Consider the following 142,145-nt stretch of genomic DNA (forward strand, 5'->3'; position numbering starts at 1 on the left):
CGCTTGAAACCTAGAACACAAAATCAAGATGGATCTAGAACAAAAAACTGGGGATGACTTAGAATACAAAGACAGGGAAACCTAGAACACAGAATTGGGGTAATCTAGAATACAAAGACAGAGAAACAATGGACTTAGAACACAGCACCAGGTGATCTAGAATGCAAAGATAGGGGAAACAGCAGAACTGGAATGCAAAGACAGGGAAAAACAGCAAACCTAAAACAAAAAGAGAGGGGATGCAGAGCTAGGGTTAATCTAGAACACAAAGATGACCCAGAACTCAAGACAGAGAACACAAAGACAGGAAAGCAGCCAATCTAGAGTGCAAAGACAGGAAGACAGAGTCAGGGTCAATCTAGAATGCAAAGACAGGAAATGTGGATGATCTGCAAAACAAATACAGGAAAAATAGCTGATCTAGAACATGAAGACTGTGAATATAGAGCCAGGCAGGATCTGGAATGAACTAGAACTCAAAGAAGGGAACATGGAATGTGAGTTATCTGGAACATCAAGAAAAGGAATGTAGATGATCTAGAATGCAAAGACAGAGACAGGGAAAATAGCTGAGCTAGAATGCAAAGATAGGGAACACAGGGCCAGGCAGGGCTCAAGGTGATCTAGAACCCAAAGACAGGGGAAATGGGCAATATAGAATGCAAAGACAAGGAAGACAGTTGATCTAGAAGGCAAAGACAGGGAACAGGATGATTTAGAACACAAAGACAGATAATGCAGGTCCTGGGTGATCTAGAACACAAAGACAGGGAAATAGTTGATCTAGAATGCAAAGATTGGGGAAAGTCCCTCCCAACTTGGGTCCTGTCTTATGTTCTAGGTTGCCTGCCTCTATGTCCTAGATCACCCAGCTTTGTGTTTTAGACTTTCTTGTCTTTGTGTTCTAAGTCACCCCCAGTTCTGTGTCCTAGGTTTGTTCTGATTCTGTGTCCTAGGTCCTTCTCAGCTTGGTCTCCTCTGTCCCTCCCAGCTTTGTGCTCTGTGTCCTTCCTAGACTTTGTTCTAGGTCCCTCCCAGTTCTGTGTTAAGCAATTTTTTCTTCTTGGGCCTCAGTTTCCCTCTCTGTAAAAGGCCAGGGTCCCTTTGGACTCTAAGGCTACGCTCTTAAGATCTCTAAACTATGACACTCCGATTTAAGATGGGGACTCTTCCCCAGGGAGAGCATCCACTGCCGAGGACTTGTAGCCCTCTCCCCCCCTCCCACTCCCAGCTGCTGGTTTAGCCCCTCCCCGCGCCTTATCCCTCAGCATCTCTTCATCCCCCTCCCTCCTCCTGTCCCACTTGGTCCAGTTAGACTCCGGGCTGGGCTGCCTGAGGCCACGCCCCCCTCGGCGGGGCCAGCCAACCGGCGCCCGCGAATCAGCGCGGCCGAGACATCTCGGGGGCGGGGCGCAGCCAATCAGGGCGCGCCTGTGATTTCCATGGCAGCCGGGGCGGGCGGTAGCGGCGGCGGCGCGAGCTGCGGGCCGGAGTCGCTGCTGAGGCGGCGGCGAACGCGGAAGGGATCGTGTGCGCTGCGACGGCCGGGCCGGGCCGGGCTCGACTGCGCTGAGCTGTGTTGGGCCGGGCCGCCGGCGGCGGGGGCGGCGGCGACGAGCCGGGGGCCCCGAGTGCGGCGGCCGCTCGGCGGGCGGAGAGGAGGCGAGCGCGAAGCGCACGATGCAGATGCCGGCGCCAGGGGGCGGCCGCTCCGCGTCCAGCCCAGGTGAGGGGGCGGCGGCCCCGCTCTGTCAGCGTCCCGGCACCCCGGCCCCAGCTTGTTCTGCCTCTTCCGTGCTCCGGGGTCCCCTGCCCCTCCTGCGCAGCTCTGCCTCCGTTTGCGTCCTTGCACCCCGCCCCCAGCCTTGTCCTCACCCCCCTCCACCCCCCCATTCATCTGTGCTTCGGATCCCCCGTCTCCTAACCCCAGTCCAGTCTCTGTCCCTGCACCCCGCCCCCAGCCTTGTCTTCCTCCCCATCTGTGCTCCGGGATCCCCTGTCCCTTATGCTCAGCCTGGTCTCTGTCCCTGTACTCCGCCCTCATCCTTCTCAGCAACCCCCCCCTCTGTGTTTCGAGGTCCCCCATCCCCATTTCTGTCTCTGCATCCCTGCCCTTCACCCCCAGCCTTGTCTTCCCCCTTCTCTGTGCTCCGGGGTCCCCCTGCCTCTCATCCCCAGCCCTGTCTCTGTTTGCTTCCCTATACCCCGCCACCAGCCTTGTTCTCAGCCCCCCATTCATCTGTGCCCCGAGGTCTCTCTTTCCTCCTCCCCCCCCATCCCTGTCTTTGCGCCTCCCCCCCAGCCTTGTCTTCCTCCTTCTCTGTGCTCCGGGGTCCCCCTGCCTCTCATCCCCAGCCCTGTCTCTGTTTGCGTCCCTTACCCCACACTCAGTCTTGTCTTCCTCCTCTGGGCTTGGGAGTCCCCTTGCCCCTCTTCCCCATCCGCATCTCAGTCACTGCACCCGGCCTCCAGCCTTTTCCTGCCTATCTCTTGTTCCCCACAGTCTGTGCTCCGGAATCCCCCTGTTGCGTCCCTACACCCCGCCCCCGGCCCTGTCCGCTGACTTATCCCTTGCCTCCCTCTGTGCCCCGGGATTCACCCCCCTTTCTTACCGCTGCTTCTGCTTGTGCCCCTGCACTTTCGACCAGCCCTGTCCTCCCTATCTCCTCCTCTTCCCCGCCCCCTACTCTGTGCTACGGGCTTCCTCACCCTCATTTTGGGGTCTCCTTGCAGCCCTGTATCCTCAGCCTTCCTTCCTCCCCAGTGTGTGCTCTGGGTTCCCCTGCTCCTCATCCCAGTCCCCAGGCCTGTTCCTTATTTCCTCCCCTCTCAGCGCCTGAGGCGGGGTCTCTGCGGGCCCGGTCAGATTTGGGAGGGTTAAGTTCTGCCCATGTGTGCCCCCAAACCTGCCCACTCTCTGAACGTCCCCTTCCAGACATTCCCCTTCTCCTCTCACCTCCTTAGCTGTAGGAACATGCCCCTTATCCACTAGGACCCTTGGGATGGGAAGCCCACCCCCAGTCCAGTCCTGGACCTACTGCTTCCTGAGCTGCTCCCAGGTTCTTTCCCCCTCCACCTTCAGGCCAAGGCTTTTGCCTTTATCTTGCATTACGTCTGTGCCCTGTTCCCCTCCCTGGTTCTCTCCAGTTTCCCCTCCAGTGTCCTTCTCCAACCCATGCTCCAAGCCAGCCTCTGTCTGGTAGGCTCCACTACCCCCTTGCCCCATCCTTGAACATGCCAGGATATGCCCGTTACCCATTTCTATCCCTTGTCCCTGCCTCCGTCTCTGGTGCCTTATCACCTTCCTTCTTCCATCCTGGCCTGTGCTCTGCACCCTTCCCCATCCACCCCTGGACATGCCATCGTGCCATCCTCATCCTACTTCACCCCAGGCTCCGTCCTTCACCCCCTGGGGCTTCAGGCCTTGCTCCAAGACCCCTTTTCTGCTCTGAGACCCGAACCCCACTCCTCTCTCTCGCTCTGCCCAAGATGCCCATGTCCTTTATCTCCCAGCTGTGGCCCTCATTTCTATCTGGTCCCCACTTACTGGTTCCTGTACCCTGCTTTCTTGTCCTGTGCCTTGGGTCTCTCCTTTGCCCTGCCCTGTGTCCCAGGCTCTTCCCCAGGTCATACCCCTTCCCTCCTAGTTTGTGCCTGGCATCCCTTCTGACCTCTGGCTCAGTTCTTATCCCCAGATCTCTTTCCTCCCTATCAGGTTTCCTTTCAGGCACTAGGTCCTGACCCCGGTCTCTCTACAATAATTCTACTCCCCCACCTCTGCTCAGTATTCCTGTCCTCTCCTGGCTTCCACCCCTGATCCAGGGTGATACCTTCTATTCCCCACCCGCTCCCTGTACCCTCCTTCCCAGGCTCTGTCCATTCCCTCACTCTCCTCCTCCATGCTCGGTAGCCCTTCTCCAATTCAGGCTTCTCTTTCTCAGACATTTCTGCCCCTTGACACCTTGGTCATCCTAGCCATCATGATCAGCTCCTTCTTTCTGTCCTGCCACCTGGTTTCCTTATACCCTGGGCTGGCCCTTGCCTTCCCACTGCTTGTTTCCTTAGCTCCCTTTTCATCCTAATCGGCCTAGTCATTGTTCCATATTTCTGGCTCCCTAAATCCCCTCCATTCCTAGCTTTATATCATGTCCCATTCCACCCCCCAAGCTTTGCCCTCCATCCCCCCATCTGGCCTGGAGTTATAATTATAAAATTATCATCTTTCTTTTACATATCCTTGTCTCTGTCTCTTCCCTTTCCCAAGTTTTAGTTCACATTTCCCCTCCCTCTGCCTAACGTCTCTTTCCTTCCTTCCCAAGGCTGTGATCCCTTCTACTGTCTCTCTAACCCCTGCCCTCCTTCTGGTATTGGCTCCATAATCCTATCCATGATTCTAATCCGTGCCCACCTTTCCTTTCTCTGGGCCCCAGCAGCCCCTCTTCTCCCTCTATCTCAGGGTCTGCCCTCCATTTTCCTGGCTTCAAGGCACTGTCTAGCATCTTTTTCATCTGAGGCTATAACCTAGATGCCACTTTCCTTTACACATTATCCCTCTTCCATCCTAGACTCTGTCCCAAATCCTATTCCCCTTTCCTGAGTTCTGTATCTGCCCCCCTTATCATGACTGTTTCTAATCCTGCCCATCCCCTAGCCCTGCTTGTCTCCCCCGCTTTCTTCCTTATTGTGTTGGGCATTCCATCCCCTTCATACAGGAATATGCTTCTAATCCTCTAGTTTCCCCCGGATCCTGAGTTCTGCTTCCATTCTCCCTCCCACTTTAAGCTCTGGTCTGTATCTCTCCCTCTCCCAGTTTTGTTCCTCACTCCTGGGCAGATAGTCCATTTCTTCCCCACTCTTGGATCTTGGCTGATCTCTTCCCTTGCCTCTGAATGTTGCCTTTTCCCCATAAACCCTGAATCTTCCCTTTTCTTCCCCATCCCCATCCCAGAATAGAGGCATTATTTTCTGATAACGGCCTCACCTTCCCATCTTCCCCATCCCTTTAGCTTTCCCCCAACCAGGGTTTTCTTTTCTCCAGAGCTGATCTCTAGTATTCTTTCTCCAGAGGAGCTCCTCTCTTATTCCCATCTGCTTCTCATTGACTTCACTGTTGCTCTGTTATTCTTCCATCCTTTCTCCAACGTTTTCTATTTGACATCACGGTTTCTTTGTCTGTCTAGTAATCTTTTTCCTTGGATATGCCTCTAACCTCATCCCATCACATTTGCCCCTTATAAGGTTGAGGCTACTTTGCCTCCGGACTCCTTCCATTCCATCAACTTCTTTTGGCCTGGTCTGATTTGAGATGAGTTTTCCTATTTGCAGCCCAGATTGGTGGTGGATAAAACTGAACGTTAAGTGTTTTAGTAAATGAATGACACTGAAATAGGCAAGAGGTCTTGGGAGCCCTTGGTGATGATCAAAGGGTTAACTTCAAACTGTGACGGAGGAGAGTTTGTGCTGAGGTCTTTGGTTGCTGCATGTACTGTCTCATGCTTGTTGCTCTTCCAGTGCTTGCCACTTTGCAAAGGACCATGGGATACTGTTCCAGCTTTCAGGAAAGTTGGTGGTGTAACCACCATGTGCATTTCATTTGCCCAGAGTATTCATTGAATTTTGGGACAGAGAATTCCCATGAAGCCCCCCTTGCCCCTCAGACGAGCTATCCAGTTAAGACACCACTAGATGTACAAAGTGTTTTTTAGGCTTATTACATAGACAGAAAAGAGAGCATAAGGCTCCACTCACACCTCTGGGCCTCCAGAAATCAAGAACAGCTATGTTTGGAGGCATCCTATAACCGTTGTTGCCAAAAGGATTAAGCCTGCTTACTGGCCTTGCTTTGGGGGTACTAACATTTCCTCCTCTAAGCCAATGGTCATAGTGACAGAAGAATAGTGTTTGCCATCTCCCATCTCCCCCCACTCCTGGCATCTCCCATTCTTTCCTAGAAGGTGGAAAAAGGATACAGTATTGGATTAAAGTTAGTTGGGAAAAATCTAAGCTAAATGGCCTGTAAGTTTGTTTTCCAGAATTCTAGAAATTTAAGATTTATAGAGAGTGTGTGATCATTTAGTAAACATTGTAAAACATCTCTTGAATTCACAGCTCTGAAGGCTGATCAGCTGCTCCTTTCTGGGCTGCTTTGCAGGTCAGTATTCATACTTGTACTGTCAGTCTTGTTTTTAAAACCTGCTCAAACATTTTATGAAACAGCAAAGACTTTTAAAAAATTAAGATTATTTGGCACAGTACAAGTGCTGATTGATTTAAAGTTAAGGCTGTTACAGTACTAGGATCGGCTTTATTGAGGCCTTTACTTGTTAAAAATAAGTTGTTCTTTGATTTTCAACATTTGGGATTGGGTACTGTTTCCTTTTGCCTGTTAAAAGAATGAGCTCTTATGTTAGATTGTTAGGGTTAGAAATTTAAATAGGGTGTCTGTAACCAGTTGAAAAGTTCATTGTAAAAAAAAAAAAAAAGACTTGGCAAACATTGAGAACGAAGAGAGAGGCATGATGTAATTATTTCTTCCAAACCAGGAGATAAGTTGAAAAAGTGTACATGAAATATGAACAAAGCAATAGAATTTCATCAGTCTCACCAGAGCAGGCTGGTAGTGATTCAGGGATACTAGTTCTATTATTATCATCTCAAAGAATATGTATAATTTCTCTTGCTCTTGTTGTCATTGATGTAAAAACTTCTTAATCTCCCAAGGCTTTGATAGAAAAGATATTTTCTGTAGGGGTTCTCTTTCTTTCTGTCTGCATTTCTCAGCATGATCTCATAAGCTATTTCTCCCTTCAGTGGAGAAAAGGAAGCTATAAGCATCTCAGACTTTTGGGGTGCTGGAAGAGTAAAGGTGTAAGAAACACTGCCAAATATTTGGTGTAACCATTGGGTGCCTTTGATTTTAATCAGTAAATATTTATGAGCATCTGCTTTGGGCTTGGCACTTCACTAGGCACTGTGGGATATGGATGTAAAAAAGACTTTCCAAAGATTGAAATACTGTACAAATGGAAAATATGGTAATTTGATTCGGTCAAGTCAAAGTGATGTTTATCAGATATGATTTTCCCATAAAAACAATTTTATAGCAGGAGGTTATATTGCTCACCAAGGATTTGATGCCCAACTTTTTATAGGAATGATTGTCAGCAAACATCAATAAACTCAACATGTCCAAAAGAGAACTCATTATCACCCCCTCCCTCTAAGCCTTTCCCTCTTCTGCATTTCCTATTTAGTCAAAGATCCCACAATCCTTCTGGCATCCCAGGTCCACAACTTCAGCATTATCTTTGACTTTTCAATTTCTCTTACCCCTTTATCCAGTCAGTGACCAAATCTTTTCCTTTCTCCACAGCATTCATTGTACTTGTCTTCTCTTCGATCCTCCGGCTACCATCTTAGATCAGATCTAGATTTCTGTAATAACTGTCTAATTGGTTTTTCAGCCTTCTGTCTCTCTACTCCAATCCATCTTCCACTCAGTGATTTTCCTAACCATGTTCTATTTATTTGTTCTCCTATTCAGTCAATTTATATGACTTCTTATTAATTTTAGGATAGACTGGAATAGCATTTATTAAGCCTTTACTGTGTGCTTGCTGAGCATTGTGGATAAAAATAGAAAAGCAAGATCGTTTCTTCTCTTAAAGTGTTCACAATTTAATTGGAGAGGTAATACATAAGAAGTACTTCATAACAGATGAAAAGGTCGGGTTATACTTAAGGTCCAGAGGTCAAAGCAACAGAGAGGCTGGAAAAACTTCATGGGCTTTGGGGATCAGTAGAGAGGTTCCCAATCAGTGATGGTTAGGAAGGGGATACTGAGCCCAAGGGAGAGAGTGGAGTGCATGTTTGGCTCACTTCAGGCCAAGGTAGAGAAGGGTGATTTGGCATCCAGCCAAGAGTGTGAGCATACCTGAGGGAACCAGACAGTGCTTTTTGGGATGGGGAAGGGGAAGCATTCTTCAAGGCCCATTCCTGCTGCTTTGTTGGGCACCTGTTGATGGGTGTGGATGGCAGGATCTGAAAGAAAGGAAGCTCCCTGCCACCCTGTAGCATCAGCTGCCCCCTGGCAGAATCAAGTATACCTTTTCTGTGTGGCTTTAAAAGGCCTTCCCAGCCTGGCCCAGGCTTTTCCTGCTTGGTTATACATATTCCTCTTCTCACATTCTCCAGTAGTCAAGTTTAACCTTTTTCCCAGACTTTTGTACTGGATGCCCCCATTTCTGGAATATCCTTCATCCTTACTTAGCATCCCTTGTTTCCTTCCACACTCAACTCAACCACCATCTTTTAGGGTAAGCCTTTCTTGACCTCCCCTGACCAACTAATATTATCTTCCAATTACCTTGTGTGTGTGTGTGTGTGTGTGTGTGTGTGTGTGTGTGTAGTATATTCTTACGGATATTTGTTGTTTCTTTTCATTAGAAGATAATCACTTTGAGGGTTGTGATTTCCACTTTGTCTCCCCAACCCCTAGCATGTTGTTTAACTCAATTATAAGTGTTTAATAAATGCTTGTTGAATGACTGGCCAACTGTTCCTGCAGCTATAAGACATATGTTGACGTACTCTACGAGATACTAGTTTCTATGGTGTTTCTAAACAGGACAAAGCAGTAATGTCCCAATGTACTTAATATGATATGCCTTTTCTCACTTCTGCCTTGGGGATGTTGTATTTATCGTTAATATTGCAGCAGAAGGTGAATCAGCACTTTCATCCATTCAGAAAGGGTTCTCTGAGGAGATTTTGACAAGCACAATTAAAGAGACTTTGGGGAAAAAACTAGGTCCCATGATCAATGGTTGAAGTGTTGGAGCTGGAGTCAGGAAGGCCTTAATTCAACTCCTGCCTCAGAAATTTACTAGGTGGGTGGCCCTGAGCAAGTCACTTAACTTCTCACCCTCAGCTTCCTCATCTATAAAATAACTCACAAGAGTTGTGAGAATCAAAGGAGATGACATGTAAAATGCTTTGTGAACCTTAGAAGTACCATACTAATGTTATTTCTTATTTTTGGCTTTTTAAGAAACAGATCCAGGGATGTTTGTCCAGTTGTCTTCTTTTTCTTTTCCTTGAAGTAAGCACAGGCATTTATGATGCAAGTCGTTGGTTTTTCTGCAATTTGAAAGCAGGAATTTGTTTTGCTTTCTTGAATTGCTCTTTCAGAAACTCTGCTAACTTTACTTTTCCTCTAAGGTCCCCCATATTGCTTTACCAAATTAAGCCTGAAAACTTTCTCTGAATAGGGCCAGATTTGGAAGCAAATTAATTTTATTACTATGTTCATCGCCCAGTGATGATTTATTGAGGGTCTATTTTGATCCTGCCACCTGATGAACCATTGTCTTTCCTTCTCAGCCACAAATCCTGAGTGGCGATTTCTACCACTGGACTGAAGCCATCACTCAACTAGGGTGCTGATTGTTCCTTCTGTCAGTTATATATTCTATCAGACCTTATTTTGAATCCAAGGCAAGGTAGCATAAAGAAGGGAAAGGAAAAGGAAGGGAACAGGAATCTATTAAGCATCTACTGTGTGCCAGGCTCTGTTTTAAGCACTTCATAAATATTATTTTATTTGGTCCTTGCAACAATCTTTGGAGGTAAATGCTATTTTTATTCCCATTTTATAGTTGGGTGGAAATCCAGGCTGATTTAATAAGTGATTTAAACATAAACAATAACAACAAAAAACTAGATCAGAACTTATATATCTAAATATGTGTCATTCCTCTTGAAATTTTTATAAGAGGAGGCCATCTAGTTTTGGAACTTAGGCTTCTTTGTCCTTCAGAGTCCTAGGTTAGGAACTAGATGGGGATGTCAGTCTCCATCTTTGTAGTCGCTAGATACACTCCTTTGATCCATTGGCTTTGCCTATCTCCCTTCTTTTTCCCTCTGCCCCTATTCCTTTTGCATAGCAGGACTCTGCCCCTTTTGACCTAGAGACCTTCTCCTACACAACTCCAGGGATCCTAAATAAGACTGTTCAGGTGAGAGCAGGCTGAGGTGTGACTTGCTAGTTTGCTCCAAGTTTTGCCAGTTGTGTTGTCAACTATTAGGAACCTTCTCTGGCAATCACATATATGTGTCAACTCCTTACTCTTTCTGCTAGAGTTGTCATTACTTTATTGTGGACAAAAACTTTTGAGAATCAAGAGCCTAGACTAAGGATAGGGGTAGAAAGGGGGGAGTTTTTTAAAATTAAATTTTATTTTTTTAATAAAAGCTTTTTATTTTCAAAATACATGTAAAGATAGTTTTCAACATTCACACTTGCAAAACTTTATGTTCCAATTTTTTCTCCCTTTCTCCCACTCCCCTCTCCTAGGCAGCAAGTAGTCCAGTATAAGTTAAACGTTCAATTCTTCTGAACACATTTCCACATTTATCATGCTGCACAAGAAAAATCAGATCAAAAGGGAAAAATAATGAGAAAGAAAAAAGCAAGCAAATAACATTACAAAAAGGTGAAAATACTATGTTGTGATTCACATTCAGTCCCCACATCCTCTATTGAGACTTACCTGAATCTCATTGGTTGAAAAGTGTAAAGGGCTGAAACTCTTGAGTTCATGCACTGAGGTCGGACAATCGAGCACTTAAGGCTAAGTACCGATTGGACAATACTCTATTAGCATATGCTTGGAAAACGGCCCTTCCCACTATTCTGTGCTGTCTCAATAATTGGTGTATACAGAGAATTGTAGGAAGGAGTAGGGGTGGAGTAAGATTAGCCAGCGTACTTCTGGGTGGGAGACAAAGAAGGAAGGTCGTGGAGATTCTGCGTCCATCTAATTTACTACTACCTCTAAAGACCAAGAATAAAGACCAAGGACTTTTGCTTATCCTGACTCTGGCTGATTCTAAGGTATCCAGGGTGCTAACTTGGTCACCACAGAAAAGAACTAAGTCCATCATAGTTGATCATCACATAATCTTGTTGCTGTATACAGTGTTCTCTTGGTTCTACTCACTTCATGTAGAATCAATTACTGTAAGTCTCTCCAGGCCTCTCTGAAATCTTCCTGCAGCTTATTTCTTATAGAACAATAATATTCCATCACATTCCTATACCATAATTTATTCAGCCATTCTCCAATTGATGAGCATCCAGTCATTTTCTAGTTCCTTGCCACTACACAAAGGGCTGCCGCAAACGTTTTTGCACATGTGTTCCATTTTCCTTTTTTTATGATCTCTTTGGGATACAGGCCCAGTAGAGATACTGCAGGGTCAAAGGGGATGGCACAGTTTGATAGCCCTTTGGGTATAGTTCCAAATTTCTCTCCAGAGTGGTTGGATCCCATTTACAACTCCACCAACAAGGTATTAGTGAACCAGTTTTCCCACATCTCCTCCAACATTTATCATTATCTTTTCCTGCTATCTTAGCCTATCTGAGAGGTGTATAGTAGTATCTCAGTTGTTTTAAATTACATTTCTAATCAATGATGATTCAGAGCATTTTTTTCACATGATTAGAAATGGCTTTAATTTCTTTGAAAACTTTCTGCTCATATCCTTGGATCATTTATCAGTTGGAAAATGGCTTGTATTCTTATAAATTTGAGTCAATTCTCTACATATTTTAGAAATGAGGCCTTTTCAGAGCCCTTGGGTGTCAAAATTTCCCCCAGTTTTCTGCTTCCCTTCTAACCTTGACTGCATTTGTTTTGTTTGTACAAAATCTTTTTAATTTAATCTAATCAGAATTATCCATTTTGCATTTCATAATGTTGTCTAATCTTCTTTGGCCACAGATTACTTCCTTCTCCATAGATCTGAGAGATAGATTGTCCTTTGTTCTCCTAATTTACTTATAGGATCACCCTGTATGTCTAAATCGTGAACCCATTTTGACCTTATCTTAGTATATATAGAGTGTTAGGTGTTGGTCAGTGCCTGGCTTCTGCCAGCAATTTTTGTCAAAGAGTAAATTCTTATCAGAAAGGGGGAGTCTTGAGAAGTAGACTGGGTGGACTCAGACATTCTTATCAATTCTGCTTCTTTGCTTTCTGTCATATAGGTGTGATCCCAAGTGAAAATGGCTAGAAGTTGAATGAGGCAAGTGGAGGAATAGCTTTATGATTAATAAAATTCAATTTCACAAGCTTATATTAAGCACCTACTATGTGTAAGGTAGCAGTTGTATGGTATAGTATATGGAAAGCTGGTTTTAGAATCAAAGTTCAATACTTCCTAATACTAACCAGCTTCTTAGCCCCCTAGGGCAGCCTTGGAGAATGGACAATTTATTCAACAGAACAGTTACAGATTTGTTTTGTTAGAGGATATTTTCTCTCTAGTAGTTCCTTACATCACTGAAATCTCAGATTTTGTTTAAAAAATATGTAAGACATCACGTTAGGTTCCAGAGATACAATGACAGAAATGAAATAATTTCTGTGCTCAATGAACTTAGATTCTTCTATAATGCATACCGTGGATAAATACTAAGTATGTATAATACTTTGAAAGAGTGAGAAAAATGTCAATAACTGGGGGAGGAGGGAAGGAGAGAAAGACCCTTTGTTTGAATTGTGCTTTGCAGGAAGCTGGGGATGGTACAAGGTCGAGATGAGAAGAGAGTACAAATATGGAGACCATTTCTGCAAAGGCTCTGAGAGGAGCTGGGATTCCTTGTACAAGGAATATCTAACAGTTTGGTTAGATTGGTGTGTGAATGAAGAGAAGTAGGAGGAGGCCTCATTTTGGAGGGCTTTAAATGTCAGGCAAAGGATTTTATATTTTATTCTAGATACAAGTGGGAGCCATTGGTGATTTCTGTGACAAAGTCAGATCTCTGTTTTAAGAATATTTGTTTGGGAGCTGTGTGGAGAATTGGTCGGGGAGAGAAAAAATTAGAGGCAAAGCCAGGGGTTAATAGATTATTGCAGTAATCAAGGCAACAGCTGATGAGGTTCTGATCCAGAGCCAGGTTGTGGGAGTAGATAGAAATAAATGCTTATGAAATGTTGTGGAAGAAGGCTTGACAGAATTAGGAAACATTGGATATTAAAGTTGAGTGAAAGGGACGAATCATGGTTGACCAAAGTTGTGAATCTGAATAACCTGGGGGTTAGGTGTTACTATGAGACAGAAATATGGAAAGGGGATGAGATTGGGAAAAAATGTTTCATTTTGCTATGTAGAGGACATCCAGTTGGATGTACTTCTGGAGTTCAAGATTGAGATTAAGTTCCCAGTAGATCGGATAGATCATAAAATTATGGGAGTTCAGAGGAGGCAGTGATCTGGAGTTGAATTAAACCTTGAATGATGAGTGAGATGTAAGTCCTAAGAGGGGAGATGGCTTTCCAACTAATTAGCAAAGTTTTGCAATTGAGTGGCACATACTTGCAGAGAACAATACTAGATAAATAAAAGGCATTAAAAACAAGTGACTCAGACCATTCTACTAAGTCTCAAATATTCTGTAAACTGGAAGGCACCAGAGAATAATTACAGAGTAAAATATGTCAAATAATACAGTATAAGAACAGAAATATTGAAGGATACAGACAAAATTCTGATTTGAATTGGGATAACTGAGGCAGACGAACATTATCTAGTCTGTAAGGGGAAGGAATGTATATGTTCCAGATGAAAGGATTGCCTGAACAAAAGCCGCTGGGATATATGAATATGTAATGATTGTGAATATCACTGGGAGTATGGAAAATGAATTTCAAATTGTCACATAAGCAACATATCAATATGTGGTTATTGAATTGAGCTGAATATGGATTTTGAGTTTAAGTTATGAAATTATAGCCATTTCCAATTTAATTGGAAAGGTAGGGGAAACTTAATACCTTTCTTACTTGATTCCCTGAACTTCCTGCACACAAATAAATGATGTGCATGTTTATATGCTTTTTGTAAATCCCTGAAAAATTCGCCCTAAAATTGTGATCCCATTTGACGTTTTCTTGCCAAAGATAATAGTTTGCCATTCCCTTCTCCAGTTCATTTTATAGATGAGGAAACTGAGGCAGACAAGGTTAAGTGACTTTCCCACAATCACACAGCTAGCAAGTGTCTAAAGCCAGATTTGAACTCAGGGAGATGTCTTTCTGAGTTCAGAGTGCTATCCATTGAGCCACTTCACTGCCTCAGGGCAAATAATTATACACGATAACTCATGTCTTTTTTTCCACTGAAAAAGTTTTGAAAACATTTCTTTCAATTAAAACAAAAATGTTTTATTCATTTTATTGTTTTGTTTCTTTTTTGCTTTCATTTTCATTTGTTTTGCTAACAGCATGATATTGGACTCTTATTTGATGAAAGCCAAATTTGGGAGTGAAATGTTATTTGGACCAATATGGTGAAAGACTGCCTTAAGCACCATTCTGCTTTTTTAGTCATTACCATCCACCAAGTCATTAACTGGTCTTATGAAAACAATATCAAGTGAAAGACAATGTTTCTATAGAATTGAGTATCCCTGTACCCCCAGATTCATTATTCAGATGCAGAGCTGCTCTGTTGAGATAAAAACGCCCTTTGATTTCTGAACATCACTAGCAGAGTTGTGAGAACTGGAGAGAAGCTCTATCCACTTCCTGTTTTAGTATTGGCCAAGATGAAAGTTTAAGAAAATGTTGGTCACTTGGGCATTTCAGTGTCTTAGCAGGGGTCCTCAAACTTTTAAAATAGGGGGCCAGTTCACTGTCCCTCAGACTATTGAAGGGCCGGACTATAGTAAAAACAAAAACTTTGTTTTATGGGCCTTTAAATAAAGAAACTTCATAGCCCTGGGGGAGAGGGATAAACGTCCTCAGCTGCTGCATCTGGCCCACTGGTCGTAGTTTGAGGACCCCTGTTAAGGAAAACGAGAAGCTCTGTTGGCATTGGGCTCATGGACCTGTGGGAATCTGGCGACTTGTCCAAAGCTACTCTGAGCTGGATAGTGGCTGGGTCTGCTTGGGGGGAATTGAGGGGAAGGACAGGGACCTAAGAGAACATGGTTTGTGTATGGGGATTCCTGATGATCCAACTCATTTGACATTTGAAGATAAGAATAGCATATGTAAGAGGAAACTGTGTGTGTGTGTGTGTGTGTGTGTGTGTGTGTGTGTGTGTGTGTGTGTGTGAAAGAGAGAGAGAGAGAGAGAGAGATCAAATGCAGAAGTTTAACAGTGTTATACACTTCAATGGTGTATGCAGAGGAAATAGAGAAATAGAAGATATGATTCTCAAAAAAAGTTACGATCTAGAAATTTATAGATGTAGTGAACTTGTAACACTTATTGTCACTAGTCTGGAAGTGAATCAAAAACTAAAGTCAATGACATATTTATAGTTTAAGGTACTGTAAGACTCTGAGGTTACAAAGGCCAAATGAAACAATCCCTGCCCTCAAGGAGCTTATGTTCTAGATAGGTAACTATAATACAGAGTTGGGTGTTAAGAGCACAAGAAGAGGTCTCTGCAGCATTCCAGGAAAATTTGGGGAAGGAGACTCTTCTGGAAGAATTAGGGAAGTTGTTTTGAATGTAACTGGGGAGAAAAATTAAATAAATAGATAAAGTTTAAAAAAAGAATTAGGGAAATTTTCACAAAAGGGTTCTGCCTCTGCATTATCTCAGACAAATTATTTAAGCCAGCTTCCCTTCCCAGAAGGCCATTCCATTTAATAAATACTTTTTGATTTTAAGAGAAAAAAAGCTGAATCAACACATTAAAAATGTCCAAAAATACATGCAATGTATCTTATCCACAGACTTCTAGCCTCTGTAAAGGAGTGTTTGGGGATATTCTCTATGTCTTTGGAGCCTCGCTTCTTTTTTGTTAAATTTACAACATTCATTATTAATTATTTTATATTTGTTGTCTTGATTCACACTATTGGATTCACTGTGTATATTTTTTTGGCTCTTTATTCCCTGTTTATTGTGACTAATCTTTTCATGTTTTTCTGTATTTACATTGTCATTTTTTAAAGCACAGTGATATTCCACTACATTCATGTACCACATTGTGTTTATACCCGAATTGTTGGCATCCACTTTTTTCCCCCAATTCTTTGCTACTACAAATTCTAGCATTTGTGATGCTAGTAAAATTTTGGTGTATATATAGGAACTTTCTTATCATCAGTGACTTCCTTGAGATATAAGCCCAGTAATGAAATCTCTGTGTTAAAGAGTAGGGACGTTTTATTTCTTTCTTTCTTTCTTTTTTTTTTTTTTTTTGGTCAGGAATTGGGTTTAAGTGACTTGCCTGGGTTCACACAGCAAGGAATTGTTAAGTACCTGAGGATGAATTTGAACTCGGGTCCTCCTGACTCCAGGGCTGGTGCTCTATCTTGCTGCCCCAAGAGAGGCACTTAAATTTTAGACACTTAAATTGCCTGCTTTTAAATTGCCTTCCAGAATGGTTATATTAAATCAGAACTCTACCAACAATGCACTAGTGTACTGAGTCTCATTACTCCTTCCCCCCAAACACTGACTCTTCTCTTTTTTCTTCTTTGAAAATTGACAGGGCACAAGGTGAAACCTCAGGGTTTGATTCACTTGTCTTTTATTATTAGTGATTTGGAGCACTCTTTCATCTGATCATGAATTGTCTGAAATTCTGCTTTTGAGAACTTTATTCGTATCACTTAGCTATTGGGGAATGGCTTTTGGAAATGAATAGATAGGGAGGTGTTTTGTTGTTATTCAGTCATTTCCAGTTGTGTTTGACTCTTGATGACCACACACAAGGATCCTGAAGTGGTTTGTCATTTCTTTCTTCTGGTCATTTCACAGATGAGGAAACTGAGATAAAGAGGTTAAGTGACTTGCCCAGGATCTCACAAATAGTGAATGTCTAAGGCTGTAGCTGAACTCAGGAAGATGTCTTAACTCCAGGCCCAGGACTCTATAAACTGTACCACTTCCCTACCACAGAGCTAGCTAGCTAGAGAGGGATGGATGGATGTAGAAATATTATACATATATCCATATGTATGCAAATATATACATGTACAAATATATGTATGTAGAAAGCTACATATACATCAAAGGCTGCATATCTAACCTATATCTATTTGTATGCACACACACTGAGGGCCGTTGTTTATATGTCTTCTATGTCTAGCCTTTATCAGAGAAATTAGATAACAAGACTTTTTTTCTTTTATCACCTGATTATTTTTCTTCTCATCCTAGGTGTATCAATTTTGTTTTTCAAGAAGCCCTTTAGTTACATGTAATCAGCTTTCCTATTATATTTCATAATTGCTTCTGTCTCTTGTTGGTTAAGGATACATATAAGTACTTAATAGCTGTGAAAAATATATATTTATATATAATCTGCTTTTTTTTTTAAATGTTAAGAGCTTTAATCATATCCATTTCAAACTTGTTATATTTGAGTATAAGATATGATTCTAATCTTGATTTCTGCCAGACTATTTTCCAGTTTTCCTAGCAGTTTTTTTAAAATAGGGAATTATATCCAAAAGAAGTTGTGTTTGCCATTAAAAAAAAAAACCAGTGGATCATTTAGTTCCATTGTTTCTGACTTGCCCTTGTCTAGTCTGCTCAACTGAGATACTTATTTTTTTATTTTGATGACTGCTACATTAGAATATAGATTACATTTGTTTTTCCAAATGAATTTTGCATTATTCTGAATTCTTTAAGTATTTTTGATAGTTTGATTGTTATAGAATTAAATTTGTAAATTAATTTTGATAGTATTAGAATTTTTATTATATTGCTATGACCCAGTCATGAGCACTGAATATTCTACTAGCTGTTTAGTTTGGGTTTTAAAAAAATACATATATATATATATATTTTTTTTTCCTCAATTACACATTAAAATAATTTAAAAACTTTAAAAAAAGTTTTCATTTTCAAATTCTATCCCTCCATTCCTCCCCTCCCCGTCCCTGAGATGGTAAGCAATCAGATATAGCTTATACATTTGTAGTTCTGGAAATCATTTTCCGTATTAGTAATTTTCTAGAAGACTCAAATAAAAGAAAAAAGAATGAAAGTGAAAAATAGTATGCTTCAGTCTATATTCAAATAATATCAGTTCTTTCTCTAGAAGTGAATAATATGCTTCATTATTGGCCCTTTGAGATTGTCTTAGATCATTGCTTTACTGAGAATAGCTAAGTCATTTATAGTTCTTCATTGAATAACATTTCTGTTACTGAGTAAAATGTTCTCCTGCTTTTGTTCACTTCACTATGCATCAGTTCATGTAAGTCTTTCCAAAATTTTATGACAGTATCCTGGTTTTCATTGCTTATAAAACACTAGTATTCCATTATAATCATATAGCACACTTGTTTAGTCATTTCTCAATTGATGGGCATCCCTTTGATTTCCAGTTCTTAGCCACTAGAAAAATGCCCAATATCTGCTCTAAAAATTTTTATACAAATTGGTCCCTTTCATATTTTTTGGATGTCTTTGGGATATGTATCCAGCAATTGTATTGCTGTATCAAAAAGTACCCACAGTTTTATAACCTAATGGGCATAATTTCAAATTGTTCTCCAGAATGGTTGGATCAGTTTGGCGCAGTTCACAATTTCACCAACAGTGCCTTAGAGTCCCAGCTTTCTCACATTCTTTCTGATATCCAACTTATCCCTTTTTTTAGTCATATTGTCTAGTTTGATAGGTGTGAGGTAGTACCTCAGAGTTGTTTTAATTTGCACTAGCTAATTAAAGTGGTTTAGAACATATTTTGATATGATTACAAATAACTCTAATTTTGTTGAAAATTGCCTATTTATATCCTTTGACTGTCTATTGGGGAATGATTTGTATCTTTATAAATTGGTTCAGCTCTATATACATTTCAGAAATGAAGCTGTATGATTTACATGGACTGATGCTGGGCAAAAACAAGCAGAACCAAGAACACATTGTACACAATAATAGCAAAAATGTGTGATGATCAACTATAAATAATTGGTTCTTCTCCATGATTCAGTGATTCAAAGGAATCCCAATAGATTTGGACAGAAAATACCATCTGTATCCAAAAGAAAACTAAGGAGACAGAATTTAAATCAACATATGCTATGTTCACTTCTTTTTTCCGTTTTGTTTTTGTTTTTTTTAATGTCTCCCATGGTTTTTCCCTTTTGCTCTGATTTTTCTCTCCCAACATAATTCATAAAGCATTGTGTATTAAAACAAACAAACAAAAGAAATGAGGCTCTATCAGAGATACTTGTTGCAGAATCCACCTCCAGCTCCCGTTTTCTGCTTTCCTTTTAATTTTGGTTGCATTGGTTTTGTTTGTGCAAAACCTTTTAAGTGTTATTCAATTAAAATTATCTATTTTACATTTTGTAATGCTCTCTATATTTTCTTCAGTCCTAAATTCTTCTCTTGTCTATAAATTTGAAAGATAAATTATTTCATGCTCTTTTAATTTGTTTATGATATCACCCTTTATTTACCTTTATGTGTAAATCATATACTCATTTTGACCTTACCTTGGTAAATTCTGTGAGATCTTGGTCTTCTCTACTTAGTTTCTGCCATAATGTGTTCAGATTTTCCCAGGAGTTTTTGTCACATAATGAGTTTTTGTTTCAAAAATTTGGATCTTTGGCTTTAACATATACTAGATCACTATAATCATTTGCTATAGTGCAGTTTGTGCTTAATCGATTAGCTGATCCACCTTCCGTTTCTTAGCCAGTATCAAATTGTTTGGTTGATTACTGCTTTATAATACAATTTGAGATCTGGTATGACTAGATCATCATCTCTTTTGCATTTTTTTTATTGCTTCTCTTGATATCCTTGATCTTTTGATCTTCCAGAAGAATTTTGTTACTGTTTTTTTCTAGCTCTATAAAATATTTTTTGGTTGATATGGTACTGAATAGATTAATTTGGGTAGGATTGGCATTTTTATTATATTGGTTTGCTTACCCATGAGAAATGAATATTTTTCCAATTGTTTATCTGACTTTGTCTGAAAAGTATTTTATACTTGTGTTCCTAGCTTTGTAGGGAGATAAGACTCTCAAGTATTATGTATTGTCTACAGTTATTTTTAATGAAATTTCTCTTTCTATTTCTTCCTGCTGGAGTTTGTTGGTAACATACAGAAATGCTGATGATTTATGTGGATTTATTTTGTATACTGCGGCTTTGCTAAAGTTGTTAACATTTTCAATTAGTTTTTTAGTTGATTCTCTAGGATTTTCTAATTATAACATTATCATCTGCAGAGAGTGAGAGTTTTGTTTCTTCATTGCCTATTTTAATTCCTTTAATTTTGTTTTCTTCTCTTATTGCTATAAGCTAACATTTCTAGTACAATATTAAATAATAAAGTAATAACAGGCATCTTTGCTTCACCTTTGATTGTACTGGGAATATTTTTAACTTATCTGTATTACATATAGTGCTTGCTAATGGTTTTAGCTAAATATTACTTATTTTAAATTAAGCTCCATTTATTTCTATGCTCTCTAATGTTTTTAATAGGATTGGGTACTATATGTTGTCAAAAGCTTTTTCTGCATCTATTGAGATAATATGATTTCTGTTAATTTTGTTGTTGATATAAATTTTGCTGATAGTTTTTCTAATATTGAGATAGTCCTGCATTCTTGGTATAAATTTCACCTGGTTATGGTATATAAACCTTGTGATATATTACTATAATTTCTTTGCTAGTATTTAATTTTTTTGCATCAATATTCAATAAAGAAATTGGTCTATAATTTTCTTCCTTTTGACTCTTTCTGGTTTGGATATCAGCATCATATTTGTGTCATAAAAAGAATTTGGGAAGACTTTTTTGTCTCTTTTTTCAAATAGATTATATAATATTCGAATTAATTGTTCTTTAAATGTTTGATGGAATTTGGTCGTGGATCCATTTGGCCCTGGGGATTTTTCTTAGGAAGTTCATTGATGGCTTGTTCAATTTATTTTTCTAAGATTGGGTTATTAAGTATTTTATTTTTTCTTTTAATCTAGGTAATTTATATTTTTATTTAGAGTGCCAAATTTATAGACATATGATTGCGCAAAAGAGCTCCTAATGTATCTTAATTTCTTCTTCATTGGTGGTGAATTCAATTCTTTCATTTTTGATAACTAGTAATTTTATTTTCTTCTTTTCTATTTTTAAGTCACATTAACCAATAGTTTATCTTTTTTATTGTTCCCTCCCATAAAATTTAGTTTTTAGTTTTATTTTTAGTTCAGTAGTTTTCTTTCAATTTTATTAATTTCGCCTTTGATTTTCAGGATTTTCAATTTGGTCTTTAATTGGGAATTTTTAATCTGTTCTTTTTCTATGTTTTTGTATTGTATGCCCAATTGTTGATCTGCCATTTCTCTATTTTATTGCTGTAAACAATTAGAGACAGAAAATTTCCCCTAAGAATTGCTTTGGCTGCATCTCATAAATTTTGGTATGTCATCTCATTATTGTTATGTTCTTTAATGAAATTACAATTTCTATGATTTATTCTTTGATCCACTTATTTTATATGATTAGATTATTTAATTTCTTTTTTTAATCCTCTTTTTCCATTGTCCATCATTGAATGTAATTTTTCTTGCATTATGATCTTAAAAGAATACATTTACCATTTCTGCTTTTCTGCATCTGGTTGGGAGGTTTTTGTCCTAATATGTGTCAGTTTTTTGGTAGTATATGAGCCATATATTGCTCAGAAAAAGGTATATTTCTTTCTATTCCCATTCAGTTTTCTCTAGAAATCTATCATATCTAACTTTTCCAGAATTTTATTCACCTCATTTTCTTTCTTATTTATTTTTTAGTTAGATAATCTGTCTCTGAGAGGGGAAAAGTTGAGATCCCTTATTAGTATAGTTTTATTATCTCTTTCCTCCTGTAACTCATTCAACTATTCCTTCAAGAATATAGATACTATACCATTGGATACATATATTTTTAGCATTAATATGACTTCATTGTCTGTGGTACCTTTTAGGAAGATATAGTTTTCATTCCTTATCTTTTTTTAATTAGATCTATTTTTGCTTTTGCTTTATCTGAGAACATGCTTGCTAGCTCTGCTTTCTTTGCTTCAGCTGAAGCATAATGTCTGCTTCAGCCCCTTACCATTACGCTGTGTGTATCTCTGTTTCAAGTGTGTTTCATGTAAATAACATATTGTAGAATTCTGGTTTTTATCCAATTCTGCTATCCAGTTCTGTTTTATGGGATGAGTTTATCCTATTCAAATTTATATATATTTATATAAATTTTATCCCATTTATATTCATTTATATATGAATATCCCATTCATATATATTTATAGTTATGATAACTAACTATATTTCCCTCCATGCTAAAACTTACCTCCTCAACCCTTTCCCTCCTTAGAAGTGTTTTATTTCTAATCACTACCTTCTCTAGTCTACCTCCCATTTGTTAGTCTTACCTCCCCCTTCTATTATCTCTGCCCCTTTTTATGTCCTTTTAGGACATAAAAGATAGATTTCTCCATCCAATTGAATTGTCCATGTTATTCCCTTTGCCAGACATCTTCCCCCACCTTCCCTTTTATTATAATAGTTCATTCATCCCTCTTTTATATGAGACAATTTACTCCATTCATTCATTACCCTCTCTTTTTTCTTCCAGTATAATTTTCTTTCTCACCCCTTTTTAAATTAAATCTAATTTTTTTGGTATCATCCCATCAATCACCCTATATCTACCTCCTCTGTCCATGTATTCAAAAGCTTTTTCTGCATCTATTGAGATAATCATATGGTTTCTGTTAATTTTGTTGTTGATATCAATTATGCTGATAGTTTTTCTAATTTTGAGCATTCCTGGTATATATATATGTGTGTGTGTGTATTCTTTTTGATTGCTCTTATATTAACAAAATTCTTAAGAGTTACAAATATTATCTTGCATATAGAAATGTGATATTGAATTTCTTATGTTTTCTCTTTCTTTTTTTTTTTTAATTCTTTTATGTTTCTCTTAAGTCTTGTATTTGGAAATCAAATTGTTTTTACTCAGCTTTGGCCTTTTAATCAGGAATGCTTAAAGTCTTTTATTTCTTTAAATGTCCATTCCCTACTCCCCCAAAAGAATATCTTCAGTTTTGCTAGGTAAGTGGTTCTCCGTTATAATCCAAACTCCTTTGCCTTTCAGTATATCATATTCTAGGTCCTCTGGTTCTTTAATGTGGAAGCTGTGTAATCCTGCATAATCCTGACTTGAACTCCACAATCTTTGAATTATTTCTTTTTGTCTTCTTGAAGTACTTTCTCCTTGATGTGTGAGCTTTGGAATTTGAGTATGATGTTCTTTGGACTTTACATTTTGGGATCTCTTTCAGTCAGTGATTAGCTTTTTCCAATTTCTATTTTGTCCTTTGGTTCTAGTAGTATATCAGGGCAGTTTTCTTTGGTAATTTCTTGAAAGATGTTGCCCAGACTTTCATTTTCTTTTTTATTATGGCTTTCATGTAGTCTGATAATTCTTCTATTATCTCTTCTGAATCTATTTTCTAGAGCAATTGTTTTTTCCAGTGAGAAATTTCACATTTTCTTCTATTTTGTACTTTTTAAATTTTGTTTTATCATATCTTGATGTCTCATAGAAGCATTATCTTCCACTTGCTCAATTCTAAATTTTAAGGAATTATTTTCTTCAGTGAGCTTTCATGCTTCCTTTTCCATTTGGCCAATTCTATTTTTCTGGGAATTATTTTCTTTGGTAAATTTTTTTTATATCTTTTCCCATGCTATTGACTCTTTTTTCATGATTCTCTTTCATTACTCTCATTTATTTTCCCAATTTTTCTTCTACTTCTCTGATTTGTTTTTTTAAAACCCCTCTTAAGCTTTTCCAGGAATTCTTTTGGGGCCTGAGACCAAATTACATTTTTTTTGAGACTTCACATGTAGCTATTTTCACACTGTCTTCCTTTGAATTTATACCTTGATCCTCCCTGTCACCATAGTAATTTTCTATAGACAAGTTCCTTTTTTTTTTTTTTTTTTTTTTGCTCAATTTTCTGCCTTTTTTTGTGACTTGGTATTTTTATGTTAGAGTTGGGCTCTGGTCTTGCATTGTCCCAAGGTTTTTGTGCTGGGGCTCAGATTCTTACTGCTAATTTTTACTGGGCTTCAGGTTTCCTTGCTTAATTTCACTAGAGAATAGGCTTCCCATCCTACTTGTTCTGCGGGATAGCCAGGAACTACTGTTGGTCTCACTTGGATGTAGGGTTTAGCTACTCATCTGTCTCAGGGATGGAGTCTTGCTGCTAAGTTTCTATGGTAACAGAGTGTTTCTGATGGCTAACACCGAAGAATGATCTTGTTGGTGATCTGCAGGGGAAGAGGGAAAGGAAGCTGGGGGACCTGCTACTGGGTTGCTGTGGAAACAGGGCCTCTTTGCTGGTAGGCCCCGGACTTGGGTTTTGCTGTTGGCCAGCTCTGGAGTGAGGTTTCAGTACTGGTCAGCAATGGAGTCAAGACCTCTCTGATGGTTTGTACTGGGGATGGGGTTGCTGGGGAGGAGCCTTGCTGCTCTGCCTTGACTGCTCACTTGTCTGGGGGGGGGTGCTGGTTTATAAAAGGGTGGGCCTCGATAGTGGGTTGCCCAAAGCTTAGAGCCCTGTTGCAGGCTCCCCACTATGAGGCTCCCTGCTACTCCTGCTTCTCTAGGATCTTCTTCCCCTCCTAGCTGGGTGAGAAAGACTATTCCTGACACTGGCTATTTTCAAGTTGTTTGGAGGATAATTTGGGAGGACTTTAGAGGACTCCTTCTTCACTCCACCATCTTGACATGGGAAGTCCTGTTTTTTTTTTGTTTTTTGTTCTTTTGATTAGGCAGTTGGGGTTAAGTGACTTGCCTAGGGTCACACAGCTGGGCAGTGTTAAGTGTCTGAGGCTAGATTTGAACTCAAGTCTTCCTGACTTTAGATCTGGTGCTCTATCTACTTTGCCACCTAGCTGTCTCTCCCCTCCCCCCCCTTTTTAAAGAAGCACTTTGTAATTGAATCCATATTAGTGTTTTGCTTGCTTTGGTAGATTGATACCCAAGTATCTTATGGATTTTGTATTTTGAAGGATATTTCCCTTTCGTTTATTGCCTCTTGATATTATATGGAAATGCTGTTGATTTTTGTGGGTTTATTTCCTAGCCTACAATTTGCTGAAGGTCTTAATTGTCTCAATTAGTATCTTTGCTGATTGTTTTGGATTTTGGGTTTTCTAAGTAAACCATCATATCATCAGCTTCTTTATATATCTTTATACTTCCAGTTTTTTTCTTTTGTCTTACTGCCTTTGCTAGTGTTTCTAGAATTATGTAAAAAAAAAAGTGGGGGGACTGATTATCCATGTTTTACTTCCAAATTTATTGAAAAATCTTCTAATATTTTCTTATTGCATATGATACAGTTTTTGGTTTTTCGGGCAGCTAGGTAGTGCTGTAGATAGAGCATTCAGCTTGAAATCAGAAAGACTTCTCTTCCTAAGTTCAAATGTGGCCTTAGATACCAACTATGTGACATAGGGCAAGTCACTTAACCTTATTTGCCTCACTTGCCTCATCTGTTCAGTGAAGGGAATGATAAGCCATTCTGTGATCTTTGTCAAAAAAAAAACAAACTCCAAATGGGATCATGAAAAGTTGGACATGGCTACAAAGACTGATCAATAGCAAAGATACTGTTTATGATACTAAAAACATCTCTATGTCTCTACTTTGTAGAGTTGTCCTTTTTTTTTTTTTTAAACACAAACATGTGTTATATATTTTTTCAAATTTCCCTGCATTTGTTGAGATAGTTGTGGAATTTTGGATGCCTTTATGGTTAACATGACTAATTATATTGATGATTTTTCTAATGTTTACCATTTCTACATTCTTGGTATGCTTCCAACTTGGCCATAATAAAGATTTCTTAAGTGAATAATTAATTGTAGTCTGACAGAATTTTATCTAAGATGTTCTATGTTTAATCCTTCTTTGGTTTAGAAATCAGGAACTTTGTTAGACTACTTTCTTTTTAAATTTTTATAATAATTTCTATTGTATTGATAATAATTGCTCTTTAACAGGGTAATAAAATTCTCCTGGGAATCCAAAATTTTTTTATGTATGGTTTTTAGATTGGATTACTCCAGATTTCTATTTGGTCTTTGTTCATTTGGGTGATTTTCATATGTTTAAGAGTAATGCTTTTCATGTATTTCCTTTTACTTCCTCTTTACTCACCACTGTAGCCAAATCAGTTGCCACATCTTAATGATATGCTTCCCCAGCATCCCTCAAATCTGTCTCTTCTCCACTTTGTACTCTAATTCTAGCCCTTAATACCTTTTTCTCGTTTTGCCACAGTACTCTTGTATCTGCTTTCTCCCCTCCAACCTATCCTCCAGTTAGCTACCAAATTGATATTTCCAAAGTTCAACTCTGATGTGTCACTTCTCTGCTCAAGAAACCTTAGTGGCTCCCCATTTCCTTTAGCACAAATACAAACTCCTCTAGCATTGAACAGCTTTCTCAGTCTGGGTCCTGCTTGGCTTTCCAGGTTGATATTCCTCCTCCTGCTTCTTTGTGCAAAGCCAGTGCACACCTGAAATGTTCTCCCCCGTCCCCTTGTCTCTTCAGATCCCTCACTCCCTTCAAAACTCATCTCAGCTGCTTCTTTCAAGAAGTGACGATCAGTTGTTGTGAGCCAACAGAAATTCCTAGTGGCCATAATGAGTATGAGTTTGTGATTTCCTCCGTTCTGTTCAGCAGCACATGAGTAGGAATGAAGAAGGTGGAGGGTGGGAGTGGTCCATATGGACCTCGAGGAAAGGGAAGTAGTTTGACAAGGAGAGGTGAGGCTCTTAAAATTCTGGGAGCAGGAGATGATATTGGTTGTGATGGAAGCATCCAGGTGGGGACCATAGTTCATCGAGTTCTGGCCTGGTCTCAAGAAGCCCCGAACTCAAAACTAGACTTAGACATTTACTAATTGGGTGACCCGGGGAACGTCACTTCATCTCTGCTTCCCTCAGTATCCTCAACTGTAAAATGAGATAACATTTACCTTACAGAATTGCTATGAATCTCAGATGAGATGATATTTGAAAAGTACAGTATCTGGCACACAGTAGGGCCTGTATAAATACTTATTCCCTTTTCTTCTCACCCATTCCCCTACATATAATACCTTTTACTTTCTGTTTAAGAATTTAACTTTGTCCTGTATTTTTCTCTTATTTCTTTTAATTAGATAAACTTTTAAAAGCAAGACCCTTATCTCATATTTATGCATTCAGTATAGCAAGCTCTTTCACTGATATTGTTGATTTTCAAACAGTATTCTACAGTATAAAAGTTTTTACTCTGTTGATTTTGTTATTTGCTGTATTGTTACTATTAACTTTTAGGTGGTAGTGGAGGTGGAGGAAGAAGCCAGTGATGTGGGAGTAGCGATTGCCACATCCTGGGAGTTATTAACCTTGGTTATTTCCCAATCCCAGCTCTCCTGTAGTCAGATCAAAGATTTCAATTCTCTGCTAAAATCTGCTCTGCTGTCTTAATTTTCAGAGTGATGGCTTCCTGTGACGGGTTGAAACTGAGAGTTGGAGGGAGGTAGAATCTGAGATGGGAGAAATGGGACACAGGTTGGTGAAGAGAAAAAAAAGGACTTTTTTGGTAATCAATGTGGGTCTCAGATTGGTGGTTAGGAGACTCTCATTAAGCCCTCATTCCAGTCTTGGGGGGGGATTTTCAGGGGCATTTCCTATCCAGTTACCCTTCGAGCCCAGTGCCCTCCTCAGGCTCCTCCCTCCAAAAAGTCCTGGATTGAAAATAGCTTTGAAAGCAATGGTTTCATTGCTTCTGGGAATTCCAAGGGTGAGGTGGGTCTTGGACATCTGAGCATTCTCATTTTAATTCTTAGGGCGTCAGGTCCTTCTGCTTTTAAGTAACTTATGGCATTTCAGTGGATTTCAGAGTGGAAAGAAACAAAAATCCCACAGTTCTTTAAAGGCCAATGGAAGAAAAACCCAATGTTTTGTCAGTTTAAACATGTGTACTATATCTATAAATAAAATGTAGAGCCAAGGACAGATGCTGAGCATGTACTCTTAAGAAGCCAGGGTTTTTATCCTTTAAACAAATGTGGGGGTGAGGAGGAGGACAACTGTGCTATTTAACTGACCCCAGAGTTAACCTATGCATCTTTAAAGAGAGAACCCTGCTAAAGAGTTATGAGAGGGGATGGATTCAAATTTTCTCTTTGAAAAAAATAATATAAGAATAGAAAATACTTTCGTTCTTTGAATGAAAAGTAAAAATGATAATTTCTTAAGATCAGAAAGACTGAAAGAGGATATTTTAAGCCCTGTTCCTCACAGCACTCTTTGTATTAAGTTGTACTTTCTAGATTTGGTCTAGATTTCTAGATTTACTAAATAAAACAATCTAGAGTTCCCGAGGCAGGCCAGCTTTGACTGATTGGCTAAATAAATAAGAGTCATTCATTTCAGCTCATTTCTAGGAAGATTGCTGGAAGCTCATTCTTCTATATGCTTCTCATATTTTTTTCTTTTATATTAATACATATTTATTTAAAAAAAGGAACCAGTAAATTGCTTCATGGTCTTTAACCAGATAATCAAACTACTTTTTGAAAATAAAGGTCTGGATTCTCACCATGATTAGCTAGCAAGTCGGTTCTATCCACAAACTCACCTCTGTCCTTGACCTTTTGGATGAATAATCTTTGTCCCTTTCATAACATCAGTGACACTCTTGGCCAAGAGAAGAGGTGACCATACTTCTAGTTCCCCACTTCTACTTTCAAACAATTTGTCTGTCTGTCTCCTACCCTCTTCCTCTTTGAGGTTCATGCAGTCCATTTTTGTGGCCTTCTCATCCTGGGGTTACTTAGCTTCCAGCCTGCAGGTACTCAATTTTCCCAATGACTGACTCATGGTCTTTCTCTCAATTTCTCTCTTTCCTCTGTCACCAATACTTAGGGGCTGTGATGTTCATATTTATGACGCCTCTGCCAACCAAACAAAAGTTTGAGTTTCTCAAACAAAGGAGTTTCTCCTTTTTCTATCCTGCTTTATTCACCTGCGGCCTAGGTTACATTTTAAATCCCAGTATCTTATCTCATAGATAAGACATTTGAGACGTTAGTGGCTATCTCTTGAGACTTTGAAGTGCTGCTCTCAGACCATAGCCTTTCTTTGACTTCTCTCCTTTTGGCTCGTTCCCAGTAAATCCACTCTTGGTCTCTAATGTGAACTCTAACTTTTTGACCCATCCCTATCCTCCTGTCCATTTGCTTTTCACCCATGAATTGGTCCTTTAGTGTTTCATTAGCTTCTCCCCTGGGACCTTTTGTCCCTTTCTGATCTTTGCTGACCCGCAAATTCTTACCTGTGAGCTCTTATCTCCATTATCTGATTTCTCCACTCTTGTTCCAGGATTCCTGGACATGGCTCATGGTTCACGGCTCATAGCAAACGTGCCATTCCTTTGTTTTTGCTCAACAGTTTATCTGCTCTATGCTTCCCAAGTCCTTATCTCGTTTCCTGCAGCAGTTTTTCCCAATCTTTTCTTCTCTCCTCTTCCCTGACCCTCATTTTGCTCCCACCTCACTCCTCAAACTCATTTTAGCAGATAAGAGGAACTGAGGGACAGGCATGAAATGACTTCCTCTAGATGAACTGGTGAATCACCTGGTATTCAGAACTTCCCGGTGTCAAGCTCCTTTCCTTCCTTCCTTCCTTCCTTCCTTCCTTCCTTCCTTCCTTCCTTCCTTCCTTCCTTCCTTCCTTCCTTCCTTCCTTGCCTTGGCCTGTGGTTGTTCCCCAAGATTCTGTTGTTAACCCTTTTTTCTTCTTGTTCTTACTCCGACAATGTCACTCACACCAACAGTTTCAAATACCACTTCTATATAATGACTCCTTAGTCTCTATTTCTAGTCCTGACCTCTCTTTTTAGCTCCAAATCTCCATTTGCAATTGTCTTCAGAACAGTTTCTACCTAGGTGGTCCAGTGGCATCTGTCCAGTCTTTGTTTATTACCTTTGTAGACATATTGCCATATGTCTAGTAGACATAGGGACTTGGAGTCAAAAAAGATCTGAGTTCAAATGCTGCCTCATTCATTTACTGTTTTTCTGGCTGTAGGCTAGTTATTTAACCTCTCTTAGCCTCAGTTTCCTCATCTGTAAAATGGGGATAATAATAGCATATCGCTTGTATGATTAGCATGAAGATCAGATCAGATAATGCATAGAAAGCACTTTACAGATCTTGTGATATTGTATAAATGGTAGACATTCTCATATTACTTCTCTGGAGACCTGCTCATTTTGACTTCACTTCTGTTACAGCACTACTATTAACATAATGTCAAAGAAAAAAACTAATGTTTTGAATGTGTGAATCTTTCTTCTCTTTTTTCCTTTTTCTCCTTTCCTTTCCTTTTTTTCCCTGAAGTTATCTTTGAGTATTCCTTCTCCCTTACTTCTTATCCAATCAATCGCCAAGTCTCTTGTGATTCCATCTTTTAAGATCTACATCTTTCACATTTGTTGTCTTCTTTATTCCCACTGCAACCATACTATTACAGACACTCATTTCTACCTGCCCAGACTGTTATAATAACTTCCTAACAGGCCTTCCTGTCTCTATTCGGGATCTTTTGGGTTGTTAAAGAAATAGATTTTGAGTGATGCAAAACCAGAAGCAAAAAAGCCTAAAAAGCAGAGCTGAAAAATAAAGCCCCTTTGGGTCTATTGGTGTGAAATGGTTAGGTAATTTGTAATTTGATACATTACATAAAATGTAATTTTTAATATATTATATCTAAATATAAGTGGCTTACTTTTCACTACCTTTGAACCAATGATGTTTTAATCCAATAATCTTTTTCCTCTTAAAGATATAGTTGTAACATTTAATAGAGTAATATAAGCAAACTCTTCAGTGCTTTTTTTCTTGGCAATTGGTTTGATCTGGCTGCCTGGAAAGTCCTATTAATAGTGAAATTTCTGGCATGCCTTGTAGATATGTTTATCACAGTGTACCAGGCCTCCCTTCCTCCACTCTTTTCCCCCCTTTTTTTGTTCTAAGGGTAAAAATAAAAGGCAACTGACTTGAACTCCCTAGAACTCTCTGTACTTTGGCTCAGATCAGCAAAGGCCCGATTTCAAACAGGTCTTGGTACTCCTTGTTAGCACCTGCTATGAAAGGACAAAAAGAAAAGCCCCACTGTACTGAAAATGATAGAAAGTGATCCAGGTTTTGTTACATTGGAATCATATGGTTAAAGACATAGTCATAATGAGCCTTTGTCTGTTTGTCGATATGGGGAACACAAAGACATTAGATATGTCTCTACTCTTGGGGAGCTTCCAGTCATCACAGGGAGGAAGAGCCCTAGAATCACAAAACTCATCTTCTTGCATTCAAATATGGTCTCAGACATTTACTAGCTATGTGAATCTGGGCAAATCAGTTAGCCCTGTGGGCCTCAGTTTCCCCATATGTAAAATGAGCTGGAGAAGGTAACAGCAAGAAAACCCCAAATGGGGTCACAGAGTGTCAGACAGACTGAAATGACTGACCAACCATCAAAGCAAAAAAAAAAATCATACAAGACAACAGTAGAAGAGATGCTATAGGGCAACAGATGATTAAATAATAAATGAAAGGTATAGACAAAGAAGAGTCATAGGAGTTCTGAGGGAGGAGACATTGCTGTAAGTGGGGCTCATTGAAGGAGTTGGGGTAGATAGAATGAAGAAGCAGCCTACTGGGGAAGAAATTAGAAGTAAATTTAAGAAACATCCTTAGATACCTAAAAGTAGGCTCCCCAAACTGAAGCAAAGGTGGCTAAGACCTCTGGAGGAGTGCAAGTACCTTGCTGATTCTTGTGCTCTTCTTTGTGAGGTGCTTGATTTCTCTTCTACTTCTCTTGTTCTCAAAGCATCCAGAATATATAAAGTGTCTGTGAAGATTCCCCCCTCATTCTTGTGTGATCCTGAGCACCTTCCAGCCCCCTTGCATTCTGCCTGACTTGACTCCTGAGGGCTAAACCTGGAATTTACTTCCCTTTCCCTCTTCCATTCTATGTAGATGTATGGAAACCCAGCTCACTAAGCAATTGAACTAGAGGGACATTTTTTTTTTTAAAAACATGGATAATTTTCAACATTCACCCTATAAAACCTTGTGTTCCAAAATTTCCCCCTGCCTTTCCCTCATCCCCTCTCCTAGTTGGCAAGTAATCTAATGTATGTTAAACATGTGCAATGCTTCTATATATATATTTCCACAAATATGCTGCACAAGAAAAATCAGATCAAAAAGGGAAAAAATAAGAAAGAAAACAAAATGCAAGCAAATAACAGAAAGAATGAAAATACCATGCTGTGATCCACACTCAGTTCCCATAGTTCTCTCTCTGAGTGCAGATGGCTCTTTTCATCACAAGATCATTGGTACTGGCCTGATCATCTCATTATTGAAAAGAGCCATGTCCATCAGAATAGATCATCATATAATGTTGTTGTTGGTGTGTATAATGATCTCTTGGTTCTGCTCATTTCATTAGCATCAGTTCATGTAAGTCTTGGACATTGTTTGCAATAAAAAAGGGATACATCCAACAAACAAAAGTATGAAGAACAACTCAAGGTTGGTGTGGGGGTCTGGAATTTAAATTTGCCATTCATCATTACCTAGGTCTGTCCTCTTGGGCAAATTAGAGTCAATGTGTTATCATAAGAACATTGGTTTTGGAATACAGCTTTGTTTTAACTCGAGCAAGTCTTTTAATATATTTGGGCTCATTTTCGTTATTGGTGAAATAAGGGGCCTAGATCTTTAATGTTTCCCACCTTGCCATCTAAGGTTGCCATGGATGTATCTTGTATATATCCACATCCACGTGGGCTTGTCTCTACTATTAGTGTTAGCTCCCTGAGGACAGGGACTTTGTTTTCACTTTTGTATCTCCGTTGATTAGCATAGACCTTAGCACATGTAAGTGCTTCCTAATTCCTTATTGGTAGCAAGTGCTTAATAAATGCCTGATGATGTCAAAATTCACCGATGGTTTACTTTTCAAGAACACATATTGTGAAATTGCAGCAGTTCTACCTGAGTAACTGTGCACTACCGAAGTAGGTGCCACAAGGCCTTCGACCATTTAGTAACTGTACAGAAATCATAAATTTAAAGATGCTGATTTCTTAACCTGACACTTCCTGTGCTACAGTAGAGAAATCAGGAATCTCTGAATCATTACAACTGGACCAGCGAGTCATGTCTACTTTTAATGTCTATTTACACCAAGGGATTTTGTAGGAAAATTACCAGAAGAAACCAATGGTACACATTTCTTTTCACAGCCGTTGCCCTGGGAGTCAGGACATCAGGGTTCCGGTCCAGTTCCTGCCTCTCCCTAGCTGTGCAACATTGGACAGGTCTCTCTTCTCTGTGGCCATTAAGTTTCCTTCTCTCCAAAATGAGATGATTGTACCAAATGGTGCCAGAAGTCCTGTCCAGCACTAACAGTCTGTAATTCTTGATTTCATCACTGTTGGCTTAGTCTTAGCAGTTGGCTACACTTGATAGTTGGGGTGGACAGGGTTTGATCATGATAGAAAGTGAAAATGACAAGTTACCATGAGAGTCAACTGAGTCCCTGCAGCTGGGTCAGTAAATAAGACTTTTCTTAATGCCTATTTTTACCAAATGCTGACAAAAAGGCAGGACAGGATAGGTGTAAATAACCTTCCTTAGCTGCGGCCAAAAATGTGACAAGAGAGTCATGGCACTCACATTCGTTATTCACTCCAGATGAACCATTAATCTGAAGCATGTAGAATGCTCATTATCCCTTTGTCATTAGCTCTAGCTCTGTGAACATTTTGTCATTAGTGCTCTATGCATACAGAAGATTTCAAAGAAGTAATTCCTTTGTTTTTGTGACATGGGTCTTCAAATGACTCTTTGTTCCTAAGGTGGTTATTACTACTTTTTTTTTTTGTTAAGAGTAGGTTAATTTGTCATCTGAGATATGAGCATTTAAGATGAACATTTTACCAGAAATGGTGTCATTTATGTAGGATGTTAAATTTTTATTCTGAATATGGAGAGAACCAAATTCCTGCAAAAAGCTTTTGTGTTTTAGGGTGATTTCTCTATGTGTGGATGTTAGTGATTATTGCCATTCCTCCTAGAACGTGTATTATGCAACCTCAAACACAAATGGTACATGCTGACGGAATCATCACCATGTAATTATCTAAAATGAAATCAGATCTTACTTGGAGCAAGTGAATTCCAACTGCATTTTTCTTTTATAAGCTTAAGTGATTTTGTTTGGCTAGCTTCTATATTAAAGGCTTTTAATTGTCTTATTTCTTTATAAAAGAGAGGGGAGGAGGGAAGACTAGTTTGCTTTTAAGAAATACATTATGTTTCCTAGCTCCTTGCCATCTACCACTAAATGGATCCTCAGACAACCTCATCTGATACTTTCACTGCCCCAGAACCCCTCACTGCTGAGCTCTTTTGAGTAAGCTCCCTCTTCTAGGAAATCCAGTTTTCTGAATTTCACTTGTTCTGCCTTTCCCAACTCTTCCAGTTCTTTCCATGGTGCTCCTCTCAGGATATTATTACATTGAGTTGCTTGTTTTTCTGAGAAAGGGATTTCCAGCTGTAGATCTTGAAGCCTTTCTCTGGTTGAAACATGACCCGAAGCCACCCGGATCCTTTTATACTCTCAGCAACCTTTCCCCCTTACTGTTTTCAGAATATCAGCTCTGGCAGAAGCCTTAGAGAGCCTGTATTTCTTTTTCTCTTAGCTTTGAACTACTTTTTCTGCCCCCTTGTATTAAAATTAGAAACTGAGTTCCTGTTTCCTTGTTCTATCATGTGGCTATTCCCTACCTTTTCCCACAAGACTTTGTTAAAACAACTTCCCACTAACCTTCTAACCCAATCTCATCACTAACATCTCCAATTGTTCTCATCTTTGAAATGCTGCCCTTGAGAGCATTTGACCACAAGTAGAATGTAAGACATTGTAGGAAAGCTACACTTGGACTTTAAAGGGTTGTAAACTGCTTCCCACGCTTAAGAAGCTCTCCAAACACAGCATTTTAATTCTCCTAATTGGAGATTATTTGTTTTTGAGTAGCCGATTAGCTAGTAGATAAAGGGACTTAACGTTGGGCTTGGGAAAAGCTGGCGTCCAGGTCTTTCTGACATATACTGATTGGGCATTTAACCTCTCTAAAACCATAGGGCAATGCTCTGAGACAATATGTTGCCGATAAATTGCTCTCATCTACATCAGTGGAAGGAATTTCCACACTGGGTGATTCTCATAGCAATGAGATCACAGGTTCAGAGTTCCCTCCCCACTCTTAAAAAAAAAAACTCATATTGATTGGGGTGTGTGTGTGTGTGTGTGTGTGTGTGTGTGTGTGTGTGATCTTTTATATGCATAGTAAGGGAAACACCACTGGTAAAGGGCAAAAAGTATTATACTTAGAATCAAAGAATGGCCTTAAAACATTCTTTCCCCTTTGCAAGGGCAGCCAAAGTTAGCATTCCAGATTGGGCTGTTGTCTTAACAAGTGCTCTGAAAGGAGAAAAAAAAAAATCCTATCTTATTTTGAATTCCTGAAGTCTCTGACTCCCCAGCATGATTTATTAGTTTTCCCACGTGCTACTACCTACAGAACAGCAGACATGTAAGGTAGAGGGTAGATAGAGACTCTGGGTATCAGCTTAAATCTCCTCTCTCTCTCCCTCCCTCCCTCCCTCTTTCCCTCCTTCTCTCCCTCTCTCCCTCCTTCTCTCCCTCCCTTCCTCCTCCTCTCCCTCCCTTCCTCCTCTTCCTCCTCCTCCTCCTCCTCCTTCACCTTCTTCTTCTTCTTCTTCTTCTTTTCTCTCTCTCTCTCTCTCTCTCTCTCTCTCTCTCTCTCTCTCTCTCTCTCTCTCTCTCTCTTTCTCCCCCGCCTTCCTTCCCTCCTTCCCTTTCTCCCTGGCTTTGTTACAAAAAAGTAAAAGAATTCACCAGTACTGTTTTCTTTAAGTTTTAAATTCAAAATTTGGTGTGCATGGTCTGGGGACCCAAATTTGAAAAGTTCTTTAGGCATAGAAAGATAGAATAAGTCTTTCAGCTGCTGAGTTATTTCAAAAACCATCCTTTGCAGAATAATTATTCAGCACTGTCACTTTTAGCCTCTCCAGTACTGGCTCTGTCTTCCATTTTGCAATTTAATATCTTGGCTTGTGGAGATGAGATTTAGATTTGAGAGCTGCCAGAGAAGGGGTCTTAATTTACTGCGGGTTGCTCTGTGACTTTGAGAAAGGAAAAAGTTGGTTTTGTTAGAAGTTAAAAACAGAATAGTTGAATCAAAAGGAGGTTTGATACTTGGTAATTTGTCAGTGGAGAAGAGTTTTCACACTTAAGGGTTAGTGAGGGCAAGTAGAATTGCTCAGTGTCATGTAGGTATATTAGATGTGGGATTTCAAGGCCCCATAGACAAAGCCAGGCCTGCCTTGAGCTTACAAGAGGGTTTATTGAATAGTATACAAACCACGTAGTTGCATACATCGAAGAAGACATGTATATCTCATACTCCAGCCTCCTTGGGCCTACATGGTCTCATTCAGGGAAGTGAAGCTAAATATGTATGTGGTTAAATCTCAGGCAGCCAAGTTGACTTAAGTTCTCTGTGGGTCCAGAAATATCAGGGGGCTGTAAGATCTTATAATGAGAAAACTGAATGCTCCCAATGTCAGATGAGCAAATCCTCATCCTTTTGGGAACACACTGATTATGGGTAATTCAAATAAATCTAAAGCCAGGGGTTAGTAGAATTCTTTTGGGCCTGTCCTCATGGATATTCATCAGTCACTCTAGTGACCATTCCCTTCTTCTTTCTGGGCAAAGAGGCCTGCATCCACATGCATCCACAAGAGAAACAACAAAGCATTTATTAAGTATCTGTATGATAGCTGCTTCAAATTAAAAAATCCCAAAACCAAAACCCCACAAAATCCAAATTTTTTCTGTCCTTTCCAAAATTAGGAAGGAAAATTAAACACAAAATGCATACAAAGTAGATATAAAGCAATTTTTGAAGATACTAAACTAGCAACTGGAAAGGAGGTTTCCCGTAGGAGGTGGCAAATTCACTCAGATTTGTGAGTGTTGTTAGGGAAGGTTTTCTTTTAAGTGAGCAAACATTAGTGAATAAAAAAAATTTATACTCCCATGGCACTTTTTAGTTGTTTAAGTGTTCTCTTAACCACAAATCTCCTCTACCTTTGCTTTTTAATGCCTATGTAAATATGATCAAATCCTTTCACCTCTCTGGGCTACAGGTTCCTGATGAGGGAATTGGACTAGATATCCTAGATCTGGAGGCAGAGGAGCAAGACTCAGATTTCATTTCTGCTCTTTACTACTTGTGTGCTACAAGCATCTGCTTTCACCTCTCTATGCTTGTTTCCTCATCTGTAAAATGAGAATAATGAAGGTTGTACAACTCACCACACAGGATCATTATGAGGCAAGAAAGCACTCTGTAAACTTCAAAACAACCATCATTACAATGGATACTGTTACTCAAAGCTTTCTGTATAACAGAGCTAAAAACTATTCTCATGTCTCCAGATGCTCTGTAGGAAAAAATTCTTTGTCATTGCTTTAATTATAAAATTTTATACATTAAATTATCCTGTATGACTATGCTCTCTCTGGCCTTTGAGTGCTTAATAGTTAACTCTACAGAGTGAAAAAAAACTTTACCTTATTTTTTAATCTGCCAATTAGCATTTATTAAGCATTTACTGTGTTCCTGGTGCACTGCTAAGCTCTGGAGTTACAAAGAAAGGCCAAAAAAGAAAAGAAAAGAAATGAAACTCAAGTTTGTTCTCTCAAGGAGCCCACACTGTAATGGAAGAGACAGCATGCCTTTGCTTGGTAAAAGGGAGAGAGGCAGTTGCTCTGTGCTACAGCTGAATTATTTATTCTCCTTTTGTCATATTTCCAAGAAGCAATTACCATTGAATTCCCCTTTTCCCTTCTTTCTTTAATACTCTGACCACTGAAATCTCATGCCCCCCAAAAAGGCAGTACCTGACTTGTAAGAAAGCATGAGTTCATGTCATGGTTCTGCCAGCCGTGTGATTGCACAAAGCACTTCATCTCTCTGGAACTTGTTTTTCTTAAGCATGAAATAAGGAAACTGATGATTTCTAAGATCCTTCTCATTATGGGTCTGAGCTCAAAATATGGTGGTCAAACAAGAGAAGCAGAAGTCTGGCTATCATCATTGTTTCTGGCTGCATGCTATAGGCTAAGAATGTTATTTCTGTCAATAAATTTAAATAAAATTCTGGCAAAATAATTACCATGTCCTATAGAGTTCATTTTTTAAGGAATTTTGACTAGATTTAATTTAAAAAATAATAATGAGCCCTTTGTTTTTTATATGCACTTTAATTTCCCAAAATATCTGTTCCCCCAAACCTATAAACGATTCCTTTTAACAAAGAATAAAAAAGGAAGAGGGGGAAAAAAAGACAATTTAGCAAAACAAACCAATCCATCATCAAATCTAATAATATATTCAACATTCCTCACTCATTGTCCCCCACCTCTGCATAGAGAAGGAAATATGTTCTCATATCTCTTTTTTGGGGCCAACATCAATAATTTTTGTATCAATAATTGATAGAACACTTGACTCCATATAGCGGTTCTTTCCATTTATTTATGTTGTTGTAGTCCTTTTGGATGTTGTTTTTCTGGTTCTTATAACTTAACTTTGCATCAGTTCATATAAAACTTTGCATGCTTCTTCTAGAATTTGTTTCAATGTCTTTAGAAGAAAGATGCTTATAGTGATATGATTCTTGTTCATCCTGGTATTGTTTGTGTCTTTGACTGTGGCTATATTGAGGATGTTTTAGTGTGGAAAAAAGCGTGCTAGCTTATAATTAAAACCTTTCTTGGCCTCCTTAGTCCCATTCCAAGGAAGAATTGTGCTTTAAGTTAGAGATAGTATCTGGCCACAATAAGTAGGTATTCAGTATTAGAATGAATAAGTGAACACTAGTTAGTTCAGAGCTTATGTAGGGTTGTATATTTCAGATTTTTTTTTTATCTGCACATAGAACATTGTTCTGTTGGGGGAGGAGATACTCAGGAAATGACACTTTGGAAAACTTGAATTAGTTACAGTATTTAACAGTAAAATCCTTGGAGCAACTTAAGAAAAAGAAAAGTACAATTGCCTTAGGGCTAAGAGAAAAACTTCAGAAAAGAATTCCAAAGGCTGGATTCTGAAATGAAGATATAACATTTCTGTACCTCCCTTCCAAAACACCCTTCCCTACTTTCGTCTGCACTCTCCCTTCTCTACACAGGATTGAGAGGGAAATGAATTATAGATGTAGTGTATTGCTAAAGGAAAAATGGAGGGATAAGGAGAAAAGCATGAGAACAAAGTTAATTACTCTTCTTCTAGATGGACAGCAGTTACCTGGTGAAACAGATCCTCACTGATGTTCTTTCCAAGGCTTTCTTGCATTAAAGTACTTATTTTTTGTCATTTTTTAAAAAGAGGAAACAAAACTATGGTGCAATAAATTGTTGAATCATAAAAAGAATTTAAAATTAATTTTATTTTTTATTATTCTGAATTTGACAAACAGCATTTAACAATAAAGGAAAGTTAGAAATGTGAAGGACCTTAGACATCATGGAGTCTGGGAAAGAAGAATGAGCAGAAGAACTTAAGCTGAAGAAGGAAATGGAATTGTGAAGGAGACTGAGTGGGTTTGGGGTTAAACTGATTCTGGGTAAAGGAAATGTTGAAGGATTTGAGAAGTTGAAGGAGGAGGAAAAAGAGAAGGTTAGATCTAAGGGAGAAGAAGAAAAAGGAAGATTTGAGTTGGAGAAAGGGGATGGTTTGAGCTAAAGGAAAAGAATTCTAGCTGAAGGGAGGAATATACTGATAATACAAGGGAAGTGGGTAGTTAGTTGAACAAGGGAAAAGCTTGAGTACGGTTGTCAGTCTGTTAATGAAGTGAGGACAGGGACAGAAGTCCCATAGTTGAAAACCTCCAGAAGATACATTTTTGTATTGGATTTTATTTTTCTTATTTTCTCAATGGGGAAGGGAAAGGGAGAAGGGAGGGAGAGAATTTGGAACTAAAAAGAAATTTAGATTAAAAATTTTAAAAGAAAAAAAGGAAAATTTTCATAGGAAATGTGTCATAAAATTTCTCCTGGGAATCTGCTAATAAGGACCACAAAAAACTGAGGCTCCCACTTTCAAGGAGAGTGGTGAATTTTACAGCAATCCACATAGAGTAAGTAATGTTTATATTTCTTCCATGACCAAATGACCTCTAAAATGGGGGATAATCTCCCTCTTAGAGAAGAATAGGTAAAGGGATTCAGGGAATCCTTCTCTATTTTGCAAATTTCCAGGGAACATGAAGGGTTCTTGAAGTACACACTTAAACAAACTAGGAGGGTTTCAGTGCTAAAACAAAGAAGGATCAGAAGAAACAAAGTGGATTCCTGGCCTTGACTAGGAGATAAGGTGATAGCATAATAACAACCAAGAGCCACTGAACATTTGGACCCAAGAGACAGATAGGAGACGCTTCTCATTGGGGTTGGAGAGAGGGCAGTGGGGAAAAGCTGTGCCCTTGGAGGAAAAAAATTGTTGTTGATTCTCCAAGGAATGCTGATGAGGATCGGTCCAAAGATCCTCCAAAGTGAAAAGTCCTTCAGTTATGGTTGGAGATTGGAAGAGACTCAGGGCAGTGGTTGGTGAGTTCCTCCTGAGAGGTTCTGAAACAGTTCTTTGTTGATAACAATAATAGAGAGATCTGCTAGCTTCCCGGGATGTTTATGTGCCCTCCCGAGTTAAAAACTAGTTAACTTACCACTCTCAACTTCTGGTTATTCGTGTGGGCACACATGATACTGCTACAGTAAAAGCACTGTTAAAGATCACAAAGTCTTGGGTAGGAAACTTCAGACCACAATCACTGTTGGTGATCAAGGCAAGGGCTTCAGAAGAGACTGAACAGCTGGTTTAGAAGGTGATATCTGAGAACAAGGCTTAGGTTTCTGGATCGTAGCTTAAATGGAACAAATGGGTGAAAGCTCATGTGTGCTAGGAATTGTGCCAGGTATGGGAATGAGAACAAAAAGTGAGACACTTCCTCCTCTCAAGGAACTTACAGCTTAAGAGGGAAAGACAACACATATGGGGGGAGGCAGCCAAGAAGAGAATTTGTCCAGGGGAGTTTCAGAGATTCTGAGTGGATCCATAAGGTGGTCAATCACATACCTTCTCTAGAAGCAATAGATGGTTCAATGGCTGGAGCACTGGACATGGACTCAGGAAGAGATGACTTCAGATCCAGCCTCAAGAACTGACTAGTTGTGTGATCTTGGGCAAGTCCGTCTGCTTTGCTTTTCTCATCTGTAAAATGGATATAATACCACTTACTTCCCAGGGTTGTTGTGAAAGTCAAGTGAAATAATATTTGTGAAATGCTTAGCATAGTGCTAGGTATGTAGAAGGTGCTTAATAAACGTTTGTTTCTTTCATTCTGTCCTATTGATTTGATTATTGTGTCCAGAGCAAGATGTAGAAAATCTAGTGTTTAGAATGGGAATATGAAGAATGGCCTGGGATTAAGCTAAATCTAGTAGGCTAAGTAGGCTTGTATTCAATCTGATCAAGATGGCAGAACCCAATTTTTGTCTAAGGGCAGAGTAAACTTAATAAAGACTGGTAAGAATGTAATTTGCCTAGAGTATCTGAAATTTGATGAAAGGGACTCTAAACTAAAAAAGATGGGAAAGAGAGAAAATTGCCTACATATATCTCCCAAACTAGATATGACATAGAAAAGCTACAGCATTTGAAGAACACTAGTAGAAACACCCACAGATTCATGGGAGAAATAATTCCATGGAAAGAACTAGCAGCACAACCCATGGCTTCACACATCTGCACACACATGGTACAAAGTGTGAGTTTTAAACAAGGTATGCTAGATAACCTAATGCACAGAGCAAAATGTAGATATTCAAGGGACATGATGTGATGAGATTCATATGGAAAGATAACTCTGAAAAGAATATATATTGTTTAAAAGGAGTAAGATAGATGAGAATTGTGTGTGTTAAGGGCAGGAGGGTTTGAAGGGAACAGGGTAACATTGTTAAGAAGATGAGTTCATGTGAGGAAATCCAAGAATTGGAGAAGAGAAACATAGTTTAAAGTATTTGGATGAAGAGGAATGTAGGCAGAAACAGAAGCAATATTTTCATTGGAGTTTACTGCAGACTTCTTGGATGGAGAGAAGAACTATGGGATTTGAAAACAGATCACATGCCTGAGCATGGAGGTGTGCTACCGTAGTGATGCGGAATTTCAAATGCCTCGACATCTACCAGAGTTGTTTTTCTATCCCAACCAGAGCAATAAAACATTTCTTTATTAGCTTAATAAGCTCATACTTTTAAAAAAATGGAGTAGACAGCAAAGGAAACTTCCTTCTGTAGCCAATTTTCACCAGCAAGAGAGAATTGGAAAGTAGAGAGGTAATAGGGAAATGTGAGGATAAAGTAAAAATTCCCTCTTAAGATTTGTTATTGAGAAAAGGAAAGCCAGATATAACCTGAAATATAGCTTAGATTTCAGGATAGCAGATTTTATATGGTTCTTAGAAAGGATAAATTGGATTCCTTGGACAAAAATTCTGCTGGAGAAATCAGCTGAGGAGCAATAGAGTATTCTTAAGAGGGAAATTTGAAGGTAGAAAGGAAGATAACTCTCTTGAGGAAGAAAAAGGAGTATTATCTAAGGAGACTTCTGTGGATGCACAGGGTACTTTTCAACTAATACAGATTGTAAAACAAACAAACAAAAACACGCCACACGCACACACACCACACATGCACGCGCGCGCGCGCGCACACACACACACACACAAAATGTACAAAAAGAAAGCAAGGACTTTTTCATTAATAAATTTATGATATCTTTCCATTGTCCACTACAATATTAAGCACCTGCTATATGCCAGGCACTGTACTAAATATTAGAGTTACAAGTGATAAAAAGACAGTTCTTGCCCTGAAGGATTTCTCTTTCTTTCTTTCTATATGTGTGTGTGTGTGTGTGTGTGTGTATACACACACATACATATATAATTTTTTTCCTCAAGTAATTTATAATCTAAAGAGGAGATAATGCACAAAAGGAGGCAGGAAGGCAGGAGGGAGATGACACAAGGGGGTTCCCAGAGCATGAGCACCTTGTGCTGTGGAGTTAAAACCAGACTGGGCTGCAAATGCAAAGTAGAATAAGCTGAGTCTAGGAAGACTTTGAGAGGAGTTTGGTGTTCCATCCTCCAGATCTCCAATGAGAAGGCAGAGGAGGTCGGTAGGAGGCAGGAATCAGTCAAGACTTGAGTTAGCAGCATGTTGGTAGCTTTCTAAATGATGATTGTCCTGTCTGGGGAAGGGACATCATCTTATTCCATGGAATTAGAATCAGGGAGGGCAGCAGATGCAAAGTTAATTAACTTAAGGCTGTACCACACTCCAATTCATTAAATATTAATTAATGAACTAGAGAAATCTCTTTTCCCATTGGTGATTATTCTTCTCTCTAATTAAATATTAAAATTCTTGGATATATAATTAATAAAACATAATTGATAATCAACATAAAGATATTTATAGTGTTTTGGCTAGGACCAATGTCACTGCCAGTCACCTCAGAACGTCAGTAGATAATTGACTTGCTATAGATGATGATTAAATTCTCTTAAAGTCTCTATTTGTCTATAATATTAGTCCTTTCTTTTAGTCTTTTCTTCAATAAACACAAAAAACAATCTTTCCCCAAATATTCCACACTACTAAGTTCCTCATAAAGTGACATTTAAGATAGTTCTCCTAAGAAAGAACCTCACCTTCTTTCCATTTCACAAAGACTCTTAGATGGCTCAACAGTTATCTGTGATCAACAACTCTCCCTTTGCCTCTGTAAGAGAGAGCATTTCTTCACACTAAACGATATCTCAGTTGTCATTTCCATTGAAAAACACAAAACTGTCCTATATGAAAGCAAAGATGGGATCTGCCCAGGGGCCTCTTCCCACCAACTTTGTTTTTCTTTCTTAATTAAATTTCATTTTTCCAATTATCAAGCATTTTTTCTCTTCCCACTTCCCAGCTGACATTAAACTGTGTTGTTAAGCTCCTGGATGGTGATTGAGATGTGATTGAGAGGTTAACATTCTGTTCTTGTGATAGTTCCCTTGTTAGACCACATTTAGAGTATCATGTTGTCTCATGGAAAAGGAATTAAACTTGTTTGGTTTGGCCCCACATAACAGAAACAGAATCAATGGATGGAAGTTGTGAAAAAGCAAATTTGACATGAAGGAAAAATTGCTATCTATAAGAGTCCCAAGGTGGAACAAGGTAACTTGGCAGGTCAAGGCTTTCACTCTGGAACCCTTTAAACAAAGGTTCAGTGACTGTGTGCTGGGCAGTCAAGGGGATTCCTGTTTGTATTTAGGTTTGACTAACTCCTTCCTAGCTCTGAGATTCTGTAGTTCTGTGAGTTTAGCTCAAAATCTTTTACTTTTTTGAATTACACCCTGCATGTATTCAACATTGAGTTTTTGGTTTGAGTCAGTCATTTGTATATTTAATAAGACATCTCTTTCACAGCAGGAGTACAAAGAGAAACAAGATTATCTTCTCCAAATGTCAGAAATGGGCTGTTATAATTTTGATAGAAATAGCAGCTTCCCATATCAATGGTTTTCATTTTCTCATAAATTTTTTAAAAAGAAAAGAATGCTACATTGTTAACAAATGCCATGAAAAATACCAAGAAACAGATTTAGAAAGCTCTTCTTCTTTATTCTGTGCTCATAACGAAGAGCCTATGTGTATACAGAGCTGGTACCCACAGTCATCAGCATCCAGGATTAACAGGATATATATATATATCCTGTTAATATATTCATATTTATTGTATATATATGTATACACACACACACACACACACACACACACACACACAACCTCCAGAAGTTCTTTTCATAGGATATGATGTGAGTCACTTCTTTGAGATTCACAAGTGAAAAATACCAAAAGAGAACCTGGTTACAAAGAGCCAAATGTACAGAGTTCTTAAGGTATTTATTAGGAGCTTGGGGGAGGGGGGGGAATAGTGATTGCAGCCCAGTGCTTTGTACATCATGTTTGTTGTTGTTCGGGGGTTTCAGTCACTCCCACTCTTGGTGACCCCATTGGGCGTTTTCTTGGCAGAGATCCTAGAGTGGTTGGCCATTTCCTTCTCTAGCTCATTTTACAGGTGAGGAACCTGAGGCAAACAGGGTGAAGTGACTTGCAAACAGGGTCACACAACTAATAAATGTCTGAGGCCAGAGTTGGGTCTTCCTTATTTTAGACCTGGAGCTCTTATCTGCTGAGCCATGTAGACCCTCACTATTTGTGAATTTGACTGGATGTTTGTTGCCCTAATTCATTAACATCACCGTTTCCTATCTTCATTAAATTGGTCTCATGTATATGTATAGTGCTTTATGTCTTACAAAATGTTTTTTCTCAGAACAAATAACACCATGATGATGATGATGATGGCAGCAGCCACATATATTTTAAAAACGAGACATATCCACATATGGATACAGTTTAAGTGGATATATTCTCGTTATTTCAAAATCGGTTTATAGAACTAGGTGACCCAGAGATTAAGAAAATCGAGTTGACATTATTCTTCCAAGTTTTCAGAATGTGATTTTATGAATAGCTGCATCATAATAGTAAATTAGCACAAAGGTATAAATGTTATGTTCTCTATTTAAAGTGTTTGTAATTGTATCCACCTATTTAACAGTTTCTTAGACATGGCAACTCATCTTGGTAAATACATTATTTCAAGCAATTTTATAAATAAAATCATATTTCTCATGACTTTCAAATCTGGCATTGCTTGTCATCACATGAGTGAAGAATACCACTGAACAGTAAAATCATCATATTGCTATATTTATTGTTATCCATTGAACTGAACTACTGGCTCATCCCACTATGCTCTCTCATTTCAGCACTGAGTGCCCCATAAGATCCAATTTATTAATTGAGTGGTCATTCCTGTTCACCTCTCAGTCATCTTGCTACATAAAGTGGCTTAGTGGTCATCCCCAACTTGTAATGATGTATAAGTATACTGTGTGTATCATGTGGTATTCATTTTATGTACACTTTGATTGAGGTTCATCTCTAAGCCACTTAAGTGGATCAAAAGGTGTGCACACTTTGATAGTCCTTCTGGCATAATTCCAAATTGCTCTCCAGAATGGTTGGATCAGTTCACAATTCCACCAATAATGTATTAGCCTACATCCCTTCCAGTATTCATGATTATCTTTTCCTGTCATCTTAGCCAGTCTGAGAGGTGTGTAGTGGTACTTCAAAGTTGTCTTAATTTTCATTTCTCTGATCAGTAGTGATTTAGAGCACCTTTTCATATGACTAAAAATGATTTTATTTTCTTCATCTGAAAATTATCTGTTCATATCCTTTGATCATTTATCAATTGGAGAATGGCTCTAATTCTTATAAAGAGTCAATTCTCTCTATATTTTAGAAATTAGATCTTTATCAGTACCTTTGAATGTAAAAAATGTCTTCCCAGTTTATTGCTTCCCTTCTAATTTTGTCTTCATTAGTTTTGTTTGTACAGAACACTTTGACTTAATATAATCAAAATTATCCATGTTGTGTTCAATGAGGAATTCTAGCTTTTCTTTGGCCACAATATCTTCCCTGTACACAGATCTGAGAGGTAAACAATCCTATGTTCTTCTAATTTGCTTATAATATCACTCTTTATATCTTAGATCATCTTTTTTTTTCAACTCTTTCCTCCACTCCCATTTTCCAACACTCCCTCCCTATTATTGTCTAAGGTACCACCACTCTTCCAGCTGACCAGATTTTCCTAACCTCTTGGTCCATTTTTTCTTATGTCCCTTGCTCACCAAACTTGGTCTATTCTACCTCTTCCACATCTAGCCTCTTCTCTCCACTCATCCAGTCTCTACCCTACTTCAGTTCTTCATCAGTCCTTTTCCCTGGACCATTGTAATAATCATCCAGTTGGTCTCTCTAACCTGGACCTTTGCTTTCTTTGCTACAGCCTCCATACAGCTATCAAAATGATTTTTCCCTTCCTAAAACATAGGTTTAATCATTTCCCTCCTCTTCCAAGTGACTTCCTATTGACTCTTAACATTATTTCATCTTTATCTCATCCTTTTAAAATATCTACGTTTATGTTTTATAATTTTTACAATTGTTCATATAGGAGCATATGTATATGTAATTTATAAATACATAAATATGCACATATTGGAGTGCTTGCTCAATTTTATTTTTGGCAATAGAAGAAAAATCAAAGAAGTCTGCAGGCCAAATGAGTTAGTTGCTTGCCAGCCATTGTCACTCGGTTTTTCCTGAGCAGGGTCAGAAAGTGCCTCCAAGGTAACCGGGACTTGTTTGGGGAAGATTATCAAACACCTTTGTGGATATTGACTTATTCTGGCTTTACTAACAATTTGATTCCATTTCTGCATCTGGTGTTTGCCTACTCAGTGATGTAAATGTACCCTAGCTTCACTGGTCAAAGTCTCTAAGTCCCTTCAATTGAGAGAAGAATAAGATTCATGTGAAAAGTTTATACTTTTACCAAAGAAGAAAAATAGAGCTAATTTTCAGGATTTATTTTTCAGAAATAGTTCTGGATATTTTCTATAAAGTCTCAGAATCCCAAGATCAGGAGAGACTTCAGTGGTCATGGAGTCCAACCTATGGTGGTCTGAGAATGCCCTTTGCAGCATCTCTGTGTTTGTCCAGACTCCTCTTGATCCCCGAGGGGTGAGAGTGGGGGTGGAGGGGAAATCAGTTACCTTCTGAGATCACCCATACCTGAGGGACGTGGCCACTTTTGAGATACAGACATGGCATCTCTCTAGGTGCCAGATGAAGATTGTTTGAGAGCTGGTCAGTCTTCAGAATGCATTGATCCCACATCATATTTTATAGCAATTTATTTTTGGTTCTTTGATTACAAGATGTTCAGCCAAGAAATTCATGATCTATAAAACTTCTATCAGAGATCCCATTTAAAGATCCTAAAGATGAATCCTATTTTAAATCCAGGATCCTTCTGTAATAATTACTCATTAATTATCAGCCATAATGAAGCTTTAAGATATTTAAGATTATTTTTAGGAGGAGCACATCTCTTTAACTCCTTTTAAAAGCATAAAGACCCTCATCCTCCATTCAGTCCTGTTATGATGCCTCATGGAAGTGAGCCTGGCTTCTCCAGGGTGTGATAGCAGAATATGTATGCTGGCAAGGTCCTGCTTATAGGAAAAGCTTAGGTTTGGACTCAGGAATTGCCTGTATGCCTGCCATCAATCTGCCAATACAGATAAGTTTGTTGAGGCATATCAGCAGGTTGTCCACTGGCTGGTAAATTTTCAGTTACAGCAACTCTTGAAAGTCTACTAAATCAGTGGTCTTCAAACATTCTTAATCAGGCACTTCTAACTGCAGTTTTTTCTTGGTGGGTAAACTGGTGTGTGTGTGTGTGTGTGTGTGTACGCGCATTTATGTTAGGAAAAGTGATTTTTTCCCCAATGGCATGTGTGTAATTGATGCAACAAAAGTTAGTTTGCAACTGCCCTGACAAATCAGTGCCTTAGTCAGAAGAAGGAAACTTTCACAGCTACTGAAGCTGATGGAGGCAGGGAATATTGATTTGAATGGACAAAGTATGATCGTATTAGAGACAAGCTCCATGGTTAACTACAGTGACTTGTCTCCCTACCCTCTGATTGGTCATGCACCCATTGGGATCATGCCCTAGCTCTCCAGGGAGTCAAGGACTTCACTCCTGAGGCCATTGCACTTACACACAGTGTACCTTGGCAGGGGGTGTACCCACACATAAATTCACAGGCTCTTAAAAGTTGAAGGGCAATTGTTATCTTAGAACAGAGTTTTATGAAATCAGTCTATAAATATTTAAGTTCTGTCAAACTTCCTTTCCAGAGTGACATTGACTTACAAAGCCTCAGACTCAAAATCTGGCCTCCTCTTTCCAATTTCAGGGCTCTTTCCTCTTCAGAACAGGAGAATGAGACAGGATCATTTGCCCAAAGCACTTAGCATCCAGGTAGAGATACAAGAGCTGTATCTAACCCAGGATTGCACAGTGCAAGCATAATGCGTCACAAAGTGCTCGGTTACAAGGTCTGTAGGCTGTAGGAATCAAAGGGAAAGTGATCCATTCTCTTGTACACAGAGTAAAGCCAAGTTTTCCATTGCCAGCCTGGTGATGATCTTTGTCATATGCAAAAGATGTGAGATCGCCTGCTTGTTCAGAACAATGGACAACAGCAATTCTCTTTCTTCACCCTAACACCCAGGGACAGAAAAATAAATCCAAACCTGCTTTTAAGCTTCTTCCACTTAACGCAGTATGCACACGGGACTCACTTTTACTTTATACTGTTCCTTATATGCTCCTTCTTAAGAGAAAAAAAAGGGTGGTTAGATGAGCAACGAGCTTCTGTTTACTTGGCCACAAGGGAGGATCTATGGGGAAGGCAGTAAAAGGGGAAGTTAATTGGTAAGTGACAGCAATATAAAAAAAATCAATAAAGTATTTTAAAAAGAGAAGGAAATGGCCTGCAATCTGTGAATGGAAAGCCCTGTCTCTGAATGCCCTTTACCTCAGTGCACAAATAGACTGAGCCGTAATGGAGTGCACTGCCACAGACAGGTCTTCCTATCATGTATTGTCCAGTGGAGATTGGCGATAGAGCTAAAACTGATGTCTTGTTACTCAAAAGCTTCCTTGTCTAAATTTATTGTGGAAGGGAGTGTGAATGGTGCTCAGCCATTTTCCCTCAGGTATTCTGAATGGAATGTAAAGGTGACCCTTTCAAGTTAAGATATAGTCTGAGAATGATAAAGTGATCCAAAGTCAAAGCCGTGTTTATTGTTACCATCGATTACTTCAGTCATGGCAGACTAGGCTTTTTGAGATGAAGAAAGCTGTTTTAACATAGTAGTGTCACTTTATTGTCCACAAGAGTAGATTTAAATCTGTGGATGTCGGTTGGTTAGCAAGCATTTATTAAGCACTTACTGTGTGTTAAGAGCCCTGTCCTTGACCCCTCTTGCTTCTCAGTTTAGCAAGTTTCTCAATCAAACACAGGTATGTTCATCTCCTGTATCTCATTGCCTCTCTGCCATCAGAATGTAATTCTGATATTTCTTCATCTAACTTTCATCTCTTGGTCTTCCCCTCCCCAGGGTTTATCCCTCCTGAACCTATTCTCACACCTTCCAGGCCATCACCTTTGTTGTGGCCTCCCTTACTTTCAGAATTTTGATCCTTTAGTTTATCAATTCAGTCGGACACTGTCCTCCCCCTAATCAAGATGGTGCACAATATATCTGCTTGGATCATTGTCAGTAGTCAGACAACCCAACTCCTTGGTTATTCCCCCATCTGTTCTCACTGCTTTTGCTGTAGAACTGCAGAACACTAATAGATCAAGTACCGCAGTTGTTCCGACTGGGTCTATGGAGACTTTGTTCCTTAATCTCAGCTGGCCCTCCCTACTGTGAGCCAATTCTGTTACTCTACACTGGTTGCCTCTCAATCATGTTCCCATAGATTCTGTTCCAAACCTTCTTCCCCCTTCATGCCATACATACCCACCCTCTTCCCCTTCCTTTCAGCAAAGCGCCTAGACTCATACTCCCCTGAAAACAAATAGGCCACCCAGGGCAGCTCCCTCTCTTCTGTTTCCACATTTGGAATCATTCCAGCTTCCGTATCTTTTGTCTCCTATCTTGGACAAGTTACCCCTTCTCTTTGTGCCCCTGATCCCAGCCCCTCCTGGCTATGCTTCTCTAGGAGCTTGCTTCTTCTACTATCCCCTCTCCTTCTCTGTTTTTTAACTGTTTCTTTTTCCTACTGCTTTCAAACATGCCCTTATCTTTTCCATCTTTAAAAGTTCTTCACTTTTCAGGAATTTCAAATTCAGGAAGACCTGAATTTGAATCTAGCCCCAAACTACCTATGTGATCCCAGTCAAATCACTGGACATTTCTCAGCCTCAGTTTCCTTCTCTATTAAAAAAAATGCATGTTTGAAAATGTACCTTATGGATCTCAGAGAGCGAAAGAGTGAGAGAGGGCTGGGGGTTGGCTGTTGATCTCCTGAAGTTATCCTGACAACACAGCTCCTCTACTTGTCACCTTCACTTTTCTCCCTTCTACTGATTTTTCAACCCATTTCACTCTGGCTTCCATCCTTTCTGCTCATCTGAAAGTGCTCTTTCTCCAAGAGCATCAGTGATCTTTTTATGGCTACATCCAATGGTCTCCCCTTTGTCCTCATCCTTTTTGACCATACATATCATTTGCCGCAATTCAGAGCCCCTTCTTCTGGATACTTTCTCATTTCTGTTTTGTCCTATTTGATTTCCTACTTGTCAGACAGATCCTTCTTTGCTGGTTTGTCATTCTTGCTCTCTCTTTCTCTGCACTCTCTCAGTGATCTCATCAGCTCTTATGAATTTAACTGTAATATATATGTGGATGACTTCCAGATGTCCATATCCAGACCTCACATGAGCTCTCTACTAAATATGTACTTCTAGCTATTTGTTGGACATTTCTACCTGGATCTCCTATAGGAATATCAACTGCAATCTATCTGAAATAGAACTCGTTAATTTTTGTCCCTTCTTAATTTACCTATTTCTTTAGGAATATAACCTTCTTTTAGTCTACTAGGTTTCACTCCCCATCTTTATTCACTTGTCAGGTCTTATAAGATTCTATTTTTGCCTATATCTGAAATCCTTTCCCTGATTTTTACTCATGATCCAAGTCTCCGAAGAAGACCAGGCCTTTATTATGTGTCTCCTTCATTATGCCTCGTCATTGGGCTCCCAGAAGGCAGTCTTTCCCTCTTTCCCATCTTCCACAGAGTCAACAAATCAATATTCTCAGAATTTGGGTCTAACTATATCACTCCTCTGCTCAGGAAGGTTCTTACATCCTTGTGGGGTTGCCTGTAGGCTAAATTACAAATTTCTTTGTTTGACAGTTAAAGCCTTTCCCACCCAGGTTCTAGGCCATGTTTCTAAGCTGCTTCCATGTTATTCCCCCTCATATACCCTTGACATTACAGCCAGATTGCTCTTCTTGCCATTACCTGTATACTCTTTCCCACATCTTTCCAGCCATGTCTTTGTAGAGATGATCCTGCCGGATCTCTTTGGTCCCCTTTACCTCTTGGAACTCGTAGATCCTTTTAAGGCTCAGTTCAAGTGCCACTTCCTCCAAGAGGCCAGCCCTGATGCCCCAAGTTGTTAATGCCTCTTCTTTATATATAACTATATTTATTTACTTCTAAACTTTTTGTACCTCCACCCTTCTCCCCCACCTTTGCCAGGTGGAGAATCTCTGTCTTAGTGTGCTTAGACTAGTACCTGGCACATTGTAAGTTCTCCCAAATTCTGATTGACAATTGAGTAAAGGTTCTATGTTATTTTTGGGCAAATCTCCCACCATTGCCAGCTATCAGTTTCCTTGGCTGTAAAAGGAAGAGGTGGAATGAGAAGATTTCTAAGATCCCCTGGAGGCCTAAGAAGTATCATTCTCTGTTGTACATTTTCAAGATAATTTTTTTTCAAGTTATAGAGAATTGTCGGATGGATACTGTTTTAAAGTGATATTTTTAGATTATATTCTGTGCAGGAAATCTTAACTTCTTTGTTCTTCCATTACCTGCAGGATCAATAGAAAATTCTCTGTTAGTCTTAGAAAGCCTTTCCCACAGAGGGCCCTTTCTACCTTCTTAGTATCATTTCCTTCCCCTTGCCATATGGCCCTGTGACCCTGGTCTTGCTGTTCTTTTCAAAAGGAAAAAAGAATCTTCACGTCCTGATTCTGGGCATTTTTACTGGACATCTGGTGGAAAGCTCGCCACCTCTTCCTCTTTGTTTTCCTTAACTCCCAGCTAATATCTTGCTTCTGCAAGAATCTGAAATCAGGAAAAACTAAGTGCAAATCCAGCTTTGGACACTTACTAGCTGTGTCACCTGGACAAGTCTCTTTTTGCCTCAGTTGGCATATCTGTAAAATGAAGCTAATGAGAGCCCCTACTTCCCAGAGTTGTTGTGAAGATCAGATGAAATAATATTTATAAAGTGCTCAACATAGACCAGACACATAGTGAGAGCTTTTTTTTTAAATAGCTTTTTATTTACAAGTTATATGCATGGGTAATTTTACAGCATTGACAATTGCCAAACCTTTTGTTCCAATTTTTCCTCTCCTTCCCCCTCATCCCCTCCCCCCAGATGGCAGATTGACCAATACATGTTAAATATGTTAAAGTATAAATTAAATACATGTCCTGTATAAATAAAGTATACATTAAATACATGTCCTAACAGTTATTTTGCTGTACAAATAGAATTGGACTTTGAAATAGTGTACTATTTGCCTGTGAAGAAAATCAAAAATGTAGGCAGACAAAAATATAGGGATTGGGAATTCTATGTAATGGTTCTTAGTCATCTCCCAGAATTCTTTTGCTGGATGTAGCTGGTTCAGTTCATTACTGCTCCATTGGAACTAATTTGGTTCATCTCATTGCTGAGGATGGCCAGTTACATCAGAATTGATCATCATACAGTATTGTTGTTGAAGTATATAAGAATCTCCTCGTCCTGCTCATTTCACTCAGTATCAGTTCATATAAGTCTCTCCAGGTCTTTCTGAAATCATCCTGCTGGTCATTTCTTACCAAACAATAATATTCCATACTATTCATATACCACAAATTTATTCACCCATTCTCCAATTGATGAGCATTTACTCAATTTCCAGTTTCTGGTCACTACAAACAGGGCTGCCACAAACATTTTGACACATGCAGGTCCCTTTCCCTTCTTTAGTATCTCTTTGGGGTATAAGCCCAGTAGAAACACGGCTGGATCAAAGGGTATGCACAGTTTGATAACTTTTTGAGCATAGTTTCAAATCACTCTCCAGAATGGCTGGATGTGTTCACAGTTCCACCAATAATATATTAGTGTCCCATAGTGGGAGCTTTTAAACATTATTGTTGTTCCTCTTTGTGTTGTAAACCACAAGGGCCAGTAACTAGATAAAAAATACTTTCTCCCACCCCTAGTTTAGGGATATAGAAGCTTAGATTTTTTTTTTTTTGTATTTTTCAAAAGTAATAAAAGTGATTTTTCCTTGGTGTCATTGGAAAAAAGGACATATTTGGAGTCAGCAGACCTTCGTTAGAACTCCAAATGTGTTATTTAGTGCTGTATGACCCTGGGCAACCTCTGAACCTCAGTTTTCTCATCTCTGAAATAATGGTACTAGACTTGTTAGCCCTTCAAGGCCTTTCCAACTTGACTACTCAGTTTTGTTTCCTCAGGACATTAGATAGCTACTTATGTCATAGCGTCCACAGCATTTGGTGAAGAATCTGTGTTTCCTCATTTGTATTTAATTCATCTAGTTGGGTACTTTAAGCGATTAGCTGAGCTTTTACAAGGCCATTGATGTGTTTGTGGGTCTCTATGTGTATGTAATGACTCTGTGTTATGATATAATAAGTTTTCCCAGATTTTTGGGTTAAAATTAGGGGCCTTAGCTTATATTTGGGTCGGCTTATACTCGAGTATATATGGTACCCTATAACAGCATATGAGCAAATTGCTTCTGCTGTGAACAAAGCATAGCACACCTTCCCAGGAAGACAAGATAGAGGGGAAGCCTTCATGAAAAATAGAGCAAGGTCCAAATGAACCCTTATATATAACATACACATATATGTCTGCATGTATCTAATCTGTCATACTAAAACAGCTTCTGATTATGGCAAGTCACTCCATTTTTACAAAAGTTTGGTGCATTTGTATGCAGAGCCAAGAATATCATAACATTCACCACTGTCTCAGTCCTTCTCTACCTGAAGTCACACTTGGGACAAATGTACCAGTACTTGGCATAGTATTTGGCACACAGTTGGTACTTAATAAGTGCTCAGTGGTGATTCATTGATACATGTTTATTCTGGGTGGGTAAAATTGATTTTTTTCTCTGTTTCTTTCCTAACAGATGTTGATCATCTTCACAAATTAGAGTCTCCATGGCCCGGACGTTATCTAAAAATCATTTTGAGTGAAAGATCCATCGAGTAATACCATCATAGCTTCAAGATGGTGGGAAAACTGAAGCAGAATTTGTTACTGGCGTGTCTGGTGATCAGCTCGGTGACTGTGTTTTACCTGGGGCAGCACGCCATGGAGTGCCATCACCGAATAGAGGAGCGCAGCCAGCCCATCAGAGTGGAGAGCATCAGGGCTACCTCCAGAAGTGGCCTTCAGGCCAACAAGACCGTCACCTACCACAAGGACATGCCCTTAATCTTTATCGGGGGCGTGCCTCGGAGCGGAACCACCCTCATGCGGGCCATGCTGGATGCCCACCCTGACATCCGCTGTGGAGAGGAGACCAGGGTCATCCCCCGAATCCTGGCCCTCAAGCAGATGTGGTCCCGGTCCAGCAAAGAGAAGATCCGGCTGGACGAGGCCGGCGTCACGGACGAGGTGTTGGACTCGGCCATGCAGGCCTTCTTACTGGAGATCATTGTGAAGCACGGGGAGCCGGCCCCTTATCTGTGCAACAAAGACCCCTTTGCCCTCAAATCATTAACTTACCTGGCCAGGCTGTTCCCCAATGCCAAATTTCTTCTCATGGTTCGAGACGGGCGTGCATCGGTGCATTCCATGATTTCCCGAAAAGTCACCATCGCTGGCTTTGACCTTAACAGCTACCGGGACTGTTTAACCAAGTGGAACCGGGCCATAGAGACCATGTATAACCAGTGTATGGAAGTCGGCTACAAACGATGTATGTTAGTCCACTATGAACAGCTGGTCCTGCATCCGGAGCGCTGGATGAGAACGCTCTTAAAGTTCCTCCACATCCCGTGGAACTACTCAGTCCTGCACCATGAGGAGATGATCGGGAAGGCGGGGGGCGTGTCCCTGTCTAAGTGAGTGGGATGGGGTGCTGGGCCCCAGGGCGGGAGGGGATCTGAGAGCCCCTGCCGGAAAACAAAGGGCAGCATCCCCTGGAGCCTGCTTATGAACACCCCCCCCAGCCCAAATACACTTTACAGCCCCAATACACTTTACAGCTCTACTATCTCCAACCGGTCTCTTTGGGCTTCAATTACCGCAACTGTAGTAATTAGGCAAATAATACCTATGGCCCATGTCCCCCTCACTGGGTTAGGGTGAAGATCCAGTGAGATTATGTAGGTAAAGGGTTTTGTGTGAAATAATAGCATAGTTCTGGGGCTGCTTATTGTTATGCTCACTGCTCATGGTGGACACTTAATTATTCCTTTATGTTTGTGTCAGAGAGTGTTGTTAAAAGGCCCAGCTGTCATTTTCCTAATGGTAGTAACAACAACAACAACAACAACAACAATAATAATTAAATCTGACATCTGTTCAGCACCTTAAGGTTCACAAAGTGCCTTATGTACATTATTTTGTTTGGTCCTCATGATAGCAGAGTGAGATAGGTAGGGTAATTTAATTATTATATTAATGAGACTAACACTTATTAATAAAGAATGGTCATTTAGCCATCTCTCTTAGACCAAAGACAATCATGGCCTATGACCTCATAGTTTTATATGCCTTCAAAGAGTAGGTGTTCCCTGAAGTGGGAATCAGCCCTGATTGGTTAACAGTTAATAAGAGAAGGAATATTATGATAAGGAGGGAGCTGGACCTGAATTTTGATTGTGTCATCCATTTCTAAGTTTGCCCAGTCTTGGGCACTCTTTTTAAAGAATTTATTCCTTACTCAAGTCTGGGTAAAACTCAATGGCTACTCCATCTCAGTGGAGTCTGGACAAGAAAGTTCAATCTCATTATCAGTAATATCCTTCAGGAGACTGAATTTTTAGAAGTTGGGACTTTAGAAAATGGGGGCAATTCTGAATCTCCCTAAACCATTGGTTATTAGCAGTCATTTCTCTCCCTGGGGAGAAAGCAGAAGTCCAGTCACACACTTTGGCCAAGTTGTCACTAGAACCCTGGTCTCTTGCCTTCCAGTCCTGTTCTTTTTTCCATACCAAGAGGTCTCTTTGGAAGCATCGCTGCAAAGATATAGTATCCTCTGGTGCTGGTTCTTTGAAAGGCTTGAGATTCCTTTTTAAAGAAGACAGCCCCAGATTTCAGAAGTTTTTTCTCCACTAGAAAAAGCTGCTTAGACTTTAAATCCTCTTAGAATCCTTGAAATTTTGCTTCTTTTCTCAATGAAGTGGTCACCATCAAAGGCTTCTTGGCTGGCTCACATAATCAGTTATAGTGACTTAAGCTTCCCTAGGTCAAGTCCACAAGAATAGAAGCAATTTTAAAAATGGAAATTGTGTCTCTAGCCATTTTCAGTGTCTTTCAAGAAAATGATTGGCAGTTGCTAAATTTCAGTTTTTAAATGTCTGGAAAATATTGCTAAGGTTGCTCATCTCAAAGGAACATCTCAAAGACTGTTTACTGCTAGCTTTGAATTATTGATTATTAGAAATAGCTAGAAATCATCAGTTGAATGGATCTAGGTGTTAATTGTCAGGCCAAGGAGATTTCCCTCTCCAGGGTCCTTGCCTTTAGGGCAAATCTAAGCATTTGGTATTTTTCTAACAAAGTAGTAGAAATCTGATTTGCTATGTCTGGTTTTCAGCCCTGGGCTGGGTTGCCCAGCTCAGAGGACAAGTTTTCTCCATGGAGGAGATATAAAATCATCTTTATGTAAAATCTAGATGTAGAAACTGTTTTTCTATCGCAGAAGTAAGAAACATACTCCAGTTGAATTTCAGAAAGCAGAAGGAAAATGCCTTGGCCTTCAATTTGAGTCATTGTATTTAGTGAGCATCTACAATGCTCCTTTGTGAGATGGGGAGAACAGGAACTCCACTAAGGGAAAGACAGCATCACAGAATCTCAGTTAGGAAAGACGGAGGTTTTCTATTTCTTTCGAACCTGAACAGAGAGTCCCCTTTACATCAGTGAAGAAGTGCCCACTTAGCTTCCTCTTAAAGACCATACCACATTCTACTTTCAGCCAATAATGATTAGATTTCCTGTGACTTTGGGTTCCCACCAGCCACCAGATAGAACAGAAAATATCAACTATTCATCTAAGGATAGTGAGATAGGGCTAATATAATATATGAATCCAAGATGTCAGTGGATCTAGGTTCTCCTTGATATGGGGACTTTCTCTCTAGGAGCACAGGTTGCAGCCTATTCATACCTTTTCATTCTGTATGTGTGACTTGTGTCCCTGTCCTCCCATAGTTCTCTATATGGGGACCCTCACCTTCTGGGGGTCTCCCTTGGATACCACTGTCACAAGTGGGCTACTCATCTTTATTTCTTGCTCTTGTTCCATGACCAATCATCCATAGCTCGATGCTGTTACCTTTTTTCTGAATATAACTCCCATCATCGATATGTCCACCACACGTCTCCCTTGTCCTTTGGCTGACTCTCAGTTTTGATTCCTTGAAGATCACAGTATTCTATCATTTGACTTTTTGAATGGTATGATATTAAATTCCGAGGTTTGGTGCAAATAAAAGCTATTAGCTTTCCCAGTCTTCTTTTTCTCCTGACCTCATCTTTTCCCTTTCTTCCCCAAAGGGTTCTGCTTCCGATTCCATTAGGGAGAGCATATTTTCTAGCCATTTGTTCTTGGCCTAGACGTGAGCTTGATCAGCCAACACTCAATTGATTAAAATATTGAAGGGATGTAAAGGTTATTGAAAAGGCTAGTGAGTCACCAAGAATATGGAGTTTACAGAGCACTAACCCAACCCAAGAGCACTGCTTAGCGAGTACATATCTATTATTATCTGGAAGGCCTCCAGAGGAAGGTAATAAAATTGATTTAAGGCTTGCTTGCCTAGAGCAGTAATTCTGACTGTTTACTGGATTCATTGTTTGATTCTGTTTTCCTTTACCACCCCACTCTCACCAAGATACTGTGCGCTATTTTCAATACATTAAAAATGGTTTAACTTTGAGAATTAAAAAAATTTCAACATCCATGAAATAATTAGAAGCACCCTGAATCCTGCAAAGTCCATGTTCGAGAATTGTCAAAGCTGAATTCTGTACAGTGTGGAATGTGTATCTATGGACTTTTTTTTAATCCATAAATGGTCCCCCAGCTGTGCTCTGAATAGAGAGAGTAGAGCAGTCATAGAACAGGAAGAAACTGGAGCTTTAGTTTAATTCAGCTTGCTCATTTGATAAATCATAGGATAAGATAATTTAAAGGTTAAGGAAATAAGCTCATGCAGTTTCCTTAACTCACAGAGGTAAGAACTGTCCCCCAGAGGTACCGGGACTTGCCCAGCACCTCACAGGGAGGAAGTAATAGAGGCAGGTTTGGAATCCAGGTCATCTGGTGCCAAATCCACACAGTCCAAAAGCCTGTCTGGATACACAGCTGGAGAAATCAACAAAAAGTATGGCTAGAAGGAGGGAAATGTCATAACTGTTTCTATTACATTGAAAGAAGGGAGAAGTGATAGAAGGGGGGAAATGTCATAACTGTTTCTATTACATTGAAAGGAGGGAGAAGTGATTTTGGAGACTTAGGGCTTTTACTGGCATGACAGCTTCCTAAGATTTACGGTGGGAAGGTGAATTGAGATCATCTGGGCTACCCCCCTCGTTTTCCAGATCAGGTCAAAGCTTTCACAAGACCACACACAGTGAGTGCTGATGACAAATGCTTTTGATCTCTCTTCTTTGAGAGCTTAATGTATGTTCTCAGAGTGGTCCTTTTCGTAGGGCAGCAGGGAGATCTCTCCTTTGCCGAATCCGTCCCTTTATCTCTTTGTCCCTCTGCCTTCCTCGGCCTGTACCTCTTTTCCCTTTTATCGCTATGTACCAACGGTATCATCATATGCATGTTCAGCTGATGCTTGCTGTTAGTGTATATCTTCTGTCGAACAGATTTATTGAGCTCCCTCCTCGTCTCATCCTGTGATCAGTGTCTCCCTACCCCAGAGCCACCGTTTCCGGGGCTGACCACTCCAGCCTGCCTTTCTGCTTGCTAAAGTAAACAGTCGTACCTCATGAAAAAACCATCAGTCTTGGCTTTGGAAATATTCCCGTGACTCTCTTTGGCTCAGATGATTCAGCAGACCTAGGTGATTTGATGGATTTTAGGAGTTCAGGCCTCTGAAGAGCTATGCAGATCCTATTTTGATTGTTATATTGGGACTTTTTTTTTTTATCCTGTTATCATTTTTGAGCCTTTCCTAAACTGTTTCCATTTTAGCAACTGAAGCCATCATGAATCATAACCAGTATCTCCATGACTTGATAAGAAATGAGTCAAGCACATGTAGGCACTTCCTTTCTTATCTGGGTAATTGGTTTTCAGAGTGTCCCTTTGCACCAAGGCTGAATTTGTGCTCCAAGAATTGATTTTTCCTCCTGAGCTGACTTTGTAATGAATGTAGGGAGGCTAGTGCTGCAGTGAATAGCATCTCAGCCCTTAATCCTGTCAACCTAGCCCTGGAGATATGGCTCTAAATTACTGACAATCAGTCTCTATTTAATTTGCCCCCAAAGACCTGATACCTCCTTGGTTGAGGTCATCTCTAAGTCAGAGGGCATATTCTGAGGCAATTCACTAGCAGTGGGGAGAGGTTGGGATCCAGCTAAATCACAGACTCCCTGTTTATGCTGAAAGGGATCTGAACTTCTGGGATGACCTTGAAACCACTGAGATTTTCCAGGGACCTCTCAAATCAGGAGTAATCCTGCAGCTTGAATAAATCAGATCCAAATCCATATTCCCAAGAATGAAGATGGAACTAAATCCTGTGGGTCAGAGAATGCATCCCTTGTTCTGTCCCTTTACCACCACTTTGGAATGACTGGAGCTTTTAATTTGAACTTTGCTGCAGTGCCCAGCAGGGCAGCCTGGTGGTGTAGTGGGTAGAGCCCTGGCCCTGGAGGAGGGAGGACCTGATTTCGAATACAGCCTCTGACACTTAACAAGCTGTGTGACTCTGGACATGTCACTTAGCCCTGTTTGCCTCAGTTTCCTCATCCATGAGCTAGAGAGAGAAATGATCGACCATTCTAGTATTTTTGCCAAAATAACCCCAAATGGGATCACGAAGGGTCAGGCAGGTCTGAAATGACTGAACAATACAGTGGCCATCGGCAGTAGATGATATTCTCCCAATCCAATCACAGTATTTACCAAGGGGCATAAAAATCAGCAAATTAGGATGATGTGGCTTCTTTGAATTACTGGTTATCAGAGAAGCTCATTTCATGCTTCCTACATGTTATTTCAATCTGCACCACAATGCTAAAACCCTTTCATTTCAGCAAATCGGGGCAGGTTTTGAAATCTGCATGAAATTTCTATTGATTTTTGTTCCTAATGCTTCATATCAGTTACTTTTCCAATGAAGCATTTCTGGTTGTCATGATGCCCAGATGTTTGGAATAGCATTTTAAGACGATTCCAGCATCTTATGTTTCAGTCCATTTAGAAGTGAAGCATGACCAGGGCCAAGAACATGATTCTCCATGGAGGAGGTCTTGAGCCCTTGGCCCTCAGGCCTTGTTCTTGGGGCTTTTATTTTTAATTTGTTTGTTTGACTTTGTGACACACAGTTGACCTTATTTCTTTCTCCTGTAAAGTAAAAGAATTGTACCAGATCAAGGATTCTTAACTTGTGGATTGATGGACAGATTTCAGGGAGTCCATGAATTTGGATGGAGGAAAAAAGTGGTCTCTATTTTAACAAGCTTCCAACTGAAGTTCTATGTTTCCTTTAATTATTTAAAAACGTGCCTCTAAGCAGGGATCCAGAGGCTTTCTCAGTCTGCCTAAGAAATCCAAGACACAGAATGGGTGAGAACCCCTAGTCTGTGTGATATCTGAAGGTTCTTTGGCTCTAAATCTGTGACTAAATCATTGCTAAAGGCCTCTGCTACTCCAGAACCTAGTAGATGAAATGGAGTTTTCAAAGGTTTGCTCCAAAGTGTTCTCCATTTGGTTTTGTTCTCTAAATCTGAAGATAATCCCTTGAATTTCAAGAGTAGATATAGCCTATTGTTTCTTTCTTTATCCATATGTTGAGGAAACCTTGGATGTCTGATAATAAGCCAAGAATAATAATCCCATTTATGTGGCACCTGCTAGGTTCCAGGAGCTGTGTGCTAAGCACTTTACAAATATCTCATTTGGTCCTCACAACAATCCATAGAGGTCGGTGCTATTCTTATCATCTCCACTTTACAGTAGAAGTAACGGAGACAAAACGAAAGTTAAGCGACTTACGCAAGCTAGAAAATCTCCGAGGCTGGTTTGGATGCAGATTAGATACTATACAAAACTGGTCTTTGAACTAAAATGGTGCTGATGTTTGAAGGACTTTTATAAGGCAGGATGTTAGACTTCCCTTCCTTGTTTTGGAGTACAGAATTAGAATCAGTGTCTAGAATAGGATATTCTTGCACTGGGGAAGAGGGCAGCCTGGGTGACTGCAAAATCTCACCCTTACTGAGATTCTGCTGAGAGGATACAGGGTGGGGAATTAACCGATTAAACTTAGTATGCAAATTTGCTAACATCTGCTTATTCATTGATTTAACAAGTGTTTATTGTACATCTGCTATGAGTGCAACATTGCCCGTGTGGAGCCTGTCATTTGCCATGGCTGAATATTCCTTTTAAAAACATAGTCAAATTTCTGTCTAGTACTTATGATTTTTATATGAATTTTCCTTTGGTTATAAATCCTATTTCATGTCTAACATGTCAGATTGACCTGAAAATATAATATCAACTAGAAAGGTTGTAAAATGATACTGTTTTAGAAAGCGGAGTTTCTAAGAGGTACAATTCATTACCATTCCAGTGAGGTTCATGGTCAGGCCTTAGAAAATAAATTTGACCTGGCATTTGTCAAGCGTGGCTAGCCTTTTATAAAAGATGGTATCTCTATTGGACTATTAATCCTAATGATCTTTTGATGAAGAATAAAAAGCCAGGGGAACGTGCCAACCCAGCATAGTGCTTGGTTTCAGTTCTCTCTTTCCGTTACTTCTGCGTCCCAGCTAGAATTTGTTCTTATGACAGCAGTTGTCACAAAAATTTCTCTAAAAGGCACCATACACCAGGAGCCAAACAGTGCTCTAACCTGGGGTCATCTAATGGTACTAAAAGAGTCGGTTTTACAAGTTTGGCAGTGATGTTCTTGTTCAAATAGAATATCAGACACATGTACATCCTAGTTCACGGAATTAAAGAGAAGGCTGTATGGTTTGGTTCAGGCATCTAAGTGACCCGCAGTTCATGGAACATCAGGCCTGTATTCTGGAAGACCTAAGTTCAAATATAGCTTTTCCCAGTTTGCCTTAATCCATGGGAGAAGAAAATAGCAAACCATTCCAGTATCTTTGTCAAGAAAACCCCATGGATATTGTGGTCCACAGGGTTGGACATGACGGAACTATTGAACAACAAAGGCAAGTTTGGAGGATACAACAGCAACAACAATGATAACTGGCATTTACATAGCACTTTCTGGCTTTGAAAGCACTTTACATATATTACCTCATTTGCTAGAGAGTGGGCTTGGGAGTCTAGAGAGCCTGAATTCAAATCCTGCCCCTGACACATTCTTGTTATACCAACATGGACAAATCATTTCATTTTTAGGGTTTCCTAAACCCTCCAACCTCTAAGTTAGAGAAGAGTTGGCTGGCTGCATTGGTGCAGAGTTTCCCTTGTGGGAGTTTCCATACTGGTGAAATGATTACAGGTTTGATTTTAAATAAAAATAAATAAATAAATAAAGTTCCCAGTCCCTTCAGCCCCTCAAATAATTGAAGTAGATTCAGAGTACCACATAGCAAGTAAGCAGGATGGAACCCCTCTCCTCAATCCAACAAACTAAAATAGAGAACAGTTCATAAATTTAGAGGTCTGATACAAGGGCTTAGGATTCCTGTAATTCAATCCTCATTTTTACAGATGAGGAAGCTGAGACCCAGAGAGCTTAAATGACTCACTCAAAATGTCCCCACTGGATTTGTAGGTGGGCACTGAGTGAAAGATTGTAATTACCTGATCCCAAGGGCCCTAGTGGGGTAGATTGAGTGGGCATTCCCCATTGTAATGAGATCTGTTTGAGCGAGTCTGTGCCTGGATCTATTATAAACTAAATCTATAAACTTCCCTATTGCGTTCCTTCAGGGGCTGCACTTAGATTTTCCTCTGCTGGTGTTCAGGATTGACTATTTTAGGTAATCAATTTCCATTTAAATTCTGTACTTGAATCTTTTGTACCTACTATTTGGGTACTTCAGTTTGTATACCTAAAAATGGATTATCCAACGTCTACCTTTTGTGGGAAGCTTTTCATAGCTCAATTTAATGACTCATTAGTCCTTTCCTCTGCTAGTATTCCATTCATTACTATCTCCTAGTTTATAGTCAGATTTCATATCTGGCATTTCCATCCTCCTATTCTAAACACTGTTCTTTTGATGCTTTCTTCATCTACTGTGGAGGAAAAATCATAACTATTTATGGCAAAAACATTGTCTCCCCCAAACATGTAGATTGTGGAATCCTGTCTGGCTGCCACAAAAATGATATATAGTATATGTGGGGATTTAAAATGTTAATATTATAAAGAAGGAAACGGTATTGAGATGTCCAGGAGTAAGCGAGACTCAGCAAGGGATATGTATGACACCTGAGGGTTCCTGAGTGGTAGAGGGAGAAGGAGATGTCTAGGATAGGATTGGGTTAAGGGAGACCAGGCAAGCTATGAAGGAAGTAGCACTCTTGGGTTTAGAAAGTGGGAGAACAGAGAATGCTTACTATCAGCTTTCTGGGTGTCAAGTCAAGGAAAGGAAAAGAGGAAGGTGATAAGAGGTGGTGGCTGAGCAGAATGCCGGGTACCCAGCCCAGAAGCAAATTTAAGGAATTTTTATGAGCAGAATTCAGAGCAGGGTCTGGGGGCCTTCAGGGAAAGCATTTTTGAATTAGGATGCAGGCATCCCAGTCCAAATTATAAACTGGAGACTGGTCAGAAAAGAGTCTTGTTTCTTAACTGGTCACAGGAGCTGAGAGAGAGAGAATCCTGACCTTGGACCTTCCACTTAAGATTCCCCTTGGTGGTCTCTCCTTCTCTAAGATACACAATTTGAGCATCCTTAATCAGAGTACAGGCTCCTTGAGGCCAGGCACTGGTTTGGTTTTGAGATTGGTTTGCTTTTCCTTGTCTCCCCTGTGCTTAGCACAGTGTCTGCGGGAAAGGCTTAATAAGAGCTTATTGGCTGAGAAAAAGATCACTTCACAGGAGCTGTGCCAGAAGGAGGACTGAATTGGGAGCAAGAAAGCTCAAATGCTGCTCCTGCCTCCTGGCTCCTTCTCTGACCCTAGCCAGTCCCTTCACTCTGTGTGTGTGTGTGTGTGTGTCTTTGTCTCTGTGTGTCTCTTTTTTTCTCTTTCTGTGTCTCTCTGACTCTTCTCTCTCTCTCTCTCTTTTTTCTCACCTCTCTGTCTCTCTGTCCTTATCTTTCTTCAGTTTTTCTTGGAAATATTGTTACAATATCTTACAAATATTCATCATATATTTATTTATTTATTAAGTGCACAATATTTATGAAATATGTTTCCTTCTCCCTAAAATAAGGGAAATGACCTGGGTAATCACCAAGTTCCTTCTTTGATCCAATGTTCTGTGCATGCTAGAGTCTGCCTCAGAATTGGGACTAGAGGACTATGGACAGGGGTTGGGGTTGAAGAGATCAAATGACGCTTCACTCCTCCTCAGATTAATTGAGCAATGAAAATCTGTAAGTATCAGCATGATGAGTTAAAAGAGAACTCCAAGTGGAGATAGAAGACCAGTGTTCTACCACTCAATAGCTGAAAATGATCTTACAGTTAGAGAAATTTATATGACATATACAAGCCATTTGACTTGCTGAGCCTGTTTCTTTGGGGATGATAATATTTTTGTCTACTTCTGGGTTGTTGTGAAAAATGTGCTTTAAAGTTGTAATATATTTCTATATTATATATATACATATATAATAAAATTTTACATATTTATATACACACATACACACACACACACACACACACACACACACACACACACATATATATATATATATATATATATGTAATTTGGAGGTTTAATGTTTTATTTGAGGGTAGTTAGGTGGAACTGTGGAGAGCGCTAGGCCTGAAGTCAGGAAGGCCTGAAGCCTCAGACACTAGCTGTGTGACCATAGGTGAATCCCTTATCCCAGTTTCCTCATTTGTAAAATGAGCTGAAAAAGGAAATGTAAATCACTCCAGCATCTTTACCAAGAAAACCCCAAATGGAGCCATGAAAAGTTAGCCAAGACTGAAAAATGACTGAACAAGAGTGTTTCGCTGAGGTCCAGGCAAAGATAGGATACACTAATGGGACGGCAGTAGGGCCTGCAGCTTGGGTAGATATGGAGATTCCCCGTTCCACAGTGGTTTGGTCACTTGATAATGGATTCTTTGACCTCTGACCATGAAACAAAACTATAAAAATGGCTTTCTATTTCAACAGTAGCAGAGTTAGGGAAAAGAGGATAGAGGCTCCTCATGGGCGATGTCAGATACACTGTCAGCTGTGGAAAAGGCACAAATAACCAAGTAACCCTGCACAGAGGACTGGAAACCCTGGACTTTGGTTTGGTTTTGTGTTGTAGCGAGGCTCATGAAACACATTCAGTCCTTACCATCACCCTTCTTGTCATAACTGAAGAAAGATGGCACGCTGTCTTTCCAGTGAAGTACCCTTGGCTCTGACCAGCCACTGGCCTGTAACTGACTCGGGAACGAAGTTCTCTCTGTCTCTGTCTCTCTCTTTTATGCCTTCTTTCTCTCTCTTTCTTCTCCCTCCTCTTTTCTTCCCTCTCTGTCCTCTCTCTATTTCTGTCTTTCTCTGTGATGTCAATCAAAAATTTATTAATTGTATAATGTGTGAAGGGTAATGTGCCAGGGCTGATAGTACTAAGGCCTTGACAAAACAATCCATTGTATTCTAACGAGGAGTGTGGCAGGGATATAGATAAATGTAATTCTGGAAGCAGAGAAGGCAAAGATGGAAGTTTCTGAGGAGGGATTAAGGAAGACTTCACAGAGGAAATGGCACCCATCTGAGCCGAGTCTTGAAGAAAGAAGGTTATGAAAGGTAGTGATGAGAGTTCTGGTGCAAATGCACTGAGCCTGGAGGCCATGGACGGCCTCTGAGGGGCAATAAGAAGTCTGACTTCTCTGGAATTTATGAAGTAGGAGTGAATGATTAAAAAAAGCATTAATTAAGCACTTAGCTAGCTAGTTACAAAGATAAAGAAAGACATCCTTTGCCTTCGAGGAGCTCACATTCCAATCCCAAGGTCCTGGTGACAGAGAAGGCTCAGGTTGTCCCAAGATTAAATCGTGGCATGAATTGCATAATCTGTGGGCCCTTAGGGGACAGCCTCAGGTTAGATGACAATGCCCGGGAGCCTAAGGGACAAAGCAGCAAGGCAGATGGCAAGGCCTAAGGGACCGTAGGGCACAGGGGCAGCTCTGGTGGCTCCCCATGTTACCCAATGGATTGTAGTCAGTGACTCACTTCCCAACTGAGTCGCATGTGCAGCTGTATTCACTGGGTAGAGAAGGGAGCGATGTAAGAGAAGGCCAGAAAGAGAGTGGAGCCAGATCATTAAGCCTAAAACATTGAGAATTTGTATTTGAGCTCAGAGAGAACGGCAGCGTGGGACACTGGGAAAAAACTACAGATTCTGGAGAAAGAGAACCTGGGTTCAAGCCTGCCTTCTTTATTTATATTTATGTTACCTCAGGCCTATCATTTGACATGGCTGTATCTCATCTCTTCAATAAAATGAGGAGGATGGACTGTATGACTTCTGAAACCCTCCTCCACTAGTTCTGTGGTCCCATGTTTCCATCCCCCACTGCCCCCCAAGCTCCTGAAGGAAATACAAAGCTAACAGAGAGAACCAGGAGCTTCCATTCTAATGGGACAGATGGCACAGGAAGGCAGAGAAAGCCCCAAAAGGAATGAAGATGTGGAGGATCTGGGGGACCAGCCAGTGAGAGGGAGCGGAAGGGGAGTGACGTGCCAATTTGTGTTATAGCAACAATATTTTGGCAGTTAGCATGCAGGGTGGATGCAGGAGAAAAGAGCCCAGAGGTGGGTAGGTCAGGTGATAGATGGGAGGGGTCTGCAAAGGAAAAAGGAGACAGAGATAGCTGGTGTTTTGGAGACAGAATTGACATGTGTTAGAAACTGATTGCTTTGTACTACAAATTGCATTCATAACCAGTACCAACAATCTATCTCGTAATCATATAGAATAGATCAAATGTCACATATATTTTAACATTTAACATTTTAATTCTGAATTTAAAAAATCATAATATACTCCATCTCCATCTGAAGCTCTTTGTATGTTTATTGAGCTCCCAACCTTCTGGGATTTTTGTTTAGTTTATATGTTGTAGCCAATGTATATGTTATTAGTTTTTGTTTACTTTTTTGTATCACTTTATAAATAAGTCATTTCCTCTTTCCCGTACATTTTCTATATTTGTCACACACATACACACAAACACACACACATATATATGTATGTGTATATATAGTGTTCTGTGTCTGACCTTTTCTCATAAAATAGATCCTTTTAGCAATAATAATTTCTTATAAATTCTCAATGTCAGAATTTTATCTGATATATTTATGACATGTCTTTTCTTTTAGAGATAGTACTTTTTATCATGCCAGATCTATCTTTGTTGAATAAAATCTATTGCTTTTAGTTTCCAATACTTTCTCTTATTTTCTTTGTTAAAATTTTTTTTCTTCTCCAGTTGAGAGAAATGCCTCTTCATTTTCTTCTAGTTTCTTATTGTCATTTTTAAGTATTTAGATCAATTATCTAAAATACAGTTAGAGTTTTTTTTAAGATAAAGGATGTGAGCTATTAACCATCACCCTGCTTTTTGTCATTAGCTATCCAGTTTAACCAGTAGTTTGCTAGATTTTTCTTTTTACCTAATTATTTTTTTAAAAATCTCTTTAAGCCTTCTCTTTTCCTTTTTTTTTTTTTTTTTTTTTTTTTTTTACAAAAAAAGCTTATATTACTCCTGGAAGAAAAGGAAAATCAAAAATAAATAAGAATCTATTTTCTTAACTCTTCACATTTATGAAGGAACAGAAACCTAATGGTTCTTGTTCTGCTGTCAAATCAGAAAGAAAATCAGGACCATTAAGTATTCATGTGAATAATTTCACACATAGTTACTTCTGTTTTAGAGGAAAGCTGGATTAAATTTGATATGCCATAACACCTCCTTTTTCTCACACTAGGGAAATTTTTTTTGGTAACAGTGAATTTTCTGAATTACTGAAGCATTCCCCTTTAAATACAAAATTTTTCGGTGAATTTTCTGGATAGCTGAAGTATTTCCCTTTAAATACCAAAACTTTATTTATTTCTTTTTTGGTAGAAAACTTTTAAATGTAGATTGAGCACATACTTCCCTCCCTAAGAAGAACATTCTGTTTCTAATTTAAAACATTTACTCAATACCATTATTGTTATTAACTTTATTATGAACTCAAGTATCTATACACATGAACATTTCAATCTACAAAGACAGGAAAATCAAAATATTATATGAAACTGAACTTATAATAATATAATATATTATATAATATTATGTGATAATATTATATAATAAAATAATATATGCAATTTTTTAAAAGTGCATATTACATTTGACATGCTATATCCAGCCTGTCCTATTTATCTGTGTCATCTTCTGAACTTTTTCTGCTCTCTAATATAATTTTTTTAATGTTTCATTGATACTTTTATCTTTCTTAGTTTTGTATCACTCAGCTACTCCTCCAACTCTCCCCACAAATAAAAGTCCTCCATTGTAACAAATATAGATAAACAGAGCAAATTCACAGGTTAACTATGTCTGAGATTGATTGCCTGACCCGAACCTTTAGTCAGTCACCTCTCTGTAAGAGGTGGGATCCATGCTTCAATATCAGTTCTTATATTACTGTGATTTGTTATCTGATTGGTCAGTTATTACGTCTTTCAGAGTTGTTTTCCTTTATATTTTCATCATTGTTACTGTATAAATTCTTCCTCTGGTTCTGCTAATTTTACTCTGAAACAGTTCAAACAAGTCTTCCGAGGTTTTCCAAAGCCCATCCCATTCATCATTTCAGTAAAACTTAATACATTCATATTCCAAAATTTGTTCAGCTACCACCTAAGAAATGAGCTGTTTTTTTCCTGTTCTTTGTGGCAATAAAAACTGTTGCTCCAAATATTTTTGTACAAATGAACCCTTTCCCTCTGCTTTTGATCTCTACAGAGTATTTTATAGAATCATTATTATTCATAGAATCATAGCTCTGGAGCTGAATGGAGTACCAAAGGCTTCATCTTACAGGTAGAAAACTGAATCCCAGGGAAATGAAGGGATTGGGTGACTTTGATCAAACTTCCTAGGAGCTAAGATCTCATTTGATGATACCCTCTCTCCCAGTGCAGATCATAGCCCACCTGAGGGGACAACTTCACAAGCCGTTGTTTGGAGTTTATATGTGTGTGTGTGTGTGTGTGTGTGTGTGTGTGTGTGTGTGTGTGTGAGAGAGAGAGAGAGACAGACAGAGACGGAGAGAGAGACAGACACAGAGAGACAGAGACAGAGAGAGAGAGAGAGACAGAGACAGAGAGACAGAGACAGAGAGAGCCCGCAAGAGAGAGGGAAGGAGGGAGAAATCCCTTTGCTGAAGTGCTCTGACGCCTTCTTGTGATATGAAGGTGACCCTGGACTCCTCAGGACCACGTCAGCAGAGCCCAGGCTCTAGGACAGGCTGGGACCTTTGCTAGCTTTGGAGAGAAGCTTGTCACCTTTGTCACTACAAGATGAGCTGTTTTGGATCATTCCAAACAAGAGCCTGTGAAGGTGCCCCCTCGTGGGCTGCGATCCCCGCGGAGTCGGCACAACCAGATGAGGTTTGGACCCGGGAAGTTTTCCAGAAATGGCATCTGTGAGTCCCACAGTGGGCCGCCACTCCCCTCCCCCAGGAGCCTGTCCCCACCCTCTGATTTATTGCTTCAAGCATCTTGTGGGGCTTGGACACCAGATCCCAAGTTAGACCTGCACGAGAAGACGACATCTCGAAGGATCTGAGGGGCTCCCGCTGAAGTGGACTCGAGTCAGCGAGCTTCTGTCCAGCACCTCCTAGGGGCCGGCGCTAAGCCCCAGCCTTGGAACCGCCAGAAGCCAGGTCCTCTCTCAGGAGCCCGCGGCCCAGTGGGGGGACGAGCCTTCGTGTGTGGATTCCATGGTGTGTCTTTCCTGCTCCGGGATGGGCTGCGTTTGGTTTCAAGTTCTCTGCTGTGTGCTAGGTCCCGTCTCAGGGCCCGTCTTGCTGCAGCTTAAAGGGGCAGCGGAATAAAGTGGCTCCTCTGAAGAAGAAGGAGCTGCACCAGGCCCAGACTTGGCTTCACGGTTCATCTGGTCCGGGCGTGTTGACCTCTCCCCTCGGTGATCACTGCGCCCTCTGCAGCGCCCCCTCCCGGGCCGGCCATCAGCCCTCAGGAGCCTCTGCTGGACCTCCCCGACACCTTCCTCCAATTCTTTCCCCTTAGAGGCCCTCTTCCTGTCACCCTTCCCTTTGCTCTGCGCCTGCTCCAGGTGGGGCCTTTGCTCGCTGTGTCTTGGTGATAGACATACATATTCTCAAACGCCCGTCTCCACGTGTCCGCGCTGGCTCCGAGAGGCAGAGATTCTGTTTTTTCTCGCCCTGTGGGTGGCCCGCACTCTGAGAGCCGCGCTCCAAAGCCAGACACTCTCCCAGCGGAGGGTTAGATGGGCCGGAGCAGCCGGAGGTCACCAACAGCACCAGGGGATTCCCAGGCGAGATCCAGCCCCGCCTCCTCCTCCTCCTGCCTCATGGTGGCCCAACTCACTCTGTGTGTCTGAGCTCCTTCAGCGGAGCCGGCGGGAGCCAGTCTGCGGCTCCTCATCTCTGCCCTTAGCACAAGGCCTGGCCTGGTTGGGCAGCAAGGAGGCCCGGATAGATCTAGAGTCGGGAAGACTGAGCAAATCTGGCCTCGGACAGTTACAAGCAGTGTGATCTGGGCAAGTCACTTACCTTCTGCTTGCCTCAGTTTCCTCAGCTGTAAAATGGGATAATCATAGCACCTGTTTTCCAGGGTTGTTATGAGGAGCAGATGAGACAATGTATACAAAGCATTTAACAATAGTTTCTAGAACATAGTAGGCTCTTGATAAATATTAGCTTTTACTATTATTAAATGTTTTCTATTATTATTTACTATTATTAAATATTTCCTGATTTCTCAGGCCCTTGTATGAAGGCAGGTCCTGCTAAAAAAATCAAAATTTTCTTTTTGTATCATAGGAAACCTTCCATACATCCATCGGCCTTACTTAAAAAGATTTGGTGGAGATGAGAAACTAGGCAAATGGGCCAATATTGGTTTCACCTTTAATGGAACTTTCAACTGTTTTTGGTAAAAGTGTTATTCATTTTCTTTTCTGTTCTTCTGAAAATGTCTACTCTTTCAGAGTGAATCTTGACAATTAATACCCAAATGCTTTAAAGATGCATCACTTGCAGCACAGATTCCTTCTGGGTCTATCTATCTCAAGGTCCAAACACCTGCTTTTCCCAGCTTCACGTTGTGAGTTCTAATTGCCCCTACCTCCCATGGTGTGACAGCGTCAAACAAATATGGCAGCTCCATTCTCATCAATAATCAGAATAAAATGAGTATGGAAATGTAAATAGATCCCTTTCGTTTTCATCTGTTGTCCTTTCAGCTTCCTCATTAGTTGGCTGTCACATTAAGCCCTTCACAGGGTTTTTTCCCCCTCCAACTGTGTTTCATGGTTTTGAAAAGTAATTATACCTCATAATCTTCTGTCATCTTCCTGAGTGTTTTGCATGATATTAAAGAAAATGTTCTTAAACACTTTATAAAATGGTTCCAACAAAACCTTTGGTATGTTTGCACAGTTTAATGTCTACTCCATATGCGGAGAATTCTTCCAGTAGCCAGTCTGATCTATTGGGTGAATTATAAGTCACTCCTTCTTGAATACAGGCTCTCGCTCTTTGGTTTTAGTTCTTCGCGATTCGGTTTCTTCTGGCAGTTTCTCCCTATCATAACTCAGTCCTGTGGTCTGGCAATCTGACTGACTTTAGCATTTAGTGAAGATGCATGGAAGGTCTGAAAGAGTAATGAATGATTTAAAGGAATAGATTGGTCCAAACTGCCCCTCTGGGCCACTCACTAAAACAGTTTGTTTCCCTGGTGAGTCCTTAAGAGCCTGACCTGCCACTTTGAAGGTTGAGAAGAAAGGAGAAGGAAATTTTGTTGACTGGAAGTTCTGCAGAGGGATTGGCTCACTTCGGAGTAAGGCATGATGTCATGTGGATGCTGCTTCTATATCTTTCTCAATTAGAGATCCGCTCGCCAACTAGATTGTGAGCTCCTTGAGGTTAGGAACTGTGGTCAGGTTTTTTTCACAACTACCATAACCTCAAGCACAGGGTCCAGTGCCGTGGACATGATCCTGGCAATTCATAATTTGGAAGGGGAGAGTCACACGCACAAATGACTAAAATACAAATCATCATAAGGGTGGAAGAAGCCGTGGAATTGGGAGGCCAGGGAAAGCTTCATTTCAGCTGCATATCTCAGGCAGAGATAAGGGAGGCAAAGACACAGAGATGGAAAAATAATAATACATAAAGGGAACGACCACAAGTCCGGTGTGGTTGGATTGTGGAAGATGTTGTTGAGATTAATGTTAAGGATGACTAGAATTAGAGTTGCCAAGAAGTCTGCCAAGCTGTAGCCAGGCTAAGCAAATTAAATTTTGTTTATTAGTCAGTGAGAAGCCACTGAAGGAGTAACATGATTACGCCTCTGCATAAGCAATATTAGTATGGGATGGACTGAGGGGAGAAGAGCAGTTAAGAAGCTATTGCAGTAGACCAGGAGAAAATAAAGTGGGCCTGTACAAGGCGGTAGCAGTAAGATTGTGAGATGTGAAAATAGAAGTAGGATAATTTCACTATTTACTTCTTGACGAATAAGTGTGAAGTTTCATCTCAATTAACTTCAACAATAGATGCTTTAGAGATGATCAGCTCCCCTTTAATCTTTCTTTTCAAACAAATTAAACTGCTATTAAGCACATCCCTTATTAGCACAGAAAATACAAAGAGAGATATGACACAGACCCTACTGTCAAAGAGGCCCCATTCTAAAGAGGAAAAGACATGTCTATAAATCAAGAGTGAGCAGAGGACGCTCCCAGTGCTGGGAGAAAATCTGAGAACAGTCATCGTTTTCAAAAGTTTGGGGAAAATATTGTGGAGGAAGAGATGATGGCACGAAGCCTTGAAGAAAAGGGCAACTCTCTGCAGAGACAGAGGATAGAAGAGGTGGAAATAAAATTTGAGAGTCTCCTGCATAGAGATAATTTTACTCAGGAGAGTAATTGAGATCCCTAGCGGGAAAAGGCTAGAAAGGGAAAGCCAAGATCAAAACATTGAGGATGGGCAAGAGAAGAAGTTATCATGGGGCAGAAAGATGAACACTTGGAGACTTGGAGAATTCAGTCTTCATCGTAATTACAGATCTGCTTCTCGGGCCACAAGTGTTTACTTGGTTAATGACAGAGTAGGCCCAATCACCGTTCCAGAGTGAGTACTCAGTGAGATATCACTCATTCAACAGGTTACCAAACAGTGGTCTCTGAACTGCCACATTCTGCTGATTTTCCTCAGTTCTCATCCTTCTCCACTGCATTTGGCACTACTCATCACCTGCTTTTCCTAGAAGCTCTCTCCTCCCTGAGTTTTCATGGCACTTTACCTGGTTCTTCATCTTCTGTGGGATCACTCCTCAGTCTCTATTCTGGATCACCATCTCTATCACACCCTCTAGCTGTGGATGTGCACTTCCAAGATTCTTTCTGCTCCATCTTCTCTTCCTCCTTCTCCCTCTTCCTCTCCCTCTCTTTCTCCCTCTCCCTCCCTTTCTCTCTCTCTCTCTCTCTCTCTTCTCTCTCTCTCTCTCTCTCTCTCTCTCTTTCTTCCTCTGTCATCTTCTCTCTCTCTTGTCTCTCTATCTGCCTCTCTATCTCTGTCTCTCAATTTCTGTCTTTGTGTCTGTGTTTCTGTCTGTCTCTGTCTCTGTCTCTGTGTTTCTTTCTTGTCTCTCTCTGTGTCTCTGTGTCTCCCTGTTTCTCTGTATCTTTTTGTTTCTCTCTTGTCTCTCTCTTTCCCTGTCTCTGTCTCTCTCTCTCTGTGTCTCTCTCTTTCTCCCTCCCTGCCTCTCTCTGTCTCTTTATTTCTCTCTTGTCTCTCTGTCTCTGTCTCTCTCTTTTTCTTTTTCTTCCCCTTTCCCTCTCTCTCTTCCTCTCTGTAATTTAATCAGTTGACATGGATTTAATTATCATTTCTATGCAGATGATTCATCCAGCTATATATGTAGCTTCATCACCAACCAACTACCTATTAGATGTTTCATTCAGGATGTTCTGGAGACATTTCCAATTAAATATGTCCAAAATAGCTCATTTTTATCCTGTCACATCTCCCAAACCTTCACTCACCCTGAGCTGCTACCTTCTTCAAAGATAGCAACATTTCCCTAGCTTGCCTAGTTTATAGCCTCAGTGTAATTCACTGAGCCATATAGTTGCCAAACTTGCCATTTCTACCACCACACTTCTTTCTACTCTTTTGCTCTTACCAATAAGGTCTTCATTCCTTGTTGCCTGAATATTTACTGCAGACAGTAATCATGTAAAGCATGCTGCCATCCTTAAAATGGTATCAAGATGCTAAGTGAAATGAGCAGAACCAGGAGATCATTATATACCTCAACAATGATACTGTTTGAGGATGTATTCTGATGGAAGTGGATCTCTTTGATAAAGAGAGCTAATTCAGTTTCAATTGATCAAGGATGGACAGAAGCAGCTACACCCAAAGAAAGAACACTGGGAAACGAATGTGAACTATTTGCATTTTTGTTTTTCTTCCCAGGTTATTTCTACCTTCTGAATCCAATTCTCCCTATGCAACAAGAGAACTGTTCAGTTCTGCAAACATATATTGTATCTAGGATATACTGTAACCTATTCAACATGTAAAGGACTGCTTGCCATTTGGGGACAGGGGTGGAGGGAGGGAGGAGAAAAATCGGAACAGAAGTGAGTGCAAGGGATAATGATGTAAAAAATTACCCTGGCATGGGTTCTGTCGATAAAAAGTTATTTAAAAAAAACTAAAAAAAACAAAAAAATGGTATCAAGAATAAATATGCCTTTCAAGGGAAGGACTCTTCTCATTTGATCTCAGTCCCCAGCTGTTGTACATAGCAGGAATCTAATAAATGCTTATTTAATTAAGTTGGTGTATAGTAAAATTAGGTGCATTTTTTTTCTTTCAAGCAAACACTTAACAATCAAAACTGTCCCAAATTGGATTGAATTGCCTTGGGAGATATTAGGTGGCCCCTCACTAGAGATACTAGAGGATTGGATGCATGACATCTGGGGATGTTATAAAGGGTATTCTTGGTTCAGGCATGAAAGGTCAGACTCTCTGGTCTCTGAGGTCCTTCCTTGCTCTGATTCTGAGAAGAGCTGCCTAGGATACCTCTGTCAATTCAAAGACTCGGGCTTCCGAGGAAGCGTGATGGGGATAATTGCTCATTTTTTGCTGCAGGTGTTCAATCCCTTTGATGTGATTATAGGACATGACATGACATCCCATATATTGAATTCTCTTGTCTCTGACCTGGTGTTGCTTTTATTGCCCTCACCATCCATTCATTGCATGCTATTTTAAAATAAATTTTATTGCTATATTTTGTTTTTATACCACCTACATTTCCTACTAGATCGCTTTCTTACCCTTTCCCAGAGAATCATCTCTTATAAGAATATTCAGTTTTTAAAAGTTCAGAAAAAATAATCAACATATCATAAAAGTCTAATGTTATGTATGTGTTCCATGCCCAGAATTCTCTTCCTTTGCCAAGAATGGAGGGAAGAACATTATATTTCTTCTTTGGGACCAATCGAGGTCATTTTAATTTTGCAGTATTTAGTTTTGTCATTTTATTGTAATTGTCTTTCCATTAGAATTGTTATCATTGTGTAGATTGTTTTCCTGTTTTTGATTACTCAGCTCTGTATCGATTCATTTGTCTTCCTTTCCTATGTCCTTCTGTATTCATCATAGTCATCGTGATTGTCCAAAGTCACACTCATCATCTTTGTCTCCAAATGGTTTTTTCCTCTAACATCCCTACTCCTATAGAGGACATGACCATCCTCTTAATGATAGAGATTTGTAGCCCCAATGTCATCCTTGACTCTTTACTCTTAAATGGGATTTCTCATTGCATCCCATTTAAGAGGAGAAATCCTATTTAAGAGTAAAGAGTCAAGGATGACATTGGGGCTGGTGGACTTTGTTGATAACATATAGAAATGCTAATGATTTATGTGGGTTTATTTTACATGCTGCAACTTTGCTGAAGTTGTTAATTATTTCAAGAAATTTTTTAGTTGATTCAACTCCTCATTCTTAGCCCACATATCCAATCTGTTGGCAAATCTTATTTATTCTTGATTCACAACATCTCTTGTATGTATGTCCCCTTCGCTTCATTCATATAGTTACCATCTATATTTAGACCCTCTGCCTTCTAAAATTGGTCTCCCTGCCTCTCAAGATCTCTCCCTTTCAGTCTATTCCTCACTAAAAAGAGCTGATTTGCTCTTTTGATTTGATATGACCATGTCATTCTGTGGTACTGACCATGTCAGTACACTCTAGTATCTCCCTATTCCTTTAAGAATAAATTATGAATCCCTCTTCCAATCTTTTTAGTCTTCCCTGGTCTAGTCCTTCCAGACACTCTAAAATCCAACTACACTGGACTCTGGAAGGCTCCTTGTAATGGCAGTCCATATCTATATGAACGCTTTACATTGATGGCAAAGTCAAGGAACCATAGACATGGAATTATGTAATTTTGTAAACACATAAAGATATGTAAAGTCAGAGTCAGTCAGCAGAAGCAACTGGTTCAGTACGGTTTGTTCTATGGTATAATCATGTGTGTTAATCTCCCCATTTAGACTGTGAGCTCCTTTGAAGGCATAGGTCATATCCTTTATATCAAGGATTTTTAGCCTGGGGCCCATGAACTTAAAAAATATATATGTAAAATATATATAAGCATTTTATTATTGCTAAATTGTTATTAGTTAAAACCAATTAAGTATTTATTTCATTATTATTAAATATATTTCATTACTCTATTTCAAAATAATTGCATTCCTTTTATAATCCTATGCATTTCATTTAGTGTTTTTAAAAACATTATTCTGAGAAGGGACCAGTGGGCTCATAGAGCAGACAATCCGCCAAAGCAAGGGGATGTAGGTAGGAGGCCCAGGACGTAGAAGAGGTTAAGAACCCTTATATTATACTAGAGTCAGCCTTGGAATTGGGAAGTTCTGGATTCAAATCCTGCTTCTGACCCACTTGGCCTGTCTGAGCCAGACTCATCATTTAGCCTCTCAATCCCCCAGACAACTCTAAGTCTTGAAGCCTGGAAGTTGCTGAGTAATTGGTAAAGGGATTTTCCCTGTTGGGAGTTGCCCATACCAATGAAATCACAAGCCTGGGAGAAGAAATCCCACAGTGGGCCGACAGTCCAGTGATACTGTGGGGACCAGGAAATATTCATGGCCTGACATGAAAGCTTATTTCCACGGGCACTGAAATGACTCCCTGAAGACCTGGTGGTTTTACAAAGTATGTATTGCCCTTTGTGGGATACTTCTTGCCCCATTTTTTCCATTAAATCATTGTGTGTATGTGTCCTTTATGGGTAGGGGTGCACCTACTAATTTTGTAGAGTTGGTTTTTTTCCCTCTACCAGTTCTTAGGCATCTTCTTTTTTTTTTTTTTTTTTTATCAATTTTTATGAAATTCTATCTTTAAAAAGACCTTGTAAGTTAATGATTAGAAGGACATAGGCCAAATCAAAATGTCATTACCTCTTAACAGAACATGACTTTGGCATGAGTTTCCCTGTAGGAGGATGGGATGAAGCTCTTGTTAGCGGCCTCTGTATGTTCCCTGTGCTGGATGCTCTCTCTCTTAGAACTTTTCTCTGCCCTTTCAGCTCTTCTTTCACACAGGTGATCCCCCAACTCTCCAGTTTTCTACTTAGATTACTAAGAAACTTGATACAGTTCCAGCTCCTCTGTCAATGGGAAGGGGAGTCATTGTATTAGCCAGTGGCAGGCCGGAAGCCTTGAATTAGCTTCTGTTAATTCTGCTAAGCCCGCATTGAACCTTCTAATTGGTTCTGACTTTTCTACCTTAGGTAATGATTACCCGAAGAAATATATCTTCAGAAATCTAGCCGAAGGAAGGGAATCTGCTGTTTGACATTTGCAGCAGAATAACCTGGAGTTATCATTAGCAACCTTATCTATCCAGCCTTGATTCGCTGGATAAAATGTAAATGTCAACACATTTTGTACAGATGTTTTCATTTGTTATGTTTTCCCTGTTTCTAGAAGTATGAGATTGCCAACAGCTTCAGTCCCTCATTTCATTTTTTTGACAGGCCATATGATTTCATCAGTGTATGGAGCTTCTGGGAGAAAGGTTTCTATCTCGACAACTAGGAGTCTTAATGGAGGTTCCCGGAACACTGAGAGGTTAAGTGACTTGTCTAGAATCACCAGTCAGTATGTGTTCAACCCAGAAGTTCCAATTTGTTGGTCTCAGAACCCCAAAGGGCTTTTGTTTCTGTGGGTTGTGTCTGTCAACAATTACCACATTAGAAATTAAAATGGATACATTTTAATTCATTTTATTTTTCATGAATTTTTCATTTTCATTCATTTTTCATCATTATTTATTCATTTTAAAAAGAATAATACTAAACCCATTCTATAGTAACACAAAGTAATAAAATATATTTTCCAAAACAAAAAAATTTCGTGTCATTGCAAATCTCTTTAGCTTATGGCTTCACAGAAGGCAGTTAGATTCTCACATCTGTTCTGCATTCAGTCTGTTGAGATATGCTGTTTTGATTGAAGTATTTGAAGAAAATCTGGCCTCACACAGATATGTGGTTGGAAAAGAGAAGGGATTATAGCAGGTAAATAACAGCTTAGTATGAAAATAGCTTTGACCAAGAGAACCTTTTGAGAACCATCATGTTTTCAGAGCCCTTCCAGTCTGATCACTGTGTTGCCTATCAGTAGGCCTTTTCAAAAACAACCCACAGCCGACTGGTTCGGAGCCTTCTTTCTCCATAACTTGGTAACTAGCTATTTTACCTTGGGTTTTTAATGCTTCAAACATTTATCCTGTTCTGTTGTTTTCAGGGTAGAGAGATCGACAGACCAAGTCATCAAACCAGTCAACGTGGCAGCACTATCAAAATGGGTTGGAAAGATACCCCCCGATGTCTTACAGGACATGGCGGTGATTGCTCCCATGCTTGCCAAGCTCGGCTATGACCCACACGCCAATCCACCTAGTTATGGAAAACCTGACCCCAAAATTCTTGAAAACACAAGAAGGGTAAGTGAGACCTGAAGAGTTTTCTCAGACGTTCTGTCGTGATGTGAGCTTTGGAATTTCTTCTTCTGTTTTGTTCTATAAAACTTAAGCTCATCTTGACTAGAAAATTACATTTGTAGAATGACATATTACAGGAGAGCTCTCATTTCACTTGGAGGATAATCCTGCTGGCTTGCTGAACCCTTAAGAACTTTCCCAAGTGCCTGCCTTCCATCACTCCATGGCTGCCTCTTGTCAGAAATCTGGAGGGGCCGTGTGCCCTCAGAAGTTTACTAAAGAAAGAACCTGGCGTGACCTTTGCCCAGCTTTCAGCAGGGGGGCTCACGCTGAAGGCAATGCGGTTAGTGTCATGTCTGATGATCCTTGCTTTGTATAAACACCTGGCATGTGAGTGACAGCGTGCTGCCTTAATTTCAACAAGCTACTTAGCTTATTGTTCATCTCCTTAGCTGAAACAAGATTTCCTAGTAGGCAACGACTTGGTGGTTGAGGGATAAAAAAAGCAACACTCATATCAACACCTGGAGAGAGAGGGAGGCTAATAAACTGAAATCCCAGTCCCCTTTCTCTAAGTCTTTCCAAAAAAGTACTTTATCTTTTTCTAGGTAGCCAGGTGGTACAGTAGTTAGAGGGCTGGGCCTAGAGTTGAATAGACTTGAGTTCAAATGCAGGCTCAGACTCTAATTGTGTGTGACCTGGGGAAGGCACCGAACCTGTTTGCCTCAGTTTCCTCATATGTAATAACTATATATATATATATATATGTACATATATATATATATATATATATCCTCATATATTGATAACAATAGCACCTACCTCCCCAGGGTGGTTGTGAGAATCAAAAGAGGTGATATTTATAAAGTGCTTTGCACAGTGCCTGGCACATAGTAGACACTATATAAATATTGGCTACCATTAGCTCCCATTACAAATGTCAGCTACCAGTAGTTAGCTGCCATGTTCTACTTTAGGAAAGAGACGGTGGTTCCCAGGGATGAGCGGTGAGTGTGATTTAGCTGTTCACCCCAGAGGTTGATTTTAATTTAGATCCATTTTTGGGGGGTGATAGAATTTCAAATGAAAAAAAAAAAAAAACTAAACATATCAGTCTAGGTGTACTGAAGTTCTGCTTGATTAGGATATTCTGCTTGATTAAGACATGCTCTGTCTTCCCATGGCATATTGGAAATGAAATCCATGTTTCCTCCTGAGAAAGACTCTTGGTGTTGACATTATGCTTTCTCTCTTCTGCATATTAGTGTGTTACCTTTCTCCCCATTCTCGTTTCTCTTTGTTCCCCTTCCTTTTTAACCAGCAAATACATTTATATTCTGAGAGGTTAATACTAGGGCTTGGCTGTGCTGCCTTTTCCAGACTTGTGCTGATTTTGCTTTCTCACGAAATCCGTAGGACTGACGGGGACGTTCCAAATCCTTTTTTCTCTTTCATGCCATCTCTTTTGTAATAGAGGAAGACCTCCCATTCCGCCTCTTCCATGTACCTGAGCCAGCCCTGGTCTGCCAGTGGGAGAGGGTGAATGGATGGCGGGGAAAGACCCAGTATGCTAATTTATTGCCACCGTCTAGTCCCTAAGCCTTGTGAATGTCAGGAAAATTGGTAATTTGTAGTTCTCTCCTTTGCACAATAACCAAGTTAGCATTTTGTAAACCTAGATTCATATGCAAATGGTATTTTGAGGTTCCCCACGCAGTCAACATTTCATTTCTCCTACATTCCCCTGGACAAAGTAGAGCAAGCCCCAGTGTTCTTGGCTTCCTTGGGAACAAGCCTGTGGTCTGACTCCATGTGATGGTGGCATTTGTTCCAGTCGTGCCTTGTGGCTTTGGAAAGGACTTCAGAATGCAGCAGAATAGGGCAAACATGGCCGGACATGACAGATATGTCATAAAATATTCCAGGGAAAGAAACAAGAAGCAGTGTGTGAACTGTCCTCCCAGTCTCGGAGGCCTGTGTGCTGGCGAGCTCTTTCTTGTCCCTGGGTGGGGTTTCCTTGGCTCTCCCGAGTCCGAGCTCCCCTTATTAAGGGACCTGGGAGACACCCCCAGCAGTCGCTGCAAGGATGCACACGGCCACATGCGAAGGCGAGATAGCCGAGGAGTGCAGCCCTCGGACGGGGCCGAAGGAGCCGTTCTGGTCCTTTGTGGGGGGAGGGACGTGCCGTGCCCCAAGACTCGGGGGCAGCAGGCTGTAAGACCAGCTCTTTGCATGATGAGCCTGGAAGCGCAGCCGTCTGAGTCAGCGCATTGTTTTTGAAAACCTCGGCTGCCTTGGACCGGAGCTCACTAATTGGAATATACCACCATGCGCTTTGTGGCTGCCCTGTCTTCCCATGGCATATTGGAAATGAAATCCATGTTTTCTCCTGAGGATTCTAGAATCTTACAGTTGTGGTCCATTAGAAATAAACAGCCCTCACATCCAGCAATTGGAAAATATCCCCACATTCTGCTTATTGCTTAATCATTATACCCTTCTACAAGATCGTGACAGCAGTAGTTACTGCCATTAAACATGACTCATGTCTTTGTTGGATGTATTGAAAATGTGGTGAGTCTTGGATTAACCCCTCATTTTCTCAAGGTTTGTTGGTTTTCAAGAGCTTTCAGATTCACCCACTTTGAGGAGAAGAGGATATGAACCATTCCCTGAATTGTGAACTCTTTCCCAGGTGCACTAAGCAAGGGCAAAGAGCAGTTTACAAAGAACACATAGTGGTTGTTTCAGGAACATGGGCCCCACTGGCTGTGGGAGTCTCAGGGTTTAACTCTGCCCAGGATGTTCTGGCTGAAAGCACGGACCCATCGGAAGACTCCCGAACAATAGGATGCGCTTGTTTTTTACAGAGATGGAATCGGTGGGAAATTAGCGAGTGGAGAAGCTGCCCATTTCTTGGTAAATCTTACCTCCTCTCTTTGACATCAGCCCGCCGGGTCTTTGGTGACTCACAACGGCTGACTTCCACTCATTTGGCAGATGTGTGCTGAGGGGACAGCACCGTTCTAGCACTGGAGATGTTTCAGAGAAGTGGAAGGAACAGCTTCCCTCTTACTCCAGGGAATTCAGCTTGGTCGAGGACCATAAAACACACAAGAGAACTTAACAAATCATAAAGGGAAAGCATGTGATTGAATTATTGGACTTGATTCTTCTTTTGTAAGTCAAGGAAGTTTCAAGCACAGAAGTAGTATTATCAGGGCAGACCTACGTTCACGCCAAGACCCTCTTGCCAACAGAGGCTCCGGAAGATGCGTTTGCTGTCGGGTTAACATTAACTTCTCAAGCATTCACCTTTCTTTGGTTTCAGCCTGGGTCCAGGAATGGATGGGTCTGGGGAACTGCCATAGTGTAACCCCACACACACACACCATTGTGGGGCTCTAAGTCTTGGAGACAAGTTCTACAGCTAAGGATGTGAAAAAGGTGGAATTTAAACTCAAGCCGGCCAGCCTTCTGTCCACGATGGCAGTTGGCTGGCTCTTCCAGACTCCTTACAGGGTATCTCAAAAGTCTTAGCACAGTTTCAGACTTTATTAACTTTAGTAACTTAACACTACATCAAGGCTTTGGGGGGCACTTGGTACATCACAGCTTCTATCTGGAGCTGCTATTAAGGCTTACTCTTTCTTAAATTTGGCCAGATGCTTAAATGTAGTTTATGTAAATTATCCTACTATATCCTATTATGTCAATTTTCTACCATTAATGTCGAGTTCATAGGATTGTAGAGCCTGTGAGGGGGCCTTAGAAAGCCTTCCATTCAGTCTCTTCATTTTACAGAGAAGGAAGTGGAGGCTGTAAGAGGTTACTGACTTGCCCAGAGCCCCCAGGAAATCGCAAACCAGTTTCTGTGATTCAAGGACCCCTGAAGCTCAGCGTGCCCTGGAGGGCTTACCAACTGGGCCCTCTGTCCTTATATTTCAGGCTTTGGTAGACAAATGGATGCTGCTTTTTAATAGATTTCCATCATTTCCTTCCTCTACTCCCATTAGATTCAAGGAAACATAACTGCTGTTGTCCCTTGTGTAGGCCCAGGGGGTCTCTCACCCTTCTGATTCAGGCGATCCTAGCAGCAGAAAGGCCAGTTGCAGCAGGTATTCAGCTCCATCATCATTATCCTACAGCATGCTAATTCTATACAGGATCTTTTTTAGGGCAAGCAAGTGGTGGATGTGGCTGGATTCTGGTTTGGCAGTTCAAAGAAAGAGAATCTCTTTAGTCGAATTTGTGAGTCACTCTTTCTATTCATTCCAACAGGATCTCAGAGGCCCTGATAAGTGAGCATCATGACACCCCAAGTGGATTTAGCCCAATGTGGTTCTTTATCTTACTCAAAGAGGCTGCTTTAAAGGGACCAACTGATCTCAGGTTCCTTTACAAATATATTTAATATATTTATTTATATTTAATATATTTAAAAGATAGCTTTTTCAAAAACACTCTGTTGTGTAAATAAAGTGACTACTAAGTCCTGGGACAAGTTTATTTATTCTAAGATTCAGGATACCATGGAGGCATCAGTGTAGTCCTTCTGCTAGGTGCAAAATGGAGAAGACATTCATGGGTTTATTTAGTTTAGATCCTTGCCCGGAAGCTGTGATTTAATCCTAGACAGTCTTTGCTTTCATTTAACTTCAGCAAACACCATTAGTCAGTTCTTGGCTTCTCTATTAGTGTAGGTCACTTGGGCTCTGGTGGATGAAAACTGAAAATTGCTAAATGATTATAGAATAAAACCCACCACTGTGGTGAAGTCCATGAGTGTGCATGAGCCATGCCTTCACAGAGGGCCAGTGCCACTTTAAGGGGCAGTATCAGCAGGGCCAGTTCTTGGTTTACAAAATCAGTAGGAATTCGTATGACTGGGCTTTTTTATTTTATTTTATTTTATTTTTGCAGAAATATGGGCTAGAATAGCAGGCAGAGCTGTGTATAAGGTTTTCTGAACAATTATTTAATGATTATGAGATGTTAGCAGATGGAGAGGATGAATTTATCCAAATGCCCCAGTCCCATTTCATCTTTAGGGCGAGAAAGGAAGTTTCCTTGGTAGTTTGGGTCTCTGCTGTTTATCTTGCATCAGCAGTGTGTGTGTGTGTGCTGGAGCAAGCCCCACTGCATGGTGCCCCATCTATAAAAGTATCCCTAGGATTTTCTTTGGTACCTGCTCAGAATGGAATGAATTAAAGAACAAGGTCTTATTTTCTCATTTTGCTTCTTTTGGCTTCCTTTTATTGAAGGAAGAACATTCTCTGTGGAGATTCTGACTGGAGATTTTGGAACAGAAGAGATGTGGAAAAATACTGAAATTGGAAGTGCCCCCCCCCAGCATTTTTATTGGTGGATCTTGCATGGTGAACTTGGCCAACAATTCCCTCTTTTGAGGGTCTAAATTTTATTGGCAGCAACAAGGGAGAAAATGATGAAAGTGTCCTGTGTTAATGCTTCCAGGCCTAAATTTATCACCAGGTGATCAGAGAAAAATCTTCCTTATCTTCCTCATGGGATCTAAGTATTTTTTTTATATAGCACATTATGAAAAGATTTTACTCTTTCAGTCAACATGCTGGTCTTTGAGATCATTAGTAGAGTTGTGGGGGATGATGGGAATACTTGGAGCCAGCGTGGAGTATCTCAGTGTAAATAGTGAGTTCAGTCAAGTGATTTTTAAACACCCTAATTGTCAATGTTTACCTTTGACAAACAGGAAGATATGTGATTTCAGCTCTGGAGGGCCCAGTGGCCCCAGATGGACCCAGCTGACCCTCCTCCAGAAGTCAGGGGTGGGGTACAAGGCCCATGCTCCCTTGAGTGATTGGGAGCACCAAAGATTGAAAGGTTTTTGCATGTTAAGCCCCTCAAGTGTCCCCTTCACTAGGCTTAGGGTGTGATGCTGAAGCTGGCACGGGACACAGGTCCTGTGTGTGCTGTTCAGGCCAGCTTGCTTCCCTCTGTGGTCTGGGTCCTGACTGGCCACATCCCCTTTCATCAGCCTCATTGGGGCAATTCATCCTCATTTAAAAAGCAGTTGGGAGCATCTTCCCTGTTCGCCATGGATCAAACAATGTTACTTTCAAGTGGGAAGCACATTTGCTTACTTTGCTTTTCAGAATTAAGTTTTGATAGAGATTGCTTTTTTTCTAGTAGAGCTTTAAAAATAGTTTTCCAAAAGCCAGAAGTCCTCTGTTGGCCAACTACATTCTAGTTTGGCTTCTTTGTGGCAGACCCTGGGCAAGGGTCATCCTTCCTCATTGAGGACATGGAGGTCTTCTGTTTGGGATTCAGCAGATGAGATCCTCTTATCTGCACTTTAAATAAGAGCAACCTCAACTGAGAACTGTTTTTCTTCTTTAAAAATCAGTAAGTAAATGTGCTTGCTTTCTTATTCATTTAATTCTTTTGCAGTGTACTATAAGAGATTTCTGGACCTAGAATGAGGGACAGTTAGTCCCTCAGCACTCTTCAACTTGGATCACTTTGAATGTAGCATTTTGACTTCTTGAGTCTATTTCCCTACACATAAATTGGTCCCAATCCTGGGCACGTGAAGAAGGTGGCTTATCACTGGTACATCTCAAGTCTTCTCTCTTGTTACCTCCATATTTACCCATGTCATCCTCCAGGGCATAGCTGGTGCCCTGGCACTCCTGCCTCCATCTCCTCTCAGCGAAGTATCTCGTATGAGTCATTTATAACTTAATGAGACAGTATCATGGTGTTCTTTCTTTCAGAGGAATTTGCATCTTAGACCTGATCTCTCATTACAGAAAATGGCTTTGATCTTCTATCAAAATTCTTTTTTTTTTTTTTAAAGAATATTGGAATGATGTTAGAATTCTAGTCCATAGAGGTCACCTAATCCCAGCACTGCCATTTTTCAGATGGGAAAAGGAAGTACAGAACTGAAAATGATTTGTTCTTCAAGGTTACTCATTCAATTCTTGACAGAAAAAAAGACTTGAACTCAGAGCAGCTGTTTCCTACTTCAGTTCTCTTTCTCTAATAACAAACCACAATATATGCCTTTGAATTATGCCAGCCTCGATTAGCCATGATACCAGCCGCTTTTGCAAGGGCGCTCCCACTACAATCCCGAAAATGCTTTGCTTTCAAGACACTGAGTTACCACAGGAAGGGTTGTTATTTGTGTAATTTTAATTACCTTCTCACCTTCATCTCTAGAAGAAAAACACACAAAGCAAACACAGACTACCTTAGAATCCACAGTTTTGGAAGTCAGAATTTAAGAGCATTTTCCAGGAAACTGTATGACAGAGTGGAAAGCCATTGCTTTAAACTTGGTTATCCAACGCCTGGAATTAGTGCTTGTTTGGGTTTTGCATAAATGAACAATCACTGAGCTTGTGAATTCATAAAGGTTTTAGAAGAGGTTAAGAAGGGTCTGAGTGAAAGGTCACAGCCTGAAGAAAATACTGTGTTGTGACAGCTTCATTTCTGTAGGTTTCAATTGTGGGAAGACAAATGATCTGTTCACCATTGTGACAGAGCCCCCAGCAGTTGGGACCATCACTCTGACGCAGCTCTCAGGCCAATGTTGCTCCAGGCCAGCACTCTGACTGACTCAGGCAGCACTTCTGTATTCTCTGTAGAGTTAACAAGGTGGACCTTTGAGAGCATCCAGCCTCCCCACTTTACAACTGTCCTTAGGAAGGTGCATTCAGTCAGCTGGCTCTGCCAAGTCAGTGAACTTCTTTGGGCCTCGGTTTCCTAATCTGTAAAATGGAGAGATTGGATTTGATGCTCTCTCTCCTAGTCTCTTTCTTCCCCTACAGCCTGGACCCATTCAACTCAAAACAAAACTGTATGTAAAGATCCCTGGGGCCACATTGTAAAATAAAATCACATTTCTATATTTGTTTTTTGTATTAATCCATTAACACATTAAAATCTAACAAGAACTACATTTTCATCTGCTTTGGGACCATATCTGGGGCCACATGTAGCCTGCTGGTTTCATGTTGGACCCTTTTGATCTGAGCTATGCATATTTTTGGAAAAGCTAGATGAATGAAGGAAGAAAAATTCTTATAATTCATGTTTCTCTTACAGTAGTAACTACTATTCCACGAGTGCTGACAATATCAATGAAACTACCCCCTTTTACAATGTAAAATAATATACACTTTACGTACAATGTCATTCCTACCATAATTACCTCATTAACTTGAACTGGTGGCTAAGTCGTCTCATAATCTGCCAATTACATCTAATTAGAATTTCCCATTTGCACTCTCATGTGATCACCCATGTTTGTTGTAGACAGTTTGGGACATTTTTTGACCTCTGGCTCTCTCTTTCCAGATTTTGCCTCCCCAACAGATTCCATATGTTTATGTTTCTTTTAACTATCCATTTAATTTTAAAACACTTCTGAGTGAATAAAAAAAAGGACAGACACGTAGCTGTAGCTCTGTGCTGTCCCTTATCCTCCCAAGAGTAACTTTTGTGTCTGGAAAATGGTTCTCTAGTTAACAGGAAGAAGAGGGAATGATAAGGAAAGAAATGTGATAATCTGCCACCATTGTAAACAGGGGTCTAGGCAGTAATTCCAAGCACTGATGACTTTTTCATCCTATAGATTATAGAGGAAATCTAGGCTATATACAGCAGCAGCAGATGCCAGTTTCTAAGTTAGTCACAATATCTCTAGAGATGTTTCCAGGCAAAGATAAGTGCAGTTTTCCTAGGAGAAAAGTCAATAATTACTGAGCAATCATGGGGTGTATACAATAGATAATTTATGTCTCCAGTGAATAAGTTTGTCTTTTTCTTCCATCTGGGGCCTACTTTGCTTATCCTTTGATAAAAACCAGCCCTTTGGAGAACATTCTGGAGCTGAACATTCTGTTTCCACAAGAGAACCATATTCCTAGTAGGTAGTCAGAAAGAAGATCAGGTACTTGTGACATTGGCCATCACAGTCCGAGCAGCTCTAGAGCTGGAGAGAATCCCAGAGATAATTGAATCCCAAGAGATCTTCACTTTTTTTGTGGCAGACTGGAAAAACCTGTAGATTCTTTCTCCAAATAATGTGTTAAAAGCATAAAATAAAATACATAGCATTACAAAGGAAATTAATTATGCCAGCATAAAGTTCTCAAAATATATATTTCTTAAAAACATGTTCATATGCCCTCATGTTAAGGTTGAGAATCCTGATCTTGTCCAAACTCTTTATTTTATAGAGGAGGAAACTGGGGCCCAGAGAGAGTGGCTTCCCACTGTGCTGTCCTTCCTCGCTTATCAAGGAATGATCAGAAGATGGAAGTCTTGGCTTTGCTGTTGATGGCCATGTGACTGTCGGCAAATTTCTTAACTTTGCCGAGCTTCCATTGCCTTCTCCACTAAAGTGGGGATATTTTTTCTACCTTTGCCATGGGATTGTTGTGAATCAGAAATGAGATATGTGTAAAGTGTTTTCCAACTTTAAGTACCTTATAACTGGAGCATAGGTGATGGGTATAATAGAAAAAAATGCCAGATAATGAGTTCTAGTGCAGACTCTGCCACTAACGGTTTCTGTAGCATTAGTCACTTCTGATCCCTCAGCCTTGTTTTTCTCATCCTTAAGATGTTACATTAGAATGATCTCTTAAGAGCTTTCCAGCTCTGGAAATCTCCTGTGGTTATTCTATTGTCACTGTTATATCCCATTGTTATTGTGGTGCTGCTGACTGATTATTTTTTCCCAGACATTATGCTTTCAATTCAATTAGTTGCTTTTGTGTGAACCAAAATACCTTGAATTTGATTGTATAAGTTAACCTTTCTTTAGGTACAGACAACTGAGAGTGTACAAGTTAGCAAATAACCAAACCAGTTCTTTCTTCTGTAAAAACAGTTCTTAAATAATACAACAGCACACTTTATTTATGTTTAGGTGCAATGCAGACATACCAGACAGTGGTCACTGGCTACAAGCTTCCTTTCAGTCTTACTAATCTTACTTACTATCTGTAGTGATATGCAGGGCTGGTGCTAGCTGCTAGGACTGACTAGCTGGCTGAATATGACACAAATCTGAGTGACAAAAGGGCTAAAATAGCCGCAGGCCATGGACTGTCTTGTAAAAGAGCTTGGACCACTCTCCCCAAAAGGAAGAGACTCCATAGGAGTTGTGGTTGGCTCAGCAAAGAACCGGCAGGTAACTATAGGGCAGGGAAAACAGCCCAGCTTTCCCCTTGGGTCAGATGGCACCAGACCAGCCTTCCTTCAACATCCGGAGCCTCTCAGGGAAGCAGTAAAGAAATGGTCAACCCCAAAGGAGATCTGGGACTGTGAGTTGGCCAGCCTACATAGGTTCTCTTTCCCTCCAAGGAATCTGTGGGAGTCCGTCAGTCAGAAAGTTACCTACTGTGTGTCAGGCACTGTGCCAAACACTGGGAATGCATCGATGATCCAAAGGTTCTCAGAGAGCTCCCACTCCAATGGGGAAGAAAACAGTAAACAACTACATACAAACTAGATAGAGGATTACTTGGAGGTAATCAGCAGAGGGAAGGTCCCAGCACAGAGAGGACTGGGGAAGACTTCCTACAGGAAGCAGAGTCTTAGCTGGGAAAAGGAGGCCAGAGAAGCCAGGAGGCCGAGATGAGGAGATCACAGGCATGGGAGACAGCCGGTCAATGTCTGGGGTCAGGAAGTGGAGACTCTGATGCGAGAACAGCAGTGAGACCAGTGTTGCTGGATCAGAGTCCTTGGGGGAGGAACAGGGCGTGAGATCCAAGAAGACTGGAAGGGTAGGAAAAGGCCATTTTGTGGAAGGCATTGAAAACCAAGTAGAGCATTTTATATTTGATGTTGGGGCAATCAGTTTAGCTGATTGAAGAGGTGAAAGGCAACAGGCTTAGGCTTTCCCATTCCTCTGTATGTGTGAGAAGCATTTTCTTTGCTATTTACCTTGCTATTCTATTTTAATTGAATGTCTAGCTTTGAATTGATTTGCCTTCTAATTCTGTCTGGCAAAAGGAAAATACTGGTGAAAGCTGGTAAGCTGTGACTTTGTATAGATGCTGACCCTTTATCCTGAGTATAGTTTTCAGTGACTCATGCTTGAGAGAAAACATGGATAACATTTACCTCTAAGAGATAAAGAGAAAGAAGGGATATAGAGATGAGAACAAAATGTAAAGACATGCATCTACCTAGGCATAGATTGATAACTTTCTCCTTATAACTCTTATTGGTCACTATTTAATTCTTTTTCTATTTTAAAGAAATGTCTAGTTTTCTTTTATATAATTAGAGGTAACATGTCCTAAGAGATAGAGGACTAGGCTTGAAGTCAAGAAGAGCCAATTGTAAGCCAGCTAGCCGAGTAAGCCTGAACCAGTTACTTAGCCATCGCTACCCCAATTCTCTGAGGCCACAAAACGCAGAACAGTTGCTAGTCTTCAGTGGTACAGGAAATTTCCTCTGTGGGAGCTCTTCATACTTATGAAATCACAAACCAAAAAAAGTGTTACTATCTTAAGACTTATTTACTTCTCTAGGCCACTTAATACTTGTTTTATTCCAGGGTTTGGCAACACAGCCTATCCTCTGGGCCAGTAGATATCTAAATTTATTTCCAGAATCATTCTTCCTGTTTGATTTGTGGGTTTATAAAAGGAAAGACATTTAATAATAAAAGGTTTTGTGGACACTTGGACCACTTATCAGAGTGATAGCATGAAGTGGCTCTCTGCCTCTCCAGAGATCATTTTGCTTAACTCCAGCTCTCAATCTTATTTTCTCTTTAAGGAAGAACAGAAAAAAAATGGAGGTGTGTGTCTTTAGAATGACTTATCTATAAATCAATCAATCAACAAGCATTTATTAAGTTCTTGCTTTGTGCTAGACACTCTGCTGATTGTTAGTGATATATAAACACACAAAAACAGGGTGAAAATAGGGCCTGTTGTCAGGGGGTTTACATTCTAGTAGAGGAAGACAACATGTACATAAATACAAGTCACAGAGTAGATAGATAGTAACTCTAGAGAGAAAGGCAGGAGTAGCTGGGGGTACTGGGAAAGCCTTCATCAGAAAAATGGCAGTATTTAGTTAATTCAGTCAATATGCTTTGCTATGTTACTTATCTGCCAGTTTCAGATTCATTCACATACTCCCACTGGTGTTCATGATAATCACACATTCACATATTCCAGCTGCTTTTGTTGAGCCCACTTTTTCATGTAGAAAGCTCATTCCTTTATTTGCACTAGGAGACTTCCCAAATCTTTTTCATCTGTGATGCTATAACATTGTATCATGGTCTCCTTTCTCCACAATACCCAGAGCTATTATCACTCCTAACACCCCTCATCCTGATTTATGCCATGTTCCCATTATAAAGCAGGCTTTCGATCAGTTTTTATAAGCTACTCCAGATAATTGGTGAAATATTTGTTCTTTCTTAAATAGGTCACATTCTTTTTTATTTCTGCAATTTAAAAACACAACCAAACAAGAAAGACTGTCCGTTTTTAGGGTAATATAATGGTTTCCTTATAGAAATAATAAAGAAATCTTGGATTTCAATTGTCGGAGTATAGGATTATAGGCGGAGAAACATGCAGCTTATATTAATATCATATAACAAAAGCAAATGTGATGGTCCATGCCCTTAAGGACCTTACATGTTACAATATATAAATAAAAGAGGGGCAAGGTGGTTCCCAGGGGGCGTGATGTTAAGGTCTGGAGAGCAGAACCAGAACTAGAGCCAGAGGCCAATGCACATTGGTCAGCCTGAATCCTCCCCAAAATGCAGGCATCCCCCTTCCCAATTCACCAGCGAGATAAGGGGGTTAGCATGGATAGAGCCTGAAAGGCCAAGGAGCTAAGAGAAATTCCAGTATGAAACTGTGACTAAGATTTGATGGCAAAGCCCAGAGAGTCAGAGCTTGAGCCAAGAGGATATTTTACCTTGTCTTCTTTGACGACATGCTTAGTCATTATAATTTCCCAGCATTCAGTCTTAATTTTGTTCTTCTTTCAGTTTACGTTGTTAGTGACGGGTATGCTCTTTTCCTGGTTCTGCTCACTTCACAAAATTGCATCAGTTCATAGAAATCTTTTCATACTTCTCTATAGTCTTCATTTTCACAGTTTAAAGAACAGGAATATTAGTCACAAACCACAATTTGGCCATTCTGCAATTGATTTGCATGAATTTAGTTTCCAGTTTTTTGAGACCATAAAGAAATGCTGCTATAAACATTTTGGTATATATAAGACCTTTCCATCTTTAGCCTTGAGGTATATGTCTCTCAAAGGGATCTCAGGGTGAAAAGGTGTAGACATTTTAGTTACTTTCTTAGCAATATGCTTTCTATTAGGGTTGAACCAATTCACAGTTCTACTGTGTATTAAAAATTGTGTTAAATAGTCAAAGGCTATGAAGAGGCAGTTTCCAAAGAAAGAAGTCAAAGCTATTAATAGTCATATGAAAATGCTCTAAATCAGTAATAATTAGAGAAATGCAAATCAAAGCAGTCTTGAAGTTTTGCCTCCCACCATCAGACCGCAGAGCCAACAGTCCCTCCTACCACAAACATGGGAGAGGTTGTAGGAAAACAAGACACCATAGTATTTGTACTCTTGGTAGAGCCATTAATTGGTGCACCCCTTTTGGAAAACAATTTGAAACTGTACCCCAAAAGTTACTCAGCTGGGGTATATACACTCTTTTATCTATCTATACCATTACTAAGCTTATATACAATTCCCAAGAAATTTTTAAAAAGAGAGAAAGAAGGGATCCGTATATAAACAACAATATTTATAGCATCCGCTTTGATAGTAGCCAAAAACTGTAAAGAAGCTGAACTCCTAATGGCTAATTAGGAGTTCTGATGAGAGAATGGCTAAGCCTGTTATAGCATATGAATATAAGGAAATATTATTGCTCTAGAAGAAATAATGAAATGGACAGCTTCTTAGGAATCCGAGAAGACTTTTATGAACTGATGCAGAGTAAAGTGGAAGAAATAGGGGAACAGTTTATACAATGACAACAACATTGTAAAGACAAGTTTGCAAGACATTAGATTCTGTCAGTACAGTGATTAGTGGTGAGTGGCAGGTCAAAATGATGAACTTAAAATGCAGAGAGAGCCGTGCATTTCCAGGTATGGCCAATGTGAGACTTTGTTTTACTGGACTATATATTCATGCCTATGATGGAAGTTTTAGATAGAGGAAGTTAGAGGTTCGTTTAGCAGGGGGAGGGGCATATTATAAATCCATATAAGATAAATAAAACAAAAATGATTTTTCTTTGTATGCTTATAGGAATGGATGACTTAGCACTCTTTTTAGATGTTCTGTGCTCTGTGGTCACAGGAAGAGATTTCTTTGTTAGATCCCTCACAAGGTGTGTTTTAAAGAAAAATCTCCCTGACCTCTGTTTTTCATGTTTGCTTTCCAATAACTATTCTGTGATCCACAAGTTGGTTGGGGGGAGAGGTATTCCATTCAGGAGTTAAAGGCTAAATTCCTAAATTTGGATTGGGAATTCACATTCCAACATACCATTGTCTAAACCTCAACCAAGGGCCAGGACATGAAAGATTTCTCATTTTTTTTCTTAGAGAACACTGCTGAAATAGGCCATTCTGGTGCTGAGCTGTTTGTTCTGGTATTAGATGTTATCACTACCCTTCCTTTGGGGAATATTAATAATAGAGGCAGGGCTGTAATTGGAAGAGAGTCTGCATTTGGAATTTGAGAAGATGAAGAGTTTGAATCCCAGCTCTGACACTTACTGCGTTTCCCAAGGCAATTTACTTAGTTTCCTAAAATGGGAATAATCTTTGTTCTATCTACTTCACAAGGTTGTTGATGGGAAGCAGTAAATCTTAACGTGCCGTAGAAATGTAGGATGTTATTACTATCCTAATATAATAATCTTAGAATAATTAGAACAGATTAGTACATACAACATGGTGCCTTGTTTTTCTACAACCCCTCCCTTGTTTGTGATAGGAGGGGCTGTTGGCTCTGCTGATCTGATGGGTGTGAAGCAAAACTTCAAGACAGTTTTGATTTACATTTCTCTAATTATTACTGATCAGTACTAAAATTCTGATTTTAGCATTTTCATATGACTGTTGATAGTTTTGACATCTTCCTTTGTAAACTGCCCATTCATATCCTTTAACCATTTAATGCAATAATAGAAATGTAGGATGTTATTACTATTCTAATAGTAATACATTAGAATAATTAGAATGATACTCTTCTAATAGTAATTATTATTACTATTATTATTAATTCATGAGCCAGCACCTAAGCTCTGGGCTCAGCACTAATGGAAGTAAAAGTAAAACTGTAGCTCTCTTTCTGGTACTTCCCTCAACAGTGCATATCAGGGACTCCCCAGCCTGTATTTCACTCTACAGAAAATACCAGACATCACCCAGGATTCATAGCAGCCCATAGGTCTCTAGACTTAGAGCACTGTCCTAAAGGCTTGGACTCTTTTTGGAAGAAAAACAAACCTAGCATTCTGGAGAGCCACTTCTTCACCCTAGGCCCCTTCCGGGCCTCCAACCTTAGGATACTATCCAAGGGCTCCCTGAACGGGTCACCTGACATCCCCTTGCCCATTAAAGCTGCCCAGGAGTAGCAGTGGGCAAAATCCAGCATTCATTTCTTCCACATGTTAATGTGGTTCCTTCCTTCTCCAGTTGGGAGGGGGGCTAAATGCTAATCCTCCATCCCGAAATTCTAGGAATTCTTCCAGAAGGCTGCGATTCAGGCTGCCACGTTTCCCTTTCCTGGGGCTGTGGGGCTGTGAGAGCATGTGCTGCAGTGACCCTGGGCCCCGAGCAGCCGTCAGCCCCAGAAGAGGCTGGGCAGTTCCACAGGCCCTCCCTCTCCTTTCCCCCTTCTCACTCCCCCTCCTCATTCCAGTGCAGGCATCCTGAGTTCTGTTCGGCAGATCCTGGATCCCTCCTGAAGGAACAGACTCAGAGACTGAGCCCCTAAGTTTAGCTCCAGCACAAAGGGGTGGCCCACATCCCTAACAGCTGGAGCCAGAAAATTCATCCTCGACTGCTAATCCTCAATTGCGTTTCCTCAATGAGGTGTGAATGAGTGTACAAGCTCTGTAGGCCCAAGAGCACTTTTAAATACGCTTAGAGAAGTGTCCCTGATTATGTCCACACCTTCCCTTAGGGCCCTAGGCCTCCTGTAAACTCATCAGCTTGATCAGGAGACTTTATAACACCAAGTAAATGTGGAATTGTACCATTTTGTGTCTCTCCTCAAACAGCATAGTCAGTCCCAAACTCTTGAGTGAAGCTGGCAAAGCAAGCAAAACAATGGCAGGGCCAGAGAGGTTATGTAAGAGAACATATTATCAGTGGATATGGTCATGTTTGTATCTTGGAGATGGTGAGTCACTGCAGGCCTCTCGGGACCCATAACGGACTGAAAGTTTCAAAATCTGGATTCCTTCCTGCATCCTGAAGCCTGATTGGACATGTTTTCTCGGCATGTGAAACTACTAAGTTATCCAAACTTTGACAAGAAATCCTAGGAAGGATGCTAGCACGGCCGGGCTTTAAAATTAAAAGGTTTTCTCTTTATTTTGCTTAAAATACTTAGTGAAAGGCTGGTTTTTATGCTTGTCCCAGGGAGATGATGCCATGACATGGGAGGCAGTTGGATTTCAGTGAGGGAGGGCTGGACAAAGTCACCAGCCTCACTTTCCCAGCAGAGTCATCCAGGTCCAGTAAAAGGCAGCAGGGAGTGGAAAGAATACTAAAAGTCCTAGGTTCAAATTCCAGCTCAGCCACTGGGAGGTTACCTCTTGTTTCCTCAGTGTAAAAGAGAGAGTTTGGTCAGAAGACTTCTACAGTCCCTTCTAACTCAACATGTGTAATCCTTTAGCTCCCAAGACTTGTGTTCAAATCCCAGGTTTTCCACCTACTGGCCACGTGAGTCTTGGGCAAGTCATTAGATCCTGTCAGTCCCACTTTCCTCAGTCATATTTGAAATAGTTCTGTCACAGGGATATTGTGAGAGTCAAGTAAAATAATAATGAAAAAAACATTTTGTAACCATAGAATATAATGTAAATGTGAACCTGCTGTTATTGAGCACATACAGTACACAGTGAAGGAGACATCTGAGGCCCTGCCTTGTTTCTAATCCAGTTGCAGATGGCCATGAAGTTCCAATGTCAATCAGACTCAAGACTATTAGGTTCAAATCCCAGCATTTTTACCCCCTGTAACTTTATATGTTAAATATAACTTTGGGGATGTTAGGGGTGTTGAGGCATCTCAGAACCTTTTATATTTTATAGTATTTGGAAGGATGTTTTGTCATTAAGGCTCTAGTTTCAATCTATTCACAGATGACATGATTGCTTTTTATGTGGCCAGTCTCCCTCACTTAGCTTTGGAAAAGGTTGGCGCACTTATCATGTGGGAATTGGAGAGTTGTCTGGGGTGTTTTATTTTTTTTGAAATATGAGCAGTATGACCGCTTTTAATCCCTGTTTCGTTTTTAGAGCTCAGAGATTTTGTGGTTCATGTTGTGTATTCAAGGAAACTCAGCCAGTCCTCAGAGGTTGGTGACATTGCTCCTTAAACATCAGAATCATGACAATGATTTTCTCTTCTAGACTAAATGTATTTTCCTCATCTCTTAAAATAAAGAGATTAGACCAGATGAGCTCCATGGTTCTGAAATCTTGGGTTGAATCAGTAATATTTCTGTCAGTTGCTCCTGTAACCTATAACTATAGTAAAAACGGCTATTTCTAATCTCTGGAAATGAGTCATTCTAGAGAGGTTTGTTTTCCAAATTGCTTTATACTTTGAGACTTTAAAAAAAATAAATTTAACTGTCCTGTCTAGAAATCATTATAAAACCCATTGTACAATTCCTTGTCTACTTAACCAGGGTGTGCATACTGTGGTGGAATGAAAAAAGTGGGAGGACCTGGGATTGAATACCACCTCTGGTATCATCTAGGGCCCATCATGACCCTATCTGGGCCTTATTAGTGATATAAAGGTGTGTCCTATTTAATAACAATAACAGCTGACATTTATATAGCGATTATAGTGCCTGTCACAGTGCTAAGTGGTTTACAATTATTATCTCATTTGGTCCTCACAATAACCTTGGGAGCTAAGTGGTGCTCTTCCCATTTAACAGCTAAGGAAACAGAGGCAAACAAGGAATAAGTGACTTGTCCAGGATCAAACAGCTATTAAGTGTTTGAGGCTGGATTTAAACTCAAGCCTTTCTGAACAGCTGCTCCTGTTATTGTTAGGACTACTGCCCGTCAGAAGGAGCAGAAACATTGAAATGGAAAAAAGCTTAAAGGGAAATACGACACACCTAAGAAAGGATCAATTGAATATGAAGAATGTGTCAGGGACCATAATCTTGCTCCAGACCTATGACCCCAGCCATTCACCTGTGCAAAACTCGAAGAAAGCCTGGGAAGTGTAAGTAAAGGTGAAGTCTGTCTCCAAAGGATGCTTCCTCTAAGTTGGGAAGAATAACAGAACTGGAAAAGCTGGACCTGGAGCCTACCTGGATGTGGTGAACCTCAGAGCTTTAGCCAATCATGAGCCAAGGGTTGTTTCCCATTGTAGGGGAAATGGTGAAGGCTTCGCTTTTCTATAAACCCTCCCCAATCCACTAGATTGGCCTGTTCAGAAGAAACACGTCCCCTGAGGAAGAAGCCACCGTCAGAGCAAACTCCCTGGTGCAGCCCAGCAGCGTAGGGCACCAACCCAGCTGAGCAGTAGAGCATTTGTGAATTCACCACACAGACGCCATATCCCCCTCTGAGAAAAGAAAGGGCATCATCGCCTAGGAGTTGTGAGTTGTCCTTTCTGTGCTTTTGTGGGAGAGCCCGCCACAGGTTTAGGAGGAAGGAAATGCTTTGTAACTATTGTTGGTACTGTGTACTGGCTCTTTGTTAAGAAGGTGCACACTTGTGGGGGCTCATAAACTACAGGAAATAGATGAGTTATTTGATTATATGAATACCTTACAGGATTACCTCTTAGAACTCTGAGAGTTCTTCCTTCTGAGCATTATTAGTGCTAGTAGTACAAGTTAGAGTGGGGTCTGAGGGAAAGTTACAGTAAAATGATGGGACTGAGCTCTCTTCTATCTCGAGCTCTATGATCCTATCAACATAGAATATAAACTTGTTAAAATGATTTAGGGTCATCATTAGCCCCTCAGTATACTATCATGAAGTGTATTAATGCCCTCAGGGCTTTAATTGGAGCATGTAACGAAGGCCTTTGTCTCGGCACTCAGTGGTTCCATCCTGATGTGCTTTTGGAGTCAGCTTTATATATTGTCTGCTTCTGCCTTTGTTGTCGACCAACACCTCTCTCTGCTGTCATCATGTCAGCCCTAGCAGCATTTCTTTCCTCTTGTCTTCCAGAAACTAGTTTGTTAGAATTATACAAACAACTACAGATTGAGTCGATGGAGAAGATGATAAATGTACATATGTGCATGTTGTGAATTGGGTCATTTGGCATTTGGGGATTTGTTTGTTCTGTTTTGGGGTTTTGTTTTGTTTTTGGTCCTTGACCAAGAGGACTTGGATTTCAAACCTGGCTCCATCCTTTATTAGCTTTGTGATCTTGACCACATTACTGGCAGGCTTGCTTTTAGAAACCTTTCCTCAACTACTGAGGCTCCTTAAACAAAATTAGAATGGCTCTTGATCTAGTTGCCTGGGCAGGCCCAGGCTTTCAGGCGTTGGCTGGCATTAATGACCCTGGAGTCCAGGAACTCCAGACTGATTTCTGCTGCCAAGCTTAAGGGCGTAGAATAACCTGATTTGTCTATCATCCTTTTCTTTCCAAATATCATCTGTTGCCAGCTGCAGCTTCTCAGATGGAAACGTGTGGTCTGTGCCACATAACAAAAGCTTCCAGAGGGGGCCTTTTTCCTATGGCCTTTTCTTTCATGGTGCTGTTCACTGTGGACTCCTGCTCCTTGGGAGAATCCAAAGCAGCCCTGTAATCTCTCTCTGACTTCATTAGACAAAAGCCCAGAAAGCCTGTTAAAGGAGGAGGGCAGCCTGAAGAAAGTGCCCCTCCTGCTGCTCAGGCCCTGAGGTTTCTCCCTCTCCCTGCCTCCCACCGCTGCTTTCAGCAAAGCCGATTGATGGAAGGCCGGCCTTTATGGGTTTTATTGTGTTTCGTATAAAGCCTGGACTAACCCTTCTGAATGCAGTGTCTGTCTCTCATCAGCAGTGCTTTTGTGGCCCAGTCACGTAGTCTGCTCCAGGGGTCTCAGAAGCCAGCCCACAAGGAGGACTTGCAGTGTTCTTAAAACATGCTTCCTAACCCCTCAGCATCATCCCCTCAGCTCTCCCTTCTTAGACCAGTGTGCAGATGGATAGAGTGGGCTCAGGAAGGCTGGAATGGAATCCCACCCCCAGCACTTACTCTCTGTGGAGCCGTGCTTGGTTATGTGACTCATTCAGATGAGGATGACAGTCCCTTCCTTCTCTGCCTCTCCCCTGGCTGTGGGGCGAGGAGCAGTGGAGACCGAGATTTAGCAGCATCTTAGACCCTGGGTACCATGGCTCACTGGGCGAGTTTACCCTTGGAGCAGAGGGAACGTGCAGTGTGATGCTGCCGGCTTTGCTCAGCCCCAGGATGTAGTACCAGGCACTTTCCATCCTGCCCAGAATACGCAGTTTTGACTTCTCCCCTTTCAGGAATGAGGAAAAGGAAGATCAGGAAAGCTGGGACTTTTCTCAGTTCTTTAAGATTTAGAACTGGGAAGGGCTTTAGAGACCATCAGTCCAATGCCCATTAGAGAGGTGAGATATAAATAGGTCCAAAGCAGGGAAATATCCTGTTTGTGCTCGCACAAGGTTATAAATGGTAAAGCCAGAATTCAAACCTCCACCTTCTAACTCCAAATCTGTCTTTACTCCCACACATGAAAGCCTGTTGGGTGTTAGTTATTTGAGGCCCACATCTTCCCCCTCCCCGGAGGTAAAGGGGTTTCAGCTGCGGCACACCTAGTTGAGGGTGCTGACCCACAGATGTAGAACCCACTTCCACAAACAACTATGTCCAGCTGCGCTGTTCTCTTAACCAGAGGAAATACCATTCATGGCCTTCCTGTTTGTTGAAAGCCCAGATTTGATTTCTTGTGGTAACCACCAGCTTTGTCACTGGAATGCACCCCCATTCAGCGGGAAGAACAGTCCCTGGTTTTCAAGACTGGTGTGCCCGTCTCCAGTTAAGGCTTCCAGGCTTTTTGGTTACCCGCTGGACACCAAACATTTGTCTTGTTCTCTTCGAGCCATGCTCTGTGGGAGCTGACATGAAGCGACTCGCTGAGATCCAAAGGGGCTGAGGCTGCTTGATGTCCCAAGGGGGGGCATCCTCCCCGTGCCCCTCTCATCACCACAGGTTGCAAGTCCAGGGCCTCCTGGGGCAGCCCATTCAACAACTACAATCTCTAGGAAGTCTTCTCTTCCAGAGAAACCGGCTTCTCGGCAAGATTTCTCAGCAAGATTTCTCAGCTTCTCATTCATCACCCAACTCTGCAGACCCCAGGGCCAAGCAGAAGAAATGTAATCTCCCATCTCTGTTGCCCTGTAAATGCTTCAGAGATCCAACAGGCCTGGCCCCATTCAAGCCTTCTCTCTTTTAGGAGGCTCGACAGAATGGTCCCCAAATCATGGCATAAAGTGACCACTAAAATATGGTGCTACACAATAAGTCATTTAAATTATTTTGCAGAACCCTGAGTGAGAGGAACAATGAACCTAGCCCTAGAGTTGCGGGAAAAGCTTTTCCGGCTCCCAAGATGTATACTTCTTTGTATACTGTATGGCTTTCCTCTCTCCCTTCTCAGACCAGCATTTAAGTAAGACAGATGTTGAAATCTTAGGGTTTAACCGGAGTGCCATGTCTCCAGATATAATTACTTAGGCATTTTCCTTCCTCTCTACCCCTACTATTCTTTTGAATAGAATTATACATATTAACTGTTTTCTTAAATCAAGACTGTTTCCTTTCAAAGGCTCCTGATTACATAGGGATTAGAAGTAGACTTTAGCCCCAGGATGTTTTATCACAAATCCGCCCGTTTTCATTCTCTTAGGTCTTTCATTTGTGAAGGTCTTTTTCTTTTTAAATTCAATAACAACAGAAATAATGAAATGTAATTTAAACAGCTTTTAATGACATTTAAGAATAGTACTTTTGTTCCTTGAACTAAAAAAAAAAAAATCAAGAGATAAGCAGAGAAAGATTTTCTAATTAGAATGGATGGCTGCTGGGAAGATAGAAACCAAAAGGCAGAAAGAAGGCAGCACTTGTACATTGGACTGCCTCAGAGTCAGATCCTTGCAAGCTCCCTCTGCCTTAGTGGATTCATTTATCAAATGTTTGGGTTGGTCTCAATAGCCTCCCAGGTCCCTTCCAGCCCGAGAGCTACCATCCATTATGTGGAAGAAGTATTTTGATTTTTATTCTGGAGAACAGGAATTCATTCCTGGGGTTTTGGACAAGGCTGCCATTGTTTTCTTATTGCATATGGAGGCAGTTTGGTCTAGAGACAAGAGTGAGGGCTTTGGAGACTAGGAGCTTGTTTGACTTTGGGATCTGCTATTTCCTACCAGTGGGATTTGGGACAAGTCATTTCACTTCCTCTGCTTCTATTCCCAAATCCATAAAATGAGTCAGGTCATGTGACCGCCAGGGTTCCTTTCCAATCAAAATTTGCTGGAAAGCTGGGCCATTCTCGGAAGAGGTACATCACTCATTCAGTCAGCAAGCATTTACCCAGAGCTTATTGCCTTGACCTTGGGAGGTGCTGTAGCAGGCAGTCCCTGTCCCCAAAGAGCAAGGTCTCCTCGAAGTGTAGGGCAATGGAGGACAGATGGACTGAATTTCAGCTAGGGAGACTTCAATCATGACATCATACTCTCTAACTTGTGGCCCAGTTTGGGTTTCACCTGGGAATTTTTGCTCATTTCTAGCTCTCATTTAAGTGCCTCCATTTATCTACTAGTATCACACTATTGAAGTTATCTACATAAAAGAATCCAAAAAGAGTTCATGTTGGAATCCTGAAGAAAAGTCCGATCATCTCATGAGCCTCACTTTTCTCAGAGACCTTTCCCATGATTCCAGGCTTACCAGCGTCTTCCAGGGGTTGAGGCCCTTTCCCAAGGAAGAAGAACTCAGGGCTGGTAGAGGGTTCTGCTCTTGCATGGCCCTGCTCTCTAGACCCTACCAGTCGCAGTGCTCATAATACCAGTAAAAGGAGTGGTCTGGCTTGGTCCCTCGCCACGTTGGGCGATCTCCACCTCTCATAACTCTGCATCATGGTCCAGGAGCTCCCTGACCTGCCGCTTGGACCAAACCCCCTCCTTTTGAGTGGAGGCCGGTGCTGCTGCGTGTCTTGTGACTGCCGCTATCCTCTTCCTCCTAGACCAGGACTGGCTGGGCAGCCAGGGCTTCTACACCGCTCGCTCGGCTAGCATCCCAGGTTGGCCTGTCAGAGCACAGGTGGGCCCAAACAGAGCGGCCTCAGGACCTGCGAGCTTGCTGTGCTCAGGAAGCCGTGATCATCCTGACATCCGGCCGAGTCACCGGGACTTAATTCTGTTCTGTTTCCTGATTTGGGGTGAAGGCCGCGTCCTCCCTTCCACCTGTGCTGTGAGCAAACTCAGTCTCTGGACGTTGCCTTGAGGCTCCGGCACCAGGAGAGAAGTTCTTCATTGTCTTAGTGTCAGAGATACCTCTGATAGTCTGATGAAGCCCAAGGATCCGTCCTCTGCTTTTAAATATATAAAATAAAATACATAAGATTACAAACGAAGCTGATTGTATTGAAATAAAGATGTATTTTTAACTTTGCCTTCTCCATCTCAGAAAAGAACCCCGGGCAGGGAACAGAATCAGTCATTCCTGCCAGCATGCCTCTGCCCCCAGCAAAGGCCTGGAGCCTCATGTAGCAGTCCATTTGGGGAAAGAGACAGAGAGACAGAGAGACAGAGAGAGAGATAGGGAGGGAGAGGCAGAGAGAGACAGAGAAAGCACAGACATGCACAAGTGAAAAATTAACTAACATTGTACAAGTTATAGTGATATAAGAGCTCCTTATAGCAGGGACCCCGGCTCATCCATTTCATGGATCCCCTCCTCTCCATCCATTCACTGCACTCAGCAGACACTATTTGCTCACTAGTGTCCCCAGGCAGTCAGTGACTAAATGACAAGTCATGAGGGAAGATGAGAAAGTTCAGGAAGATGAATGAGGTCTCCTTGACAGGGGCAGTCAGAGCCAGCTTCATGCAAGAGAAAGGACTTGAGGTGCCTCAGAGTTTGAGTTTGAAACTGCAGAAGCTTTGAGCTAGCTTCTTCCCCTTCTCTGTGCGCTTTTCCCTCCATTAGTCTGGCCCATGTCCAGCTTTCTAAGCTCCAATGAAAATAGCAGGGCCTCTGAGTTTTATTGGGCTGGAAAGCCATATTTGATTTAAACTGTAATTAATCCCTCAGAGATTTGGAACATTGTCTTGTGAATTATTTATGATATATTCCAGTAAATGTTGAAGAAGAGGGGTTTAATTGCCAGATGAGGGAAAACTTTTTAATTTGAGGAAATAACCATCATGTAAGTTACATATTTTATTGTTTTCCTTCACCGTCCACCGTCTTCCTTGGCCACCACACGTGATGCGGAGGTTGAAGCGTCTTGAAGCACAAGCCACAGCAAGAAGGATCTCAGATTTAGGCAGGTGTTGGGAGTCCATCTTGCTAAGGCTCCAGCATCTGGTAAATTTGATCAGCCCCAGCAAGTCCTAAAGGTTGACCCCTAAGGGGGAAGTTTTCCACCTGGTGAAGTAGATCCACTCTGTGGGGAACACAAGACCCTCTAATGAGTCTATGATACTACGGCCCAAATGATTGGATATTTTCAAATGCAGTAACTTTCCCCATCAATAAATCCACTTTTATCAATGGAAAAAAATGGAGTCAATAAAAATGAGACTAACAAAGCAAATGGAGTCCAACTGAGTAATATGATACAAAAGAAAAAGCGTTGAATCAGAGATCCTGAGTTCAAATCCTTTCTATCTCATTAATTTTCTGTGTGACTTTGGGCAAGAAACTCTTTCTCATCTGTCAAACACTAGATTATTAAAGTTATTGGCTGTTTTGTCCTTTGAATCTAATCTATTCCACTGATCAAGTAGTCTATTTCTTAGCCAATACCAAATGATTTGGGGAACCGCTGCTTTATAATATAATTTTATTTCATCTGTCAAAAAAGGGTCTTGAACTAAATGACCTCTAAGATCCTTTTTGAGTCTAAATGTTTGATCCTGAACAGTGTATGAGGTCAGTGATTGTTTAAGATACTACGGGTGAAAGGTTACATTTGACCAGTGCTGAGAAGACTCAAGACACATGATTTGTCAGCTGTGTCAGCTGCATTTAAATGTGAAGTTTGTAAACTCAGGCTCAGTTGTTTATGTGGAAGTTTTATGTGGAAGGAATCTTTTACAATTGATTATACTTCTTTACAACATTTATTTTGGTAAATACAGTATTATTACATTGTTTCCCCAAAATTGGTTTTCAAAAATAATAACCAAAAATAATTGGTTTTAAAATTAAATGGTAGTTTTATTGTTAAAGATTTTTACCCATAAATATCTAGTTGTCTTATTTATCATATGATTAGACTTTGTTCAAAAAATTGTAAGGATACCACATTGAGCTGGGCTGCTGTGCATGGGCCTCGGGAACCATGAGACTGCTGCAAACGGGTGGGGGGACTTTGCCTCAGGGACCCCATGGAAAAACAGCCTGCCTGAAAATGGCTATAGGTAGTTATGAGAAATGTACAGTAATTAAAATTAAATGGTAGTTTTATTGTGAAAGATTTTTGCCCATAAATACCTATTTGTCTGTTTTATCGTATAGTTAAAGACTTTGTTCAAAAATTGTAAGAACTTTTATAATTTTACTTGAAGAAAATGCAAGATATGAACTATTTGTATAAATTGTTTTATGAAAAGAAGCAAAGCATAACTTTTTTATAGAAAGGTGGGGCATTATTACATAAAATTTGGAAACCATTGTACTGAGATGTCCAAGAGTCATGAACTGTGTTGGGGTACAGAATGTCCACAACAATAAAGTCATAGATCATTGAAGTACTGACATGTGTCCCCCATCATTTTAGTAGACATAGGAGTGTTGAGTGCATATAAGCATTGAAAGAAAAAAACCTCCTTGTCAGAAAGGTAAAGTTAAACTTAAATTGAGCATCAAAAAAGCTGCTAGAAATGTGTCCTTGAACTGTAGAAGATTTACTTTTGGCAAAGACTATGCAAGGCTGACTTTCTTCCTTGGCTGTCTCGATCGGAACTTGGGTTTGGGAGCGTGGGGTTTTCGGACACACTGGGAACTGTCCCAGCCAGAAATGGAGCCAAAAATGGCGTGGGAGGGAGTCAGAACCGATGGGAAGCGGGCGCAGCCTTTTCTATCTGCTGCTCTAGGACTGACAAATTCCCCACGGGTCCCAAAGCACCAAGCATGAACTTGGCAGGCCTTGCTTGGGAAGTGAGAGGGTCTGCTGCCATCCAGTACCAGCCCACGGTCCTTCTATGGCCAAAGTCCCACAAACAGCCTGCAGAGATGACATGGTTTAAAGTGTTGCCCACTTTGTTTTTTCAGGTCTACAAAGGAGAATTTCAGCTCCCCGATTTCCTCAAAGACAAACCACAGGTACAGTATCTATTGTCCCTCTTTGGTGTGGGACAGATGGACTCTGGGATTGCCCACCGGAGGTGATGCTAGATGGTGATGGTGGAATGATCTAGCCAACAGCGTCATTGGATTATTTCTGAGAGCTCAATTCAACGGAAGATTGATCTTATTTTGACTTAATTTATGGAAATATGACACTGCTGTGGGCAAGCCCATGTCCATCCTCCCTGTGGTGGGGAGAGAGATGGAAGCTGGCGTGCTTGTTATTATGTAAGACCTCTTGGCCCCTGCTCTCCCTGCCTAAGGGGAGCGGTGATCTCATTTATGCCACACCCCTGGTGGAGGAGGAAAAGGGGAAGAGCTGAGGATTTGAAGTCCTGGGTTCAAATTTCCCTTCTGATAATTCTTACCTTGGTAAGGCTGGACGAGGCTCTTCACTTCTCCAAGACTCAGTTTTCCAGTCTGTAAAATGGGAACAGTATTTCTCCTGCCTACCTGCTGGGGTGGCTGTGGGATAACTGCTTTCTAAATCTCAGCTCCCTAGTGTGGTGAACGGCTGCTCCTGGGATGCTTCCCCAGCCACTGCCACGATTGTCCGTCTCCACTCCCCAAACTGTTAAGAGAAGATGCAGAGGGTCTGGGGCTTGTCTCCTGGCATGAGTCACTGCAGACTTCCCATCGTTCTAACTCGCGTGCTGGCCACGCATCCAGGACCTGGGTTGTGCTTCCAAGCCCCCCTCTCTGGGAGTCCCCACGCATGGGGACCACAAGGGGGACCGCTGCTCCATATGGAAGGTGGAGACTGCACTGGGCTGGGCTGCTGTGCATGGGCCTCGGGGGCCATGAGACTGCCAGAATCAGTAGAACGGGGAGCAAAACCTCAGGGACCCCACAGGAAAACAGCCTGCCCAGAGTGAGGAATCACAAGTCATGGATTTAGAGCTGGACAGAAACTCAGGTCAGTAGGCAAGCCCCCCCACCATTTTACCACTGAGGAAACTGGAGTCAGAGGAGGGAAGCGACAGAGCACAAGCTTGCACCCAGCTCTCTTTGCTGGCAGTCTCTGTGCCAGAGGAGCTGCCTCACCAGGGACAGTTCCCCAGGAGGAGGTTTGCCCTCTCTAAGCCAGGAAGAATGGCAAAGAGGTGCCCAGAAGGCCCGGGCTGGGGGCTCCAGTGGCCTCCAAGGCCACACTGTCTTTCCCTACCCCTTTCATCCTCCTCCATAGAAAATTTCAAAGCAGTCTAAAGTATATTTAACTTACATCTTTACGTCTGAATGGGGATAGTGTATTGTGGGATCATTTGAAATGTTAAACTCTTAGAAGAAAAAAGCTGTGCTTCTGTCCTACTTCCTTCAGGTACCACTAATAATAACAACAGGGTACACCCCTAGACCTGGATAGAGGCCGGGATAGATAGAGGAGCAGGCCTAAGGTCCAGAAGACCCGAATTCAGATTCAGCCTCAGACACTAGCTATGACTCTATTTGCCTCAGTTTCCTCATGTGTAAAATGGAGATAATCTAGCGTTCATCTCCAAGGGTGGTTGTAAGGACAAAATTAGATCGTGGATATAAGGCACTTTATAAACCTCAAAGCATTCTATCAATGTAAGCTATTATTTCTACGTCTTCCTTTATTTTGTGCATTACTCGTATTTTCCAAAATCCTACAATTCCTTCCTATCCCTTTTCCATACCTTCCCTGGCTCTAATTCCTTCAATCACCCAGAACCTTCCTGTTTTCTTCTTACCTCTCCCACAGAAATCTTTTCTCAGGAAAGGCTCTGATAGCAGCCATTTACACTTTAGTATGAAATAAATCGAGGACTGCCTCACCTTAGCAATATTTACACTTTTTGCAGTAACTAAGAAAGGAATGTGGAAGTCTGTTCACTATCAGAGGAATTCCAAGCATTCTAAAGGCAGATTTTAAAAGGCGCCTGGCAGCTGGTCAGGATAACACCTAAAAAACACCTTCAGGTCAGTTTAGAATTTTATCAGCCACGAGATTGAGAGGCACTGTTATTATTCCTCCTCCTCCTCCTCTTTTCCTTTTCCTCCACCTCCTCTTTCTCCTCCTCCTCCACTTTCTCTTCTTCCTCCTCCTCCTCCACTTTCTCTTCTTCCTCCTCCTAGTAATAATGCCTCTTAGAGTCTGATAAAAGAATGGAAAGTGCAGTCTTTGTCCAGATTATCTCAGAGATGAGTGCCAGGCTAGACCTGGATGGCTCCTGGACTTCCCAGTGAAAGGTTTGGGGACTTTGAGCGAGGCAGCCTGTAAAGTGATGTTGCCATGTGACAAAGCCCATGTTGCGGTGCTAGGTCTCACACCTCACTTCAGCCTTCAGCTCCTGGTAGAATTTTTATTGTTTGGTTTTTGTTTTTCCGAGACAATTGGGATTAAGTAACTTGCCCAGGGTCACACAGCTAGGAAGTGTTAAGTGTCTGAGGCAGCATTTGAACTCAGGTCCTCCTGACTCCAGGGCTGGTGCCCCATCCACTACGCCATCTCGCTACCTCTGGTAGAATTTTGAAAAAGAAATTTGACATAAATCTTCACCAACCACATGATTGACTAATAAATGTCAGAAGGCCAGGGATTGCCCTCTATTGAAGTTCTGACCCAGAATCTGTTGTTTGGAAGACAAAGGCTCAATCTGGCCGTGACTTGTTTTAATTTCTTTTATTACATAATTAACTGTAAACAATTTAGTCAAAAACACATCTATTTAATACTATTTTATACTTAAAAGAAACCTGTCAAACATGTCTATAACAGCTCTCTCATTATTCCTTTTATTTCTGCTATTTTCTGTTCACTTAGCTCTGTATTTGTGTGTAGCATGATGTACTCCCTTTCATATCTTGGTAGCTTGGGTATGTATTGTTCTGGTTCTGTTTTTGTTGCTTTGCATAACTTCATAATTTCTTTATGGTTCTCATATGCAGTATTTTAATAGTCTCATAGTCTCCCATTACATCATTATACCAGCGCTTGTTCCACTGCTGAATATTTGGATTATTTGCCATTCTTTCTGTGATCCATCTGCTACTTGAGCACACTATTGTAGCCCAGCTTCTTTTTTAGGGGGGCTTCTCACATGAATCTCTACGACAACAATTCCCATTTAATATTCTCTTGGGAATAATGGAAGTTATCTCCTCTCTTTCCAAGGACCCTAAGTTTTCCTGCGAGCATTTGGGCTAACAAAACATTGGCCATAGGACAGTTTCTTCAGCAGTACAGTGATCTCTCTCCAAGTCCAAGTGAAAATGGACATCTCTTTCTCTTCTCCCACTTTTTCTCACAGAGACCATAAATTCCCTTTTCCTCTTTTGTCTAGAGTCTCTTTCTTGTCTCTCCCCTTTTATATCTGACTCTAGTTACTAGGGATGGTGAACTCGTTTCCTTGAGGCTACATGAATACAGGGGCTTTGGGGCTGGTCATTTTGTAGCTTTGGCTCATACATCTCATCTCTCTGGAACTTAACCCTCTTCCACAGAGGCTCTTTTCTTCCCCATGGTCTGGTCTGACTTTACCTCTTGGGCCTCTTCTTGAAGAAGATGCTCCTCCTCTAAGCAGCCGAACCAAAGGCCCAGCTCAAGGGTATCAGCTTCGTCATCAATGTGCCATGAAGCCGAAGCTATGAACAAAAACCTCGTGTGGGGTAGTGAGAGCCTAGAAGGGAGAGATTCACATCTGAGACAGGAGGTGGAGAGAAAACTTAACCTACTCCCTTGTGCACAGAGCTGGGCGTGCTATTAGGTTGCATTTAGGAATCATTTATTTTTTTCTTTTTCTTGATGAAACTCTTTTTTTTCTTTGTAATCTTATATAATTTTTTATATAATTTCTTATTTATTTATTTAATACTTTTCCCAGTTCCGTTTAAAACAATTTTTTACATTTTTTTAAACTTTTGAGTTTCAGATTCTCTTATTCCCACCTCCAGCCCCCAATTAAGAAACCACATATGAAGTTATGCAAAAACATTTCCATATAAGTCATGTTGTGAAAGAAAACATAGGTCTCCCACCCTAATTGAGGAAAAAGAAAACCTTTGATGAAACTCTTAAGGTCTAGTCCCAATATTGGAGTTATTGGGTGCCACGACTTGGGGTCATGTATAATCACTCTCATGGAACTTTTATTTGAAAGGGGGCAGTGTTTGGCTCAATAACATGCCCGGTGTTTGATCCTGGCCCTCGGGTTCATTCTTCCTCTTTTCCATGACTGTGGAGAAGGAAGGGTGCTTCTGAACAAAATGGTGGACTTCAAAAGAGAAAGTATACGAATTCCAAATCCTCCAAACACAAGGTGATTTTAATTTCCCCTCACAGCAGCTACTCTCATATTTCTGGAGAAGTACCTGCCTGTTGAAAGTTCATACAGCACTTTCTTTTTCCGTTGCCTTCTGATACCCAAGATCCCAAGCACCTCAGACATCATCGGGCATTGGGAGAGCCAGCCATTTACATGCTTCTCTCGCCATCCTTCACAGTGGCAGCCAAAGTAACCTTCCTGACGCTTGGGCTCGATCTTGTCGTTCCATTGCTCAGGAATCTTCAGTGCTCTCCAGTGCCTTTAGGATAGAAGGCCAACCCTCCACAAATGGGTTCCAGTCTTATTTCACCTTTTTCCAGGCCAGTCAAGTCATGAGCTGTTTCCTAGCTTCCATCTGGACTAGGATTGGATTTCTTAGTGTGTCTTCCAAACCATCTGTCAAAATTGTCATTTTTCTTCAAAGCTCAGCTCAGGTGCTGCTCGTTCCGTGGAGCCGGGCCCTTATCCTCCTGACAAAAAATTTTAATCTTCCTCCTGAGCTTTTCCCGAAGGACTTTGTCTGACTCTCCCCTCCTTCCCCCCACCTGAGACTTGACTGTGGCAGATGTCCCACCTCCCTTAGAATGTAAGCTTCTTGAGAGCATCTTTCTATTTCCAGCACTGACCACGGAGTCTTGCCCACCAGAGGCATCTAAAAGTCCTTGTTGACCTAGATAGCAGGATGTGTAAATGCAGGTACTTGTGCTGACCCCAGTGGAGGGTTGGGCTCCCTCAGAGCAGAACTTTTCTTTTGCAATAGGGAAGGTTGGATGGTTTCTGACCTTGTGTTGAAAACTTCCATTCTCCCAGGAAAATTGCTCCCTGCTATTTGGGTGACTGTCATTTCCCTAATTCATAGGTTTATAGAGTTGAAAAGTATCTTAAAGGTCATTTAGTCTGATCTTTGCATCTTATAGATAAGGAGACTGTGGCCCAATGAGGAAAAGTGACTTAACTAGGTCACTCAGCCCAGGGAGGCCGATCCAGGGTCACTTAGGGAGCTCCCAGCAACAAAGTCAGGGTTTGAAACCCGCCCTTGATTCCACATCCATTGCTCTAGGCCATGTTGCCTGTGTCCTAGAAGGCCCTGCCCCCTCATTCTCCCCGTTCCTGGGACTGGGCCCTGAAATATCTGAATATTTGATGTAATATTGAAATTCAGAGGGGGATCATGGTGCAGCCTCCCCCCACGGGCCTGCTGCCATCCTGCCTCTTGCCCTATGTTTCCATTAGAACCCATTTCACTGTTGGCGAGGACCCAGCTATGGAGATGTTGGGGGGTCTCTAGGTGACTTTTCAGGGCAGGAGGGGTGAAGGAGGCCTGCATTGGCAGAAGGTTTTCTGCGCCCCTTCCGATTTAATAGGTCACTCATTTGTACTTCTTTGTTACAAGGCAAGTGCAATGGGAAAATGAAGCAATTGGCTTTTTAAAAAATGTATAAAACATTAAGACAAAAGCCAGCAACAAAATGTCAGCAGGCCCAGGAAAGAGTAATACCACTCATTAATATGAATCATCATTAAATAAACATGGCTTCAGGTCACTAATAATGGGAGAGGTGCCATCTCTCAGACACAGATTGGCAAAGGAGACAACAGATAATAATAGGCAGGGTTTGGGGGTGGGGTGGGAAACAGGGCGCGGGATTATGGGAGCTAGTGGAGCCATGAATTGGCCTGACCTTTATGTAAAGCAGTTTGGATCTGTGCTAAGAAAATGATTAAATGCCCTTGACCCAGTAACCCAGAGATCCCAGTGCTTGGCCCATGTCCCAAGAGATCGTTGGAAAATGCTCTTTGCGGTTGAAAAGAGAGGTCCTGACACTCCAACACATTTTTAGCAGCATTTATTAGGAAAGCAGAGGCCCGGAAATGAAGGAGCCGCCCGCTCGCTCCTTGGGAGGGGGGTCTGCCTTCCGGTGGACTTTCTAGTCTAGAAAAGCCGGAAGGACGCTGGCTGGACAGGTAAGACACAGCCGCTGACCTTGTAGTGTAGATGGGGGTTAGTTCTACTGCTCCATCTCTCCTCCCCTGAGGGGCCATATTTCTAGAATGATTTGTCTGCCCCCAATGCTCTCACTGGCTCAGCACCCACGCTTTTTTGGCAGTCCTGATTCCACTTCCACCACTCCGCTGAAAGTGCCCTCCTGGAGGGCATCGGGGCCGTTCTGATCGCCATGTCCAGGTGCCTTTCCAGAATCTCCATCGCCTCCTCCCGAGGGGCGCTCTCTCCTCCTTGGCTCTGGCTTTCCTCCCACCTCTCTAACCTTAGCTTGCCCACCTTTACTATCTGTTCTTCCGGCCCTTTACTGAGGGCATCCCCCAAGGTCATAGCCCCCTTCTCTTTCTAGATTTCTTTGACAATCTCAGCCATTCCTACATCTTCAGTTACTGCCTTTGTGCAAGTAACTCTCAAAACTAGTTTTGCAAGCGTCACATTGACATTTTCAACTATCTACATATATATATACAGTGTCTATGCTGTAGATATATATTGTATATATATGTGTGTGTATATATACATATGTACTGTGCACATGTATGTACTGTATATAATTTGTGTGTATATACACATATACACTGTGAACATATATAAACTGTATATGTGTGTATATATACACACACATACAGTGTACCTGGGGCCTTGCCAACACCACAAACTTACCATGTCCAAAATGTTTATTATATGAGGCCTGAACCTGTTCTTCTTCTGCCTCCATTTTATCTGGCAGTGGCTCCACCATTCCCCCGTCTCCCATGTTTGGAACTTGGCTGTTCCCTCTCTCTAGGATTTCCTAACAATCAAAGCCAGGACTGTTGATCATACCAACACAGTTTCTCTCCATTTTATTGCTCTTATTCTCATCGCCCATCGGGGCGATTTCTCACAGGCCTGTCTGCCCTGGCTCTCCCCTCTCGCCCACTTTATGGGGTGTTCCTGGTCGTGCCGCATCTCTAATGGCTCCTCTTCCCTCCTGGCTCGGAGCCTCCTTTAGCTGCCCCAAGGATCTGGCCTCCTGTCTGCAGACCAGCCCCGTGCTCCTTCCCTCCACGTGCTGCCGTCCGGTCCCGCTGAACAACGGCTGTCACCGTCCAGGCCCGAGCTTGCCCACCTCCGCCCTCGGCTCAGGCCTCTCTCTGCCTCCTTGATTTCCTGAGGCTGCGTCCTCAGATCTCTGTGATCTCAGCCGTGATAATCCCCCCCTCGGGCTTTGCGTGTGTCGTGTCCCCATTAGTCAGTAGGCTCTAGGAGGGCTGGGACTGCCCCATCTCAGTGGTGTCTCTGCCCTCCCCTAAACTCTGCCCCCTGAGGGCTGTTATTAGCTGAGCATTGACATTGGCCGGATATTGACTTTCATTATTGAATATTGGCTGAATTTGAGTTTTCTTGCTTAGGAGCTTTAGCCTCTCCCACACCAGTTGAGATTTGGGGTAAGGCCTGGCTGACCGCCTGGGTTTTCAGTGGTGAGCCCTGCTCCCGGGTGCTTCCTCTCTCCTGGGCCTCTCACAAGCCCTGGTCCTTCCAGGGTCACCCGCTGTTCCACCTCCCCAGGGAAGCCTTCTCCCTCCCCCTCGTTCTGGCTGTCCTCTTCCTCCTCTCCTCCACCTTACCTGTCGACTCCTTTCTGTCTCCCAGTAGGACAGCAGCTCTGAGGACAAGGGCTGCTCCAGGTTTTGTGTCCTCACGTGAGGGGGTTTGGGGGCTCCATGGATCAGGGCCCCTGCCGACTCCAGGCCCAGCCCGCAGCCTTGTGCTGCTCCTTGGAGCCTTCCCTGGGTCTGAACTCTGGCTAGGCCCTTCTTACCTGGGGGGCTTGGCGGAGTCCCTCAGGCCGCACTTCCCTCCCCTGTCCGATCAGTGGGCTGAAGTAGATGGACTCTGGGCCCTTCCAGCTCTAAATCTAGGGGCCCCGGGGCCGCATTTCCTGCAGGTCAGACGGCCTCCAGGCTGCCCGGCTCCCATGGCTGCTGCTGCTGCTTATTTGGGGTCCCGGGTCTTGCTCCGATGGACTGAAAGGTGTTTAAATTATTCTTTGCTTCCCTTAACAGAACGAACCGGGCGAGTAGAGAAGAGTGGAGACGTCTCCGTCACACCCAAGGTGATGGTCAGAAGCACTGGGCGTGCTCTGTGTTCCTCCAATTCATCTTCTCTGTAACAATGCGATTGTCAGGAGGGAGCAGGCTCGGGGCGTTTGTCTCCCCCGCCTCCACTTTGTGCGGGTGGCTCCCCCGGGCCCAGATTAGACACTTAGATCTGGAAGGGCCCTAGACAACATCCAGCCCGAGGGATAGTGGGGCAAGTCCTGGGTTCAGACCCCACCTCTGGCACTCGGTACCTGTGTGACCATGGGCAAGTCTGGAGAACCTCAGTTTTCTCCTCTGTACAGTGGACATCGTGATACCCCCTTTAAGACCTGCTTCCTCAGGTGATCGGGTGATCGTCGGATACGGTCACCCAGTCAGGAAACTGAGGCTTCTAAGATTGCACAGGTATCAGGCCCCGGGGCTGGGGATCAAAACCAGGGCCTTTGGCTCCGGGCGGCATCCTTTCCTCCGTTACTGTCCTGCTGGTGAGGTCAGTGAGGCGATGTTTGGAAAAGGCTGGCCCGAGAAAAGAGCAGAGAGCCAGCTCGGAGCGGTCCTTTCAGGGCACGAGGGAAGCTCCGAGGGGCTCCGAGGCCTCTGTCCCGAGGCTGAAGCTTTTTGGATTAACTTTGAAAAATCATCCTTTCTCCCCTGGCTTGTGAATCACACCTGGCTGATGGCCTGCGCCGGGAGGAGCCGGTGCCCCAGTTATTCCGGACAGGGAGGCTCCGTTCGTGCAGAGCCCTAACTAGTGCAGGTGTCCTATGGCACCAGCTGAGTCCTGCCATGATGCCGGGAGCTGCGTTAGACCTAGCCCCGGCTGGGCGGGAGTTTCAGGTAGCTTTTTACAGTGGGGTGGGGGGAGGGGACCAACACTCAGAAGCCAAAGGTGAAAAGTAGCCTCTGCCAGGACGGCCACTCACTGCCCAGGAGCTCTGGGGCCCACGCTGAGGAAGGGCTCAGAGGACATGCGTCCAAATCCTGGGTGACCTGGAAGGAGTGACTTCCTCCAAGCTTCCCCTTCTGTAGGAGGAGGGGCTTGGACAAGAGGATCCCCCAGCTCACTTGTGGCTGTCTGGTCCCCACTTCCTGAATGCCCCAGGGTGGGTGCCCAGCCAGGCCCTCTGAGGGACAGGCAGACAGAGGAGGAGTCGGAGGGTCCAGCGTGGGCTTCCAAAGGCTTCCTTCTTGGCTCCTTGGACATCCTCCAGGCTTTGGGATGGGCTGAAGGGGAGGGGACCTGGGATGCAGCTGCTACTGGGACCTTCCCATAAGGAGCCCTCAGCCCCTGCTCTGCCCAAGCCCCTGAGAGGGCATGTGGCCCCCAGCCAGGATGGGCTGAGATGGGACTGGAAGCAGGACTTCCAAAGCCAGGCCCAGCCCTCCAGGGGGCACGTTTTCATGGAAATTAGTCCATGGCAGGGAAAATGGTCCCTTGGGTGAAGCAGCTGGAGGGGGTACAGGCGAGTGGGCAAGACGAGGAGCTCTCCATTCCTAGGCCTCCTGAAGGCTGTTGGGCCTGCCCACATTTAGCAGTGGGAGAGATTTGGCACTGGGATAATCTTAGGGGCCTGCACTGGGAAATAGCCCCAGGAGGTACCACCAACTCTGACCTTTCATGGTTATAACCTTGGGTTATTGCTCCTTCCCAAAGTTTGGGCCCTTACCTACCAACCCTGCAGGAAGACAGAGCAGAGGGGCTGCAGAGCTTCCCCGTGGGGTGCCAGTATTTCTGGGCACCATCCGGACCTGTTACATGACCCCAAATGGAGTCCCCTGGGAGCTCATCCAGAACATGTGGCAACGGTGATGCATGGAAATAGTGCGGACAATGGGCAGTCTGGCCCCGGAGTCCCTGCCGGCTCTCAGCTTCTGTAATAACCCGCCGTGGCCCTGGCTCGGGGCTGCTACAGGGCTGGGATGTTTCTGGGTCTGAGTCCCATCCAGTAAAGATTTCTTGAGCACCTACTGTGTGCCAGGCGTTAGGCTGAGTTCTTGATGGACGTGCAGGTGTGTGTGTTTGCACCCCTACATACGTGTGTGGATACACACCGTGCTTTGCAGATCACAGGTGCTGAGTAGCTGTCAGCTGGTCACCTCCCTCCACTTCCTTGCCTCGGTGTGAGGGTGGAGGCTGGGTAGCTCAGTGGGAGTCGAGGGCAGACCTGTAATTGTGTTCTCTCTCCTCCCCCTAGGAAGGAATCCTGCCTTTTCAAGGGATGGGCGATCTCTAGGAATGGCCGTCCGTCCGTCCGTCCAGGGGCTGGGACGTCGCCACCTGCGTCTTCAGCCTCTCTTTCTCGTCCGTCCCCTTCCTCTGTGTGGTTCCATTCAGCACACGTCAGCTGTCGCAAGTGAATTATTTCCCGGCCGGGACACTCACGTACCTCAGTGGTAACAGAGTAAGGTATTGCATGGACCTAGTAGGGGTGAAAGGTCAGGAAGGGGAAAGATTCCCCCCTCCCCAGGCCAGATCTCTGCTGCAGCTGCTCAGATCCATGACTTTCCTTAATCAGATTCTAAGACTTCGAATTGTAAAATGGAGGAAGGATCTGGGTGGGGGGAGCCTCTGGAATGGGTGATCTGTGCTCGTCCCAAATGTTTTGTAGAACAGTTGTTCCTGTTGAAATCTTATTAATGTGGATGGTGTTAAATAGCTTAATTATTTAAAAAATTATGTGTTATTTCTGAGAGGGTGGGGAATCATGTACATTTACAATCCAATGACTTTTGTATTTTATTTTTCAAAATAAAAGCTTTAAATGTGAGACTTTCTAGTGGTGTCCACCTCTCCTTTCCTCCCAGGACTGTGCATTTGATAACGCCCAAACTGCTTTGAGCCAAGCTGAGCAGGGCCACGAGCTCGCTCTCCGTCCCCCAGGTCTGTTTCTTTGGGATGCTTCCACAGGAAGCGTGTTGTCCTGACCTTAACAAGCATTAATCTGTTAAACAAATATCTCGGTTCAACATGTACTGTTTTCCTATTCTCCAATTTCTGCAGATGATTCTGAGCCAGAGAAGTTTCCCTTTACCAGCTGCTGTCAAGGAACAGTCTTCCCCAGCCAGAACATGGTCTGACAAATAAATTGAAAGACTACTTGTAACCAGCGTTATTTTTTCTTTTGATCACTCGGACTCGGACTGTTCCCTTCACTCCATCCAGCTACTATTTCTAGAAGCATAATCTCCATCATACTGGTACTCTGCTTAAAGGGTCGTTATTCACGTCTAAACTCTGGCATTCATAGCCCTTACCAATATGATCCCAAACATTTCTTTTTTCAATGGTTTTGTTTTTTCTGGTTATGCACGTACATTCATTTATTAAAACACGTTTCCTTATGAATTATGTTGGGAGAGAAAAATTAGGATGAAAGAGAAAAACCATGAGAGAAAAAACGAGAAGAAAAAGGGAAAAAGTGAACATAGTGTGTGTTGATTTACATTCAGTCTCCATAGTTTTTTCTCTGAAAGCAGTTGATATTTTATGTCCAAAGTCTATTGGGATTGCTTTGGATCATTGAGCCCCTGAGAAAAGAACCAAGTCTTTCATAGTTGATCATCGCACACTCTTGCTGAATACAATGTATTCCTGGTTCTACTTGTTTCACTCAGCATCAGTTCATGTAAATCTTTCTAGGCCTTTCTAAAATCATCATTTTTATAGAACAATAATATTCCATTACCTTCATGTACCACAGTTTGTTCAGCCATTCCCCAATTGACGGGCACCTACTCATTTTCCAGTTCTTTGCTACCACAAAAAGAGCCTCTACAAACACTTTTGCACATGGGGGTCTTTTGCCCTCCTTTATGATTTCCTTGGGCATAGTTCCAAATTGCTCTCCAGAATGGTTGAAAAACCCAACCTTATTTCCACCACTCCCCAAATCACACTTCCTTACCCATGTCTTGCACACTCCTGCTACATTGTGCGTGCTCATGTTCTCCCTCACTTGAAATGACCTGTCCTCCATCCATCCATCCATCCATCCTTCCATCCATGCATCCAAATTTAGTCCATCCTTGCACTCCCTGCTCCGGTTCCCCTTCTTTTATTAGGCATTTGTTTCATTGATCTTTCTTACTTCCTACTTTTCTGAAGTCCTAGAGCACATATAGCCTTGAACCACCTAATGATGAGAAGCTTCCATTTACAAAGAGCTTTACTGATGAAGAGTATTTTCATATGAATGTTCTCACTGAATTTACTCAGCTATATAAAATTAGGGGGTTGGATTAAATGTCCCACAGGCCCTTTCCCACTCTAAATCTGTGACCCCATGTCCCTGAAACTCAGTTTCCCTTTTGTAAAACATGGGTTTGGACCAGATGGTCCCTAAGATCCTTTCTGGCTCTCAATCAATGGCCTTGTGGCCCTCCCAGTGACTTTTAGGCAGTATTTTGAACTTGTAAGCATCTAGGATTTCATCAGTGTCGCTATTTCCTCCATGGAAGCAGAACTAAGATGACCTTGGTTGGCCAATAACTTTGTGTGACCAAAACAATTCAGGATTGGTGATCAATGTCTAGACCAGTAACAGAGGGTCCATTTCAGTGCTTTCCAGAAGGTCTTCCTCTCTCGGACACCTGCCAGAGCCTGTACTCTCCTGAGTGTTCAGAACTTGGCTTGCCGTTCACGCCAGCTTCTGTGGAGTAAGTAGTACAGATGTGATCCTTATTTAACTGATGATCAATTGGTTGTAAATGCATGATGGTGCAAATGAATGAAGGGCTTGCCTCGAGAAAGTGGCCAACTCAGGCTTTCTCCTTCCAAGCCCCCATGGGCTCTCTGCTATACAGAGAACCTAGAGGGGATTCCTCAAGCCTTCCAAGCCAACCTGCCCCTGACCAGGCTGTTTTCTAAAAATCCCCAGACAAAGGATCTGGTTCAGCCTCAGTTCCCAAGGCCCACTGTCATTTTCAGAAGTTTTCTCGTCTGTTGAGCCAAATCTGCCTGACCATAATTTCCCCCATAAATACTTGCTGATTAAAAGGTGGCCTGTCGTGGGAGAAGGACCACAGAATGGTTCAGGGATCTGGACTGGTCAGAGGAATAGAGAGCCACTGACTAGCCATGTGACCACCATGGGACAAGTCCCAACCTCTATGAGCCTCAGTTTCCACAGCTCTAAAGGTAAGAATAATTACCCTACACAGAGTTTTAATACCTCTCCGGGTTACTGTGAGAAAGAGCATCCAATAAAAGTAACACGTTTATATTGAGCTTACAAATATATAGACCACTTTCCTCACAAAATTCTAAGAGTAATAATAACTGGCTTTTCTAAGTGCAAATTGAGGTTTGCGAAGCACTTTACAAATGTTTTCTAATTTGATCTTTATAACTACCCCAGGAAGTAGGTAAGTGCCTCTATTATTCCCATTTTATAGATTAGACATTGAAAGTAAAATGAGTTGTATAGGGTCACACAACTAGGGAGGATCTAAGCAGCATTCGAACTCAGGTCTTCCTTGGCTCCCGCTCCAGTGCTATAATCATTCTATTACCCAGCTACTCATCCCTCCTGCATTATACCAGTGCCTCAAAGAGTCAGGTTGTCTCTTCTGGCTCCAACATTCCTTGTTCCAGTGGCTCACTAAGAAAATCAGAATATTATAGCTAGGCAGGACTTCCTCCGGGAGAGCGGAGAGTGCAGAAAACCGGCTCCGGAGAGGTGGCAGTGACAGGGCGGTGTGATGGCAGAGCCAGAAGGAAGCACAGAGGTTTCTGTCTCAGACAGGGCTCTCGCCGCTTCTGGGTCCCGGACCCTTTGGGCAGACCCTGGTGAAGCCTCCAGGTCCTATCTCCTAATCATATTACAAAATGCATAACGGGCCAGCAAGGTGGCACCGTGGGCAGAACCCCGGCCCCTGGAGTCAGGAGGACCTGAATTGAAATCTGGCACGCCACAACTCCAAATGCCTCACCAAAAAAGTGCACAAAACAAAATACACAGATTTCCAGAGGAAGAACACCATTCGGAAAATCACATTTGTTGTACTTTTTAAAAGTGAGTTAAATTTTTTAAAGTTCATTTAAGCTACAATGAGAACTCATGATGTCGTCCAATCATCTCCTTTTTTAGAGGTAGAACGTGACCATGGAAAGGCTTGACTCAGTCACACAGCTGGTTAGTGATAGCCAGGGTGAGATCTCCCGGCTTCCTGTCCAATCTCCTTCCTCTGTTCTTTCCTGATAAACAACCGAACTCATGGGCCAGAAAGGGACCGAACTCAGGGGCTTCTAGAAGAGAGAAACCCTTCCCCATGAGGTCGGAATAACCTTCTCGTCCATGTCTTCCCATCGACAGAGCCCTGTGGGAAAAGCATAGTGGGATGTCTGCCCTCCACTGTAGACCCTCTTGAAGTCATCACATGATGGAAAGGAAATGGAAATAGTCGGGAAGCAATACCCAGGCAATGACTTGCAGAGCCGAACAAGCTATTCGTTCCTTTCCTAGTGGGTGGGATAGGATGCCTGCAGAAAATGTTTAGAGAATTAAAGTCAGCGTGATTTCCTCATAAGAAATGATGCAGAAAGAATGGGCATAGTTATATACAAGGCTCATATAGTTTAATGGCAATTAAAATATAAATATATCCATACACACTAGGAAAGAGATTAAAGAATCTTTTTTTAAGCTATCTTTACTTTTTATTGATGCCATTTGTTTTTTCACATCACATTAATTTCCAAGTGTACTCCTTCTTCCATTCTCTGCTCAACAAACCAACCCTTGTAACAAAGAATAAGAGAAGAAAAAATAAAAGCAGCTTTCCAACCCATGCCTGTTTCTAATAGCACATACAATATTCCATTCCTTTACTCTCTCTTTTTTTATTAAAGCTTTTTATTTATAAAACATATGCATGGGTAATTTTTCCAACATTGACCCTTGCAAAACCTTCTGTTCCAACTTTTCCCCTCCTTCTCCCCATCCCCTCCCCTAGATGGCAGGTAGTCCAATACATGTTAAATATGTTAAAGTATATGTTAAATCCAATACATGTATACATATTTATACAGTTATCTTGCTGCACAAGAAAAATCAGATCAAGAAGGAAGAAAAAGAAAAATTGAGAAAGAAAACAAAATGCACGCAAATAACAGCGAGAGTGAGAATGCTATGTTGTGTTTCACACTGTTCTCACGATCCTTTCTTTGGGTGCAGATGGCTCTCTTCATCACTGAACAAGTAGAACTGGTTTGACTCATCTTATTGTTGAGGAGGGCCACGTCCATCAGAATTGATCATTGTATATATATTGATCATTGCTATTGCCGTGTACTATGTCCTCCTGGTTCTGCTCATTTCACTCAGCATCAGTTCGTGTAAGTCTCTCCAGGCCTCTCTAAAATCCTCCTGCTGGTCACTTCTTACAGAACAATAATATTCCATAACATTCATATACTACAATTTATCAGCCATTCCCTGTCTGATGGGCATCCACTCAACTTCCAGTTTCTGGCCACTATAAAAAGGACCGTCACAAACATTCTAGCACACAGGTCCCTTTCCCTCTTTTAAGATCTCTTTGGGGTGTAAGCTCAGTAGAAACACTTCTGGGTCAAAAGGGATGCACAGTTTGATAACTTTTTGAGCATAGTTCCAAATTGCTCTCCAGAATGGCTGGATCCGTTCACAGTTCCATCAATAATGTATCAGTGACCCGGTTTTCCAACATTGGTTGTTATCGTTTCCTCTCCTCTTAGCCAATCTGACAGGTGTATAGTAGTATCTCAGAGTCTTAATTTGCATTTTTCTGATCAATAGTGATTTCACTCCCTTGTTCTCGCTGATGCAGAGGGAGGTGTATTTATTTAATTTAAATTTCCCTTTTAATATGAACTGCATATATTCTCAAATGAGATAATTGTAAATTGCTTAGCACAGTAGCTGACACAAAATAAGTGCTAGCAAAATGTCAGTTATTATCACGACCTAATATATTTGAGAATATAGCAGCAATTTCAATCTACAAAATGAATACAAATCTATGGTCTTGTTTTGCTTGACTGTGTTCATTAATTATAAGGAGAAAAAAAGAGAAGGAAGCGGTCATTAAATTTTACCAACAACTTGGTACCACGCCAATGTATATCCAACCTTCAGTGACTTCAAAATGAATGTAGGTAGAGGAAAGAACATCCCCCAAAATTCGAAGGAAAATGTGATTCACTATTCAGAATCATGAGAAGGCCCAGGAATGTTCCAGCCCATGTCTCCTGAATGTTTTCTTCCCCAGGAGTGGGAAGTTTTGGATGGGCCCGGAACCAAACCCAACAGCTAGTGAAATTCACAACTATTTATTTTAAGCAGGAAAGAATGGTTTAAATGAAAAGATATTTTAAAACCAAACCAAAGAATAGAAAAAAAAGAGCTGGATATGAAACTGTGAACATCTGTTTCATAGAGTTTAGGGATTTTTTTTTAAACAAAGTGTGTATTGTTTAACACAAGAGTAACAAAAATTGTCCTTCTTGTCTGTGTCCCCTTCTGACCTTCCCTCTGCTCTCTTCTGGGTATTTTTAGTTGATATTCTTTTCTGTCCTTTCTTCTTTACTTTTTGTATGACCATCACGTCTCACCAACTCTCTATCTCCAAATAGAAACCATCCCCTGAAATCAATAGCATAGTCAAGGAAAACAAAAAAGCACTTTGGCTACATTTGTGTATACCGAGGGTTTTGCACATAGTGAGCAATTAATGAATGCTTTTTAGTAAATCAATTTTCTGGGCCTCTCGTCCAGAGAGTCTTCACCTGAGATCTGAGAGGGGTTTTTAATTTTGAAAATGACATTTTAATCTAATGGGTTTCCTTTGTAATCCTCCATATTGTATTTAAACACATGATTCTGAGAAGGGGTCCATAGGTTTCCTCAGACTGCCCAAGAGGTCCCTGAGACAAAGTTAAGTCCGTTAGCTCTCTGCTAAGAAGTGGAGAAAGACTAACGACTCATGATTCCTCATTTTTTATTGTACATGTAGATTGTTCTCCCGGTGCCACTCAATTTACTTTGCATCAATACAGATTTTCCCAGGCTTCTCTGAATCTGTTCGTTTTGTTATTTCTTGTTGAGCAAAAATATCCCATTTTAGTCATAATAAAAGCTAACATTTCTCCCTACTATCAGGAACAAGATACTTTCTAGCTATATCATTTACCACCCTGGGAGGTGGGTGCTATTATTATCCCCATATTACAGATGAGGAAACTGAGGCAAAAACAGATTAAAGGACATGTCCAGAGTCACACATATAACAAGTATATGAGGATGAGTCCCTCCGAGACTGCATTTAGAATAAGGTTTTCTGAGTCCAGGCCCTGTCATCTGTCTGCTTCTATTCAACTGTTTTCTAATAGATGAGTTCCATTCCCTCCCCCCAGTTCTTTGCGGCACCAAAAAGTTGCTTTTATGAATATTTTTGTGCTTATGGGACCTTTCCCTACGCCTTTGATCCATTTGGAGTGTAGTCCTGGGATGGTGCATTGTGGTCAGTGTATTCAGGAGGTCAGTGTCTCCAAATTGTTTTCCAGAACAGGTGGGTCAGTTCACAGCTTTATCAGTGTGCCCATCTTCCCACAGCCCCGGAGGGATGGACTTTTTCAACTCTTTTCCAAAGCCAAGTTTGATCATTACAATGATATAGTTTCTGTTTCGTTGTTGTTGTTTCCACTTACATTATCGTAATTACTCTATCAGCTGTTTTCCTGATTCTGACTTTATTCTTTCATCCGTTCATGTATTTGAATTCTTCCTTTTGTCATTTCTTAGCATTCCTTCCCACTCATGTGCTACAAGAGATAGTCTCACATGTCTGACACATATGGGATTTACCATGTTGGATATATGTGCATAGAGCAAACATGTATGAATACATGTGCACACGTGTGTACACACATATCTAGACACATATACCAAAACCTTGTTGATTAATATCACTTTTCCCCCTCACGTCAATCACATCAGTCACGTCAATCAATAAAGTTTGGTGGGCCTCCTTTGTGTTTAGGCTTTGCATGTTATAAACAAGTGGTAGACACATCCTCTGGGAAATTACAATTTGTCTGGGGAATTGGAAACCATGGAGCAACAGCCAACATCACACGTGGAAAGGTCTTAACTTAGAAACCCAATAAATTAGTCGGGGTAAGTACTTAATAAATTCTTATTTACTGACTGACTCAAGCTTGTAGAGCTCGATGTGAATAAGAGATATCTTCACTCTGATGCAATAGAACTTGCATGCCCTGTGCAAGCATTCAAGCTAATGATATAAATTGAATATAGGACAGCTTTCATTTCATCGACCCAGACAATGGCAAAGACAAGGGAGTCATTGAATGGAAGACATACTATCTTACCCTCTCATATGTCATAATTTCTCCCACCCCATTCCGGCCTTGTACAGTCCCCTAGACTCATAAAATACTCTATGATTAAGACATAGTTTTTGTTGTTAAAAACATCCGTGTTTCAACTTCAACATCCCACATCCCTTAGGATGTTTCATAGTCTCTTAAACTTATGGCACTGTCCTAAGAGCTTCCCCAAAAAGGAATTTGATACTTGGGGTTTCTAGAGAAATTATCCCCTTCTCGTGGAGTTGACCAGCCTTTCCTGATAAGGAATTTAAGTGCTATTATAAATGTCCAATCCCCTTCTTTCCCCCTCGAATAAGGAACCTCTACAACAAGGGTCCTCAAACTATGGCCCACGGGCCAGATGCAGCAGCTGAGGATGATTATCCCCCTCACCCAGGGCTATGAAGTTTATTTAAAGGCCCACAAAACAGAGTTTTTGTTTTTGCTGTAGTCTGGCTCTCCAACAGTCTGCGGGACAGTGAACTGGCCCCTATTTAAAAAGTTTGAGTACCCCTGCTCTACAATAACCACCCAGAGGCGGTTGTCTGGCCTCTCAGTGACCTCCAGCTGAGAGGGGGAAATGTACCATTTCTCAAGGTAACCCATTTTGATTTCTCATGGCTCCAGTGGTTAGAAAGTTTTCCTGACAAACAGCAAAGCTAAATCTGCCTCCTTGAAACTTCCACCTATTGTTCTTAGCTGACCCTTATTGTTCTTACCCTTAAGGACCAAATTTAATTGCACCTCCACTTATTGGAAGACAATCAAAGAAGACAATCCAAGTCCCCAAGTGCTCACTCTTTCACCTTCGTCATTTAACCGGGCTCTTGTGATCACACCCTCTCCATGAAAGATTCTCTAATTAAAAGTTTTCCTGGGAATTTGCTCCATGTGGTTGGCTCTGCCTGAATGTTCAGATTGTGCTGATTAGCAAAAATTCAATTATACAACGTCCAATACTCTGCCTAAAGCCAGATCAATGGGGTTACGTTCTGTGACACTTTCCTAGCATCTCAGCATGGTGATCGGTGAAAATAGCTTAATCTTAGAGTCATCATCTATAGATATTTGGAGAAAGCAGTTTCTCATTGTGGAGTCCTTGAGGAGGAGGCTGTTTCAAGCCTCACCTTACTGAGTGTGACCTGAGGGGGACGTTCACTCATTCTCTCTCTACACTTGTGTTTTTTCTCCCTTTGTAAAATGAGATCAGACCAGCTCTAACATTCTATGGTTCTGTAATTCTGCCTTTGATGGAAAAATACATCTTTGCCTCAAGGACACAATGGAAGTCTGTAGATGTTGCCTAAGAGACTTCAGCCAAGAAGAAACAAAATAGGTCCATTTTCCTCCTTGCCCTCATTCTGCCCCTTTCTTAGGAGCCAGCTGCTTCGTGAAGTTCAAAGAATTCTCCCTATGTACTTGGTGTTTCTATGTTGTCTTTTCATCTCTAAGGGGATCTTGGGCCCCAAGAAGTTTTTATAGAAGGAGGCAGAAGGGAGGGGGTTGCTCTCTCCACTTCAGTTGATGCAGACACAGGAGACCTAGATTGTAATCACAAGGTATTAATAAGGTGTCAGACTGACTTTTAAAAATGCATCTCTGTTCTGACCTTTTTACAAGTAGTAAATACCTCACCAATTTGTTTAAGCAGGGAACAGCATGATTGATTGAGCTGATCATAACTTGGGGACCTTTAAATAGTAGTCTGGGGGAATGGAAGAAATTGCAAGCTTGTTGCTGCCTATGAACGAATTCCTACAATGGGTCTGATGAGGAAGGAGGGAATTTCCCATCAGCCATGTAGCTTCGAAGGGGAACTACTCTACTAAACCTGTAGGAAACACTACATCTTTTACAAAATTTGCAAATAGGTCAAGATCCAAAAGAGAAACATACTTACATTTAAATCTCTCTGTTGCTGTTTTCAACATGTTATAATTTCATCATTGCCTCATTTTAAGTTGATAAACCCATTCACCCCCACCTCCAGACCATCCTGTCTCCCTCACTACACTTATTATGTAAGGCTTTGTTTTCTCCTGATGGAACGTAAGATTCCTGAAGGCAGGAACTATTTAATTTTTGTCTGTCGGTTCAGGACCTGGGACAGTGCCAAATGCATAGTGCTTCATAAGCACTAGTTAACCGATTAACTGAACTGGAAAGAAAGAATTCTAGTGAAAAAAGAACAAGAAGATGCTTCAGAATTAGAATCAGAAAGAAAAAAAATTCAGGAAACAGCTCTAAAAATAAAAATTTCAATCCTTCAGGGCATCTGATTTTCAAGTGTCTGGGAGTCGGTTAGCAAATGTGTGGCAGGATAAATAAAAGATGTAAATATATAGTCATTTCAGCTGTGTCAAGAAAAGCTTTATATAAGGTGATACTTGAACTGAAATTGGAAAAAAATTAGGAAGAGAGCTAGATTTTTACATTTGAAAAATTTAAATCCAACCAGTGGGATTTTCCTCTTTCATGATTGACTCATTAGTCAGAACAGTTATAGCTCAGAGGATTGCCAATGCATTGTGCTGGTGACTGTTATACATAATTAATACCTTGTGCTTATTCCCTATAGAAGTATCACTCTCCTGGTAATCAACCCAGCTGGAATCCATGTGTTGCTGATAATAGAGTTGCCAATTTGCTTGTCTTTAAATCCGCCAATTTGATATTGCTTGTTTTTTCATATGCTAATTGATGGCTATTCAGCTGGTGTGTTTGCATTTGCATATCTGTCTTACAAAATGGTTGAATGACACTGCCTGCTTATGTACTTGCTGTTTGTATTGTGGCTTTGCAGAATACAATATTAACTAGAATTTGAGCTATATTAGGCCAAAACCATAGAAAAGTAGAAAAATTTCTTGTGAGTGGAGGATAATGGTATTCCTAAAGTTGATGATCTGCTAGAGGAAGTAGCTTTGTTGATCACTATTCATGGATGTAATGTCTATGTATGCCAACATATTATGTCTTATGTAATGTATACATATTATATATTGTGTACTATATGATATGTGTTAGGTAAAGATATGCATGTATTCAATGATATGAAGGAATGATTAGAGAAACACAGAAGTCTTTAATCTTTTAATCCTAAGGGTGGCTCCTGAGAATGTAAAAGTGAAGGACACTTAAAATCTTTGAAAAGAGTAATAAAGAATTTCAAGAGATATGCAGTGATCACAAGAGTTCAAGCCAGGAAGTACCACCCAGCCAATTTTTGTCTGGGAATTACCAGGCACGATTGATCAATCAAAAATCCTTACTACCAGGACAGTAGTGATGAGGTTTGACGCAGGGTAGGGAGTTGTGGGAACCCCCTCCTGGCTGGCGCAGGTTCTTCGTAAATGAATTTACAAACCTGAAAAGTTAAACTGGCAAAAGAAGTTTATTATTAAAGATCTAGTAGAGAAAGTTTCTAGTGGAGAAATCCCAACAGAGAGGTAAATAAGATCTTGTTAGGGAAATAAGTGAGAAAGATAAAGAGGGAGTAATGCTGAAAGAGAATGTCATTTCAGCGGGCAGAGGGTTGCAGTTATGCCAAGGGGAAAGAAAGATTCCTTGGCATGATTAGGTCCTCTGCAAGGAGTTGGGTTGAAAGAAGCTTCTTATATGGGCAGCTCTTGGTGGGGGCTGGGAGCAGTTTGAGCTGAAATCAGAATAGAAAATCTTGGAATTGAATGAGTGTCTCTGGACTAATCTCCAACTCAATAGAAATCTCCATCTTGGGCTAAGTAGGAGTGGTCCTGGACTCAACTAGTCCCACCCAGTTAACAGAATGCAAGCACTTTATCTTGATTCCCTGGGGTGGGTCTCTCAGGGGAAAGCTTCTCTGAGGGAGTTTCCCAAGCTTTCCCCCAAAGTCCAGAAGAGAGAGTTTTGGAGCTTCCCTCATCATTGGGACATAGTGTTTGGATATTTATCATAATGTCTTCCTTCTGAAAAAGAGAAACCCATTCAAAGATTGGAAACCTCAATGGGCAGAGGTTTGCCAATGAGCAAGCTGAAATACTTGCTTAGCCTGGGAAAGAGCCTGGGAAAGTTCTGGGTCCCAGATTTTCAATTTTATGGTAAAATCCTGAACCCAAGTTAAGACTTTTCTCTGGAAAGAATCCACTTTCCCTTGGGGAGCATCCAGTAAAGTTTGAGTCAATCATGCACATGAATTATGACAGTATTGACAAGCACCTGAGCTAAAACCAAATCAGTATCTGATGGAAAGCATCAAAGGGGCCAGGCTTTCATATTTGCAATAGTTTTCAGATCAGCAAATTCTTAAAATTGGAGTGATGAGATCAGAATATTAAGACTAGGAATGCCAAGTCAGTGCAAAAGGGAAAAGGCTCCTGACTGTGATACACACGGACAAACTATGACAAAGAGTGGTTTGAAGTAGGGGACACGATCAGCCTGAGAGAAGTAGACAAAGACCATAAAATGTATAAGGACCTGTCTAGGGGTCTAGCAAAGAAGAAAATAAACAGCGAAGTTATGAGCAGGGCCCTACAAAAGAGGAAAACTGTTTAAAAGAAGGCCTGAGCATGCAAAGAATATCACACTCAGGAAAGTCCAACTTCATAAGATACTTCTTTGTATGGACCATAGAAGTAGGGCTAGTGTATTCCTTTAGTCACGCAGACTTGAGGACAAAAGCATGTTTACGGGGGAAAAAAGTATAGAACTAGAACCATGGACAGAACCAGATCATTTGAAAAGATAGCCAGGTCATAAACATTTATTAAGCTCCTACTATGTGCCAGCCACTGTGTTAAGTGCAAAGAAAGACAAGAGACAGTTCCTTTTCTCCAGGAACTTTGGCATCTGAGAAGAGAGTTGGGTTATTGAGCAATGAGAAGAAAGTTGGGCTCTTGAGCATTGAACTCTTTTCAACAATGGGGTGATTCGAGGCAATTCCAGTAACTTGTGTTGGAAAGAGAGAGAATCATGGAGACTGAATGTGGATCAAAGCATAATATTTTCACTTTTTAATTGTTATTATTTATTTGCTTGTTTTTTTCTTGTGTTTTTTCTCCTTTTGATCTGATTTTTCTTGCAGCATGATGATGGAAATATGTTTAGAAGAACTGCACATATTCCCCTTGGGGAGGAGGAAGGAGGGAGAGAAGGAGAAAAATTTGGAACACAGGGTTTTTGCAAAAAAAAAAAAAAGTGAAAACTATCTTTGCATGTATTATTAACAAAAATTATATTTTGTTTTCTTTCTCAATTTTTCCCCTTTTTGATCTGATTTTTCTTGGGCAGCATGATGATTGTGGAAATATGTTTAGAAGAATAACATACTTTTAACATATATTGGATTGCTTGCCATCTATAGGAGGGAGTGGGGAGAAGGGAGGAAGAAAAAATTATAACATAAGGTTTCGCAAAGGTGAATATGGAGAACTATCTTTGCATGTATTTTGAAAACCAAAAGCTCTATCAAAATAAATTTAAACTTTAAAAAATAGGAGAGTAGGGCTATTGAGTGATGAAAAAAGGAACAGACTTTAGGAACCCAGATGAACAACCCTCTCAGCAGAGATGCTGCTGCCCTCCAGGGAAATTGTGTGAGGACTCAGCAAAAAGAGAAAGTTCTTCCAGGTATTACAGAACCAGGAGCTGTGAGGTATATCCTATACCTCAAAGAAAATGAAGGTTGCTGATCTGGATAGAAAGATCCCTGTAGACCATATATTGACTTAGATTTCAAATGTTATGTTATCTATATTTTATTATATTTTTACTTTTTGTAAAAAGTATTTCCCAATGAGTGTAGACTACAACATAGCATTTCCACTCCTTTTGCTATTGTCCACTTGCATTTTTTATTTCCTTTTCAGGTTAATTTTACCTTAATTCTAAGTCTGATTTTTCTTTTGCAGCAAAATAACTGTATGGATATGTATACATATATTGTATTTAGCATATACTTTAACATATTTAACATGTATGGGACTACCTGCCATCTAGGGGTGGGGGTGGGGGGAAGGAGGGGAAAAGTTGGAACAGAAGGTTTTGCAAGGGTCAGTGTTGAAAAATTACTCGTGCATATACTTGTAAATAAAAAGCTATAATAAAAAAATAAAATTAAATATTGAACTAAAGAAAAAGTATTTCCCAATTACATTTTGGGGGTATATATGTTTGAGGCAATCAGGGTTAATGACTTGCCCAGGGTCACACAGCTAGAAAGTGTTAAGTGTCTAAGGCAGAGTCCTTCTGACTCCAGGAGCCACCAGTGCTCTGTTCACTGCGCCATCTAGCTGTAGCCCCTCCCCCAAATGTCATTTTAACTTGGTTCAGGCCAGATGGTGTTCCGAATTTGAAACTGCTCTGCTACACTTAAGCCTGGTTACCAGTATCCTTTAAGACTGAGCACACTGTCCTCGTGACCACTATCTATTGTTTTTGTTTTTGTTTTTTTGAGGGATTGGAAATTCTATGTAATGGTTCTTAGTCATCTCCCAGTTCTTTCTCTGGGTGTAGCTGGTTCAGTTCATTCCTGTTCTATTGGAACTGATTTGGTTCATCTCATTGTTGAATAGGGCCATGTCCATCAGAATTGATCCTCATACAGTATTGTTGTTGAAGTATATAATGATCTCCTGGTCCTGCTCATTTCACTCAGCACCAGTTCATGTAAGTCTCTCCAGGCCTTTCTGAAATCATCCTGTTGGTCATTTCTTACCAAACAATAATATTCCATAACATTCTTTTTTTTTAAATTTAATTTTTATTTAATAATTACTTTATATTGACACTCGTTTCTGTTCCGATTTTTTTTCCCTCCCTCCCTCCCTCTGCCCCCTCCCCTAGATGGCAAGCAGTCCTTTATATGTTGGATATGTTGCAGTATATCCTAGATACAATATATGTTTGCAGAACTGAACAGTTCTCTTGTTGCATAGGGAGAATTGGATTCAGAAGGTAAAAATAACCCGGGAAGAAAAACCAAAATGCAGATAGTTCACATTCGTTTCCCAGTGTTCTTTCTTGGGGTGTAGCTGCTTTTGTCCGTCATTTATCAATTGAAACTCAGGTCTCTTTGTCAAAGAAATCCACTTCCATCAAAATATGTCCTCATACAATATCGTTGTCGAAGTGTATAATGATCTCCTGGTTCTGCTCATTTCACTTACCATCAGTTCATGTAGGTCTCTCCAGTCCTCTCTGTATTCATCCTGCTGGTCATTTCTTACAGAACAATAATATTCCATAATATTCATATACCACAATTTATTCAGCCATTCTCCAACTGATGGGCATCCACTCAGTTTCCAGTTTCTGGCCACTACAAAGAGGGCTGCCACAAACATTCTTGCACATACAGGTTCCTTTCCCTTCTTTAGTATCTCTTTGGGGCATAAGCCCAGTAGAAACACTGCTGGATCAAAGGGTATGCAGAGTCTGATAACTTTTTGAGCATAGTTCCAAATTGCTCTCCAGAATGGCTGGATGTGTTCACAATTCCACCAACAATGTATCAGTGTCCCTGTTTTCCCACATTCCCTCCAGCATTCTGCGTTATCTTTCCCTGTCATTCTAGCCAAGCTGACAGGTGTGTAGTGGTACGCTATCTATTGTTACAGGAAAGTGGGCCCCAGGTTCACAAGGTGAAGGTTTTCTAGCAACTCTTAATAAATGACTTTGTAGGGAACTAAAAAATACAATTAATAAGAATGCTTTAAACATTAAAAAAATCATCTTTTTAAAGAGTAATTGAGGTTCCAGGGACCACAAAATCTTATAAAAAGCACCATCGGCTGAAAAGACACAGATTTCTTCTGCTATTAATGTACAGTGAATGGTCAGCCATGTTGGGAGGGCAACAAAGAACAAACTCAGCATACTACTTATCAGAAATAAGTGAAGTCAGACTATTTTAAGGAATAGGTTCCAATCCTTTTGGTTTTGTAATTGGAAAGCAAAGTTTGACGATAATAAAGGCCCAAAATTTCAGTAAGTTCTAATCTAAAGATTGTCACACTCCAACAAATGACATTTCAAATCCCATTTAATGAAACTTCTTGTAGGTTTCTTTTTTTTTCTCTTCCTCAATGTGTAACGTACTACAATGAAACACCGGATCAGTGTTTGTTAAATGAATGAATGAATGAGAGTTAGATATTGTCAATTTGGGGCAGCTAAGTGCTAACGTGAATAGAATACAGGGCCTGGAGTCAGGGAGACTCATTTTCTTGACTTCAGATCTTGCTGGCTGTGTGACCTTGGGCACGGCACTTCATCCTGCTTGCCTCAGTTTCCTCATGTGTAAAATGAGCTGGAAAAGGAAATGGCCAAACACTCCAGTATCTCTGCCAAGAAAACCCCAAATGGGGTCATGAAGAGTCAGAAAAGGCTGAAATAAATGAACAACAAATTTTCATATTAATAAGCTTCAAGTGGTTGAGGTGACAATCTGAGAGGAAGCACAGTGCAGTGAAAAGCAAGTATTTGGAGTAAAGAGTCTTGGCTTTGAGTCCTGCCCTGTCATTAACTACTAGTCACTTACTCCCTTTCTCGGGGTCTCAGTTTCCTTCTCTGTGAAATGGAAAGTAACCTCTGTGGCCTTATCTCCTGACAAAATAGATTCTGAAAACCGCAGCTCTCTAATGCGGGTTAGCCCCAATACGGACGCCATTCTGTTTGCCCCAGTCAGGCCTTTTTGCTCCCACCTCCCAACTATATTCACAGGGGGCTGACCCTGTCTCCCAGCCCGGCTCCTGTGGAAAAAGCTTTGTGGGGTTTGATCATAAAAAGAGATCCTGGGGCTCCCTCTACGGGCAAGCAATGGAAATGCAAGAACCATTTTTGAATTGCATTGAGATCATGGGGATTCCATACTAGAAAGGGCCTTGGAATCCATCTACTTCAGGGCTTCTTGAACTTTTTTACACGTCCTGGACACCTTCCTGGACCCCTTTTTGCCCAGGAGTCTCTGGGCATGTTCGGAGAAGAACGTTTTGTTTTTTTTGTTTGTTTTTTAGAATAGAAGATTTTCATTTATTTTCTTTTTTTTCTTTTTTTTTTAATTTTATTTTATTTTATAATAACTTTTTATTGATAGAACCCACGCCAGGGTAATTTTTTACAGCATTATCCCTTGCACTCACTTCTGTTCCGATTTTTCCCCTCCCTCCCTCCACCCCCTCCCCCAGATGGCAAGCAGTCCTATATATGTTAGATATGTCGCAATATATCCTAGATACAATATATATTTGCAGAACTGAGCAGTTCTCTTGTTGCACAGGGAGAATTGGATTCAGAAGGTAGAAATAACCCGGGAAGAAAAACAAACATGCAAGCAGTTGACATCTCCCAGTGTTCTTTCTTTGGGTGTAGCTGCTTCTGTCCATCTTTGATCAATTAAAGCTCTCTTTATTGAATAGATCCACTTCCATCAGAATACATCCTCAAACAGTATCATTGTTGAAGTGTATAATGATCTCCTGGTTCTGCTCATTTCACTCAGCATTAGTTCATGTAAGTCTCTCCAAGCCTCTCTGTATTCATCCTGCTGGTCATTCCTTACAGAACAATAATATTCCATAACATTCATATACCACAATTTACCCAGCCATTCTCCAACTGATGGGCATCCATTCAATTTCCAGTTTCTGGCCACTACAAACAGGGCTGCTACAAACATTTTGGCACATACAGGTCCCTTTCCCTTCTTTAGTATTTCTTTGGGATATAAGCCCAATAGAAACACTGCTGGGTCAAAGGGGATGCACAGTTTGATAACTTTTTGGGCATAATTCCAGATTGCTCTCCAGAATGGTTGGGTTCATTCACAACTCCACCAACAATGCATCAGTGTCCCCGTTTTCCCGCATCCCCTCCAACATTCATCATTATTTTTTCCTGTCATCTTAGCCAATCTGACAGGTGTGTAATGGTATCTCAGAGTTGTGAGAAGAATGGTTTTAAAGGCATTAAATAAAATACTTAGGATTGTGATACATGGAAATAGTTCTATCTGCCTACCTATCTACTTACCAACCTACCTACCTACCTACTCACTTATCTATCTGTCTGTCTATCTCTCTATCATCTACCTTATCTAACCATCTATCCATCCATTACATCTATCCATCCATCCATCATATCTATCCATCATGTATCTATCTGTCTATCCATCTATCTACCTATTTATCATCTATCATATCTCTCCATCCATCCATCTATCTAATTATCTATCATATCTATCTATCTATTCATCTGTCTATCTATCCATCTACCTATCCCTCTCTGTCTCTCTGTCTCTGTCTCTGTCTCTCTCTCTCTGTCTCTGTCTCTCTCTCTGTGTCTCTCTCTTTTTCTCTCTTTTAAAAACAAACCCCTGATCTAGTACAAACACCTCATATTGCAGATGAGGAAACTGAGACCCCAAGGCTTGCCCAAGGCTACACAAGTTTATGCACTAGGCCACACTGCCTATTTTATAAGCTCCCATTGTTTAATTCCTATTAACCAAAACAGAACTCAGAAACATTAACATTGAGGCCGTGCATTTCATTGGTTTTCATGAATGATGGAACTTGGCCAGTTTAAGCACGAGTTCAGATCCAGAATCTCATGTTCCTCAGCTGAAGTTCTGTAATGCCTTTTGATGGGCAGAGATAACACTGGGTTCTCAAAAGCTGACCCTTCAGAGCTGGAAGGTCCTTCCCCACACAGGAAAGGCTTTGAGTTCCTGAGTGCGCTGCTGCCATGACTCCCATTCAGCTGACTAGGAGCTGTTGTTCTTCCCATAAGATTGAACACAGTCTGTGACAGGATCCTCTGATATAAGAGTCCTGCCCGGCCCAAGAGGGGTCCAAAGGGGCTGGAACCAGCATGTAAACCAATTCCACCGGGGGAGCCCACCAGCGAGAAACCGACGTCGGCCCCTCCATCAGGTGTCACCATTACCTTGGTCCTCCTAGGGCAGTTCTTTGGGGGCCGGGCCTGACTCAGGTTATGTTTTCTGGAAACTGAAATCCAGTATTAGAATGAAGCGAGACCCTTGGAGGCAATTCTACTGTTAAAAATCGGAAATTCACTTCACCATGTCAAGGGAAGGATATTCAATGAGGATTTACATCAATAGGTATTATTTTCCCAATGGGTGGGAGAGGGGCTGGAGGAGCACAATATTTAGAGACTGTGGAAAATTAAATTAAGAAATGAAAATTAGGATTTTTTTAAAAGTATAGTAGAAATTGACATGGCTAAGCGAAACTCCCCGAATGTGAAGGACATGTAGAGGTTCGCCAGCTAAGTATCAGATCACAGGGGAAGCGGGTCCTCTGGGCTGTTTTGTACTTGGGCAGCCAAGAAGGGTGTCCACAGCCCAAGCCCTTAGGCCCCTAAGTCAGTTAAGTCTCGGGAATGGTTTAAATGTCTCTTAAGGGAAAAAACCTCGCCTAATTTGGTTGGATTAGGGGTTTGGGCTGATGCACCTGCCTAAGTGAGAACTTAGAGCTCTCCAAACAATCCGAGGCCACCCGTGTTACCCCTCCCTCCGTGAACTCAAGCGAGGGACTCTGTCACATTTCAGTTTTCTCTTCTGAAAAGTGAGGGCACTGGACAAGATGGCACCTGGGATCCCTTCTAGATCCTGTAATCCCAAGAAGAGATCCAGACCCAGAAGAGCCACAGCCGGGAAGATAGGATGCTGTCTTAATGGAAAACATTAACACCGCTGGAATTCCGACCTGGAGTCCGCCAGAACCTATAGATGGGATATCCAGAAAGCAGCCGGTGCCTCCTTCTGAGGAAACGTTCCTTTTACTCTTTCACACAAATAGAATGATCATCATGAGAAAGAGAATCAAAAGAGACAAGAAGGAAAGGTCCCAGCAAGCCCAAGGGCACTGCCCTGAAGTGTCAGTCCCTGTATTCCAGAAAGAAGGTGACTTGTTTATACAAGACTTTATTATACATATCTATGTAATCGTCCTCTGTGGGTACAGTGGCCCCAGGAGGGAACATTCCCATTTCACAGATTTAAAAAATAGGCCCACAGAGGCAAAGCAGCCTGGCTAGGGTCACACAAGAGGGTCAGATGAAGAGCTGAGCTCAAACTGTCCAATCCCAAGCAAAATGCCAGATGACCTTGAGTTTGCAGAGAATATAAAAAAGAAGGTTTTTGACATTCCTGGTGAAAATGGCCAAAGAGGCGATAGGGAAGAAAAGGAAGGAAAGAAGGAAGGAAAGAAAGAAAGAAGGAAGGAAGGAAGGAAGGAAGGAAGGAAGGAAGGAAGGAAGGAAGGAAGGAAGGAAGGAAGGAAGGAAGGAAGGAAGGAAGGAAGGAAGGAAGGAAGGAAGGAAAATTAAAGGGAAGAAGGAAGAAAGGAAAGAAAGAAGGAAAAGAGGGAGAGAGGGAGGAAGGAGGTAGAAAGGAAGGAGGGAAGAAAGAAAAAATGAAAACCACATGCTTCAGTCTGTATTTAAATAGTATTTTTCCTCTGGAGGCTGAGATTGTGCTTCATCCTTAGCCCTCTGATACTGTCTTGGATCACTGTGCCGCTGAGAATGACTAAGTCGTTCAAGTTCATCATCCTGCAATGTTGCTGTCACTGCCCACAGGGCTCTCTTGGCCCTGCTCATCTTCATCATTTTGCATCAGTTCGTGCCATGTGGTGTGGGAGGGGATGAGGAGAAAGATACCACGAGACAAGAGGGCCGTGGGGGGCCCACCCAAAGAAAGGCAGCAGCCAAGGGATGGCCAATAAGAAGATTTTGCAGGGAAAATTTAACCTCAGGGACAGGGATTTGTGAAAGGACATGGCAAAGTCAGACTGCTTGAGACCCCTACAGAAGGCAGGTCTCAAGAGTTTGATATGACTTGGATTTCACCAGAGGGGAACCATGGCCTCAGGAATCAATTCTTTAGTTTCTCTCCATCCCACTCACCATTCAGAACCACATCAGTGACCTTAGACCAGGGGTCCTCAAATTACGGCCCGCGGGCCAGATGCAGCAGCTGAGGACGTTTATCCCCCTCCCCCAGGGCTATGGAGTTTCTTTATTTAAAGGCCCACAAAATGAAGTTTTTGTTTTTACTGTAGTTCGGCCTCCAACAGTCTGAGGGACAGGGAACTGGCCCCTATTTAAAAAGTTTGAGGACTCCTGCCTTAGACTAATTGTTTTCAGCCTCCATTTCCCCATCTGTAAAATAGGGTAATTAAGATTAATATCACCTACTTCACACCAAGGTAGAGTTGCATTTTAAATCAGAAGCTGGGAAGAAGAAGATGGCATAATTATCATATAAAAAGATGACTCTAAGCTGAGAGGGAAAGGAAATATACTGGAGGTCAGAGACACGATCCCAAAAAGAGCTCAACAGGCTGGAACATGGAGCCAAATTGAACAGAAAGAAATTTAATAGGGACAAAAGTCATGTCTTATGCTTGGGTTTGAAAAATCAGCTTCAGAAGAACAAGATGAGGGGAGTGTGGCTAGAGAGAGCTCAGGTGAGCAGGGCCCAGAATTTGGTTGTAGCTATCAGGGCGGCCCGTACCGGGACACGTGGTGCAAATACACTGTGGCTCCTTTTGCCTTCGCAGTCCTGATCCTCCAGACCCTCCTTTGTGAATTCAGTTTCGACCTAGAAGACACACTGAACTTGGGAAACTCTGAACTCACACCCTTCCTCCCACACTGACTCTGTGACCGTGGGCAGGTCATTTAACTGCTCTAATCCTCAGTTTCCTCATCTGTAAAGTGGGAATAACTGTCCTTCATCCCTCCATCACTTGTGAGCTTCTATGGGGATGATGGAGGTAATGATTGCGTTCCCTCCTCTCACAAAATGTCAGACTCGTAAGAAACCTCAGACACCCCCCGATCTCGACACCTCCTCGGGGGAGGAAGCTCAGTTTCTGAGAAGAATGACTCCCCACACAATGTGGAGCCGATCCAGGGTTCAAGCTCAGGACCCACGGGAGGCAGTCTGGTATGCGGAAAGAACGCTGGATTAGGCCTGATACGGACCCGCCAGAACCCAGGCCCAGCCGGCACAGCCTCCGAGGGCCCAGGCTCAGGCAGAGAGTCTCCGTGCCATCCTCTGCCCCAATCTGGGGCCTCCATCAGGAGCTGCCATCCCCGGGCCCCGAAACCCACGGCACCGGGCAGGTTCTGGGCAGGGACAGCGAGGCGGCCCCGGCTTTCCTGCGGGAGAGGCGGCTTTCGCTCCTTGCTCTCCTGTGGCTTTATTGTTTCCCCCGCTCTCGCTGCTTCCCTTGACCTTGTACGAATTTGTTGCCATCTCCTAAAAAGGCAAGTCAGCACCGGCCGTGGCAGGGCCGGGATCCTGCTCAAGGACTCTGGCTCACGAGGAGGAGAGGTGGGGGCGGGGACTCTGTTCTGCCAGATTCTGGCCTGGAAAGTCCAGACTGTTGGGTCTGACCTTGCTTTCCTCTTCCTGCGCCTCATTTTATTCTCCGCCTTTCCTACAGCCAGAGCCGAGTCTTCTCCTCCCCAGTTCATCCCGATGGCCCAGGTAGCCCCCTGCCCCCCCCCTTACCACCGGTTAATTCAGACTGGCCCAGGAGGCAGGGCTGGCCCTAGGAATTGTGGGGCTGGGGCAAGTATCAGGTTTTCCTCAGGGCGACGGCATGAAGCCCCTTCTCCCTGAGCGAGGAGGCGGATGATCCCACGATTCTTCACCTAGACTTGATAGGAGGCCACCAGGCCCAACGCTTTCCTTTTATAAATGAGGAAACTGAGACCCAGGGAGGCAAAATGGCTCAAGAACAAAGCATCAGACATTCAGAGCTGGGAGAGACGTCAAGGCAATCACAGCCTCGTTTTACCGAGAAGGAAACCGAGCCCGGAGAAAGGGACGTGCCATTCCATCGCGGTCACTGCCAGGGAGTTCGGCCTAATATCCCACATCCTTCCCCTGCCCTCCCCCCAGGATTTTTATTTACATTTTGTTTTAGTTCATCTGAATTTGATAAATATCAAAAACATGATTATTTCCATAAACAAAGAGCAAAAAAAAAGAGCTTTTTGAAATCACAAATCTCTGTTTCTAATAAGGTTTTTTTGTTTGTTTGTTTTGCTGAAGCAATTGAGGTTAAGTGACTTGCCTAAGGTCACACAGCTAGGAAGCTTCTGAGGCCGGATTTGAACTCAGGTGCTCCTGATTTCAGGGCTGGTGCTGTATCCACTGGGCCACCCGGCTGCCCCAGCTGGTTGTTATTTTTTCTTTAAGTATATAATATATGCTTAATATTTAATATAAGTTCGACACATCAGCTTCCACGTTGTCCTGGTTCCCTCTGTACTGCTTTCTGCTTTCTCCTTAACATAAAAAGCGTTCATTGATGTTCTTTTCCCTCCTTTCCTTTCTGACAGCACTATTTCTAGTCTTGCTGTCCCTTCAACTCTCTGCTCCCCACAAAACCCCAACCCTGCCCTGACAAATACACATAATCAAGCAAAATGACCCTTTCAGTGGCCATTTATGAAAATCTCTGGCTCCTGGAGCGTCGGTCTGTCACCGCTCTGTTCAGAGTTGG

The 142,145-nt window shown here is 41.4% G+C and overlaps 1 protein-coding gene across 3 annotated transcripts; it reads left to right on the top strand.

The window, feature by feature from the left end:
• Positions 1-1,608: 1,608 nt before the first annotated feature.
• TPST1 (tyrosylprotein sulfotransferase 1) lies at positions 1,609-119,017 on the top strand. Of its 3 annotated transcripts, none has more exons than XM_051992035.1 (6): positions 1,609-1,726; positions 55,339-56,278; positions 80,860-81,058; positions 107,803-107,853; positions 116,214-116,263; positions 118,445-119,017. In XM_051992035.1, exons 2-5 carry the CDS (start codon positions 55,440-55,442, stop codon positions 116,229-116,231), a joined length of 1,107 nt encoding a protein of 368 aa, XP_051847995.1. In that variant the 5' UTR covers positions 1,609-1,726; positions 55,339-55,439; the 3' UTR covers positions 116,232-116,263; positions 118,445-119,017. The 3 variants fall into 3 exon arrangements, with proteins under 3 accessions (XP_051847995.1, XP_051847993.1, XP_051847994.1); XM_051992034.1 differs by lacking the exon at positions 116,214-116,263 and adding an exon at positions 6,109-6,151 and having other exon boundaries at positions 1,610-1,726; XM_051992033.1 differs by lacking the exon at positions 116,214-116,263.
• Positions 119,018-142,145: the final 23,128 nt, after the last annotated feature.

The sequence above is a fragment of the Antechinus flavipes genome, chromosome 4 (genome assembly GCF_016432865.1).
Source record: "Antechinus flavipes isolate AdamAnt ecotype Samford, QLD, Australia chromosome 4, AdamAnt_v2, whole genome shotgun sequence".
Classification (NCBI taxonomy): domain Eukaryota; kingdom Metazoa; phylum Chordata; class Mammalia; order Dasyuromorphia; family Dasyuridae; genus Antechinus; species Antechinus flavipes.

Bases quoted from the DNA above. Each gene is read 5' to 3' on its own strand.
- TPST1 (XM_051992033.1), top strand. From the start codon at position 55,440: ATGGTGGGAAAACTGAAGCAGAATTTGTTACTGGCGTGTCTGGTGATC. The intron at 56,279-80,859 runs GTGAGTGGGATG...TGTTGTTTTCAG, and splicing joins GGGGGCGTGTCCCTGTCTAA to GGTAGAGAGATCGACAGACC. The intron at 107,854-118,444 runs GTACAGTATCTA...TCCTCCCCCTAG, and splicing joins TCCTCAAAGACAAACCACAG to GAAGGAATCCTGCCTTTTCA.